This window comes from Panthera uncia (assembly GCF_023721935.1).
Source record: "Panthera uncia isolate 11264 chromosome B2 unlocalized genomic scaffold, Puncia_PCG_1.0 HiC_scaffold_24, whole genome shotgun sequence".
NCBI lineage: Eukaryota > Metazoa > Chordata > Mammalia > Carnivora > Felidae > Panthera > Panthera uncia.
Window position 1 is genome coordinate 87,350,804 of NW_026057580.1, and position 117,057 is coordinate 87,467,860.

At 37.8% G+C, this 117,057-nt stretch overlaps 1 protein-coding gene across 1 annotated transcript; it reads left to right on the plus strand.

Moving 5' to 3' along the window:
- Nucleotides 1-14,965: 14,965 nt before the first annotated feature.
- On the plus strand, nt 14,966-90,290 carry ENPP3 (ectonucleotide pyrophosphatase/phosphodiesterase 3). Its single transcript, XM_049654382.1, has 25 exons — nt 14,966-15,089; nt 18,647-18,722; nt 24,468-24,590; nt 26,343-26,468; nt 29,460-29,520; nt 31,004-31,101; nt 39,857-39,936; nt 42,919-43,038; nt 43,830-43,939; nt 45,399-45,464; nt 46,205-46,277; nt 54,209-54,317; nt 55,378-55,506; nt 56,248-56,279; nt 58,857-58,984; nt 64,211-64,277; nt 66,911-66,998; nt 68,547-68,725; nt 70,225-70,276; nt 71,619-71,773; nt 78,628-78,763; nt 81,282-81,359; nt 81,973-82,105; nt 83,701-83,857; nt 90,030-90,290. Exons 1-25 carry the CDS (start codon nt 15,012-15,014, stop codon nt 90,198-90,200), a joined length of 2,625 nt encoding a protein of 874 aa, XP_049510339.1. The 5' UTR covers nt 14,966-15,011; the 3' UTR covers nt 90,201-90,290.
- Nucleotides 90,291-117,057: the final 26,767 nt, after the last annotated feature.

Here is a 117,057-nt window from a genome sequence, read left to right on the forward strand (position 1 = left end):
GCTGACTTTCTGGAGCCTGGATTTGAGACCACACCTTTCTTGACGACAGGGACCTTATCTTCTCAAGTACGGTAACTTCAGTGCCTTGCACAGTGTGTGACACATAGCAGGCTTTCAAAAAAGGTTGAAAAAATAAATGAACGCATTATTACTGATTTTTAATTAGAATAATCAAATAATAATATCTACCATTTTTAGTTATAATCATATAAAATAATAAATGTTATTTATTACCTATTACTGAATACCTAGCCTCTTTGGTGAGGGTAGGGGTGGAGAAGGGTTGGCAAATAGGAAGGCTGATCTACTGGCATGGTCAAATCAGTGGCTAAGTGCACTGTGGAGTGTACCCCTCACTCACCACTTTATTTTTTCAAGCATCAGTTTGACATATTCCTGGAAGCCTGACCTCCTCAGTTAAGCTGATTTAGGGTCTCTTCTTTATCTTCATGTAACACCTTGGTGCATAAGTAGTGGAGTACTTCATTTATGAAATATTTGTTCACCCTTTGCTCAGAGCTAGACACAATGTTAGGTACTTAATGAACCATAATGCATTAATCAATTTTGTAAAATATCCAAGCTAGAAGAATGACAGACCAGAGTTATTTTTGTGTGCTAAACAGACTATCTTATTTTGGACTATCTTTGATCAGATGCACCTTTTCTTAAGTTTGTTTGGGGTGAGGAGGGGCAGAGACAAGGAGAAGGGGAGAGAGAGAGAATCCCAAGCAGGTTCCCGCTGTCAGCCTGTCAGCACAGCCAATGCAGGACTTGATGTCAAGAACCTTGAGATCGTGACCTGACCCGAAATCAAGAGTCGGACCCTTAACCGACTGAGCCACCCGGACGGCCCCAGATACACTTTTAAGATAGTTTTCAGTTACTGTCTAGCAGATTTCCAGGCTTTCACTCTGTTTCCAAATGAGTGTGTTAGCAAATGCTCGAAATCTCAATATTGGCCAGGGCTTGTATAGTTAAAAAGGAAGAATGGTCAAGAAAGAATTATATTTTTTTATAACCAAATACAAATTAATTTTTATAGCATGCTTGCTGATGTTCCATCCGTTGAATAAAAATTGACCATCTATTCCTATACCTTCATGTGTTTCCCCTGATATTAATTTCTTCATTTGATGTGTAATCTACAAACAATGAAATACATACATTTTGCATGTACAGATCCATGAATCTTGACAAATGTTTACACTGGTCCAACTGCCAATTCAGTGAAGAGATGGAGTATATTTATCACACCAGGAAGTTCCTGGTGTTCCTTTGCAGCCAAACCCCCAAACACTGTTTTAACTTATGTAACTATGAATTAATTTGCATGTTCTTGAAGTTTATATAACTGGAATCACACAGTATGTATTCTTTTGTGCCTAGCTTCTTTCACATAACTTTATATTTGGAGAACCATCCATGTATGTCAATCTGTAGTATACTACAGATTATTTATCAATTCACCTGTTAGGAGGCATTTAGATTATTCTCAGTTTTTGAATGATTTGAATAAAGTTGCTATAAACATTCTTGAACAAGTCTTCAACCAGACATATGTTATCTTTTCTCTTAGGTAAATGCCTAGGAACGCAATTTTGGGGTCATATGGGAAGTATATGTTTAATTTTATAATAAATTGCCAAACAGTTCCCTAAAATGGTTTTTACCATTTTTATATTCTAATACAACAAATGTGTGAGGGTTCCAACTGTTATGCCAGTATTATATTGTCTCAATTGCTGTAGCTTATTAGCAAGTCTCAAAATAGGGTAGCCTAAGTTCTCCAGTTTTATTATTTTTTTCAAGCTTATTTTGGTTATTCTAGGTCCTTTGCTCATTTCTTTTTTAATTTTTTTTTGTTGTTGAGAGAGAAAGGGGGGAAGAGAGAGAGGGGGGAGAGAGAGAGAGAGAGAGAGAGTATCTTAAGCAGGCTTCATGCTCAGCGAGGAGCCAGAGGAGGGCCTGGAACCCAGGATCCTTGGATCATGACCTGAACCTAAATCAAGAGTTGGATGCTCAATGGACTGAGCCACTCAGGAACCCCAAATATATTACTCGTTTCTCATTCTGAATTTAAAAAAAAATTTTTTTTTAATTTTAATTATTTATTTTTGAAAGAGAGAGAGTACATGCATGTGAGTGGGGGAAAGGCAGAGGGAGGGAGAGAGAAAATCTCAATGTAGGCTCCGCTCCCAGCACTCCCAAAGCGGGGCTCTATCTCCGGACCCTGGGATCATGGTCTGAACGGAAACCAAGAGTTGGTTGCTTTACCAACTGAGCCACTCAGGCGCCCCTATGTCTTTGCATTTCCATATAAATTTTAGAATCAGCTTCTCAATTTGACCAAAAAAAAAAAAAAACAACCTAGAATTTTTATTGGGATTAAATTGTATCTATAGAATAATTTGGGGATAATTGATACCTAAATAATATTGAGTCTTTTAGTCCACAAACACAGTGGATCTCTCCATTTATTTAAGTCTTTTACTTTTTCAGCAGTATTTAATGATACCAGTCCTCAGTGACAGAGTGGTTTTGTTAATTCTGTATGCCATAACCAAGAGTCAGTCCATTCAATTAAAATACTCCTCTAAATCCTTAGCTTGAAATTTCTATAAAATGGCATATAATTTCCTTAGCAGAAAATGTCAAATCACTAAACGCTCACTAGAAGGGGGGAAAAAAAAAGCATACAAGGAAAGGACTGGTTGGAGATATGCTTGAATGAGTAATGTATCAACTGTCTTAGTTTTCCTCAAAGATGACCAAGCCTTCAGCAGGAAGGAAATTACCTGGAGCAGGTCAAAGCAGACTGAGTGAAAGTGCAAATTAAAACTGCACCTAGGGAAATGTGCTAATGGTCAAACCAGTGCAACTAGATTGGTTCAAGGTGGAGGCTTGGTGCTGGGAACAGTCACTAAGTCAGGAAACAAATAAAGGCAGAAATGAAAATAGAGGTGACCAGCAAGACTGGAACAAACTGAGAACAGCCAGGACATCTCTGAAAAAAAGCTGGTACATTCAGATCATTGTTAGTGCTGGACTCAAGATAAACAGTTTGATCAGCCCGGAGGGTGAGGCCAGGGTAGACACCTTTCAGAATTGGAGGGCCCTGAAAGCCACAGTGTGGAGTCTGAGTCAGCAGCTGATGAGATGACTGCTTTGGGTTTATAAATTATAAGAAAGACACAAAAAATAATAAGAAGCATATGGTTTAGAGGAAATACTGGGCTAGATTTGAGGGTCTGGGGGTACACCTACCTCCCTAAGGAATGGAGATAGCAAATGTAATGGGGAGTCGGAAACCCTACATGTTGAGGGTAGAGATGAAGTCGTTTAGGACCTTGGGAGGAAGGAAGTAGAGAGGAGGAATACTCCATAAGTCTGTGAGCAACATAAAGGCATCGTCTGTATAGTCATGTTTTCTATTCCAAATTGTAGTATAATGTCATAAAATGAATGAATGAATAAATGATGAATGAAAGACTATTGATATTGTAAAGGAAGGTGTGGAGAGTAGGCTGGGTTCCAGGTTCCAATCAGATAAATTATCTCACGGAGTCATCAATGAAATGAAAATCCCATTAGCTTACCCATAAAAATCCCATTGGTGAGGAATCAGCATTTGGTGGTTTTTGAGGCGGGCAGCTTTGACCTACTTCTGGGGCATGAACCATTGCACATGGATGACAGGAGCAGGGTAGAGGATGCTAGACCAGGAATGCTGGAAGTCTGTTCTTTCTAGATTCTAGAGCGAGAAGTACAGTTAATTAACCTGAGAACAGTCTCCCCAATGCAAATATGGGGTTTTCACATGGAATGGAGATGACACGAAGACTGGAAGAGTCTGTTAAGCTCCCGTGTCAATCTTTCTGAGTGACCTGTGTCTACATATATAGTTGTAGTTACACACACACTCACTCACTCACTCAAGACAAATGGACTCTGGCATTAGATAGCCTAGGTTCATATCCTGACACATCCCACTTAACTAAACAAGTAGCAAACCCCTTCATTTCTTGAAGCTTCAATTTTACTATCTGAAAAACACCTAAGTCCTGTGGGTAAGAAAAGTGAATGTGTTCAAAGGATTCAGTCTAGCATCAGGCATACGGTAAGCTATCAAGCATCAATAGCTCTTGGGAATTTATGCGCTTTTTAGAACTCCTTCACTCCAAGATGGCTGGGACCATTAGCAGCGTTCAAGTTGTGTAGGAAAACTATAATATAAATTTAAAAGATGGGAGAGGTGCTTGGGTAACTCAGTCGGTTAAGTGTCCGGCTCTTGGTTTTCGATCGGGTCACGATCTCACAGTTTTGTGGGTTGGAGCCTGTATCTGGCTCTGCACTGTCAGTGCGGAATCCCTGCTAGGGATTCTCTGTCTCCCTCTCTCTGTGACCCTCCACCATTCATACTGTCTCTGTCTCTCTCAAAATGAATAAATAAACTTAAAAAAGAAAGGTGGGAGCAAATCCTTATCTCATGGATAAGACCTTTGGTGGAGACATTGAATCTTTGCTTAATGCATGGATAGTTAAAGAGGAAATTATCCTGTTGTTATAAGACTGGAAGGATATCACTGGAGAGCTGTTCTGGGAAATCTTATAAAGGAACATCATCTAACCATCTCAGTGTTGGTTTTTGTGATGTAATGCAGGAGTGGGGACAGAAGACATTGTGCAGTAATGAGGATTATATGATCCTCAATAGGAAAAGAATTTAACTTTGACCAAAAAGAGATCTGGCCTTTGCCCTTGAATTCTGAAGGATAATGTTTAAACCCTTTGAATGTCATGCCTGATAGAAATGTTTTGGTTTTCCTGGGGCCCTTGGGTTACCCCAAACAGTCTGACAGTGTGATTTGGAGTGAGGAAGGTTGGCTCATGAGGTCAACCTCTGGAGGCACTGGAGGTTGAGTTTGGCTACATGGGTGTCAGCCATACCTGCATGATGGATCCCCAATAATCTCTGGACACTGGGCTCAAGCAAACTTTACTGGTCAGTAATGTCTCATGTATGTTGTCATGTATTGATGCCAGGAAAGTAATGCTGTCCACAACTTCATGGGAGGAGAACAACTGGAACTTCCCTGAACCCTGTGTTATGTGCCTTTTTCCCTTGGCTGATCTCCATCGGTATCTTTTAGTTATAATAAACCATACCCATGGGTATAACATGAGTCTTTCCAGAAAATTATCAAACCTAAGTGTTGTCTTAGGGACTCCCAAACTTGGAATGGGTGTCAAAAGTGAGGATAATCTTGATGACTGCTCTTTTTAACTACGCACACCACAATTCCACTTCTCTTGGGAAGGAAAGAAGGGAGGAGAGAAGGGAGAAAGCCTGGGAGGGGAGGAAGGAAGAAGGGAAGGAGGGAGGAAGAGAAGAAGGGAGGAAGGGAAGAAAGAAAACGTCAACCACTATCTATCTGTATAGACATGTGTTCGCATGTATCAGGAGAAAGTATGGAAGTATTTTTGCCTCTGATGGGCAAAATAATTGCCCCCCAAGGATTTCCATGTCCCAATCCCCAGAGCCTGAAAAGATGTTAGATTTCATGGCACAGGGGAATTAAAGTTGCATATGGAATTAAGATTGCTAATCACCTGACCATAAACAAGGGGGATTACCCTGGATTATCTGAATAGATCCAATGTAATCAAAAGGATCCTTAAAAGTAGAAGAGGGAGTTGGAGAATCAGAAGATGTGACTAAGAAAGAATAGTCAAAGAGATGTGAGATTTCTGGCTTAGAATATGCAGAAAGGGAACCATTAGCCAAGGACTGTGAGTGGCTTCCAGAAGCTAGAAAAGTTAATGAACCCGATTCTTCCCTGAGAGCCTCCAGAAGGGAACCCAGCTCTGTTGATACTTTGGTTTTAGCCCAGTGAGACCTGTAACACACTTGTAACAAACAGAACTTTAAAATAAATTTGTGTTGTACTAAGCCACTAAGTTTGTGGCAATTTGCTACAGCAGCCACAGAAAACTAATCTAAATGGTAACTATCAATATTGGCTACCTAAAGAGATAGAAGAGATTGACTATTTATTTTAAAGTGATACTTAGAAAAATAGAGTAGAGACTTCTTTCCTAGAATGTAGTCTCTTCACTTTTGATGCTGAAGATTTCAACATGTATGTTCCCTAAAGAATTCAACCTTATTAGGTCCAAAACCTAACTTGTCATCTTTCTAGAACACTAGACATTTCTGCTAAGTGCATCCCTCTTCTACTAGTTTAGAGTTGGTCTCTAAGTTCAGAGGTGCTGCTGTCATATTTCTCAAACTCAACACATCCCTGTTTCCATTGGTTTCATTGACCTTGTCACCTCGCTCTAGGAATGCAACAGCCACACCTACCAGGTGTCTCTATTTTCATCTCTCCCCATTCCAGTCTACTCTATTCTCCAGATCCAGGTAAATATTCTGAAAGCACATCTTCCATCATGTAACTCTTTGACTTTAGATCCTTCTTTGGCTTTTCCTTTCCTACAGACTCACAGTTTAAATTTCTCCAATCCCAGTGACTTCTTTTTTCTTTCTTTTGAAAGAATGGATTTTTAACTCCAAATGTATCATTTTCTAAATCATACCACACAGATTTCACAGCCTAAAGGATTTTGATTTTTATCATTTATTTTTGCCATGTAAAAACGTCATTTTTCCTGGATCATTTTATTTGTATAGAGATGATTTGATTCAAACAGTACTTTGACTCATGCTAGTAGTGTTCATTGTGTTGTCCAGAATTAAAAACTTTAATTTTCTGGTTAAACACCATGAAATCAATTTATAATACTATTAATATAATTCTTAACTCCTTTTTGCTGTTATTATTTTTCAAAATACTATCTGTAAATATTTAAAAAAATGAAAAATTCTCCAAAGCTTATGTTAAAAAAATAAGTTTTCAACCAAACTCCTCCTCATCTTTAACTTCCCTTTCTCAGAAGTTAGTCACTTGCAATTCTTTTTCTAAATATCATGCTTCATTGCAACTATTTCTTGCTGTTTCGGTTTTAGATATTATATTTCAACTTGTTACCGTGAAAGACAAACATTTAGTGTTCTTGGACACGACTCACATTTCCTCCTTCTCCAACCTACTCATATATCAGAATTTGTTGTGTAGATAATTGCAGACCATTCATACTGTTCTGACTCTGTAGCTATTATTTACAACTTAGCAACACAGTGCATTGTGATTGCATTTTCCTTTTCTGTACAATTTTTTTGTTTTGTATTTGGAGTTAATAATTGTCTTGTGGGTTTTTTTGTTTTGTTTTGTTTGGTTTGGTTTGGTTTTCTTCTTTGCTTAGTTTTGGATGTGACTATTGCTAATTCATCCAGAAACCTCTGCCTGAGATGTAAATCTCCTCTCAGGAACTAGACACGTAAGGTATTTATAAACTTCATCTTCCTGTTAGGGGCATCCTCCTGGATCCTCTGCCTGTCTGGATTGGCTGTTGTCATACCTGCCACACGACTACTGTGTATGTGTGTGTGTTGGGGGAGGGGACAGATAGCATCCTGGTGATTCTCTTTCGCCTTCTCCTACATAACATCTTCCGTGTGCTCAGCTTCATGACTTCCTCTTCCTCAATATACTCCCTCGTTTGGAAGATGGAGGAGAGCAGATCCTCCGTTAGCTTCCTCAAAAAACTATTCCTTTTCCCCGAAACTTTTATTTTGAAAAATTTAAAACATGGAGAAAATTTGAAGAATTTTTCAATCAACACATATTTTAAACATTTTACCACATTTACTATTTATCTGTCTCTTCCTCTCTCTCACTTTTCTCTGCCCCTCTCCCTCTCCCCACCAATCTAATTATCTCTCTGTGAACTATTTGAGAATTATTTACAGACTCATAACTTCAACCTGAAATATTTCACCATGTGCCTTCTGAAAGTCATGCATGTAGGACCCAAATTTTCTAGCCACAATACACTCATCACACTCAGGAAATTATACATCAATATAATACTATTACCTGGAATGCATCCACACTCACATTTCCTCCATTATCTCCATACTGTCCTTCAATGATCTTTTTTTTTTTCCATTTTATTCTTCCAGGATCCAATCAGGGATCTCATCTTGCATTTAGTTGTTAGATTTCTGTAGCCTCCTTTCAAATTATAGTTCTGTAACCCCTCCCTGTCCCCACCTCATAAAATTGACATTTTTGAATATTCCAGGTAAATAGTTTTGCAGAATGTCCTTCAATTTGGTTTTGTCTCATTTCTCATGCCATGTTGGTCCTGTTATCTCCTTTAAAGTGTTTTCTACAAGGTTTAGCTCTTTGTCTGATGTAAGCTATAGAGAAAGCAAATACACACTTATCCATATGCATACACATATTCACAAATTCAAGTTTGTGCATAATTTCAAGTGGCTCACTGACCTTCCCTTGAAGCCTACACATGCAGGTGCACAAAACCTGGGCAAAGACTGTTCTCTAAACATAAATGGCATGGGTGATGGGACTTATGATCCTGCTACTCAGCAATAGTGCTTGAGTTACTTTTTAAGTCAGATAATGTTTATTAGAAATGTTACCTCTTAAGTTATGGCATTATTTGTTTCCCTAAAATTCATATGTTGAAGTCCTAGTACTGTAGAATAGGACTGTATTTGGAAACAGAGTCTTTAAAAAGGTAATTGAGTTAAAATGAGGTCAATAGGGTAGGCCCTAACCGATATGGCTAGTGTCCTTTGAAGGAGAGAAGATTGGGATGCAGACAGAGACAGCAGACAGGTGCATGCACAGAGAGCCAGCCATGCAAAGTCATAGAGAGAAGGTGGTCATCTGTAAGCCAAGGAGAAGGGCCTTAGGAGAAGCCAGCTGTACATCAACTTGATCTTGGACTTCCAGCTTCCAGACTTGTGAGAAAATAAATTTCTGTAGTTTAAGCCACCCAATCTGGGGTATTTTGTCATGGCAGTCCTAGCAAACTAATGTTGATACCTTTCTGAATTCTCTGAGAAAATTAAAAAAAAATTTTTAACATTTTTATTTATTTTTGAGAGACAGAGAGAGACAGAGTGTGAGTAAAGGAGGGTCAGAGAGAGAGAGGGAGACACAGAATCTGAAGCAGACTCCAGGCTCTGAGCTGTCAGCACAGAGTCCGACACGGGGCTAACACCCATGAACCGTGAGATCATGACCTGAGCTGAAGTCTGATGCTTAATCAACTGAGTCATGCAGGCACCCTGTCTCTGAGAAAATTTCAATTATTTCCTCCTCCATTCCCGTAGCACTTCATTAATGCAACTAAGATAGCACATATCACACTGTATTATGGTTAAAAATGTCTCTTCTGCCAGACAGAAGATCTATAGAGTAGATGCTAAACATTCTTGCATCACCTGGCATAAAATCTAGGGCTTGATGGTGCTCAGTTGTTATTTCTTACTCTGAATTAAATGAAAGCATCCAAAGGGCTTTTATTTCATGGGCAAGTCTTACGTCTGAAGTGATAGCTATTTCTGAAATGCTATAGATGTAGGAAAAGATGTGGATCACGTACAAAGTTATATCTAATAAAGTTATCATAATTTATTATAATTTGGTTTATTAGACATTTATGAGAGTGGGCTTAGACATCCCAGGTTGTTTCTGAAACCATTAATGATTTACTTAACAAGTGTCTATTGAATGTCTTCTAGGTGCTGGCCATTGTCACAGATAATGGACCAAATGGCAAGCCAAAACTGAACTTGTTCCTGCCTGCATGGAGCTGACATGCCAGAGAGATTCCAGAGTTTTGGGAAATAATTCAATTCCTTCCAAGCTTCAGAGAAGTAGAACAAACCCACAGCCTATACATTCATAGAACTTGGATAGCCTTGGAGAACTCAGGTAGTATGATAGCCCTCTAGTTTTAGGATGTCTTTCTGGAGATGTCTCTAGAACTTCAGTTACAAATGAGGTCCACTTGAGAACATTGAAAACACGAAGAGCCTACTAAAGCTTGGAAAATTTTTGGAAGTAAAATTATTTCTGAGTTTTGAAGTGAATAGGAAAGAGTCTTAGAATTCTGACATTACTGGGCCATATTTCTGCACTTGAGACAAAGTAAGAGAAATAGTGTTCCAGGACCTAGAGACGACCTTAGAAATGCTGATTATTCAGTAGAAAATAATTGCAATGCTTTAGGAGGCATCAGACCAGCTTCCTGACTTCTGAATCACAAGAGGTGGTAATTGGTGGTTCAAATGACAGGCTGATGCATGTTTCTCTGGGTAAGTACGTTAGTGGCTGGGTAAGTAAGTGGCAGTCTTTGAAACTTGGGAGAATTTAGGGGTAGATTAGGGATTAGCAATACTGTAAAGGTCCAGTTAGTAAATATTTTAAACATTGTGAGCCAAAAAGCAAAACTAAAGATATTATGTAGTTATGTATATAAAATCAGAGATGTGTGCATATTTATATACGAAGTTAAATAAATTTTTGCAATTTTTTATTGATAAAATTCAAAACACAATAATTATAGAGAAAATGTTTTATTTACCCGAGGTTCAAAATTACTGTTCCCTATCTCTAAGTTGATTATAAATGTTCAACTGTGTTTATTGGCAATGAGATTTTATGTGTTTTATGTTGGAAAATGTCATTTCACACACATAGTACTGCAAAATATTGATCTCAAGCTATGGGAATTGATTTTACTTTATTATAGTCATCGTTTGGATGTCTAGTAACCCAGACACTTTATTTATTTACTTATATTTCAGTTTTGAGAACTTGGGTCCTGAGGCCCACACTGAGCTTTTGACCTTCAGGTAAAATGTTGCCTTCCAGCCCTGGTTCAGCATTGCTAACACCAGTCCCACCTGGACTGCCAGTCCTGGAATTAGCTCCAATACGGGATCTTCACTGGCCAAAGACTAGCATCTGCCTTTCCTATACTAAGGAACTGCCTATCAGGGTAGCTTTTTGCTTGCTAGGCATGCTCGTCAACCTCTCTGTAGGTTTTTTTTGCCTTTTCCGTAAAAGAGGCCCTCCTTGAAGTTGGCCACCTGCCCCTCTGTTACTGTGTTATTTGAAGTCTTTCAACTTTGACGGACTCCTTCCTACTGCTGGGCCTGAGCCCAGTATCTGCCTCAACTTCACCACCTCCCTCAGTGTATCCAGTTTCTCTGGGCCTTCCCAGTCTGGCTCGTCCAACTACCACCAAAGCTCTAGTGCTGGAACCAGGAAGGACAGGTTTATGAGCCTTAAGGAAGTTGATGTTGGCATGCCCCCGGGGCTTTCCCAAGACAGCAGCATACTTGCTGTTTTTTTCTTTGATTTTAGAAAAGTTCTCAGTATTCTGTGGGCACAAGGACCTTGTAGAGTGTGAGAAATATTTATGATTGGTAGGAGATGTAATGATCGCTGCCTTTGAGAGCATAAGTGTTCTAGGCCATTAAGTATTACAGTCTGCACAGGGAAGCTTTCAGAGAACCCAGAAGGTGCAGATTGTTCTAGTTTTTACAGGGGTAAAGAATACAGTGGCTTACAAGGTTCAAGTAACTTAGAGAGTAATAGGATCAGATCCAGGTGACTGTACGGTGTATTCCAAAGTCTAAGTTGCATGGAAGGTGTGGATTTGTCCAGAGTCCAATGCTCAGGTGAACTGTTAGGAATAAGTGTTTCTTTTTAATGTTTATTTATTTTTGAGAGAGAGAGAGAGACAGAGACAGACCGTGAGTGGGGGTGGGGAGAGAGAGAGGGAGGCGCAGAGTCCGAAGCAGGCTCCAGGCTCTGAGCTATCAGCACAGAGCCTGACATGGGGCTCAAATTCATGAACACTGAGATGATGACCTGAGCCATAGTTGGATGCTTAACCAACTGAGCCACCCAGGTGCCCCTGTTGGGAATAAGTTTTAAGACTTGAGACACTCAAAAAAGGTTGGGGTTAGGGTTCATTTAGGGGAATTGCTAATAGCAGAAAATATGACTAGAGACTGGACAATCTAACGTCTCTACTACTCCTGCGTGTAAGTGTCTCAGGTAAATTCCCTGAGGTTTGCTCACCTCAGGATCTGAAGGACTAAGATATTTTTCCATTAATTTAGTAAATTTGAGATAATTTGAGATCACCTTAAAATGTAGAATTTGGTCTTAAGAGTCAACCAGTAAGTGAGACAGGCAAGACTTTATCAGAGGCTGCTTGACTTTCTTATCTGGTGTTTTTGTGTTCTCAGGGTTGAAAGAAGATAGAGGATGAGGGTAGAAGCAGAGAGGAAGGAAGTTTGGGCAGTGGGGAGAGGTAATGAATGTAGTAACAAAAATACAGAGCCAGAGTCGGTGGCATTCCGGTGAACAAAGGTGGTATAGAATCAAGTGACATCATGGAGGGTACCAGCAAGGAGCATTTGAGTGCAACTGGGGTATCAGTACCAGGTAAGCCTTCTGGAGTCAACGTATACAAATTATTATAGAAAATACCAAGACAAAGAGTTAGAAATCAAGAAGACAAAAACCAAGATAATAGATCCTGGAGGGCCAAATAAGGAAGGGAGTTTAAAATAAGGTAAAGTCTTAACAAGAAGGAAAAATGTGAGATGTTCAAAGGATGTATCAGTCAAGATTCTCCAGAGAAACAGAACAAGGTGGAGGTGGGGGGGGCAGGGGGAGAGGGAGAGGGAGAGGGAGATGGACAGAGAAAGACAGACAGACAGACACACACACACACACAGAGAGAGAGAGAGAGAGAGAGAGAGAGAGAAGAGAGAGAGAGAAAGGAATTGACTCACTTGATTGTGGGGGCTAGCAAGTCTGAAACTTACAAGGCAGGGCAGGCTGACAGGCTGGAAACTTGGGCTGATGGTGTAATCTTGATGCAAAATTTCTTGTTCTTTTAGTCTGAAACTGGATGGAAAGCCACCAACATTATTAAGGGTAATCTTCTTTCATTAAAAGACAAATGATTGTAGATATTACCACCTTTACAAAAAAAACCATCATGGCAATATCCTCTATTAGCTTTTGATTAAATAACTAGGTACCGTAGCTTAGCCAAACTGATGTGCAAAACTACCATCACAGAGAGGAAGGTAAAAGTAAGAGCACTGTTAATGAGAGTCAAGGCAGACTAGATAGATTGTCATAAGTGCAAATAGAAAAATTGAAGACTAGATAAAAGCCATAATTCCTAGGAATCTCCTAATTTTGATACAAATTGTGGTGTAGACTGGATTTTTCTTTCTTACAATCTGTTTGCTACAACAGCAATGATGACAACGGTACCCCCTGAAGCGGCAGTTTCCACACCAGGCAGAATCTGACTTCTGAGATAGCACTAACCAAGGTGATCTTGGGCAAGAAGTCAAGCTCTAGAGGTCCTCTAGTCTTATCTTAAACCTAAAGTTTAAGTAGAATCCGTAGGAAATATTTGCAAAAGAGAATTCAAAAGTGCATGTGCTGCTCAAAACAAAGTGTTTACACTGAACTTGGTTACATATAAAATGGCTTGGAGGGATGTTTTAGCCCCAAATCCAGAAGATTCTAATTCAGTTGAAGTGGACTGGGCTTCAGGATTTAAAAAATAAAAACGAAAATTAAAAAAAAACTTCTTGGGGTATTTCTAAGTCTATCTTGTGCAGAGAACCTTTTGCCAAAGGCATCCAAACGTGTTTTTGTTTACTTCTTTGCTGTCCATGTAAAGAAGGCTTTGGACTTTGATTTAGGTTTAGGTTATCTCTATGGCATCTTCTTCTAAAACTCATTTCTTCTGTGTCAGCAACTCATGCGGGTACTTCCAGTGATTAGGCATGAAGGTAAAGTTGGGGAGGGGGGTATCCTGAGCTGAGAAAGAACAGCACAAACCCTTAAAAGGAAACATGGCTCTTATTCTGCAGTTTTCCTTAAGGGCATGGGCTCCAATAGTAGAAAAAGGGATTTTGACATGACTTTCAGAAATAATATTCATATTTATAAGTCATTGTATATTGGGATAGATTCTTTTCCTATTTCTTTTCACTGCTTTTAAGATTGTAATAGTTTAGTGTTTTCCAAAGACTATACTGAGCCTACAGGATTTTTTTTAATAATCTTTACATTAGAAAAGAGTTCTAAAGCTTTATGTAACCAAGGAGGTTTTCATAGGACTAGTGTTCCAGGGAATCACATTTTGAGAATTACTGCCTTAGGGTCATTTAAGCTGGAAGAGCTTATGCCCACCATTTACCATAACTCTCTGGCTACATTGCTGTTAATTTATTTCTTTCATCATAAACCTGTACTCCCCTTCTCAGCATGAAGTGCATGTATGAGGATGCTCTTGTCTATGTAAAGAAGAAAAGAGCGAGTTTAATTGCTCAGTGAAAGTTAACTTGAATTTGGGGAGTAGAAGACTTGGGTTTCAGTTCTACTTCTGGAATCTAGTAAATATGTGACTTGGGACAAGTAAGTCACAGACCTGACTTTGACTTTTATTTGACTCAACTACAAAAGAGGAATAAAATGTTTATAAGGGATGTTGTTAAGTTTGATATGAGATAATACGTATGAAAACATTTCAAACTGTGAACCCTTTAAAACAAGAAGACATAATTCTTTTATAATTAAGTACTTTATATAAATTCAACAGAGTTATGGGATTCCTATATGGTTAAAGCACATTTTTAGTATGTTGACTTTCAACTGTGAAATGAAGTGTATTACAAATGTAGAAACTCCCTGGAATTTCTATAACAAAACCATTTGTTTTGGGTTATTTTTGAAGAAAACAAATGATCAAATTGTATTAAAATTTGATTATTATTATTGTTACATGTATTTTTATTAATATGTAGTATTTGTCTACAATGTCCTGGAAGAGGACTTTCATCTCATGACACTATTGTCATTACAGCCTTTTTCCTCCCTTTTGATTGTCCAATCATTAACGAGCTGTGACCTTCCAAAACATTGAAGTTACTCACAGCTGTGTAACTCATTCAGTTTCTCTTTGCTGGACTAGAAAAAGGAAGGAGTACTACTGTCTTCTAGTAAAACAGGTTTATACAGCTAATGGAGTCTACGCAGACTCTATCAATGGAAGAACCTGTCAAGAGGAGCACTGTTAGGACGTATAAGATAATTTGTATTGTAAGTACAGCTTTTAATTTTAGTCTTTGTAGCTTTGTGATAAATGTTAAGTGTATGACTCCCCATTTACATTGGTGTTGCTTTTTGAGTGTAAAGTTTTAAGTGATTGCATACACTTTGGCCCTTGTGACAGCTCCAATGCCACGTTAATATTTTGAATACCATTTTGCCTAAGAAATTTGAATAACAAGTTAATATCTGATCCATCCTAAAAAGTTGGCATCTTGTGGCAAAACACTTTGCAGCATTGATTTTAGCACGATTATAATCCCATCCCAAATCACCATTTTATTGCGTGAATATTTTTAAGACCACAGAGTAAAAAATCAAAGATCACTGTATATCATATTCTTTGTTGGACTGTTGCTTTTATCTAGTTTTCTTTACTCCTAAAGATGGCCTCTTTTACCTTTTTTCTCTTTGCTTTTTTTTTTTTTTTTTTATATGTTAAGATCTTCCCTGTTCTGAAAAATAAAGCTTTCCTTGATTTGATTACTCTCAAATGTTTGGGGAAGGGGAGCTCCATCCACTGCCCCGGTTTTCTCACCACTCACCCATTCATTCCCTGTTCCCTTGCTTGTTTTCACTCTCCTGAAGTCATCTTCTTGAAAGTCTTTCCTTCTCCTCTGTCCTCCTGCTGTGTCTCCATAACAACAATATGTGGATATTGTTTTGTTCTCATCTTGAATTATTCTCTCCCCATGCTTCCGTGATGGCATTAATATCCCCATTTTTATGACTTTTCTCTTTATCTGCATTCTTGGCTGACTTTCTTCTTTCTTGCACATAGCATTCCACCAAACCTTGTCTAAATATCTTTCCTTTAGGCAATCTCATCTTTTCATGGTTGTAAAAGTCATATTCTCAACCAAGAATTTCAAGTAGGCCGGTAGGTCTGACTTCTTGCTGAGTTTCTGGCACAAGACTTCAAATGCCTGCTTGCTGGCTCTCATCCAGTAACTCCAGCCAAAAACAGTTGCATAATTTCTCACACCTATCCTGCTGCATTTTTCTCCTAAGTTCCCTGCCTTAGGTAATGTCACCACCATTCTGTCACTCAAGCATTGTTTCTAGAAGTAAATGAAGAAATGTGTGTGAGCATTGAGCCCAGGAACTATAACAAAGTAAACTGTCAAGATACTCTATTTAGTCATTATCCTTCTGGGAACTTTAGAGTGCTCTTTTAACTCTTATGCCATTTATTAGATTTATTCCATCTATAAATTAAAGAAATTATAAACTCCTTGAAAGCAAAATTTTGTGCATCACTTATGTTCCTTCTTTCTATCCTTCCAGTGGTTTACTAGTATGTATAATAGAAGCTCAGTATTTTAATTTTTTTAACACTTATTAATTATTGAGAGAGAGAGACAGAGAGAGACAGAGCATGAGCAGGGGAGGGACAGAGAGAGAGGGAGACACAGAATCCGAAGCAGGATCCAGGCTTCGAGCTGTCAGCATAGAGCCTGACATGGGGCTCAACCTCACAAACCGCGAGATCATGACCTGACCCGAAGTCGGGCACTTAACTGACTGAGCCACCTAGGGGCCCCTAGAAGCTCAGTATTTTAAAATTGTAGTTTCAGAAATACCCTGTTTCCAAATTTTAACATAGGTTTCATTCAAGAAGCTTTAGATGTATCTACTGTGTTGCTGGCACTCTTTATACAGCTTTCTAAAGCCAAATGTTGGCTTCTTGGTGATTTTTGGAGTCCGAGTTCTTCCCTGTCCATTTTGTAGCTAGCATAAATAGTTTAAGATGCATATGCACCTAAATATCAAGAAGCTAACTCAGAATTACTCATTTAGGGGAAGTCATTATAGGAGATTAAAAATGAAGCTTCTTTGGGACACCTCAGTGGCTCAGTCGGTTGAGTGTCCCACTTCAGCTCAGGTCATGATCTCATGGTTTGTGAGTTGGAGCCCCACATCGGCTCACTGCTGTCAGCCTGTCAGATCCTCTGTCCCCCTCTCTCTGCCCCTTTAAACAAAATTTTTTAAAAATGAAGAAGCTTCTTCTCAGGGGATTTACAGAATAATGCGAGAGCAAGCCAAAAATACACAGAACAAGTAGAGTCGTCAAGAAACAGACACTAAGATTTAACAGGAGAAAGTTCTAGAGCATCCTAGGGACAGCTAGATGCTGTTTATTTTCCCATCAAGTTTGAATGGTAAAAGGACTAATGATAAGATGTAAACCAAAATATACCAATTTTTAAATCTATGATTTACATAGATTTTGTAAATCTATGAGGTTTACCATAGGGACTATGTCCCAGTGTTTCCCTGCTTTGTATTCCTAGTCCTGGTCATGAGTGGCTTTTTAGCATCATAATAAGGGACTCAGTGCTAGTGATGCTATTTAGTAACTATTTATGTTCACTTTTTCCCTCTCCATTCTTTCCACTGAATGCTGGAAGGTCACTGAAACCTGGGCGAAGTTTCAGACTTTATGTAAGAATTGTTTTCATAGGGGGTGCCTGGGTGGCTCAGTCCATAGAGCATGTGACTCTCGATCTCGGGGTTGTGAGTTTGAGCCCCACGTTGGGTATAGAGATTATTTAAAATAAAATATTAAAAAAAAAGAATTGTTTACATAGTATTTTCACATATTTTCCCAGTCCCTGAATCCACTGCTGTTGTAAAAATTAGATATGTTAATTTTCCAGATGATTTTCAGAGTGAAAACAAAATCAGTGGTTTACAGTATTATCGAAGCAAATTTTGTTATTGTGTTTTTTATGAAAGTGATTTTTTAAAAAGCTATAACAAAGGTTATTGGAGTTGTAAAATACATTCCTAAGTAATTCATGTGTTTGTTGTGTTCATATTCTATGGCAATATATGTTTTTCAAGCTCTGTCATCCAGCATGCTTATCATTGGACTTACTGGGTGGGGAAAAAGGTGAGTGGGAATAATTCTCTGCAATTATATCACAGTTTAATTCTAGTCATTGCATAAAGTCCACTACACTGAAGAGCCTTGTCAGCAGTAGTGATAATGAGTGACACACACAATCTTTGGTCACAGAGCTTCCACATCGTTGTCTGTGCTAGAGATCAAAGCGGATCATTTGCCAGTTAATTATTTGAATGCTGTATTTTCACACGTATTAACTATTCTCATCCCCTCCATAGGACAGAGCTGGGAGGGAAACCCCTGCTCCCTAGGAATGAGGTAGTTAACGATTTCACAACTCAGGAATGCTCTTAGATAAATCATCTCCAAACAGGTACCTAGTTAAGAATGAGAAGTGGGCAAAGGTAAATGGCCCTCGTAGTTTCATCCATGCTTTAACTCAATCTGGGGTTATGCTAACCAGGACTCATACATTGGAATTTAAAGATCTGTAGTAAATACTATTTTAAACTTGTGCCCAGAGCTTTCTTATTTTCAGGCCTTTAAAATTGTACGTTCCCCTGTCACTGTTGGATCTGGTGTTATGAATAACTAGCTTGCTGTGGGGCTTTAGATTCACTGATGGAGGGCGGGATCTTTGCACCTTTGTACATTTTTTAAAAATTGTAAAGGCCACTTTTCCTTATTTTAAATATAGGTTCTCCTTGCTTTGTTGGTGATTGTGTCACTTGGACTGGGCCTGGGGCTTGGACTCAGGCGACAAGAGGAGCAAGGTAACCCCTCAGTGTTTTCTCAACACATTTCCTGATTCCTCCTTTCTCCTCACCTTTACCATTGAAACTTGTCCCCTGTCTCGAGCCCCCTCTCTCTTGCGTAGAGCAGTCTCATCCAAGGTTTCTTCTTCTCCCACACCGCACTTATCGGGAGCCCACATCTGTGGTTAGCATTATCCAATGTCATTTCTGGACTTCACTCTTTTACCCTCACCCCTTACTCCTTTGAGAGTCATATCATTCCTGTATTTTCCCCTCATTTGTTCTCACCTTCATAGAGTATTTGATAACTGGATCAAAGACTCCTTCTGTCTCAACATCTACTCTAGTCATTCCTACCTGCTGATAAACTTGGCCTCAGAAGTCTTGGTTACTCCCTTCCCAGGACCTCCTGGGAGAAGGTATCACTTTCTTCTTGAAATCTCACTATTTCTTGGCTAGGCAATGACACATTCTTGAAATGTAGTGCAGACTAAAAGCTTCATGTTTCTTTATTTTTCCTCCTGAGAAGCAAAGAAAAAATTGGAGAAAGATGCTGCAACATATCAAAATACATCTTTTTTTGCAATATCTGGTCAATATGAACAATAAATAAATCATTTACAAGCATTGTCTAAGTTTTGTTATGTATTGTTTGGGTACTTTTATTAAGGGGAAGTAGGAGGTCGAACATGAGATCATTTGTTCTCCTTTTTAATTTGGCCGATTAACTTTTAGTTTGACTCCCTTGGGGAAGGTCTTTTTGCTTCTTCATTAGGGAGACTCTTGGTGAGACTGATAAACAATTTTTCAGTTATGTTTTCACTTAAAAATTAACAAACATTCAGTACTCCCAGGATACCATGGGAACACGGCAGAACTGAAAAGGTGGACCTTACCTGGAAAATTACTATCTTTTTTGAGTCACTTGGCTGTTGTGTTTCTGAATTATAGTACAGAGCTACAGGTTGTGTTTCTGAACTACAGAGCCCTAGGCCTAGATCTAACAAGTGTTTCTGGGCCACTTTAGTAGTATTATTCTGATGTAAGTGTGCACAGAAGTACATCACTTCTTGGTTCTCTTAAATTACGTAAATTAATTGCAAGAGGCACATACTAATCTCTGGTTATTTTGGCTGTTTCTCTCACCTCCTTATTTTATTGCACCTACTGGCTGGCTTCCCAGTGTCATTGTTCCTTATTCTTGTCCTTTTATCTCCGTCTGTCAACCCTCATGTGGCACCACCCCCTCCAGGACTTTGGTATTTAACTCCAGCCCCTCCTTTGCCAGCGCTCTTGAAATATTCACCTCCTCATTCTTTTACCACTGATTCCTAATCCCCAACCCTGGACCATTTTCACCATTCTCCATTCCAGTTAACCTGCTTTTCATAGGCAGTGTGAATTTTAAAAGTAGTTCTTCTAGTTTGAGTTTGTATGTATTCTTTTTTTTTTTTTAATTTTTTTTTTTAACATTTATTTATTTTTGAGACAGAGAGAGACATAACATGAACGGGGGAGGGGCAGAGAGAGAGGGAGACACAGAATCCGAAGCAGGCTCCAGGCTCTGAGCTGTCAGCCCAGAGCCCGACGCGGGGCTCGAACTCACAGACCGCCCAGGCGCCCCGAGTTTGTATGTATTCTTATAAATGTGTTCTTTTGGGGCGCCTAGGTGGCTCAGTCGGTTGAGCGTCCAACTTCAGCTCAGGTCACGATCTCGCGGTCTGTGAGTTCGAGCCCCGCGTCAGGCTCTGGGCTGATGGCTCGGAGCCTGGAGCCTGTTTCCAATTCTGTGTCTCCCTCTCTCTCTGCCCCTCCCCCGTTCATGCTCTGTCTCTCTGTCTCTCTCTCTCTCTCTGTCAAAAATAAATAAAACATTAAAAAATGTGTTCTTTTATGTACACATGCTTTTTACTTACTCTTCAATAATTGAACACTGACTGTATGCTAGGTACTATTCTAATTACTGGGAAACTTCAAAGAGTTTACATTCTAGCATGGAAGGGAGACAATAAAAAAATAAATAAGTCATATATATATATATATATATATATATATATATATGATAAAGTGCTAGGGAGTAAGTAAAGCTGAAAAGGGGATTATAAAATATTGAGTTGGGGTAGGATTGGGGGTGTATGTGAAATAACTTTTGTAAAGAGCTGAAGAAGTAAGGGAGAAACAGGGATATTTGTGGAGGGACACTCCAGGCGAGAGGAAAAAAAACAAGTGCAAAGGCTTAAGGCAGGAGCTTGCCTGGCAAGTTCATTTAACAAGTAACAAGATCAGTGAGTTCGAACTAAGAGGACAAGAAGGAGGTTGGTCATAAAATGAGATGGACCAAAGGACTGAAGAGAAGCCAAATCAGTGAGGCTGATAGATTGAATATGGCCACAGGCTTTTATTCTGAGAGTGCTGGGAAGTGATTGGAGCAGAGAAATGACATGCTGTGGTTTGCTTTCGGTACACTCATTCAGGCTACTGTGTTTGAATAAATGGCAGAGTGAAACGAGGAGACGTGGGGAACACCAACTGGGAAATTATTGCCATAATCCATACAAGTTTTATGTCTTGAACTACAGCAGTGATTGTAACTGGTGAGACATGTTTAGGTCCTGGATATCTTTGATGTGGTAGATAGATTTTATTGACAGAATGGATACGGAGAAAGAAGAATGACCTCAAGATTTTTGATAGGAACAGCTGGAAATACAGAAATTCCCTAACTGAGATGGGAAACACTGTAGAAGAAGCTGGTTTGGGGAGAATAATCGGGAGCTCGTTTTTGGACATGTTAAATTTGAAATATTTACTAGATGTCCAAGAGGAAAAACCACGAAGGCAGTTGGATATATGAGGCTGTCTTTTGAAGGGAAGTTCTAGATGGACATACAGTGAGGTGGTTATCAGCATCATATGTGGGACTTAAAGCAATGTGACTGGAACACACTAACCTTACAGAATTGGGAACATGCGGTGGGGGAAAAAACCCACAGATGAAGCCTAGGAAGAATTTGTCAGGAATGTGGGAGGAAAGCCAAGTGATTGTTGTTTCCTAGAAACCATGTGCAGAAAATGTTTCAAAGCAGGTGAGTGAATATAAAAATGTACAGGCCTTTTGTATAAATGGTATAACACTTTTTTGGTTACTTTTTCACTGAATGTTTCTTAAGATCGATCTACATTGTTATCATGCATCTATTCTTATGCATCTATCTACTTACTACTTAATACTCTTTAGCATGTATCTAATGTACTATTTAACCTATGCTCTCCCCCCAGTGCCCGACTGACGTTAGTTCCTTTACACCACATATATCCTGCATGTTCCCTTATGGACTTGTGTGAGATTGCTTCATCATCTACCAGGGATAGAATTCCTGGGTCTTAGTGATGAAATTTTGGGGTGATGGAGCGTTTGTGGGGTCTGGAGCTCATGGCCAAGAAAGAATTCTTGAAGATGTCTTTGGTGCAAAAAGGTGATTTTATTAAAGCATGGGGATAGGACCCATGGGCAGGAAGAACTTCACTGGGGTCCTGACCAGTAACTCATTACATACCCTCAGATTGGGAGAGGGTCAAGGATAGAGTAAGTCTCTAAGGAATTTTGGAAGCAGGGTTTCCAGGACCTTGAGGGGCTAGCTGTTACTAGGGAAATGCCATTTATTACCATTTTATAAAACCTCAGGCATGAGACCCTTTAGATGTATATCAGGGGGCCATAAGCTTGGAGTATGATTGCCAGCATATATCTTGGGGCAGTTGGGGTAAAGGAAGCAGACTTACGGGATCCTCAAAGTTGGGATAATGTTATGCCAAGATTCCTTTTTGCCCCTAGCAAAGCATTATCCAGCAGCTGAGCTCCTAGAGGGAGGTCACTCTGCCTGTCTCAAGGACTTGTCAACGGGCTGTAGGCAGTAAGGGAATTTAATTTTTCATTTGCTTTAGTTTCCCGTATTACCATGGCAAGCACTTAAACCCCTTTCCTTTGTTCTTGGGTAGCCAGGAGTGTCCGAGGAATATCACACATATTCCACCTGGGTGTGTGTATGTGTACCAACCTATATTTTGCCTTCAGCTTGCCCCAAGCTCCCTCATAATTAGGGTTTGTATTTTAACTCAGTTGAGTAGCCCCAGATTGCTTCCTAGAATGGCTGCTACAGCCTACTCTGTCTTTACCATGTATCCCCACCAACTCTTGGCATTCTCTGGCTCTCTCATTTTTGGCAGTGTAAAGTTAGGTATAGAGTGATATCTTTTATTTTAATTTTTGTTCCTCTGTCCTGCTGCTCTGATCTGTGTTGTTTGCTCTCTTAGTTTGCTCTCATATACCTATGGTTGTTATTTTGCTAGACTCTCCATTGTGTTGGATCTCATAGTTTTTGGATCTCTTTGTGTTACTTCCTCATTTTGCTAAAGAACATCTTTAGTAGTTTCCTAAAATAGGATGCATGTAAGATTTAACTTGAGTTCTTACCTATATAAAGATATCTTCATCACCCTAACTTAACACTTAATGGTTTGGCTAGATACTGAATTCTGAGATGAACATAATTTTCCTTTAAAAAAAATGAAGACATTGCTTTCCTATCTTCTAGGTTCCAGTATTGCTTTTAAGAAATTTGATACCATTCTGACTTGTGATCTTTTACAGATTGCTTATGATTTTTCTCCGTGAGCTTTCAAGATCACTTTATTCCTGTTGAGCTCTTGGTGTGAGTTTTGCCCTGCGAAATGTTGATGTAATAATTTAAGCTTTTCAGTTCTGGTGAATTTTATAATGTGAATTCTTTAATAATATCATCTCCACTTTCTTTGTTTTCACTTTTAGGTACCACATTCCTGTTTTAAGGTCAACTAAGTAATAGCCTTAATTACATCTGCAATGTCTCTTTGCTGTGTAAAACAGCATAGCATATTCAGTCTTGGGGATTAGGGGAACAAATCATGTTGGGAACCATGATTCTGCCTACCACAACCCCTCTACTGAATTTTTCATTACCGCTCTTATGTTTTTATTTCTCATGTTTTTATTCCCAGGATGTTATTTCTCTTTTTTAAATTATAGCTTTCTTTCTTATTTCATGGATACAATGTTGTCTCTTCACAGGATCTCACCATTAGCTGTGCGTGTGTATATTTGTGTTTAACTCTTCCATTCCTTGCATTGTTTCCTTTTCAATCAAGCTTTTCTTTTTCCTTTTCTTTCTTTCTCTCTCTCTTTCTTTCTTTCTTTCTTTCTTTCTTTCTTTCTCTTCTTATTTGTTTTGGTCTATGTTTTTATGTTGGATATTATCTTGCCATTCTCAAATGTCTGGTAACCATCTGTTCACGTTTGTGAATATGGCGTGTTCCTCTTTTCTCCTCGTAGCTATCCTCTGTGTCTGCCTCTGTGAGGAAAGCTACTTTTCCTAAATTTCTCCAGATTATGAGCCTTCAGTGTGAAGACAGAAGTGGGGTGGATAGTTGCTGCTCCAGCTCCAGACTTTCACCCAATTCCACTACATTTAGCCTCTGCCTGTGCCTCCTACCTTCACCTAATGGTGCCTGGTATTTCTGAGTCTGGGACCTCTCTGGAGTCCTACGGAAAAATCGCTTATTATTTATCACTTTGCACTGATGAATCATACAGCGCAATAACAAAATACCTGTTTGACCTACAGAGGTCAGAGGTCTGTACTAGGTACCTCTTCTGCGTGCTTCATCCAGCTCTGAGATACCGGATAACTCCTAAGCACTGGTTTTCTCATTTCCTCTACTCTGCAGGCAGCTGCAGGAAGAAATGCTTTGATTCTTCATTCAGAGGACTGGAGAGCTGCCGGTGTGATATGGAATGTAAACAGCGGGGTGACTGTTGCTGGGATTTTGAAGACACCTGTGTGAAATCAAGTATGGACTCTGAGGATAAGTTCATTGTAACATGTTGGTTGTGCTTTCACGAATGCACGTCCAGATGTGTGTTAGTTTTCTAGGGCTGCCATAACACAGAAACTGGGGAGGGGGAGACTTAACCCACAGAAATTCATTTTCTCACAGTCCCAGAGGCTAGAAAGCCAGGATATAGCTGTTTTGAAGGTTGGTTCTTTCTAAGGGCTATGAGGGAGAATCTGTTCCTTGCCCCTCTCCTAGCTGGTGGGTTGCTGGCAGTCACTGGCAGTTGTTGGTTTGTGGTAGCGTAACCCCAAACTCTGCCTCCGTCTTCACGGAGAGTTCTCTTGTGTCTTCGCAGTCTTCCCTGTGTTTGAGTTCATGTCCAACTTTCCCCGTTTTATAAAAATACCAGTCGCACTGGATAGGGCCCACACTAAGGACCTCATTTTAACTTGAGTGTCTACAGAGATCTTTTTCTAAGCAAGGTCACATTCATGACATTGGGGGCTAGGACTCCAACATTTTGTGGGGACATTATTTAACTCATAACAGCTTGTGTATGGGATCTATGATTACCATTCCCCCCTTTACAGTACTAAACATAGAGTCCACACTTGATCTGATTGAGGTTGAGGAGTACTAGTCTCTAGCAGACAAGATGCTGTGTATGTTGCATGGAGTACAGATGTCACAATGGAGTTTCACTATGACTCAAGTTAATCATCTTAGTTTCATTGGCAGTGGCTCTTAGATTTTAGGATGCATAAGATTCACTTGGAAAGCAGAATCATCTTGGTGATTCTGATGCCAGTGCTCCACAGAACGCAACTTGAAAAACACTATTCTCTGGGGAGAAGAGACCATTCACAATGTTTAATTTTTTAAGAAACCAGTGACGGCATGTGCATACAGGGGTGGCTAGTGATTCAAGGAGAGTAAGACTGGAATAACAGAACTCCTTACATTACGCTTTCTGAAAAGGATAAGAGGGAAGGGATAATGTACTGTAGATAAGATGTGTATTCCCTTTACTAAACCTTTCCCAGTATTTTCTAATAATAAGTGAAGGGCAATGAAGAACTTTGTGCACAATGGAAGCACACAGCAGTTACCTGTTCAATGCATTTGTCTCCGCACAGGGCTGATGTTGATTTTAGACACTGACTCCTAGCAGGTGGCACTAGGAAACAACGGCGGTGCAGTCTCTTGCTGTTTTTAGCCCAGATGTTTATTTACACTGATGTCATAACTGAGCACATAGCCTGGGAGAACAGCAAGGGCATGGCGGAGGCTCATCCACCAGTTCTGTCACCCTCAGCTGCGAGGTGCCCTGACCTCCCTACATCCTTACCCACCTGACCGTGTTCCTGCTACTTCTGTTGTCACTGCCTCTTCCTTGCTGCCTGTCCTTAGACAAAACTGCTCTCGGGTGGCAACAATCATTCAGGCATAACGGTTCATCGCTGTTGGGAACTCCTATTTCCCAATAGGGTGGGGTGGGTGGGGACAGAGCCAGTGTTCAGAGTTTCTCCAAACTCAGAGGTGTACCTGCTAGGTGGATCAGAGCTGCTGCTTGAAAGACTGCACCCGTGCCAAATGAAGAAAAGCGGTGGATAGCCCCTTGTTTGTCTTACATATTCTCATTTATTAGGGCGATAAGCCAAGACTTTGACTGCCCAGTAATACAGGGATAAACGCATGGAATTCATGTTTGATATTGGATACTTACAAGAAGTTAAATGCTGGCAACCGAACTGTGTGATTTTACAGCTCAAATATGGACATGCAATAGATTTCGTTGTGGGGAGACCAGACTAGATTCCAGCCTCTGCTCTTGTTCAGATGATTGTCTGCAGAGGAAAGACTGCTGTGCTGACTATAACAGTGTCTGTCAAGGTAAGCAGAGGAGATTGAACCATTTGCCTCCACGGGTTCAGTGACCCCAGAGCTGACTTGTCTAGGCTGCATAAACGAAAACGAGTCAGAGAATCTTGAGCTACTCCACGTAGAAGAAATGGCCAGTGTGTTTACCGTGGGAAGAAATGTGGCTTGTGTGCTGTAGAGAGAGGGAGCTCATAACATAGGGACTACAGAAAAGAAGAGAAAGGTGAAAGTTCTGTATTTTTTGGTAAGGCAAGGTTTCTCTAGTCCAATGACTATGATAGAAATACTTGTGGTTTGAGACACCAGATGGCAGATCCTAAAGTTAAAACATGAGGAAAGAGATTATCTGGCTTGTATATCAGTCTGTTAAACCAATGTTACTGTTGAAACAGCTGTGTCCTGACTGGTTAAATTACTGATTAAAGACCATGAGAGAGTTAATGTAGAGCCAAGATTAGGATACAGGTTCAACTCCTGATTCCAGCTCTAAGTGAGATACTGTAGATTTTTTTTTAATTACTAATCCCTCTGAACACCTAATGAAATTTATGAAAAGTGAGCATAAACACACAGCAACAAAATTGCTTCAAGCTATCAACCTTTTTTTCATAATGCCACACCCGATAAGAGGACTAGGAGGAAGATGTTATAGAAGAAACATTAACTGTAATCTCTTAGTAGAAAATAGGTTTTGCACTAATGGATGAATCAGTTTTTATTACAAAATGTAATTGAAAACCAACTAAAAAGAGCTATCAAAAAAAGAAAAATAAAAGCCTGAAATGGTAACTTCTTTTTCAAATAATTATTGCTTGACATTTAGTATTGTATCATTAAAAATTCTGCTACATTCACAAAGGCAAGCATAATTTCTTGCTTGCTTATTTCTATAAGTTCACTGACCACACTGCCTCTGACCTCTATATTTTCCCAGCTTTTACCCCAAATATATAACTTTTAACTTTTTATCTCAAGACTGGTCCTCAGGTCATATGGTAAAATTTCCTGCTGAATTCCTTGCACAATATTGTTCAAACTTAATAGATACAAAAATAATTGTTTAGCAGTGTAGAAGTTTACTACCACCACTAATTGGGCACTTTGATGGAGTTAATTTCATCATTTCAGCTTATTTTTCAAAATAAATGTAAATGTGTTCTTACTGTAAGGAGTCAACATTTTGTTTAAAGAGGTTACATGATTTTTGCCAAAATTAAATCTTTAAGCAGTAGCTTGAAGGCATTTGAATAATTTTGGAAGAAACCAGCCAGTTACTCTTACATTTTAAGTTTGGAATTTTAAAGATTTTATGATAAACTTCTAACACATGTGCAGAACAGAATAGTATGGTGATCTCCCCATATGTCTGGCACCTAGCCCCAGCAATGATCAACTAATGGCCAGTCTTGTCTCATCTTGACAAAGTATAATTTTCAAAAGATAAAAACACAACTCTCATATAAATGTAACGTGAACATGTCAAAGAGTAATTAGCTCATTCATGAGATAACCAACTGGAATGTTCAGTTGGCTTAAAGAGAATGAAAGAGACTAAGTATATATAGTATGGAAAGAATGTTAGAATGAGGTAAACAGTACTGTAACTTTTGGTGGGATAGAAATGATTTGCATTTCTACAGGAAAATTTCTTTGTTATCAGACAAGAATCAGTTATGTTGCTATCACTTTTCTACCAATTAACTGCTATTGTTACTGTGAAGTAAAATAAATGGTAAAGAATAAGCTAAATAAAGGTATACATTCCTAGGTAATTAGATAATCCATTTGATTAGATAACGTCCATTTTAGATAATTCCCAGAATGATATTAAAATGAAGTTTAGTGATCGGTCCTCCTTTTGCTTATCTTCAAGTTTTGGATTTTGTTTTTCTTAAAAAAAATGTAATTTTATCCACCCCAGCTTTTCTCCCTAAATTTTAGATTATTTCTAAGTAAATCCTAGAGTTAATATTCATCTGTAAATATTTTCAGGACATATCTAAAAAATGTAAGTATTTAACAAAATTATAATACCATTAATAGATCTAAAAATATCAATTGTTGTTTGTTGTCATCAAATATCCACTGTTCTGATTTTTCTGCTTGTTTCATAACATTTTTTAAAAAGATTGTCTGAAGTAGGATCCAAATAGATTCCATACATTACAAGTGGCTGATGTATTTCAAGTCCTTTAAAAGTAGGTTCTCTTTCTTTTTTTCCCCTTGCAATTTACGTGTTGGAGTAAAAGGGCCATTTGTTCTACAGTTTTCCAGTCTGAGCTTTGTAGACTGCATCCCCTGTAACTTAAGCAGTTTGTCATCTCATTTCCTGAAAATTGGTAGTTGCAATCAGAATCAGACGACTGTTCAGATTCAGGTGCTATTTATTTATTTTTTTATTTTGCAAGTATACTCCGTAGACGGTGGTATTACTTCCATCAAGAGGCACATCTTGACTGCTTGTCACCTTTTCTGGGATGTTAGCCATTGATGATCTTGCGTATATCCATCAAGGGGTGCAAGTGATGACATTTATGCACTATCATTTCTACTTCATTAATCAGCTGGAATGTTCTATAAACAGAAACATTTATGAAGTCAAATTTTTTTAGTTAAGATCTTTGTTCAGGTTTTCCCAGTTGATATCAATTATTCTCATTGGCTGCTTCTGCCCACCCCCCACCCCCCACCATGATTTCTTTCCTCCTTTCTTTAGATGGTATATCTGTATTTGTTAAACTCATTTTTTCTAATTGTCCCTTTCCAGTTAAATGAATCTCCTTTGTTTTTCTTGGTAAAGATGAGCTTCTTGATATTCGATCTGTGCAAATATCTGGACGCACTGACCTTTTCACCATGTGGAATAACACTTAACATGTTCTGGTGGAATTAAATCATTGGAATAACATGGACTAAGTAGTTTGGAAAGATCAAGGTCATTGAACATTTGTTCTTTTTTTTATGGTGTAGTTGTCTAAAGATTTTGATCTTACATTTTTTTAGGAGAAACCCCATGGGTGAAAGAAGAGTGTGGCACAGCCCAGCCGTCTCAGTGTCCAGAAGGGTGAGAATAAGGGCAGTTTTTATTCTCCTTTAACAGATGGCACATGGAATGTAGTTGAGACACAGGGTGGAATTTCCTCCACTATATTTATATTTCAAAACAATAAAGTTAAGAAACGATGAGGATTCTTCTGACTTCAAACTCAGAGTTTTGTCTACAAAGCATTTTTAAATTAATTTTTTTATATTCATGTCTTACAACAATGACTTAAAAAGATTTGCTGAACTATTACATACTGACATTCCCAAGGTCCTATGATCAGGACTGGAATTTAGATCTGAATTACTCCAGCCAGAACTCTTCTCTATTCACATCCCGGTACCTCGAATTTATGCTTACTGAGGGAAGGGGAAGAAGTTTGCCCATGGAAGGCCTCACAAGGAAACGTAGATCTTGAAGGATGAGGAGGACTCGTTATGTGTACCTGCGTGATGAACATGTGAGGTAGAACCCCTCGTTGACCCCTCCTATGCATCTCCTCCACACATTTGGGGTGGCTGCTACTGGACTTTTCCCAATCCTGGAAACATGCCCACAGCATGTCCCAGTCAGGATGGATTTCTTCTCCAGTGGCCCCTTATGCCCGTCCCCTACTTCATTCTGGCCCAAGCAGTGGGAGGAAGATGATGAGGTAGAAGAAAAAAGGAGTACCTGGCTATAGGAAGAGTTAGTGCAGTCATTTTTAGATAGCATTATTTTATATAAAAAAAAATGTGTGTGGATCATGTCTGTTTTTGTACCATGCCACTTTGGTTTACCCCAGTCCTCAGGTCCAGTTGCCCAGTTCAGCAGCATCCAGGAGGAAGAGCCAAGAATTTAGAATAAAAAGGATACTTGAGTTTGACTCCTGGTCTTGCCCCTGAGACTCTGCACTAGTCACTTCTCTGAACTTCATCTATAAAATTATAGTAGAGGGGCGCCTGAGTGACTCAGTCAGTTAAGCGTCCAACTTTGGCTCAGGTCATGATCTCACAGTTTGTGGGTTTGAGCCCTGCATCAGGCTGTATGTTGACAGCTCAGAGCCTGGAGCCTGCTTGGGATTCTCTGTCTCCCTCCCTCACTCGCGTTCCGTCTCTGTCTCTGCCTCTGTCTCTCTCTCTGTCTCTCTCTGTCTCTTTCAAAAAATAAACATTAAAAAATTTAAAGTTGTAGTAGTAGTAATAATAATAATAACAATAATAATGCCAAGTTCAGGAGATTTCATGTGAGAATTAAGTCAGCATCATCATCAGTGCGGATCCTGCTTAGGATTTTCTCTCTCTCCCTCTCTTTCCGTCCCTCCCCCACTCATGCTCTCTCTCTTTCTCAAAATAAATAACATCAAAAAATAAATCTTTAAAAAGGGAAATAAAAAAACACGGTAATTGTCTTAATGTGCTTTCTAAGGATTTTCTAATTTAGAGAATTGTAAGTAGTACAGACGTCTTTGTTTTTGTTTTTTTTTACAATAAAAACATGTACTAATTCTGTTTTCCACTTTCAGATTTGAATTGCCGCCAGTTATTTTGTTTTCCATGGATGGATTTCGAGCTGAATATTTGCAGACCTGGGATACTCTCCTACCTAATATTCATAAACTGAGTAAGTCCTCCACAACCACAGGCACACAAACGATGAGGACACCTAGTTAGCCATCCTGTAGATGTGCACCTTTCTTCCTGACCTTCCATATTAGTAGTTTGTCTTCTCCCAGGACCTCTGGAGATCCTGAGGACTTCACCACTCAGGATACCTAGTTTCATACTTTTGGCTCCTCCTCTTTTTTGACGCATGCTCATCTTTTTGTTTGTTTCTTGTGATTCGTTTTGTATTTGAATATAACTTCATCCTATGGAAATCTGTTCACATATAATGTCTCAAAAGCGGTATTTGTCAGACTTGGGTTCTGGGTCTTAGCAACAAGCATATGACCAGCAAGGACATGATCCTGAAAGAGTCTGAATGGCAGAGCAGAGTCAGCACATCATACGCTCCAAAAGGCAAAACGTCTAGTATCTCTCTCTGGTTCTGGAATGAAACTGCCTGGAACCTGGCTTCACCACTTATTAGCTGTGAGACCTTGGGCAAACTTATCTCACCTATTGGCGCTCTTTCTCTCCAGCTGTAAAATGGTCACTTCCTACCTGATGCAAATACTGTGAGAATGTATATGTGGTACACACTGAATGGTTTTAAGCTGTGATTGTAATTATTGTTTCTGTTATCATCTTTATCAGGATGTGACGCTTCTTTCTAGGACACTTGGCCTTCATACAATTTTATAAAGTTATTAATAAGGAGAAATTAAGTACCTATGGATACAGAGCCAAGAAGTGTATCAGAGCATGGTTGGAACCAGAGGGTTGGTTCCAGAGTCTGTATTCTTCACTGCCTGACAATTCCTTTCTTTCTTCCCCCTTCTACTAGGCCTTCCTTTGCCTCTAAGGTTCTCAAAGTTTATCACAATTTTACTGGAAGCCTGTTTTTATTTTTCTCCAAATTATTAAAAAAGAGCTGTTTGAGCCTGAGTAAGTCAATTACCTCATCTGGGTCTTCGTTTCTTCATTTGTAAAATGAGAGGATTAACTTTATGGAATTCCACTGTTAATTCCAGCTCTAAAATTCCATGACTCTAGAGAGACGAACTGCTTCCCCCTACAACACAAGATACTTTGTCTCTTCAGCATTTTTCTTATTCCCTGAGGCAGAACTGCAGCCAAGACATTGAGAGTTTGGGGCTCTGACCAAATTAGCTTCAAATTCAGGATTTGTCATTTAACTGCTGAGTTACTTTGGCCTGGAAAGTTGATTAACACTTCCCAGTTTGTATTTCCTCATCTGAATTTTCTTTGACAATCGGGATATCCAATTCTGTATCCAAAAGGGAATTTAGCTAGCCAGGCTGAACCGAACCCCTTCTGAAGGGGAATTATTTGATTTGTTCATCCCACTCAGGGTTGGAAATGACACCAATGAAACATTGGGCCATTGAGAATGTTCCCTTTTTAAAGCTTAATATGTATTTTTTAAGTCATGCAGACAACATTTGATTCTTTAATGTGTAGACATCACTAACTAGGTCTACCAAGGCAAATGGGCTGTTAGTTTCCAGGAGGCCTGATTAAGAATAGATGTGAATGAGACTTAGGATTAGGACTTCCTGGGAAAAGTAGGCTTGTGGTGAGGTGTGTGACAACAGACATCACTTTAAGGAAGTCTAGAACCCCATCTCCGGTATCCCAAGAAGCTGCCTGAGTTGGGTGACAGCGGTCTGGGAAGCTGAACATGAACTAATACCACAGCACAGTGAGTCATATTGGTGACTTACAAGGACTCAGACTCAACTCTAGTGAGAGGACAAGGTCATTATCTTGTCTTAGTGTGGGTGGGGACAGGAAAAAAAGGGTCAGGCCCAAGAACAGCAGACTGTCAGGTGAGATGGAAGTAATTCGACTTGCACCACAAGTCAGGCTTCCTGGAAAGTTAGGTAGGAAATTGGGGATAGATTAAGACTAGTAGTAACAGGTGTATCTGGCAGGCAACATTTGTAGATTTTTGAAGATCAGAGTTAGTTAGCAAAGTTTACTTTCACAAACAACAGAATTCTTAACTTCTCCACAGCAGATGCCGTTTACTGTCTGCTGCCTCTTCCTCCTCCCCCTCTTCCTCTTTCTTTCTTCTTTTTAATTTTATTGTGGTAAAAATACTTAGGAGATATAACCACTTAACAGACTTTTAAGTGTATAATGAAATATCGTTATCTATAGGCCCAATGTTGTATAGCAGATCTCTAGAATTTATTCATCTTGCGTAAATGAAATTTTATACCCATTGATTAGCAACTCTCCATTTTTTTTCCTCCCCACAGACCCTAGAAATCACCATTCTATTCTTTGTTTTAAGACCTTGACTCTTTTAGATCTCATATAAGTGGAATTATTTGTATTTGTCTTTCTGTAACAGGCTTATTTCATTTAATGTCCTCAAGATTCATTTATATGGTTTCATTTTTTTAAGGCCAAATCAAGTTCCATTGCATATATACACCACTTAAAAATCCATTTATCTATTGATGGAAATTTAGGTTTTTTCCTAAAAAACCTAACCATCTTGGTTATTGTGAATAGTATTGCATTGAACATGGGGGTGTTAATATCTCCTCAAGAACTTGATCTCAATTATTTTGGATAAATATCCAGAAGTAGGATTGCTGGATCATATGATAGTTGTATAACTTTTTTATTCTCACTGTCAGTGCACAAGGGTTGCACTTTCTCCACACCCTCACTAACACATGTCTTTTGTGTTTCTGATAATAGCCATCCTAACAGGTGTGCAGTGATATCTCACTGTGGTTTTGACTTGCATTTTCCTGATGTTTAATGACATTGATCATCTTGTATGTATTGGTCATTTGTAGGTCTTCTTCAGAGAAGTATCTATTCAAATCCTTAGCCTATTTTTTAATTGGGTTATTAGGGTTTTTTTCTATTGAATTGTAAGAATTTATTATCTATTTTAGAAGTCAACTCCTTACCACATATATGGTTTGTAAGTATTTTCTTCCATTCCATATGTTGTTTCTGTTGATGGTTTCCTTTGCTATGCAGAAGCTTGTTAGTTTGATGCAGTCCCATTAGTTTATTTTTGCTTTAGTTGCTTGTGTTTTTGGTGTCATATTCATGAGATCATTACTAAAACCAATATCACAAATCTTTCCTCCTCTTTTCTTGTAAGATTCTTGAGTCTTTAGTTCATTTTGAGTTAGATATTGTTTATGGTATATGAAAGGGTCCTTGCCTAGTTCCTAATTTTACTGGAAAAGCTCTCAGTTTTTCATTGTTGAGTATAATCTTAGTTGTGGGCTTTCCATACATGACCTTTACCATGTTGAGGTAATTTCCCTCCATTTCTAGTATGTTGAGAGTCTTTATCATGAAAGAGTATTGAACTTTATCAGATGCCTTTTCTGCATCTATTTAGATGATCATGTGATTTTTATCCTGTATTTTATTAATGTGGTATATCACATTAATTGATTTTCATATGTTGAGCCATCTTTTATCCCAGGGATAAATCCCACTTGGTCATGGTGTGTGATTCCTTTAATGTACTGTTGAATCCAGTTTCCTGTTATTTTGTTGAAGATTTTTTCATCTATGTTCATCAGGGATGAACATTGTCCTGTAGTTTCCTTTTCTTGTGGTGTCTTTGTCTGGTTTTGGTATCAGGGTAAATGCTGTCTTCATAAAATGAGTTTGGGACAGTTTTCTTCTCTTCAGTTTTTTGGAAGAGTTTAAGAATGATCGCCATTGATTCTTCTTGGTTTCATATGAATGTTTATTTTTGAGAAAGACAGAGACAGAGACAGAGCATGTGAGGGGGAGAGGCAGAGAGAGAGGGAGACAGGATCCAAAGTGGGCTCTATGCTGATAGCAGAGAGCCTGATGAAGGACTCCAACTCACGAACCATGAGATCATGACCTGAGCTGAAATTGGACCCTTAACTGACAGCTACCTAGGAGCCCCGTGCATTAATTTGTCTTTAAATACTTGAGAGAATTCATCAGTAGAGACTTCTAATCCTAGACTTTTCTCTGGAGAAGGTGTAGTCTAGCTAAACGTTTGTTAATTTTATCTTTTCAAAAAACCAACTTTAATTTTCTTGACTTTTACAAGTATTTTTCTTACAACTATTTCTCTTTGTTTCCTTTATGTCTGCTATAATCTTTATTGTTTCCTTCCTTCAGCTAACTTTGGATGTAGTTTGTTCCTTTTCTTCTTTGAGTTGTAAAGTAAGGTTGTTTATGTAAAATTTCTTTTTTAATGTAGCTGTTTGTTGCTATACACTTCCATCCTCGTACTGTTTTTGCTGTATCTGTCAGCTGTTTCACCTACTACGCATTTAGTTTTGTGCTCTTTCTTAAAGTTTATAGTTTCTTTTTTTTTTAATTGTTTTAATGTTTATTTATTTTTGAGAGGGACAGAGACAGAATGAGAGTGGGTTAGGGGCGGAGAGAGAGGGAGACATAGAATCCAAAGCAGGCTCCAGGCTCTGAGCTGTCAGCACCAGAGCCCAAAGCGGGGCTGGAACTCACTGAGCTGTGAGATCATGACCTGAGCCGAAGTCGGACACTCAACCGACTGAGCCACCCAGATGCCCCAAGTTTATAGTTTGTAAGGATATGTGTTTATTCTATTTATGTTTCCAGATTTTTGGGGAGTTGGTACTTCCTTTTTGAAAAAGTTCTTTAAAGAGTAAAATGCACAAATGATAACTTTTAAAAATGATATTAAAATGTATATAGTAGAATAACAACCAACTAACAAACAAAAAAAACTCTTTCCAGATTTTTCTAGCTTTATCTCTGCAGAAGCATCTACTCTTGTTGGCTTCTTGTGTATCCTTCCTTCTTTTATGATTTAGATTATTAAGTTCTAGAAGAAACAATTATAGAATTTTTTGCTTTCTGTGAGCTATTCTACAACAGCTCTTGTTCAAAGGCAGGTGATCCAAAATTGTAGCATGAGTCATGGATAGTCTGCAGGTGTGTCCTATTTGGGACATCCCAACTAATGTCATGTTTTTACATTACTGGTAGCTTAGTTTGTATTTTATTTTATACTCCATGACTTTAGGCATTTAAGAATTTGATTACATCACCCATGTTTGAAGGAAATAAAAATAAAAACTGACTTTAATATTTCTGTTTATTGTATGCTTCCCCCCCCACTTAAATTCTTTTTTTTTTTATTTTTAAAAAAAATTTTTTTTTCAACGTTTTTTATTTATTTTTGGGACAGAGAGAGACAGAGCATGAACAAGGGAGGGGCAGAGAGAGAGGGAGACACAGAATCGGAAACAGGCTCCAGGCTCCGAGCCATCAGCCCAGAGCCTGACGCGGGGCTCGAACTCACGGACCGCGAGATCGTGACCTGGCTGAAGTCGGACGCTTAACCGACTGCGCCACCCAGGCACCCCTCTTTTAATTATATAAGAGAATTGGATCTCATTTTATTTTCTTATTGTATGACTTCTTAAAAATAATAAATGTTGTCTTTCTCTGGTTAAGTATGAGACTTATGGTAGTATTGACTGAAAAAAAAAGGTTATTTTAATCTTTAATTATACTTAGAAATCAAATCCTAGGGCAGGCCTCAAACTTAGGTACATCAGAACCACTTTGGGTGGCTTGCCACAAATGTTGATTTTTTTTCCAGATCTCTTTTCTTCATCTTCTACTTACCCCTCCATTCCTACTAGAGTCCTATTTAGTAAACTTGATATGGAGCCTAAGAAGGTTCTGAAGGAGATAATCCCTAGGTCATATTGGAAACACTGCATATTGGACCAACTCCAAGCCTATTTGAGAAAACTTTCATTGTTTCCAACTATAAACTTTGTAACTTTCTGGACAACAATCATTTTTGCTTTTTGTTTTAACCTAAATAAAATCAATAATGGTGAAGCTTTCTTTTAGAATTTGAGTTGACAGTATTTTGAAATGGAAAATTTCTTATCCTTCACCGTTGGAGAGGAAATAGCAATGCTGGAGTGGTTCTGACCTTGAGTGGTGTTATTGCACAGATCGAAAACAGCAGAACATTTGAAAGCAAAGTTGATGCCGCACTTTGTGGAAAACAGATCACAGGAAACTTCACTGATCAAATGGAAACTGTACTGAAAATAATAAGTAGTAAAGTTATTTACTACTTATTTTATAAATGTTACTACGTGACATAGGCTTATGCTCGTATATAGGGCAAATTCCTTTTCAGTTACCTAGATAGTTGTGTTGACTTTTGTTATATTGGATGCTGTCACATAAGAACTATTAGCTGGGATGAAAATGTTATATAGAAATTCTCATCATAATGACCTGAGTCAGAAAGAGAGGAGCAACACAAACATACAAAGCTGGTGGCAGTGTGTAATTTGGGGTATGCTTAGCTGAATGATCCCCAAGATGTGGCTCATGGACAAAATGTGGCCCACTCTATTTTTGTGTGGCCTAGTAAATGCTAAGAATTGTTTTACATTCTTAACTGGTTGAGAAATAAAGAAGAGAATATTTAGTGATATGTACAAATTTCGTGGAATTCAAATTTCAATGTCCACAAATAAAGATTTATTGGAGGACAGCCATGCTTATTTGTTGGTGTAGCATCTATGGATGCTTTTGGCCTCAATAGCTGAATTCAGCTGCTATAACAAGGAACATATGGACTTACAAAGCCTAACATTTATGATCTGGCCTTTATAGAGAAATGTTGTAGAGTCTTTCACTTCTCTATTAAAAACTGACATTCCTTAGAATGTAGGAATTGTAGGCATCAGAATTTCAACCTTTTTGAAATCAAGGAATCGATCCCATTTACAGTTGCACAAAAAACCATAAAATACCTAGGAATAAATTTAACCAAGGAGGTGAAAAATCTATACACTGAAAACTGTAGAAAGCTTATGAAAGAAATTGAAGAAGACACAAAAAAATGGAAAAAATTCCATACTCCTGGATAGGAAGAACAAATATTGTTAAAATATCGATACTACCCAAAGCAATCTACATATTCAATGCAATCCCTATCAAAGTAACAACAGCATTCTTCACAGAGCTAGAACAAATAATCCTAAAATTTGTATGGAACCTGAAAAGACCCTGAATAGCCAAAGCAATCTTGAAAAAGAAAACCAAAGCAGGAGGCATCACAATCCCAGACTTCAAGCTATACTACAAAGCTGTAATCATCAAGACAGTATGGTACTGGCACAAGAGCAGACACTCAGATCAATGGAACAGAATACAGAACCCAGAAATGGACCCACAAATATATGGCCAACTATTCTTTGACAAAGCAGGAAAGAATATCCAATGGAATAAAGACAGTCTCTTCAGGAAGTGGTGCTGGGAAAACTGGACAGCAACATGCAGAAGAATGAACCTGGACCACTTTCTTACACCATACACAAAAATAAACTCAAAACAGATGAAAGACCTAAATGTATGACCGGGAGCCGTCATACATTCTCCTTAAGGAGAAAGCAGGCAAAAACCTCTTTGATCTTGGCCTCAGCAACTTCTTACTCAACATGTCTCTGGAGGCAAGGGAAACAAAAGCAAAAATGAACTACTGGGACCTCATCAAGATAAAAAGCTTCTGCGCAGGGAAGGAAACAATCAGCAAAACTAAAAGGCAACCAACAGAATGGGAGAAGATATTTGCAAATGACATATCAGATAAAGGGTTAGTATCCAAAATCTATAAAGAACTTATCAAACACCCAAAAAACACCCCCCAAAAAACAATCCAGTGAAGAAATGGGCAAAAAAACATGAATAGACACTTCTCCAAAGAAGACATCCAGATGGCCAACTGACACATGAAAAAATGCCCCACATCACTCATCATCAAGGAAATACAAATCAAAGTACAATGAGATACCACCTTACACCTGTCAGAATGGCTAACATTAACAACTCAGGCAACAACGGATGTTGGCAAGGATGCGGAGAAAGAGGATCTCTTTTGTGTTGTTGGTGGGAATGCAAGCTGGTGCAAGCCACTCTGGAAAACAGTATGGAGGTTCCTCAAGCAACTAAAAATAGAACTACCCTACGACCCAGCAATTGCACTATTAGGCATTTATCCAAGTGATACAGGTGTGCTGTTTCGAAGGGACACATGCACCCCCATGTTTATAGCAGCACTGTCAACAATAGCCAAAGTATGGAAAGAGACCAAATGTCCATCGATGGATGAATGGATAAAGAAGATGTGGTATACACACACACACACACACACACACACACACACACACACACACAATGGAATATTACTCAGCAATCAAAAAGAATGAAATCTTGCCATTTGCAATTACATGGATGGAACTGGAGGGTATTATGCTAAGTGAAATTAGTCAGTCAGAGAAAGACAAAAATCATATGACTTCACTCATATGAAGACTTTAAGAGACAAAACAGATGAACATAAGGGAAGGGAAACAAAAATAATATAAAACCAGGGAGGGGGACAAAACATAAGAGACTCATAAATATGGAGAACAAACTGAGGGTTGCTGGAGGGGTTGTGGGAGGGGAGACGGGCTAAATGGGTAAGGGGCACTAAGGAATCTACTCCTGAAATCATTGTTGCACTATATGCTAACTAATTTGGATGTAAATTTTTAAAAATAAAAAATTAAATAAAAAAAAAGAATTTCAACCTCTTTCCATCTTCAATCCACTCTTTAGTTAGCTTTTTATTTCTCTGTAAAAACTTTATGTTTAGATTTTTACTTAAAAAAAACTTACCAGGAAAAAACAACTTCTTAATTTCTCACTATGTTTTGTTGCAGAAACATGTGGAATTCATTCAAAATACATGAGAGCTGTCTATCCAACCAAAACCTTCCCAAATCATTACACTATTGTCACGGTAAGTGTTTGGCCCAGTGACAAGACTGACAGGCCATAGACAGGCAACTGACCACGACAGACACGCTTACACAGGAAGTGGCTGAGTCCCATGTCACACACACATTTCAGAAGCACATGTGGCTTCATTCAGGCTAGGAGGTAGCATCTCATTGTGAGGCCATCCAGTGCTCTGAGATGTTACGTATGAATGAATGTCCCAGCAATAGGCTAATTCACCTGTGTGACAGGCCAGGATAGCTTCTTGGTTGTGAGAAATACCATTCTCCTCTGATCTTTGGATTTGCCTCCACTTTTCTGAGTCTGCTGGGAATTGTAGGTTATGTGTGAAGACAGCCACTCTGAAGTAGGAAATGTCTTTTTTCCCTAATCTTTTCATTGTATTTAATTTGACAAAGACTTCTGTTTGATAAATAAATGCATGCTGGCTATATGTCTTTAGATAAAGCAAATAAACCAAGTGAATTCTCCTTAATGTGTAATAAGACATAAGTGAAATCAAAATGAACTCAAAGGCAAATTAAATTTTTTAACATTTATAGATTTACAACACATCTTAAGGAGTCCTCTACCTCAGACTTTATTACCAAAGGATATTATGTCTTTACCACTTTGCATTTACTCTTTTATTACTATAGGACAGTAACTATAATTTATTTAAATTTTAACTCTTAAGTTGCAATGTCTAATGTATGTAGTGTATATATATATTATGTGTGTAATATAATATATATAATTTATATATAAATATAAATAAATATATAATTTATATATAAATATAAATAAATATATAATTTATATATATATATATATATATATATATATATATATATTTTTGCAGATTTTACCTAAATATTTGAGTTGCCCAGCTCACATATTCCCAGTTGAGGTCTAAAAGGTGACACTCTGCCTTTCTTGTTTTAACTCTCATGTAGCAAACAAACGTTTTCACGGTGTACTGACTATATGTGTGTTAGATAAGCTTCACTCAGGCATGAGTTATAGTGAACCAACAATATCTATTAAATGATAATTTTTAAACAGAAATAGACAAAAACAAGATTATGTATTGATCAGCAGATAAAAGTGTTGTGACTAGAGGCTTGCACTTTATTTTCCCTAGGAGCAATGGTTCAGTATTCACTCATTCAGTGTTTGTAGCAACTTTATAGAACATAATTACCACAGATAACAAGAATTGACTACTAATCATTAGGGAAATGCAAATAAAACCACAATAAGGTATCACCTTACACCTATAAGGATGGATAGTATGAAAAAGACAACAAATAACAAGTATGGGCAAGGATGTGGAGAAAAAGGAACCTTCACGCACTGTTGGCGGGAATGTGGATTAGAACCTTCACGCACTGTTGGCAGGGATGTGAATTGGTACAACCACTGTGGAAAGTAATGTGGAGGTTCCTCAAACAATTAAAAATAAAATTCTATAAGATACAGTAATTCCACTATTGGGTATTTACCCAAAGAAAATGAAAAGACATATAAAAACGAGCATTATTTGCAATAGCCAAGATACAGAAGCAACCTAAGTGTCCATTGATAGATGAATGTATAAAGAAGATGAGTTATATATGGCATATTATCATCTGTAAAAATGAATGATATCTTGCAATGTGACAACATGGAGGGACCTAGAGGGCATTATGCTAAGTGAAATAAGTCAGACGGAGAAAGATAAATGCCCTATGATTTCACTTATATGTGGAATCCGAAAGCCAAAACAAATGAACAAACAAGCACAAAACAAAATAACAGAAACAAATCATAAGTACAGAGAACAAACTGGTAGTTGCCAGAGGGTAGGGAGTTGGGGAGAATCCGCAAAATATATGAAAGGTATTAAGAGGTATAAACTTCCAGTTATAAAATAAATAAGTCCCAGGGATGAAGAGTACAGCATAAGGAATATAGTCAATAATTACGTCATAATGTTGTAAGGTGACAGATGGTAACTACACTTACCATGGTGAGCATAGTGTAATGTGTAGAAGTGTCAAATCACTGTGTTGTACACCTGGAACTGCTGAAACACTGTATGTCAACTATCCTTCAATAAAAAAAGAATTGACTATATGTGTGCATATATACATAAATATACACACATTATATGTAACACATATGTATGTATATATAAATAAGGTGTTATACGTAAGTGCTATTAATTTACTGTGTATGTGTATATGTATCCATATAGTGATGTTCTGAAATAAGGACCCTAAAATCTATCTAGAAATAGTTACAAATGCATGGGATATCATAGGCATTCAATAAAATGTGTGGAATAATTGAATAAATATGTGTTATTGGATTGAAAAAAATGATTGGATTGATGGATAAGTGGAAGGGAAGATGGAGAGAAATTTGGCAGGCTCCCTTCTAAAGTGCTGGTAACACACTTTAACCCCTTTAGCCAAGATATTTGATACTTAAAAGCTTCTAAGTAGTGCATTTCTTGCTATTATTGCCAGTATAACCAGTGGCTGATCATTATTATCATATAAGAAACTTTAATTAACAGTTATTAATCACGTAAGAGTTATATTAATGTCATTGGCACAAGCCATCTGCCTAATATCATTCATTTACTGCTCTAGACCATGGTGGAACCATGCCTATACTTACATCTATACCTACACTTACACCTACCTATACCTATACCTATCTACATACATATCTGTACCTATATCTACACTTACACCTACCTATACCTATACCTACCTACATACATACCTGTACCTATATCTGCACTTATACATACCAATACCTACACTTGCACCTATGCCTGCATATATACATATACATGTATATATATTTGGTATTTAGGTTCAGACCCAGGGGTTTTGTATCGAAAAGTATATGATGTCTTTCTAAGATATGAGTTATAGATCCTATGATATTTTAATTTAAAAGTGATTGATTGATATATTATTTTAAATCTTTTTTGAAATTATCATTTTAGGGATTATATCCAGAATCCCATGGCATCATTGATAATAATATGTATGATGTAAACCTCAACAAGAATTTTTCACTTTCATCAAAGGAGAAAAACAATCCAGCTTGGTGGCAAGGGCAACCAGTATGTAGCATCTACATGTGGCATCAAAATAATCTCCATTTTTCAGTGTGATAGTGGATCACTTTCCTTTCTGCACTTTTACATTATCTTTCTAATTTCTAAGTGCGGGGTGTAATGGGAAGGTGTTTCACCATTTATAATTTTAATTTAAATCATGTAAATATTCATGATTGTTCACTTAACTTGCCTTCTGTTGAAACTTGGATGTAGTATTCTATTTTTTTTTTTTTAATTTTTTTTTTTAACGTTTATTTATTTTTGAGACAGAGAAAGACAGAGCATGAACGGGGGAGGGTCAGAGAGAGGGAGACACAGAATCTGAAACAGGCTCCAGGCTCTGAGCTGTCAGCACAGAACCCGATGCGGGGCTCGAACTCCCGGACCGCGAGATCATGACCTGAGCCGGACCGCGAGATCATGACCTGAGCCGAAGTCGGCCGCTTACCGACTGAGCCACCCAGGCGCCCCATACTTGGATGTAGTATTCTAAACATAACAATCTAGAGGTTTCTCAGAAGGGTTTTCTGTTAATTTCCTCCCCTCCCCCTTTCTGTTTTATACTTCTTTAAAAGCAAAAGAGGAGCTATACAGTTTTACCAATTTGAAAAAGAGTGATCTTTCTTACTACCTTACTATGTTCTTGACTTTTGGGGTGGATCCCTACGTAATTAAATTTTGTGAATGTTAATTAATATTGTTTAGTTGCTAAAAAATGGCACCATTTCTACAAGTTCTACCCAAACAGATTATTCTTTTGACTTCCACTTACCTTAGGTTTTCTCTTCTTATAGATCTGGCTGACAGCAACGTATCAAGGTTTAAAAGCTGGTAGCTTCTTTTGGCCTGGATCAGACGTCGCTATCAATGGCTCCTTTCCTTCTATATATATGAGTTATAACAGGTAATCGTTAAGATATGATTGCTCCTAGGCAGGTATGATTACTAACCTTGGTAGTAATTCTATTTTTCCAGTTGTTTGGGTCAAAAATCTTTTTTTTTAATTTTTTTTTATTATTATTTTTGAGCGAGAGAGAGAGACAGAGAGCAAGCAGGGAAGGGGCAGAGAGAGAGAGCGAGACACAGAATCTGAAGCAGGCTCCAGGCTCTGAGCATTCAGAACAGAGCCTGACGGGGGGCTTAAACTCACAGACCGTGAGATCATGACCTGAGCGGTAGTCAGCGGCCCAACCAACTGAGACACCCGGGCGCCCCTGGATCGAAAATCTTGAAGTTATCATTGATTCCTCTCTCTTACATCCCTCACCTGGTCTGTCAGTAAATGCTTGTGACTCTAATTCAAAATATATGCCATCTATGAACTTTTGTTATTTCCAGCATTACTGCTGTGGTTGGAGCAACCATCATCTTTTGCCTGTATTATTTTGCCTATATTATTGCACTTTCCCCATCTCCCTGCTTCTATTCTTGTCTCCTACCATCTATTCTGTATCTACCAACCAGAATGTTAACTTTGAAAAACAAGTCCAATTACGACGTTCTTTTGCACTAAAAACTTTAATGGATCCCTGTTTCACTCACAGTAAAAGCCTTCAGGGTCCTATTGGTATGACCCCAACCACCCCACTGTGTCTCAGACCTTGTCTCCCATTATTCCACCTGGTGCTGACCTCCTGGGTAGGCCTTAACACGCCAGAATTGTCTGCTTAGGGCCTTTGTGTGGGCTGTTCCCTCTGCCTGAGATAACTCACTCCATGTATCTGCATAGCCTGCTCCGTCACCCTCTTCAGGCTGTTGCTCGAAAATTACTTTCTCAATATTGTCTTAGCCTGATTAAACTAAGATTTCAAATTCCAAACCATCCCCCACCCTGAATTCTCACCTTACTGTACTCTGGTGTTTCTTTTATCCCTAGCATTTGTCACCTTGAGACACACAATAGAATTTATTTATGTATCAGATCTATTGTTTATGGTTTGTCTTCACTAGAATGTCATCTCTAGGAAGGAAAGCATCTTTGGTTTTCCCACTGATAAATATTGTTTAAAATGAACAAATAGGTGCCCAATATACACAAATGTATAAATAAATGAAATAAAAATAAACCGAATGGATAGTAATTAATGGTGTTTATTTCAGTTGGGGGAAAGTCGGAAGATGGAAGGATGAGAAAGAAAGAAAACAATATATATTTAATTTACACTGAGACAAACGTATCTCTATATAAGTATTGAAAACAGGAATCCCATTGAGTAATACTGAATCCCCTTCAGTATTCTGATCGTATATGTACACAAAATGGACATCTGAAAATATTAACTGTCTTTCTGAGTAGGAATATAGTGGAGTTATTTTTTTTATTTGAGTAGTTTTTGAAAATTATTTTTTTCTCTCCTTTTCAGAAGTATCCCATATGAAGAGAGGATCTTTACATTGTTGAAATGGCTGGACCTGCCCAAAGCTGAAAGGTATTACTTAGAATCAGAGAAGGGCTGGCACACTGGGATATCTGCGAGTATAAAATGCAATTATTTCTTTACTTTAAATGACCCCTTCTGAAAGAAACTTGGCATTTTCTTTTTTAAGAAATTTTCAAGAATTATTCCTGAGAGCAGTTGAGTTGAGTTTTTGCTCTTGAGAATGTGACTGGCACTATGGGGCAATAGAGATAGAGCCAGTACCAGGAGTAGAGGCAAGTAACACAGAACCTGATGTAGACTGGAGGCAGAGTGGCGAAAGGGTCTGAAACTTCATTATGAGGATTGATTCATGGAGCTAGAGGTGCCAGAGCAAGGCCCTGTCAACAGTCCTGAGTCAGAGCATCCTGAAAGAGAGCAACATGTCAACAGCGCCTCAGAAACCAGCCATCTAAAGAAAGAATTCAAATGGCAGAACAAAGAGCGGGTGGAAAGTCAGAGACTGGGAACTATAGAAGGCTGAGGCACACCAAGAGAGGTCTTGGCAGAAAGAATAAGGGAGATTTTCATAAGTGAGTCAGACCAACGCTCATGCCCAGGAAGGTCTTACTTCCTGTTACGAGTACCTCCCCTCTGGGCCAAGTGGAACGACTGGGCCTGGATGAAGACAAGGAGGCCAGAGAAAAGGAAGGAAACTGCCACCGAGTTCTAAACCTATGCACTTGCCAAATCCAACCCGTAGGTTTATTCCAAGTTGATAATGTCTTTCTCTGCTTCAATTTTACCCCTAGACCTGCTTTTTATACCATCTATGTGGAAGAGCCTGATTCTGCAGGACATAAAAATGGGCCAGTCAGTGCCGGAGTAAGTTGGTTTTATTGAACAAATATAAAATCATCTAGCCCTAACCCACAAAGTAAAATATTCTTTAATTCTCACTGAATACAAATGTATCTGATATGAACATGAAGACATTAAAATAGCGAACAGTCTAAAAGTATCTCTACCTTATTAAAAATTTTAAAAATTACCAAAAAAATTAAAAGTCTAAAAGATATACCTGGTTTATGACTACATCTTGATTCATTTGATAAACATTCATTGAAAACTTAGATGTAGCACTGTTATTTCATACAGTGGAACCATCAAGGCTAGATACTGCATGCCAATTCAACATGTTAATGTAGCTCATTCCAAATTAAGTCACTTGCAAGTCTGTTGTGAACTATCCAGCTGTCTATTCACACACTATGTTCCATTCATAAGATCCTTATAATTGGACTTTATATGCTGGTGCCCCCAGCAGAGTCCTTCCTCTCCTGGGCCTCCATTATAATTGAAGTAGACTTTTAAATATTAGTTTTGCCGTTATCTAAACCATTATGTTACATTTTTACTACAGAAATAAAGACCTTAAATATTACTTAAAAAAAAAAAAGTCATCTCCTTTATTGCTGTTATTATTGTTACACTGAAGCCTGTATTGTCCTGGGCATAATAATGTAAAGCTATGAAGACCTCCATGAGTATGGAGGCATTTTCCTGCTTCATGGAAACTTATTTAACAGTTATCCTCCATTGGAAAACAAAGCATATTTCTTCTGGTACCCTGACTTTGTGGTTTATCAGAAATGCCCTTCTTTTTTCCCATTAAACCAAAATTATTCCTGATACAAGGCCTTGCTCAAGTCCTACCATTTTTTTTTTAACGTTTATTTATTTTTGAGACAGAGAGAGACAGAGCATGAATGGGGGAGGGGCAGAGAGAGAGGGAGACACAGAATCGGAAGCAGGCTCCAGGCTCTGAGCCATCAGCCCAGAGCCCGACGTGGGGCTCGAACTCACGGACCGTGAGATCGTGACCTGAGCTGAAGTCGGACGCTTAACCGACAGAGCCACCCAGGCGCCCCATCAAGTCCTACCATTTTTAACCCATTAGTCCTCCATATTCCAACACCACTTCGGTGATATCCCAGAATTTAACATTTAATCAGGCTATTTTAAGGGTGAGTGGCATAGTAACTATCTGAAGTACATTCACCACTTCTTTTCTGTTTTAATTCTTATCCACACTTGATATGGTTAATTGTTTTGAGAGGGGACACTATAATCTGTATTTGTCTGACCCATACAGCTGAGTTAATATTAGGCACCATATCTTTTTTTCTAGTCAATGCTCTAGTTTAGCTCCCAAATAAATTTTAAGTGTAATGTTGAAAAGTGCCACAAAGGAAAAGATCAAGGTGCCCTGAGGGGTGATTGAGGAGGTCCTAATTAGTCTGAGGAGAAGCAGGGACTGTGACTGGTTAGAAAGTTCTCTGAATAAGAAAAAGGAAAAAAGTTCACAAACAGCCTGGTTGAGGGTGGAGGTGAGCATGGTAGAGGAATGCACAGAATGAACAAAGGGACAGACAGGCAAAGGGACAAATAGACATGGTGATAATGGTAAGAATGGTAATGGCAGTTAACTCTTCTTGTGTGCTCCTCTTTGCCAAGTATTGTTTGGAACGCTATGAGGATTATCTCCCTCCCATGTCTGGAGCATTGTGACCCAGGGGCAATGGCTAGAAAGAAGCCTAGAGAAGGAGGCAGGCACCAAATCATGCAGATCCTTGTTGGCCATGTAATGTGCAAGGGAAGCACTGAGGCATTTTAATCAAGAAAGCAACATGACCAGATCGGGTTGTATCTAAAGATCAGTTTTACTATGCAAGAGGAATTGGTTAGAGGGAACAGAGGAAGGTGGGGAGAGATGGGTTAGCTTTGCAACATTCCTGAAAAGAGATAATTGCACCTTGAACTAGGGTAGTGGCAACCATCATGGGAGGAAGGAGTTGCATTTGAGATTCATTTGGGAGATAGACCTGGCACGGCTTGGTAGGATTCGGGTGGTGGAGTGGAGAATCAAGGACAGTTGTCAGATTGCTATCATTAGCTGGCAGGTGTTTCCATTTACATCAATGAGGCGACTGAAGGGGGTCAATTTTGAAGGAGAAGATCTTGTCGTGGTTAAGGGGCTTGTGGTGTCCAAATGAAGATGCCCAGAAGGCAATTGAATATGGATTGGAACCTCCAAGGGGATGAAATCAGGCAGTTTGGCAGCATGTAGATGGTGCATGGAAGTGAAGATGTCCTAAGGAGAGAGTGAAAAGTGAAAATAGAAGGATTAAGACCATGCCTCATTTAAAACTTTAGAAGAGGCAAAATGGATGGAGAACCTGGAAAGCTTTATGGCTTTATTGCTGTTATAATTGTTAGTCATATACTTTAGTTTGGAGTGAATGTGACATAATTTGAAAGCAAAAGGCTACTTTAGTTTGTTTGTTCACTCACTCTTTTTCAAGCTTATTAACTTCTACATTTTCAAGTCATCGATACTCTCTTGCTCTTGCTCCGCTATCCTTTTAAGGTCTACTTTTAATAGTTTCTGGTGGGCGTGATGTTGTGCTGGGCATTCTTAGGGGTTGAAGAAAATGAAGCCATTACCCAGTAACTATGTTGAAAGGACAAATAAGTAATGACTTAATGTATAGCAAGGTTTTATTTTAAGAAACCTTTAAAATTTTGGTAGCTGAAACAGTGTTTAGGGGTGCCTAGCTCAGTCGGTTGAGAATCTGACTCTTGACTTCAGCTCAGGTCATGATCTCATGGTCATGAGGTCAGGCTTTGTGTTGGGATCTGTGCTGGCTGTGGAGCCTGGTTAAGATTCTCTCTATCCCTCGCCCTCCACCCCTCCCCAACTTGCATGCTAGCATTCCTGTGCACGTGCGCTTTCTCTCTCAAAAAATGAATTAAAGTGGGGCGCCTGGGTGGCGCAGTCGGTTAAGCGTCCGACTTCAGCCAGGTCACGATCTCGCGGTCCGTGAGTTCGAGCCCCGCGTCAGGCTCTGGGCTGATGGCTCGGAGCCTGGAGCCTGTTTCCGATTCTGTGTCTCCCTCTCTCTCTGCCCCTCCCCCGTTCATGCTCTGTCTCTCTCTGTCCCAAAAATAAATTAAAAAACGTTGAAAAAAAAATTAAAAAAAAATGAATTAAAGCAACAAGTGTTTATTTTTTTCTCACACCTACATTTTTTTAAAAATTTAGGGGCGCCTGAGTGGCTCAGTCCGTTAAGCCTCTGACTTTGGCTCAGGTCATGATCTCACAGTTTGTGAGTTGGAGCCTCACGTGGGGCTCTGTGCTGACAGCAAGGAGCCTGGAGCCAACTTCCAGTTCTGTGTCTCTCCCTCTCTCTGCCCCTCCCCTGCTCACACTCTGTCTCTGTCTGTCTGTGTCTCTGTCTGTCTCTGTTTCTGTCTCTGTCTCTCTTTCTCAAAAATAAACAAATATTAAAAAAAAAATTAAAAATGCAAATCCAAGTTGGTTAGCATACAGTGTAGTCTTGGTTTCAGGAGTAGAACACAGTGATTCATCAGTTAGATGCAACACCCAGTGCTCATCCCAACAAGTGCCCTCCTTAATGCCCATCACCCACTTAGCCCATCCCCTCACCCAACACCCCTCCAGCAATCCTCAGTTTGTTCTCTGTATTTAATAGTTTCTTATGGTTTGCCTCCCTCTCGGTTTTTATGTTACTTTTCCTTCCCTTCCCCTATGTTCATTTGTTGTGTTTCTTAAATTCTACATGAGTGAAATCATATGATATTTGTCTTTCTCTGAGTGGCTTATTTTGCTTAGCATAATACACTCTAGTTCTATCCATGTTGTTGCAAATGGCAAGATTTCATTCTTTTTGATTGCCGAGTAGTATTCCATCGTGTATACGTACCACATCTTCTTTACCCATTTGTTAGTCAGTAGACATTTGGGCTCTTTCCATAACTTGACTATTGTTGATAATGCTGCTGTAAACATTGGGGTGCATGTGCCCCTTCAAATCAGCATTTTTGTACCTTTTGAATAAATACCTAGTAGTGCAATTGCTGGGTTATAGGGTAGCTCTATTTTTAATTTTTTGAGGAACCTCCAGACTGTTCCCCAGAGTGGCTGCACCAGTTTGCATTCCCACCAACAATGCAAAAGTGTTCCCCTTTCTCTGCATCCTTGCCAACATCTGTTGTTTCCTGAGTTAAAAACAACAGTGTTAAAATGGGAAGAGTATTGTGGCCTGGTATAGCTGGAGAAGGCTTTATGAATTAGGGATGTAGAAGGTGGTAGAGAGATTTAAAGTCTTGTGAAACCAGGAACTTCTTTTTTTTAAATGTTTATTTATTTTTGAGAGAGAGAGAGAGAGAGAGACAGAGTGTGAGCAGGGGAGGGGCAGAGAGAGAGGGAGACACAGAATCCGAAGCAGGATCCAGACTCTGAGCTGTCAGCACAGAGCCTGACGTGGGGCTCGAACTCACTAACTGACCTGAGCTCAAGATCTTGACCTGAGCCAAAGTTGAACGCTTAACCAACTGAGGCACCCCAGAAACTTCTTGATACCAAATTTGTTTCAATGATTCTCTAGTATTGAAGTTGAATTAGGCACAGAATGTCCTGATGGGTCTTGAATAACCTTAAGTAATGTTCTAATACTTTAACAAGTTTCACCTGTTAACTCATGATTGAAAAACAAGTTATTACATGTTAGATGGAAACAAAAGTTAGGAAGAAAAATTCAATTTGGAAAGAAAATTGAAATTAAGAACAGATCGACTTAATTCTTGATAATGCTCATGTACATGGTAGAATGATTCTACAGCACTGAGGACCTCCACTTTTGAGAAAGTGTCATAGACTCTGGGTCTAAAGTTCTCTCTTGTCTAGTAAAAGAGCAGGATGCAGGATTGAAAGCAAGAGATGGCTAGTGTTCGGGAAAAGACAAGAGCCCAGAATAAGGGTCCTTGCCCTGTATTTATTCAGATCATAAGGGTTACAAAAGTGATGGATGTGTACAAAGAGACAAAGAAACTGGTAACATTAACTTGAGGACGTGAGGGAAAAGGGGATTTTTGAAGATATACAGTGTTTGGGGGTTTGGGTCAATATAAAACAAAATCTGGGTGCTGGGCAGCCGGGAGTAAGGTTGGTTACAGGGGACATGAGGCAGCACCTTTGTTTATCTTTGCCAGCCTAGGGGATGAGACAGATAGGGGAAATAACCTCAGGGTTAATAAGGCATCTTTTCTTTTGTTAACCATCTCCGCTCTGGGCTGCCATGCCTGCAGCACAGGGGTCCAAAGTCCAGTTCGCCAATTTACCTAACCTGGCCGTATCCTCCTGTGAAAGCAGCTTTTCTGCATAGTACTTCGAGCCTGAATATCTAATCTTGTTTATTTCACACACCTATGTATTGGGCACCTTTGTGCCATTTCTATTTCAGGCCTTTGCCTCTCCTTTTCTATTTTGGGGGCTCTGCACCCCCTCTCTACTTTGGGGTGCCTTTGCACCCCCCTTTTCTTGGGGTGCCAATCTGGTTTACCCAAACTCGGGTGTGAGCATTTCATGACTTTGTATTTCTTTATGCCTTGTCAACCCATTGGTGTAAACCCCGGGGATTCCTAAGCTTATCCCCCACAAGAAAGCATGTGGAGGTAGAATACACAGGAAGGATGTTGTACCTATTGAAAAGCCCACTATGTTAATGCTGCATAGAGCTTCCTACTAGCAGGATCCTCTGCAGTCTTGAATTTCATTTTACAAAAGGGATGTTTGGATCCAAAAAGCAACTGTTTATTGAGGGTCTTAACATTGAACTCATTTTATCAGGATTGATTTTACTGTTTCCACAATATCCACTGTGAAAGTGAAGGATCATGATTCCATGTGAAACAAGCAAGGTTTTCTACCCAGACTTGGTTTACCCCAAAGCTGCAGACATTTCTATTCCTATTTATTATCTTACCACCCCCCAAAATGCTCACTTGTGGTCTGTCACAGGGATTTCTCTTCTTTCCTTTGTCTGGGCTAGAGTAAGGGGCTGGCATCTAGTCATTTTACATTCAGCAATATGTGCCATCTGTGGAGTGGATACTGTGTGAAAAACCCTATGCTTGGAAAGCGTGTGGTGAGTTAGGTTGCCCGGTTCCTTCCCTGCAGGAGCTCACACTCTTCTTGGGAGGCAGACATACGCACAGATGATTTCAAATCTGTGGAGAGTCCAATGGTAACAGATGCCAGGGTGCTGGGAGAGGACAGAGAAGGGGCTATTACTGCAGTTGGGAGGAGTGAGTAGGGTGACTGTGAAAAGGGACATAATTATGCCATGACAATGGGCGGGAACCATAACTTAAGCTCGTAAACCAGAGTGCATGGTCACCGTAAGAATGAGAGTCAGGAAAGTTATCTCCGAGTTGATGGATTTTAGCAGTAGATAGAGCTGGTTTGAAGTCAATTCTGTTCTATCCCTTGTTAACTGTAGGACCATAAACATGTTATTTAAAATTTTTAAGCCTCAAGTTTCTTGGTATTTCCAACTGGAAATTCCAGATGGTGGAAGTAGCACCAACCATGCATGTTTGCCATGACAATTTCATGAGATAATGTACTAAAGCTCTTAACAATAATTAGCTTGTAAAATTCCTTCTCAAAAAATAAAAAAAGCGATAATTTTTATAATAGTACTATAAGAGATTACACATTTTCCCCCAATCCATTTGCTATTACAGTTTCCTCTTCACTGAAACAAATAATGAACAGTTAGTCAATTAAAAGTTATTCATTTAAGGGACACCTGGGTGGCTCAGTCAGTTAAGCATCTGACTCTTGATCTCGGTTCAGGTCATGATCTCACAGTTTGTGGGATTGAGCCCCATATCAGGCTCCCTGCTTGGGATTCTTTCTCTCCCCCTCTCTCTGCCCCTTCCCTGCTCATTCTCTCTCCCTCTCTCTCTCAAACTAAATAAACTTAAAAAAAAGTTACACACTTAAAATAGTTTAATGTACTATGCTGATAAGGTGTAGAAAATTTTAAAACACAAAAGAATATAACCAATAAAATAAAAATGAACTCCAATTCACTATACAGAGACAACCATTGTTAATATTCCCTTGATATATTTCTTTTTTGTTTTCTGTGCATGTGTGTTTACTAAGGAGTGCTAAATATATTTAAACATGAAAGGATTATGAAATATCTGTGGGTACATACAGTTTAGTTTTAATATTTTATGTTTAGCATTGTATTTATGAGCAGTTCCCCATGCCATGGTTTTTTAAAATACATTTTGAAATGTTTGTAAGCATGTGTGGCATATTTATTTTTATATTGAAATTGAAATTTATTGAAATTTTATATTTTAAATTGAAATTAGAAATGAATGAATGAATGAATAATAAATAAATAAATAAATAAATAAAGTAATGAATAGTCCTAGGTATAAATAGCCATTTGTACTATAAGTGTTTATGAGGACAAATTTCCAGAAATAGAATTGTTAGGTTATAGGGTAGGTCCTTTTTTTAACGCTCTGGTTAGGCATTGTCACATAATCCCTCAGCACCCAAATAACCATGTGGACTTCTATAGAAGTGTCTATGGACTCCCCTCTCCAGCATTGGGTATTATGATGAAAGCCTTTGCAGCTGAATATTTGTTGAGGCAGAACATTTTTCTCAGATACTAATTGGACAGTAGTCTATATTCCTTTGTGGAAAACATGGTTTACTTTTTTTTATTTGCTTATAGAAATTCAGGGAATTGGTATTTGGTAAATGTGGTAGCACAGTGCTGGGCTCTGATGTCCTATTTCAAAATCCAGAAATTTCAGAGAAGGAAATGTGTTCAGTTTTTACTCACTCCCTTGGATAATGATTTCATCAATTAAATTTTAATTTATGAAGACAGTCTTAACTCCATTTTTTTCCCCCTTAGGTAATTCAAGCCTTACAGTTGGTAGATAAGACTTTTGGAATGTTGATGGAAGGCCTAAAACAGCGGAACTTAGACAATTGTGTCAATATAATCCTTTTGGCCGACCATGGTACGCTTTTTTTTTTAAATTATATTTTATCATTGATGATATCTTCTCACTTCAAGGAGCATGCAAAAAGGATAGTGATATTTTAAAGTCTATACTTCTAGACCTAAAGGTTCTCGAACAAGCAAAGAATACGTTTTGTGGTAGGCTGTGATGAATAGAATACTAAAACTAAAATTTCTACTTTAATTATTTTAACATTCATTATGAAAATCCATCCTTATACTTACTTTTTTGTGAAAATGGAGGTCATAGTACTTAACAGAGATATGGTTGGGTTGTTAGTCAACCAAATATTTTTTGAGTGCCTACTCAATGTCAAGTACTTTCCTAGATATGGTGTGTTTGGAGGTATGTAAAGCAGAAATAGGCCTTTTCTAGATGGGGTGACACTTTCTACATTAGTCAAGCTAAGCTCCAAAGGCTTTGAAGGAACCAGTCAAGGAAGAGAGGAGGAAAAGGACCATGTCTACAGAACTCTAGTTTTTATTTTAGGACATCAAGATAATGAGAAACAGAGTAATTTATTTAAAAATTTCTGAAATGTTTTCTTAACACATTGACCTATTGTTTTAAAATTAAAGGGAACCATTTTAATGTGCATTTTGATAAAAGATACTATAAAACATGAAATAAATTTATAAATAAATATGAAAATAAAAATTTAAGGGCAGTCTGAAGAATCTACAAATAGAAGAAGTTTTAACTACCAAATCTTTTTTTTAAGCACATGCTACTTATATAAAGTTAAATAATACACCTAAGATCTAACGAGCTTTCTACAGAGGATTTTCTTCTTTGAAATTAATTGATTTATGTAGAACAAATGATCTGTTTATAATTCTTGTTTATTCTTCTCTGATCAATGCGACCCTTCTCCTCCACTGCCAGGATTTTTTAGATCTGCCATTTAGAGTGAAATAATAGGTTAAATTAATATAGATTCTCAGTGAAACTTAGTTTGAGATGTGCCACATAAAATATCTCTGATTTGACATCATGAAAGACAACTAATTGTTACCATCTATATGCATTCAGTGGATTTTTTTTTTTTTTAATTCAGGAATGGATAAGACTTACTGTGACAAGATGGAATATATGACTAATTATTTTCATCGAATAAACTTCTACATGTATGAAGGGCCTGCCCCTCGTATCAGGGCTCGTAATATACCTCAGGACTTTTACACTTGTAAGTACGAAGACACCCATGTGAAAAAAGGGGTAAAATTGAAAGTGTGTAACCATAACTTCCTGATTCTGAGGATACAGGAATTGCCAGGCCCCCTCTTCTGTCTTCTTGGGAAGACCACACAGAAGCAAATAAGAAATCCCCATCCTTGTTTAAATATCATCAGCCTATAAAGTCTATGGTAATATCAAATATCGTTAGGTAAAAGTATACTCTACTTAACTATATTAATATGAATAAAATATTAATTAATACAATCAAACATTACTATTAATAAAATATTGATATTTCCATGTAATTATTAGGTTATAATTAAAACATCAATTAAACATTAATATTACAAAAATATTAATATATTCTACTTAATCGTTAGGTTAAAATATATTCTACTTATACGTTAAATTCTAAAATAATTCTTTGCTGAAAATAATTTCCTATTTAGGGACACCTGGGTGGCTCTGTCTGTTATGTGTCTGACTCTTGATCTTGGCTCAGGTCATGATCTCAGTTTGTGAGATGGAGCCTGGAGCTTGGGATTTTTCTCTCTCCTCTCTCTGCCCCTCCCTGGCTCATGCTCCCTTTCTCTCTCTCTCTCTCTCTCTCAAAAAAAAAATCAACAAATTTTAAAAGAATTTCTTATTAATTTTACCAGGTCATAGTCATTAATAAATGTATGTGTGAAATTCATCTGATATGTTCACATTTGTAATGTGGTTTATTTATTTTTTTCTTTTGAAACAGTTAATTCTGAAGAAATTGTTAGGAACCTCAGTGTAAGTATACAGTGTCCTAATACGTATATCTAAGTTAATATAATGTCCTTAAAATCTGGATTTGAGGAAATTTATGTTCCATATTTCTGAGTCCAATCCACTTGAAATTTATTTCTTAAACCCTCCGTTAATAGTATTTTACCTGCAGATCAGCTGCTTTTGTCTTAGGTGTTTTCATTTACAGTCGCTACCACTAGAGATTAGTTTGTGACAACAGTGGCCCTGACTCCTGGCTTTTACTGAGTGTGTTGCTGTCCCATTCAAAAGGGCCATGCCAGTCACATGTGTTGTGTGACTTAACATAAGAAAATAGTGAATCATGAACTCTTACACATCTTTTCATAGAGGTCAGAAAAATCATCTCTTTACCCTCTAATTCCAACTTCTTTTGACTGGTTCCCACATTCCAGGTTGTGAGTAAACTTAGTGGGGCAAATTCGAGATACAGATCTTAAAGCAAACTGGACTTTTCAAAGTAGAATTCCCTACTCCTAGAGAGACCTGAAATGTTCTTGCATGTAGTTTTAATACTTCTGTATTCAAGGTATACTCACAAGCATATTATCTATTATATGGAATTCATGAGTTTATCATTGCTTGGGGTGGAACTATGTTTATTTAAGTATATAGGTCGTGTGCAATTATAGAAGAAAACTATTAGGATGAACTGGGAATGATTGAAGGTAAGAAAACACCGCATGAAGAATGTTACTGTCACCTAGGACCCACTGAAAGTCTGATGCAGAAATGACCATTAGAGCAGCAATTCTTTAGAGTGTTAATCACTTCTTTTTTCTCTTATACTTTGATATTTTGGTCTTGAGTAAACATGGTGGACAATGTCTCCCTCTGCTGGCGAAGGGCATACAGGCAGTGTGTTCATGCTGATTGGATGGGTACTTCAGAATTTTCAACAGATGGACTCTCTAAAACCACATATTGTTGTCCTTTTCCCCATCACCTCACGAGCCATAAAGCAGAAGCCCTGTTTCTGAGGAAGGGAAAATCTCTAATAATCCTGTAGTGGAGGAGGATTGGATACCACGGGCTTTGGAAACCATTAATGGTATCGCAAATAAAGACTGGGCCTAGAGCTATAGAACCCCGAAGAAATGGACCATCATTTCCTGAATAGTCCATTATTCCCAGGAAATTTTCCATGTGGGGGTACAGTATTCCCAGTAGGCCTGTTTTGAGCTTATATTGGACAAACGTAATCAAACATGAACGGATGACTCTTTAAGTTCAACAGCATTCTGGTTGCATGACAGACAATGGCATCCTTGTTCTTAGATAAAATGAGCACAGTCTTCCCAACTCTAAGGTCTTCATCCTAAATTCTCAAATGCAAAGTATAACCCCGTCCTGCTTCGGAAATTGGCAGTGTGCCTCCACTTTCCTCTGGATTTACTCTGGCTACACACCAGCTAGGAAAGTGTGACTTGTCAGATGATCTGTGGTCCTCAAGGGCACATTCTAGTTCTTTGTATGTTTGAAGAAGCTTCATAACCAACTGCTGCCATCATGTACTTGCCTGGATGTTACAAAAATATTGACTTCAACAGGAAGTAATGATAAATTAGAAAGAAAAAGAAGCCCGGTAAAGATACCAAAATAAGCAAAGAAAAACTGGCCGAAATATCTGTGCAATAAATAATTTCTCTTCCCCTTTTCATTCTGTTACTCTCCTTGCTCTATTGTTTTGTTTTTTTTTTTCAATTTCATAGTATCTTTCTTCTTACATAAATTGAGCCCAAAACAGCAGTGACACAGACTTAAAATATTTGTGTGATTATCAAGGCTTAAAATAAATAAAATGAGAAAGTAGAAAAAAATTATTTTCCCATATGCGTACCTGTATTTTTTTCCTCTTGTTTCTCAAAAAAAGTTCACGAGGGAGAAAAAATTCCTTTGTAGTTCTGTTTCTCATTTCCTCACTTCTTTTTTTAGATGACTGAGTTGCATCTTTACACAGTTTTGAAATATGCCATCTAGTTACAGCAGTAATTATGAAAGACACAAAATTTCACTCCAGTTTGTGAGAAATCCATGAATCGTTCACAAATAAGGAGCCTGTACTAGGTTTTGACTTGACTTGAGAATTAAGCAAATGTAGGTTATTTCAAGGGTAAATTGAATCAACTGTAAAAGGATTTTGGTGCAATTAAACTGGTTTTTTAAAATTTTTACTGATATCTACTAATGTGTTATATAATATGCATACATAATTTAAATTCAAAAATTGTAATTGCCACTTGAAATCTAGACATATCTATTGTCTGTCAAAAAAGGAGGGGAGGGTTATGGTGGCTAAAGATATAAAAACTTAGAACATCAGACACCAAATCATAATTTAAATCACATTTTAATTGCAATTTAAGTATTGTTGCAACAATAAAAGCAACCTAATTGGGGAATTTGGCCACACTGAGAATAGGGTTAATAGCCTTATTTTATTAGCCATGCTTAAATCTTCTTACTTTTTAAAGAGCGCTTAATTGTCTTAGCAAATGAAATTGTTAAATTAGCCTGCATATTTTATAACTTACACAAACAAATAATCTACCTATTATTTAGTGCCGAAAACCTGATCAGCATTTCAAACCCTATTTGACTCCTGATTTGCCAAAACGACTACACTTTGCTAAAAATGTCAGAATTGACAAAGTTCATCTTTTGGTGGACCGACAGTGGCTGGCTGTGAGGTTTGTGCATCTATTTACTTGTTTCATAATACTTTTAACCACCATCTTTCATTATAAATTGCCTTAATTTTACTGGTCTATTATGATCATGCAACTTTTCCTGAGCATTGGTATTTCCTTGACTTTTTTCAATATGTATTTTTTTAAGTTTATTTCTCTTGAGAGAGAGAGTGAGCGTTCGGTGCACTTGAGCAGGGGAGGGGCAGAGAGAAAGGGAGAGAGAGAATCCCAAGCAGGCTCCACACTGCCAGCGCAGAGCTCAACCTGGGGCTTGCTTGATCTCACGAACAGCGAGACCATGCCCTCAGCTGAAATCAAGACTCAGACGCTCAACCAACTGAGCCATCCAGGTGCCTCAATCCTTGACTTTCTATATGCTACCTAGCATTTGTGCATTTGAAATATCAGGGGCCAATCTTAGCATCATAATCCTCACAATATAGATGCACAGAAGGGAGAGGGTTAGCACTGTTGATTGGCCGTTCCAGAAACCACAAGTACCAGCACATTCTTAACCCCCAGTTAGATCTTTTTTCAGGTAGTTGACAGGATGTAAAGATGACATCAGTTGTCTTCCAGGTTGGCAGTAGGTAATTGATTAGATAGGTCATCGAAATCTTTGTCATCTTTGTGGTTTTTAGGAAAGAGCACATTTGTGGCTAAGCTAACCAATTAGGTGAACATTTTTTTTTTCTAGTTCTAATTCATGTTGATTGTTGAGCATCTGCAAGTTACAATTGCATTTAGGGAAGATAAAAACCATTCTGGATCGCTTCATCCCAAGATAACCAATGAATTCGTTGGTTTCACAAAATTTTATTGATGCTTGTTATTGTGTATGCCAGGCTTTGTTCCAGGCATTTGGGATACAGACAGGATTCCTGCCTTCCTTGTCAAATGAAGAAGACTGATAATAAGCCAGAAAACCAAAAAATATACACTTTCTGATAGTTTAGCTAATATTTCCTTTTTTTTCTTTTTTGTATTTTATTCCAGTGTTTTGTTTTGGTTTTTTTTTTTTCCCTGTGCATAAGTGGTTTTAAATGGAATCAGGATCACATTGTTTTCTGGCCTTATTTGCATGCTACGTCATGTCGGGGGATACAGAGGACAATGGGATTACAGATACTGGAAGATATATTTAATAAAGAGGAGACAAAAAAGATGAGGGAGTTGGGAGAGCCTGTTCTGTGAGGTAACCAGGAAACCCAAGCAATATACCGCTAGGCCAGAGAGTGTGCATGTTCACACCTGGCCACTAGATGGCACTGGCCTCTCTTCTTGGGATAAGAAGTTTCATAACCCTTTGTGAAGGTCCTTGGCTATATGCTGTGTGGCTCAACATAGCATTCTCCAGGAGATTTTAAAAGACTAAGCTTTACTTATATTCAGTATATCGGGTTTTAAATAATGTATGCGGGTAATATGTAAGCAAATATAGTCCCAAATGTGGGTATATTCTCCAAATACTTACTGTTGAGAGTATGAGATCAAAGAAGTTAGGAGGCCACTGGTACAAAACAAGAAAGTGCCCATCCATCCTATAACATGCCCTGTGGGTTATAGAAGGAGAGTCCAGCTGCCAGGGTACCTCTGGGTATCACATAACACCCAGTCTCAAATTATGAGCTTTTTATACTTAATAGCTAGCAGTGAGATGTAAAAAGAGCAGCAGGCTGAGTTCCAGACCCGCCTCCACGCCTAGCTTGGGGGAAATGTAAACAAATGAATGTCTTGGGGCTTCATTTTCATCATCTGTAACACACGATTAGCCTGGTTTTATTATTCTCTTGATGTTAAAGGAAACCGACTTACCTCAAAAGAAATGTTGATTATAGCCCTAACCAGAGCAACCAAGTTCTCATCTGGTTAAGTCACTCTACCTCCAATTCGTAACACATGAGCGTCAGGCTACCTAGTTTCTATGGCAAAGTATGTTGTCTTTAGTTATAGTGTCAAATGTTTGATAACTAGATTGTATTCCCTTCCCAGAGTTATAGCAAACTTTGTCATTTAGTACAACCTATCATCATCATCATCACTATCCTCATTTTGCCTAAAACGTGTTGGATTTCACTAATTTGGGGAAACCCAATTATTTGAAACTACAGCTGAAGTATTGCCCCCTTAGAGAACATGAATAATAGCTTTTTATTTTATGATCGGAAAGTGACAAATACTTTCCAGGCACGTTTCTACGAAATGGGGATAGACCCAGTCCTCACCCTAAGGATCTTTGCCCAGGCAGGGAGGAAGACAACAATTATAATCAGGTATAATAATGGCCACACTAGGATCACCACAAATGTGCTCTTTCCTAAACAATAAGAGTGATTACACAGACTAGATGTGGATGTCACAGAACATCCAGAGGATGCTTCCTGGTAGGTGTGATTCCTGCTCTGGGCTTTGAAAATTAAGGATGAGATCGGCTAAATGCCGTCACATACAACAGGTCTGCCCCAGGCCGTTGGGCAGTCTGTGCGTTGTGCAGAGGCACTCAGCCAAGAACATGAGAGGCAGTGGAAAAGTAACCCTTGCTCAGCTCACTGAGCCCTGATGGGGGGCCTGTCTGCAGGAGGCCATGGACCACTTTTCTTTTGCTGGAAGGCATCCATATTCTTGCCAAGCCTTGAGTACTGCCAGCCTGTGTCTTCTCAGGGGTGCTTCTTTCTCTAAATATTCTGCCCAGAGCAATGGGGCACCTTTTTAAAGCCAGCAGCTGCTCTGGGGGCAAGGGAGGGTCTGCAGGCAGACAGGCTAGATGCCCTCGATTGCACTGGTTCTGTGTTGCCAGAGCACCAGGTAAATGAAGCCACTCTCCGCCTGACAGACCTTACCTGTCATGACTGAAAAGTGTGACTTTGCCTGGGAAGAAAATAGACCATTGGTAGATACAAGGTGGCTGCAGGTGAATATATGGTTGTGTGGATTTGCATTTCTGAGAGCTACAGTGTTCAATGTGATTAGGTGTGTGTGCATGTGTGTGTGTGTGTGTGTTTTATGTGGGAAGATTCTGAAGTTCAGAGTCAGGATAACCAATTAGGAACTTCGTGCAGGTCAGAAGTAATAAGGGTCTAGCTTAGAATGGTGGCAGAGTAGGAAAGCAAGGGAAGATGTGAAAGGACTACACAGGCAGATAGTTGGCAACTGCCTGGAGGGGCGGGGGGCGGTCAGGAAAGAAGTCTTACTCGTCTCCCATCTGTGTCATTACCCGACTGTGGCAGAGACACTGGCCTTGATTTTGACTTTATGAATTAGACATGGAGAAGATAAAAGAGAGTTTGTTCCAGAACATTTCATATGGTACTTGGAAGTTGAACTAAATCATGACAGATAAAATCAACTCATCTTTTCCAAATGCCAGCTTCCATTTTTCCATATGGATTTCCAGAGCCAAATTAATGGCTGGAGAGCATAAACATGAGCAGTTAGAAGAGCAAATTTGTAACATTTTCACTTGAGAAGAGAAAATAGAGCTTTTTCAAACACTAATTTTTATCTTTTACTTCTGAATAAAGCTTTGCAATATTGACTAAAGTTTTCTGATTGAGTTGGGTTAGGAGTTGAAAATATTATAAAAAGAGATATTTCTGAAAATAGAGAGATATAGAACAGACCAAATTTCAGAGAATTTTACCAATGACTTGGTTCTAAAGACCTTTTTGTTCTTTCATTAATGAATACTCTAGCCTCCCACACAGAATTTAAAACTGAATTATCCCCAAATGGTTACGGTAATCTTTTTTTAATGTTTATTTATTTATTTTTGAGACAGAGAGAGAGAGAGTGCACAATCAGGGGAGGGGAAGAGAGAGAGGGAGACACAGAATCCGAAGCAGGTTCTGACAGCTCAGAGCCTAACATGGGGCTTGAACCCACGAATGGGCAGATCATGACCTGAGCCGAAGTTGGACACCCAGCTGACTGAGCCACCCAGGCACCCCTAGTTCCAGTAATCTTGAAGGAAGCAAATATGTATGCAAGAAGGATAAAAATATTTTTAAGACAACTCTTACCTTAAGCCCCACATTTTATTGGAATTAACTAAGGTAATGAGCTGGCATCTTAGGGTAATTGAATTTAAACACCTTATAAATAGGACTCCCTTTCTTTCCCCATCCAGCTAGTAAGTAAGTACTTAGCCTCTCCTTTCTTCCCTCTATTGGGTAGTGTTGAGTGTAGCTGAGTGTAGCCTGCTCAGTGTGATGATTTATTTTTTATTTTGTGATTTGTTTTTAATTAAGCTGAGACTCAGTTATGAATGTTTTAGAAGCTGATCTTTTAGGACACTAAATTAAAGTCCTGCCTACAACATAAAAACAAAAACATTGTGTGTGTGTGTTTTCCCTGAGGAGTGGGAGGTAGGGGGTGGGAAAGCAAATGAGACAAATCTCTTAGGGAATAAGAGTCTCTTTTTCCATTAGAGACCTAATTTGAACCAGTATGGCATTGTTGTTTTTTTTAAAAAAAATCTAGGTTTATTTATTGCCAGTTTGGACTGCTAAAATTGCTCAATTCAAATACTAAAATAGGAGAAGGTGGGTAAAAGGCAAATTAAATTTGAAAAGTCATTCAAGTAACAGAACACAACAGCCTATAGAAGAAAAGCCCAAAAGTTAGAAATAAATTCTAAATTTACAAGAATATACTAGCTTCTTCTTACCGAGTGTTATAATGAACTTTCCTTCAGTATTCTTTATACTTTTACATTATTTCCCTACCTATCTCTACTGTAGAATAGGAATCAATATTTTTCCCAGTTTCAAAGACATATTTCTAAAGCACTGAAATGCTTAAAGTAGTATATTAATTAAACTATTCTTAACCACACAGACATTAATGTGTAAAGATACAGATAAGCTTGAAGACAATTTTTTACATTTTTAAATTAATAAATAGATTTTTATTGACATATAGCTGACATGAAGTTATATTCATTTTTTTTTTAACCTATGCTTTGTTATTATCTTGTCAGTGTCTAAGAGTCAAAGGCTTTTGAATTCTACTTCTGGTTCTGGAATTCTCCTTCCTGCTACCATTCTGCTACCATTCTGTTTGTTCCTCTGTGGTTATGAACTTGAGCATGAAAATATATTTATGCTGTTGTTGACAGAAAATTTACCTATATAAAAGCATAAGCTGCATAAAAATCCATTAAAGGTCAGTTTACAATAAGGTCTCATATTAATGTATTAATTGCAATGTAATATCATTTCTTTAAAGGAGTAAAGCATATTCATCCTGTGGAGGAGGCAACCACGGTTATAACAATGAGTTTAAGAGCATGGAGGTAACTTACTGCTTTATTTTATTTTTTTTAACAAATATTTATTGAGCACCTACTTTGTCACAGGCAGTCTTTAGGGCCCTTGAATACACCTGTGAACAACACAGATAAGGATCCCTGCCCTCATGAAGCTTTCATTCTAACAGAGGGATATAGACAATTGGCATAATAAGGAAATATATTATTTGGTATGTTAGGGGATAAATGCCATGGGAAATAAAGGTGACACAGAGTAGGTGGAAATTGGGCATGTCCCAGGGTACCATGGGGGCAGTATGCAACTTTACATAAGGTGGAGAGGGTAAGATTCATTGAGATGACATTTGAACAGAGACTAGAAGAAGGTGAAAGAATCAGCCTTTCAAATGTTCAGGGGATAGGTGTACCCAACAGAGGAAACAGCCAAGTACAAAGGCCCAAAGGTAGGATTGTGCCTGACGCGTTGGGGGCAGGAGAGCCTTCATCGGCTATTGGAAGGATGTAAGACTGCGTGGCTGATTGGAGAAGAAGGAGTGAAGTTTCAGTTGGGCATGTTAAGTTGAAAATATTTATCAGACATGTAAGTAGAGATGCTTTATAGGCACCTAAAGGGAATCTACCCAGAAGTAAACAAAAAATTGAGTTTTAGGTATATCAATTATTTAAAAGATACGCAGCTAGACAAGATCCTTAGAAAGTGAGTACAGGTAGAGAGGAAGACCAAGTCCTGAGCTCTAAGCACTTCTACTTGAAGAGGTTGAAAGACACCTAGAAGTATAGCCAGTGAGCAAAGAAGAAAACCTGGAGTGGAGTATGTCCTGGAAGCCCAGGGAAGAGACTATTTGGAAGAGTCCATGAGAGAAGTGTAGCTGATATGCCCACATAGGTAAACTTCATGATTTTCTGCAACCTCATTATCTTTTTAAAAAATTTATTTCTTTAAATTCAAGTTAGCTAACACACAGTGGAATCTTGGCTTCAGGAGTAGAACCCAGCGATCCATCTCTTACATACAACAGCCAGTGCTCATCCTAGCAAGTGCCTCCTTAATACCCATCACCCATTTAGCCCATCCCTCTACCCACCTCTCCTCCAGCAACCCTCGGTTTGTTCTCTGTATTTAATAGTCTCTTATGTTTGCCCCTCTCTCTGTTTTTATCTTATGTTTTCCTTCTCTTCCCCTATGTTCATCTTAGTATGCTTCTTAAATTCAGGTGAGTGAAATCATGTTATTTGTCTTTGTCTGACTGACTTATTTCGCTTAGCATAATTTCCTCTAGTTCCATCCACACTGTTGCAAATGGCAAGATTTCATTCTTTTTCATCACCAAGGAGTCTTATTCCACATCTTCTTTATCCATTTGTCAGTCAGTGGACATTTGGACTCTTTCCATACTTTGGCTATCGTTGATAGTGCTGCTATAAACATTGCGTGTGCCCCTTCAAATCGGCATTTTTGTATCCTTTGGATAAACACCTACTAGTACAATTGCTGGGTTGTAGGGTAGCTCTATTTTTGATTTTTTGAGGAACCCCAATACTGTTCTTCAGCGTGACTGCACCAGCTTGCATTCCCATTAGCGGTGCAAAAGTGTTCCCCTTTCTCCACATCTTCGCCAACATCTGTTATTTCCTGAATTGTTAATTTTAGCCATTCTAACAGGCAACCTCATTGTCTTTCCTATTTCCTGTGTGTGTGTGTGTGTGTGTGTGTGTGTGTGTTATTCCTGTGTGTGTGTGTGTGTGTGTGTGTGAATAACACACACACACACACACACACACACACATTCCTTCTCAAATAAAGAAAATGTGTTGGGCCCATTATGAATATACTGCCTTTTAACATTGCTGTGATGCATTATATCCCCTTGTAAACATTTGAAAAGTCTCTAGAGACAGAGTGCCTTTCTATCAAATAGAGTACTATTTGATAATTAAGTTAATTGCTAGAAAGAAAACCTATGTCTCCATTTATTTGCTGACTATCTTGGAAAAAAAGGATATATATGTTTTATATAGTCCTATTACCAAAAAATAATTATGTTTGACACTTTTCTTCTAGTTATTTGCAATCTCAAAGAATTAGATTGTTATGAATAACATAATTAACTTAACATTAATTATTTAAATATAAATAAAAAGTATTTAGAATTCTTCATCCGAAAGGTAAAGGGGAGATATATTTGAGAAATCAGTGGGTTAGTCTAAGCTGTGAAAAAACTTTAATGTTTAGAAACGTCAGCATGTTTTGGTCATGTATTAACATATTTGAACAATGATATGAAAAGACAACCAAAAGAATTCCTGATGTTATATTATGAATTTGTAATTTATACTGTCCAGATATTGTAGAATTGTGCTGACATTGATTGTCCATTGTTGCTTGTTTTCTCCTCGTCTGTTGACACGCAAGGTGCTGTGGAATCAGGTACATTTAGAAAAAAATAAATACAATATGCATTATATTTGATTGGGATTTGTGGAATCCCAGTCACGGGTGGAGGTAACATACAAGTCATTTTCAAATCTGAAAAGAAATCCTTATAATAGCAGGAGACACAGCTAGGAGAGCTGTGACAGAAGACAATTGTGTCTCTTCCACCATTTGTTTTTGAGTTTAGATGGCATCTAGTAACAGTAGGACTGTCATCACCTAGGCTATCTTTTTGGCACATGGACCCAGTTTTAAAGAGAAGACTGAAATTGAACCATTCGAAAATATCGAAGTCTATAACCTAATATGTGGTGAGTATATCTATATAAATTTAACATCAAAATGTGGATGTAGTTTTAAAAATACATATTTTGAAATTGGCAATAAATTGAATCCCAGAGGGGGCTGCTCTGCACTAAGAAGACAGAAAGTAGAAAAGATAAGAATGAATCACCATTCTGAATTATTCAGCCATAGTAGTTTATGAAATTATTGTTTCTGATTGCTGGTAATGACAAAGATTAGATCTCAGGAGATGAGCCTTTCTATCAGTTAGTTACTACTTGAAAACTTAATAAAACTTAGGTGAGTAAGATCACATTTCCAACTTTTCAGAGTAGGAAAAGAACCCCTAAAACACAAGTATTTTCTTGTAATTACAGAGAAAAAGCTTCTGGCATAAAAGGATGATAGAAATCCTATTTGTATAGCTGCTTATTATTATACTCAGTGTTTAAAAAAAAACCTTAAATAATTAGAGTTTTAGGGGATTTCCCCTGTCTTTATGCCTACATGCTTACTTCAAACCATTGTATTAACAAATCGTTTAGGCAAGGTAATGGGTAAGTTGCAATTTCACCTTGAGCTTTAGAATTCTGACATAAATATCCTCACCATTGTCACTCTTAATCTTGCCAAAGGCGTGTGGTGATTGAATATGACTTAGAAACCAAAGAGTATCCATTTGAAAATACTGTGTTGTAGCCTTAACAACTTTGATTCTTGGTTCCCCAGCTGGATGTGTGGTCAGAGATGCTGGCCCTTTGTGGGGAAGCTTAGAAGGAACCAGATAGGATTTAAGTTCTGGAAGAGATCTATTAGGCGGTATTCAGCAGGAGCCACTTAAAAGGCTATGTCCATAAAATATTTGTATATTGTATTGTTATAGAACAAAATAGAAAAAGTTATCTAAATATTAAGCAAAATCTATGAGTTTAACTTTTTAAAGGTATCTGTCCTTAGAGAAGTTTCATATAACTAAGTAAATATACTACCAATAAGATTGTAAATTATTTAACTTCTTCAAAATTGTTTTTTGATAAAACTATAGCTTCTTATGCTAGAAAGACTATGATATGCTTAAAGAACAAAGTGATCCTTTAAGCAATAATACTTTTCTGTAGAGGAGCAGACACAGTTCCTGAAAATTCCTATAGCTCTTACAGCAACGGTCCCCATTCTCTAGAAAGAGGAGGTGGTGAAACCATGGGGCAAGAGTCAGTAAACCCAATGGCACACGCAGTCCAAGACTGTTTTACGGCAGAATTTATTTATTTATCTATTTATTAATTAATTAATTATTTATTTTTTGGGAGAGCACAAGCTGGGAAGGGGCAGACAGAGGGGGACAGAGGATCTGAAGCGGGCTGTCAGCCTGACAGCACAGAGCCCGATGTGGGGCTCGAACTCACGAATCACGAGATCATGACCTGAGCCGAAGTCAGATGCTCAATCGACTGAGCCACCCAGGTGCCCCTTACTGTGGAATTTATTAATGGAAATTTTGTTTTCCTCCATCTCCTAGACAGATATTGTTGCCTTTTAACTTAAAACTACTTTGAACTTATTTTTAAAAACAGACCTTCTACACATTCAACCAGCACCAAATAATGGCACCCATGGTAGTTTAAACCATCTTCTGAAGGTCCCTTTTTATGAGCCATCCCATGCAGAGGAAGTGTCGAAGTTTTCTGTTTGTGGCTTTACTGTCCCACTGCCCACAGATACTCTCCATTGTTCATGCCCTGTGCTACAAAGCGTAAGTAATAACTTCATATATTCATAAGAATATAAAGGGGCAAACTAATTTCCATAACCAGGGTTATCGTCAGGGTAGCTGACAACCAGGTTTGTGTTCTAGTTAGGATCTTTACTAAGTAAATGTATGTGGTTTCTCTGAACCTTGTCTGGGGATGAGAGATGCATTGTCAATTAAGTACGTGACTATGCTTTGTAAATTGGAAAGCACTATTTGGAAATTATTAATTCCCTTGTGAGCTAAGTGTCCTTAACCATTCAAAATGGTAGAATCTTGGAGCTCTTTTTTATTTCCTTGGTAAACCATCCCTCTTACAGCTACAAGACCTCTTACAGGTCTTTTTAGTGCATCAGGCACTTGGCTGAGTTCAGGAGCTTGACTTCAGATCCCAGGAGACCATCAGTAAGGTGAGATTCCAGTGCTAGGAACCCCCACCCCCACCCCCAAAAGGCAAGGAGTCAGAACAGGAGCTCAAAATGCAAGTTCTCCTTGTGAGAACTAGAGCACATGGATGGGCCTTGGGGTTTCAGAATGGAATCAGAGCCCAGTTATCAGGAATCCATCAAGTTAAAACCAATGTCAACGTGCATTTGACGCCAAGTTCAAAATGTGGTTGTAGAGTTCAATAAGCACGGGCTGCCTCCGCCAAGAATTATTCCTTATAACCAGGAGTCAGCAAAGACTTGACCTTCTATAATCCTCCAAATACCATTACACCACACAGATCAAAAAGTATATAGATAGATGCCAACCAAAAGAGGCTTTAAAGGGTAAAAGTCCAGTCAAGCTTCCCAATAGAAATCAAATCCACAGTCAAGATCAAAGTATGGATGCGGGTTTCTTACCTACAGACAACTTTGATGGAAGTGCCATTCAAAATAATGGTAATAATAATAAACATCACAATGTGGGTGTTTTAGTCTACATTTTAGGAACAAAGAAGGGTCAGAGAAGTCAGGTGAATTGTCCCAGGTCAAGGATGTTTGGTCTACCTCCGGACTGCCAGCTTCCAAATTATTCTCTGTGAAGAATGCCCTTTGCTATTCAGAGTGTGGTCACAGGATTCAACATCTGCCTCACTTGCAAGCTGCTCAGAGATCTAGAATCTCAGGCCCCACTGAGCTCAGGTTTACTAATCAGAATCTGCATTTTAACAAGACCCTCAAGTGAGTTGTACTCCTATTAAAGCCCTAGAAGCCCAGGGATGTTGTTATTTCAGTTTAGCCGTTGATTCTAGCTGTGGTCAAAATGCTTTGCCCCAACATCAATTGCGTCTTTGCAAACTCCCACACAAAGTCTTTTAAGGAGTAATAGTATCTCTGTATTTCTGAGTAAGTGGCAGAATTGGAATTTAAACTCAAGTTAGTCTGGCTTCTTTGTTGAGTAGTAAAATATTCATGTGATTACTGCAATCCTGATCAGGAAATAATCCTGATCACCTTTTACAACATGTGTTATCACTTTGACTTACTTTCTCCCTTCCCCACATTGTTTTACAGAATGCTGCTTTAGAACATGTGAATCTAATGCTAAATCTCTCCCAAAATGAAAGTAAGTCAGTAGAAAACATGTCAAGTCTTTGATGTTTAGGCCCAACAAAACACAATATTGCCTTTTTGGGGGTTCTTTAAAATAAACTCACAGAGGCTTGTGAACATAAAGATTGTATTGCCAACATATAGGAGGGGGAAAAAAACAGAACTAGATCTGGTAAGATCAGTTGCAAGCCTGGGTAGTTATAGTGGTTCCAGGAACACAACAAATTCCTTGAAATTGTTGTACCTTCTCTACGGTCCCCTGTTCCCTTTCTTAGATGTGAACAGGGTTCACTGCCTGGGTTGGACTCCTACCTCTACTGCTTCTTGGCTGTGTAACCTGAGCCAAATCACTTAACGTCTCTGTGCCTCTGTCTACTCATCTATAATAATGGTACCCACCTCATGTGGTTGTAAAGACTGAAGGAATTAATCCATGGAAAGAATTTAGAACAGTGCCTGGCCTGTAGCGACATTATTATTATCCGTTATCTTTAAAGTATTCTTGTGTTAAACTCATTGGGCTTGTTTCATCATTTATAAAATGGGGATACCGTCTTTATAGAGTTTTTATGAAGATTAAATGAGTTAATCTATGTGCGCACTTAAAATAGTGCCTGACGCACAGTAAAAGTTCAGTCAATGTCTTGGTTGGTTGAAAATCTTTTTATAATCTATTGAGTGTTATTCCATGGCATGAATACCTTGCAGGTTTTTAAAGTATCAATAATTGATGGAGTTTTAGAATATACTAACAGGCAAATAAAAATAAATACATTAGGACATACTTTTCTTTATAAAATTGCAACATTGTTCCTATGATAATTATTAATGTAGGTCATCTTTGTTACAAAGTATGTCCTTTTGATTTTGAGGTTTTCCCTCTTCAAATATGCCCTATGAGCTGTTAGCTGCTTGGCTAAATAACTTATCTAAGCCCTAGTTTTGTAATATATAGAGTGGAATAATAACACTTCAGAGTTGTAAGAATTAAGAGGTTAAGTATGTAAAATATTTATGAGAGTAACTGGCATATAATAAACCACCAGAGAATGATGGTTTTTTAAAAGTTTTTATTTATTTATTTTGAGACAGAGTGAGAGAGAGCAAGTTGGGGAGGGGCAGAGAGAGAGGGAGAGAGTGAGAATCCCCACCAGGCTCTGTGCTGTCAGCATAGAGCGCCCATGCAGGGCTCGAACCCACATGAAGGGAGATCATGAACGGAGATCATGAATGGAGCTGAAACCAAGAGTCAGACACTTAACCAACTAAGCCACCCAGGCACCCTGAGAATGATAGCGTTACACATAGAAGCATTTGCTAATTTTACAACCATTTTTATGTTATTGTCATTTTAGTAACAGCCACAGAGAAACTAAATGTGCCATTTGGGAGGCCCAGGGTCATGCAGAAGAACAAGGAGCACTGTCTTCTCTATCACAGGGAATATGTCAGTGGATTTGGAAAAGCTATCAGGATGCCCATGTGGAGCTCATATACAGTACTCAAGCCAGTAAGTTTCTCTGTCCATTGATCCCCAAAGACTGGGGGAAAAAAACATTTGTAGCTCTCTAATATTCTAAGAATTGAATTTTGATTTTCAGTAGAGATCCCAAAGTGAGTTTGTCTTGTAAGACAATAGCCCAGATATTGTTTAAAGGTATTTATAGGTGCTGTATGGGTGCAAAAGAGGAACACACTGAGTTTTGCCTGGAGAAATTAGAAGGTGCTTACAGGCCAATTGGTAAGGCAGGTAGGAAAGATTTCAAAAAGAAGCAACAGGAAGTACAGAGACACACCGTTTATTTTGTATATCCTACGTACACAGTGGGTGCACCTGGAAGGTGATGGTAACTAGATTATAAAGGGCTTTATATTTATTTGATTATTTAACAAATACCTTACTATCTGCTGTGTATATTATGGCAGGCACAAGGAACACAATGTGAGTAAAAAGTAATCCTTCCCTGAAGGATGCAGTATTCTAATAAGTCAGGCTGGACTTACATGTATAGATGTCCCTTGTCATAGAGCTCTCCAGACTGAAGTTGAGAATCCAGCTGTTTATATTCTCTTCCTTTTTCACTGTCTGGAAAACACCTTTTGGGTAAGTGACCCTGGGACATGTGGCTAGCAAAATAAAGAAAATGTCAGATCTCTAACTCACACCATATACAAAATTAAATTGCTGGTAGATTTATAGACTTAAACGTGAACAGCAAATCTGTTTTCCTTTGCGTATATCCTTATGACCTTGGGATAGAAAAGGATTTCTTAGGATCCAAGAATAAAAAAAAAATTATTAATTTGACCATATTAACATTAATGTGTGACAAAAAGACAAAGTTATGGATGAGACAATATATTTGCATTGCATATAACAAACAAGAGATGGGTAGTATCCAGAATGGCAATTAGGATCTAGAATAGCTAATAAATTTCTTCCAATAAACAAGAGAACAAGAGAATGATAAACTTCTTAGTTAATAAATGGACAAAGACTATGAGCCATGCAATTGAACTTCATTAGCAATCAGGGAAATGTAAATGAAAGCAAAAATCAGTCTGCCAAAAACCAGTCAAAACCCCCTTCAGGGCATGGATGGTCCTGTTTAACGTATCCGCACAATAGAGCTGCCCTGTCAATACTTCCTGAATGACTGTGTTGGCCAGATTAATCCCAACCATTATTTTTAAAGGCTTTAGGACAATGCAGTACTTTCAACCAGCAGGGTAAATAAATAATCAGGAAGCTGTTTTGTAAAGAAAATCTTGATATCTTAGATCCAAAGATTCTGATGACAAACGTCAACCTATACTGTTCTTCCTAAGGGTACAGATATTCCACCCCTTTTAATGGCAAGGAAGTGATTGGTTTATTTACTTATCTTCTGTTCCAATTTAAGATTTCTGGAGAAAAATAAGCATATTTTCCCACTATTAATTGAAGCTTTGTGTGTTCTGAACACCAGCTCTGCTGCTGACAATGGTTTAATTGTGGTCAGTGGTAGGAGAGCCCTGATATTTCCCAATGTGGGCAAATATTTTACCAACAGTTACCTGAGTTCATGTGTATGGTTAATGGCAACATCACTTTCCTAATACACAACATGGTGTTTGTGATTTTCTTCAACATACTGTGGAACAACAATATGAAGTTGTTTATTCCTTGAAATAATTTCTATTTGTTTTTGTTTTTGAGAAGGGCAGTATATTTAAGGCCAGTCTTATTATTCAGTTCTCTATTTTGAAAAGTCTAGGTTATCAGGGACTCTGTGGAGTTAAGGGGAATGTTGATGTTTTTAATACTTTCCCCTGCTGTCTTGCATTCCTGAATTTATATGAGCTTTAGCGGAAATCAGAGGCAGAGAGATTTTAAGTGGGCTCAGACCAGGCGTTTAGTACAATTCTTTTTTGTTATTGTTTTAAAACTGGCTTCATTGTTACCAAAAGTTCCTGCCCTTTCACTGATCCCACAGACCTACTTGTATATTTCTCCCTCCATGTGACAGGATGGAATTCTAGCAATTTTCTGCTTTCTAATTCAGAAATTACTCTGTTAGTATGTTGTGGTTCAAGAAAATTACATACAAGGATGTTTTGAGATTCACATAAAAATGTTGTAAATCAGCCCTGTGTTTGAAAAAAAAAAAATCAGACTTTAAATAAGCACTTTTTGGAGCATGGGCCCAATTGGCTTGTGCCTTTAAGTTTTATGGAGCTTTTGTTTTTCTGTGGTTTTGGTGGGTTTTCTAATTTTTGTTGTTGTTATTATCTCAGAAGAGTTCTGGAGAAGTAGCTGTGATTTGAAATCATGGTCCTAACAACAACTGCTTCAAAACCATTAGAGTTGATTAGACTGTATATGCATTTTGCTTCTGGGCCTGCTCAGTAGGGCCAGATGAATGGCTTTTTCTGTTGCTAGGTGAAAAATTGAAATTAAGAGCAAGAACTATGATTATGTTTTAGAATGTATGCCTTATAAATTTAAAATAAATCAAAGAACTTTTTCAGAGAAGAAAATCTAGCACACTTGCAAAGCACTTCTCTCTCTCTTGATCTATATTCGTACATACCTCGCTTATCACTGGATTTTGGCGGGGGGTGGGGTGGGGGGAGGGAGAGGTGGACTGGGAGGAGGGGCTCAATCTCACTACCGTGAGATCATGACCTGAGCCAAAATCAAGAGTCGGACACTCAACCGACTAAGCCACCCAGACATTCCTTCGCTGGATTTTTAAATAGCCTTGTTTTGTTTCCAAAGTTTCCTAGCGCTAATATTATAAATTATGACTTAATCGTGTTTTGTGACTCTTTAAAAAACTAGGAACATTATTATGTATTGCAAACATTTTTTTAACTATAAGAAATATTTTTCCCTATAGAAAAAACCCACATGCCCAGAAGAATAATTTAAAAAGTATACAGTTAGTATTCTTACCATAAGTTCAGATGGTAACAATCCAATCTTCAAATAAATAACTAGCTTTTATGATCAGCCTACAGGTAAAGAGAGTCTGTAGCTTCAATAAAAATACTTTTATCTCCTATTCAAGTTTTATTTTAACCCCATGCCAGACTAGAAATGAAAGTATCTTGCTTTCCTGTCTGTGCTCATCACCTACTTCTCTTGAAGAATTTTGAGAGCTAGGGAGTTCAGATTTTATCTGAGTGTCTGAGTTCTATTTATTCTTTTCCTGACTTTTATCCCCTGGCTTAAAAAACTCTAAGGAACTCTGAAAAGCTAGCAGGGCTGAACCTGTTTCTGTGTGTGGAGGTGGGGGGTTGGGGGTACGATGGTTCACTGTATCTTCTCTCAGGAACCCAGGACTCAGAAATGACGTGACCACACCTCCCCTCTATCCTTTTAAAGGGCTGCCTAATGCATAACCTCATGTTCACACAGGAGGCCACATCCTGTCTTTCCTAGTCTTGATGCACTTATATTTGGGGTTCAAGTTTGGTATGTAAGAAACAGGATTTTCGGTAAGCAAAAAAAGTGTAACTTTTTTTTAGTACTTTCTGACTAAACCCATTTTGATCCATGTGCCCCAAAGTCTATGCTACTTAGAGAAAATAGTAAATATTTTTGCCCGTTATTTGAGTACAACTTCTACAGCTGCAGTCTCATTAAAAATTACAGTACACTTCCCTCCTTAACATTTTTATTATTTTAACTGTTGAATGCAGGCATTTCACCTTGTTTACATTACGGAAAATGTGACCGTGGCTACATTCATGTATTGCACACTTCAAGTAAAGCTTACAAAGCATGTGAAGATTTAGAGGAAAGCGATAGGGATGTGTGGTAGGAACCATCAACTCACAATATTCTAGTTGTCTACGCAGCTGACAGTCGATATTGTTGGTTCTCCCATTTTGCAACATCTTCACGTGCCCCTTTATGTCAAGTGGAGAAACCCGGTCATTGAGAACTATTTGCTAGGGTGTGTTTTTGAAAGAATATAAACAGATGTTTTTAGCTTTCCAGTGTCTGCACCAGGAGAGTGAAATAAATGGTGAGAGCTAATCCATTGCCTCTAACACAAAAATCTTCATGTTTCTTGGTTTACTTTTTGGTTTGGTAGATTATATCACTCAGGAGCTTCCTGAGAAAGGAAGACGGAAAGGTACATTTTTGTGACTTTGTGCATCTTTTTTTTTTTTTAACGTTTATTCTTGAGACAGAGAGAGACAGAGCATGAACAGGGGAGGGGCAGAGAGAGAGGGAGACACAGAATCTGAAACAGGCTTCAGGCTCTGAGCTGTCAGCACAGAGCCTGACGCGGGGCTCGAACTCATGGACCATGAGATCATGACCTGAGCCGAAGTCGGACGCTTAACTGACCAAGCCACCCAGGTGCCCCAACGACTTTGTGCATCTTAACAAATTCTTATTCTATCTACACACTTACTTGATGGGTTACGTTTAGATTTTAGAGGTGATTTTTCTTCAAATTAATAAGACTTCCTGGACTGATTCTCTAATGTTTTTATATGTTCTCTAATTTTTTTCCCATCTTTTGTTAAATTCTACTTTTTGAGAGATATTTGCAACTTTATCTTATAACTCTTATTGAATATTTTGTTTCTGCTGTCATAACTTTTTATATCCAAGAGCTCTTTCTGCCTTTTTTTTTTTTTTTTTTTTTAGCATTTATTTATTTTGAGAGACAGAGACAAAGCATGACTCAGGGAGGGGCAGAGAGAAGGAGACACAGACTCTGAAGCAGGCTCCAGGCTCTGAACTGTCAGCACAGAGCCAGACGTGGGGCTGGAGCTCACAGACTGCAAGATCATGACCTGAGCTGAAGTCAGATGCTTAACCAACTGAGCCACCCAGGCGCCCCTCTTTCTGCTTTTCTATTGTGTGCTCTTCTTTCTGTATGGATGCCATACATACTCTCATCTCTCTAAGGAGTGAGTTTTCTTCTCTCTCCGCATTGTCTCTTTTTTGTCTTGGTTCCTCCCCCACCCCGACAAAATGCCTGATGATCCTTGGCTGTAATTTTATATGTTAAGGGAGAGGAACTAAGCTATGTGGCTGGGGCTTGCAAGATGATAGACTTCGCTATAGGTTGATCAGGGTGAGAACCAGCCATTTTGTTGGGGATTCCCAATGGTAAGCATCCAGGTTTCCTTTCAGGCTGGCTTTTGTTTCCCTGAAAAGGGACACTTTTAATCTGATCCAGCATATATAATTGGTAGCCTTCATGGTAGCAATGAGACTGACAGGAGTCTTATCATTCAGTATATAGATTTTTATTTAATCCCATTACTTTCAATATGGTGCACCTGCTCTCTGGGCAGGTGTCCTTTAGTCTGGACATCCCTCTTGTTCAACCTCTCTAGTGAGTAGATGTTTTATCTAGCCTCTTTTACAGACTTTCAACCTATACTCTTCTTTCTGGCCCTATGTACATTACCTGTCTTTAGGAAACTCCCAAGTTCTACCCTTGGGGTTTGGCAGTAGGAATCAGCTTCTTTGTGCTTTCCCCAATCACAGGCTTTTGGTTGTCAGTGTTTACTGCTCTGTCAAGTCATGTTACAATAGTAAACAAATAGGATTTCCAGCTTCTGAAAATTTCTTATCCATTATGTGTCTTCATCATTAATGTTCTTTTCAAGGGATTTCAGAAGGGAACAGAGATAAATGTGTTCAATCAAGTTGACAAGTCTATTCAATTTCTGTATAAGTGTTTTACAACCGAAGTGTTGTAGTATGTTAGGGGGTACATTCTCTGGGTGACTTTCCCCAGACTTCCCTCATCTTTATCTCCTACCTATTCTATGTCTATCCAATGTCTATTCTCCTACCTATTCTTCATCGTACTCTCTTGCCTATGAATGTAGTGCACAGTGTTTTTTGCCTTTTTCTTTGTGAATTGAGCTTATGCATATTATTTTTCTCCCACTTTATTGAGATATAATTGACACATAACATTGTATAAGTTTGAAGTATACAACATGATTCGTATATTGTAAAATGATTACCACATACATTTTAGACATCATAGCTTATTTTTGCTTTTAGTGCATGCAGTGAATAAAGGATATCTTAAATTAATCTAACCATTTTTTATAAATTATTTTAAAAATTTTGTTAAGAAATATACACATTGTGGGCATATGAATCAAAATCTGAAAAAAAAATGAATAACAAAATGTTTACTCACTCATGGTTACAACCTAATTGAAATATGATGATGATTTAATACTGTATTACCTTAAGTACTTGGGTTAGGCAGCATATTTATAGGATGCTTGCTAGTGGATAAATTATTGTATTAGTCTTTAAATAGAGTTACAAGGAAAATTATAAAAAACTTGTTCCTATATTTCATGATAAATTAAACATGGCTACAATTTTTTTTAAATCCTCAAATAAGTAAGATCAGACAACCATAGCTTCTTTGAATTAATCTCAGGTTGCCCAGTTGAAGAATAACAACATCCTTAGTTCATATGTGTATTTTTAAAATAAATTGTTTGTTATTTATTTTCAAAATTTACTTGCAGGTACAATATATTTCACCACCTAAAAGTTAGATCCTAAAAAGAATTTTGGTTTTTAGCAGTAGCTCCCATTATTCCTTTTTTTACTCCCAGTTCAGGATTTTATTCTGTAAATGTTCCTTTCCAAGATGTATTTGATTTGCCCTCGCAGTGTCCCTAACCAGAAGGGAACCACAGAAGAAAACATTGCTGAAGACATCCATTTCCATTGCTTGCGTAGACCTGATTCACTAAGAAAATAGGAAAAGGTTAAATGAAAAACATTCTAGGGAAGTTACAAACCATATAAGGTGATGGGTTAGCCACAACTGTGGGTGTAACTTTTTTTTTTCTTTTTCTCTCTTTCAACAGGGAGACACATCGCCTCTTCCTCCCACTGTCCCAGACTGTCTGCGGGCTGATGTTAGGGTTGCTCCTTCTGAAAGCCAAAACTGTTCCTTTTATTTAGCAGACGAGAATATCACCCACGGCTTCCTCTATCCTCCTGGTTAGTATAACTCTTTTTTAGGGCAACAACTTAGAAAGCCCTCATCAGCTGGATGTGGGCATGTGCCTTAAACATATGCTCCCCACCTAAACTACCTGCTTGGGCTAAACTAGCTGCCCAGAGGCTTCCAGTGGTTGTGGGCTGACCTGATACAGTGTAACAGCTATAATAAAGACTAATAAATTTTGCAGTGGGAACCACACATCGGCTCTAATCTGGCCCAGATGTTCAGAGAGTTCGTCAGGTTTAAATTTAATTTTAAAACGGAAGATTCTTTGGAGATGGATGCAAAGCGTCTAAAAAAATATTTTTTCTGGCTGCCACCCCAGCTAAGGCCTGCACCGAGAGTGCAGCTGTGCCCGTGGCAAGAAATCAGGCTGGAATTCTGGCCTGTCACACATGGGGCAAGCTCATGTCCGACAATTTCACACCATGGATTAAATAGCTGAATGAACTTTACGTTTTTCGTTTGTTTGTTTGTTTTAGAAAACGTCTCTTCTCTTGGGAACATACAAAAGCCAGTGTCATTTTCCCTTTTTTTCTTTTTAAATGTTTATTTTTTATTTCTGAGAGAGAGAAAGAGAGAGCACAAGTGGGGGAGGGGCGGGGGGGTTGTAGAACAGAGCATCCCAAGAGGGCTCCACGCCCATAGCAGAGAGCCCGACGCGGCCGAACTCATGAACTGTGAGATCATGACCAGAGTTGAAGTCAGATGCTCAACTGACTGAGCCACCCAGGTGCCCCACCCATGTCATTTTTCTAAACTCAAATCTTTTCCCTATTCAGCAGGAAATGTCATATTTGTTAACTCACTCATGAGATTTTCGACAATTTCAACTTCTGGGAATGGGTTTGCTTCTGCTGTTTGGCTTCATTTTCCTGGAAGCCATGACCTATGAGGTCAGTTTAGAGATTTATAATTTAGGGATTCTTACAGTAAGGAAAGAAAGGCTTAATGAAACCAAGTAGCATGTCAGTTTAAATTCCTAACGCTGAATTAGGACAAATAAGCTGATATATCTTATTAAAATATCTTCAGACAAAGCTCCCAAACTTACACAAACCATAGGATAAACCTTACACAGTTGCAACATTTTATTAATAAAATTTTAAAATTGGCATATAATATTGTATCTGTTGAGCCATAAGGCATTTGTTGATATATAAATGTTTGCCTTGACAAAGAGATGAAATTAATAAGTAAACAACTTGTCTCAAAAAATATTAAGGATGAATGAAACTCTGCTAACTCTCCACTACTCTGTTTGTTAAAAAGTCTGTTGTAAGTTAATTTTATTTTTCTCTGAAAAGGAGGTAATGCTATATTGATGGCTATCCCAACTTTCAGAGCTTAGTTTAAAAAGTAGAAAAGGCTTCTAGGGGTTCTGAGGACTGTGAATAACACGTGAAATTTTAAAGAAAAAACCCAACAACTTGTTTTTCCTTGCCTTTTGGTGCCCCCTCATTAGCCTTTCATTTAAATATTAGTTAACACACCCAAATGTATGTTTAAACACAAAGAGCATTATAATTATAATAAACATTTACAGGCTTGCAGCTTTTTTAATCCTCAGTATATTTATATGACATAGATGCCATGAGACAAATGAAATGCAGAGGGACATAGCATTTTGCTCTAGTGGTTCAGCTGGTAGGTGATGGAGCTGGGGTTCCAACCGAGGTAGTCTTGGTTCTAGAACATGCTATGCCCAGCACTCACTGTGCTAGACAGCACATCCATGAGTCCTCAGAACCAATCCTCTGTGGTGTCATTAGCAGTCTTCATTGTGTTAAAACTAGCTCTCTGAAGAAAATATGACTTTAGAATGGTTACTTATAATAGCATTATTATTTTGTGCACATTCAATAACTATGCATTCACATTGGTATAGTGTTTGTTTTCTAGGGCTGTTGTAACAGATTACCACAAACCCACTAGCTTAAAACAATAGAAACTTATCTCTCACAGATCTAGACACCAGAAATCTAAATCAAGGTGTTGGCAGGGCCAGGCCTTCTCTGAAGGAGAGAATCTAGGGGAGAATCCTTTTTTTTACCTCTTCCTGCTTCTGGGGGCTCCGGGCATCATTTGATACATGGCTCATCATTCCTAATCTTTGCCTCCATCTTCCCAGTGCCTTCTCACCTGACTCTCTCTTGTTCTCAACACACTCTCTTTTTATAAAAAACACCAGCCCTCTCTAAGTCCAGGATAATCTCATCTTGAGACCCATAACTCAGTTCTATCTGTGAAGACCCAATTTTCCTGTATATCACATTCACAGGTACAGCGGGGTTAGAACTTGGACATATCTTTTTGAGGGTCACCGTTCAACCTACAGGCATCAAATGCGTAAAACTGCTGGCATTGTTGATAATGTCTGCTGGAGAGTACTTAGTATCCCTATGTTTTGACTGCTAATGAATTTTCACTAGTATGTAATTGTATTTTGCTTAGTATGGAGTATGATATATTTTCTCTTCTAGTTTGATTTAATCAAATTCATTTGTTTTGCAGCAAACAATAGAACGTCTGATAGTCAATATGATGCTTTAATCACAAGTAACTTGGTCCCTATGTATAAAGCATTTAAAAGTAAGTATACATTTCGATTATTAATTTAAGTGCCTAAGTGACTTTGTGAACTTACAAACTAAACACATCCTTTTGGCAATTTCTCCATGATATTGGGTCATTATGTTCTACTGCTTTAAATTTAGGAATAGGAAGGACCTCTGGCATATTTTTTTTTACTTCAACTCTGGGTGCCTTGTGACCAGAGCTTCAATAATTTATTTTTAATCCTAATTTAGCTGTAAATGGCTGTTCACAAAACAAAATTTTACTGACACTTACCGTAAGTAAATGTTAGGTGGTTTGTCCCTAGAATCATAATCAATACAGCAGTCTGTAGGTTCTGACCATTATTTAGTATCACTGTCCCTAAAGCAACTCAGCACTAGGGAGGAACTTGGAAACAAATTTTACTGTAATTTCACAACGGCAACTACATCGGCAACAAGAAATATCATCAATGTGGCTCTTTATTTAATTGTGTTGTATGGACTGTTTTGCAGAATTACCTAATCACCATGGACAATTACCGAAGCAGTCTCTGATGCTATTTAAATGTACCTGTCTGTAATAGAAAATATTTCTATATGCAATAACGGTTGATATTTTTAACATCTTATTCTATTATTTTTAGAAATGTGGGATTACTTCCACAGTGTTCTTCTTGTAAAACACGCCATGGAAAGAAATGGAGTAAATGTGGTTAGTGGGCCAGTATTTGATTATAATTATGATGGTCATTTTGATGCTCCAAATGAAATTACAGAGTAAGTAATTTGAAAACAAATGGACTTTTTGATTTAGCAGTGGGATATCATGAGGGGAAACCTCAGTACTCTAAATAAAAGCTTAGTATTTGAAATATTACACAATATATTTATATAGAGATGTTATCATTTACTATTTTCAACCATCTAAATATATAGCAAAACTTTTATATGGCAAACATTTAAACTAATGGGCAAGGAAGAGTTCAGCAAAATTTTTATTTGGAAAACTTCTAAACAAATGGGCACAGGGAAAATGTGATTTTGTAAAAGTTAAAGAGATAAGGAAGACTCACTGTATATCAGTAAACATAGAAGCATTCCAGCAAAAAATAAATAAATAAATAAAATGTCAAGTAGTGACGATTCACAATGTTGTCCAATAGTGAGTGATCCATAAAATACCTTCCAGGAGAGGGTATAGGCTTCCCCTAGAAAAGCAGTCCTAGTAATCTGTACATTTTTGTACCAAACCTGGTCATAATACGTTGCTAAGAACTACCTTTGAGTGCAGCATACAGGCATACAGAGTTTTAGAAGTTTTATCTTTATTATCAAAATGTATGAAAGGCAAACTAAATCATTGTGCTGTCTAAGCCTACGTTGTGTAACACAACAATTTCTACCTATACCTTCTGATTAACTTTTTTGGTGACTCAGTGTGTGGCCTTTGTCTATTTTCATTTGCCTTGTTCTTATTTTAGTGTTTATTAATCCTATATTTCACCAATTAATAATTCTAACAAACACTTTGATAGCACTTTACTATATGCCAAGTATTTTTCTGTACACATATACTTCGTTTAGTCCATAAAACATTCTTAGGTTAGATTCTTTTAGCCCCCATTTAGAGAGGAGGAAACTGAGACACAGAGAGGTTGAGTATCTTGTCTATGTTACACAGCTGCTAAGTGGCAAAGCCAGATACAAACCCAGAAGTCTAGCTCTGGTTCATGTAAAAATCCTAAAATCCCAGTAATATCGCTCCTTGTAGCAGCTCATATTTTTTTTTACCAGGCTCATAATAATAGCTTTCCTTTATCGTGCTCTTAATTTTTTTAAAAAATACTTTCATGTTCATTATCTAAAAGACTGTCATCTGTTGTATGGATTTATTTCCATATCCGCACTGTGAAGTAGGTAGCATAGGATCACCTCCATGTTAAAGTTGAGGAAACTTACTAAATCATAGAAAGTTAGAAGATCAGCACCCGCCCAAATATCTAGTGGAAATGCACGGCTAGGGTTGGAATTGGGGCTTCTTTGTCCCAGTCCCTGCTCCCCTGGAAAATGTCTCTGTGAAGTATAAAGTCAACAAAGCTGGGAAACACAGGAGGCAAAATGTCATGGTCTGCTTTTCTTTGGATTCTAATATTCTTCATTTATGCTAAAATGACCAAGTTTGGACTTCTATAAATTTCTGTTCTGGCTCATGGAAGTCTAAAAATATGTGATAAGATTTTGTACTTCCTATTCACGTACTTTTTTCTTGGACTATATTTTTACCTTGGCATTTAAAATATTTATATAATGACATTTATAAATTTTAGAAGCAAAAGTATAACAACATCCAATCTTTTCCATTGTGTTTTTAGATATATAAAGAACACTAGTGTTCCCATCCCAACTCATTACTTTGTGGTGCTGAGCAGTTGCAAAAATAAGAGCCACACCCCCAACGCCTGTCCTGGGTGGTTGGATGTCCTGCCCTTTATTATCCCTCACCGACCTACCAACGTGGAGAGCTGCCCTGTGAGTATGCTCCTGGAGAGTCCTCAGGACCTGAGAAAATGATTAGTCAGATCTCCTCCAGGCTTTTATAAAAGTGGCTTTGGCTACAACATGGGCAGGGTTGTACTAAAAATTACCACATTTTTAAACTTTTCCTTAGACTATTGATCTTTATGTAATAGATATCAATTTAAATATGGATGTGCCTACATGAACATGTTTTTAGATATGTGTATCTTATGTATTTTATTCATACACATTTTATTCACACTCACTCAGAAGGGAAGGGTTGGTACCTTATTAACATTTTGATTCTTAATATAGAAATTTAAGGTGCTGTGCCAAAGTTGGCACTAAATTAATGTTTCCTGAAGGAATACGTAAAAAAAACTCCATCAACTTGAAACGTGAGGACTGAAATTAATTACATATACATGCACACAATGAGTTAAAGTAACTCTTTTTTAAACATCATGTGTTAGTCTACTTCAGCATCTTAATGGATCAAGGAAAATTGTATGTAACTAGTTACTTAAATTTGCCTGAATTTTTTTAGAAAAAAGTATGTATTCTTGTAATTCGGTTTCACTAGTCATTCAACAAATATATTTTCACAGTGTACAGCACTGTGAAAGAAACTTTTTAGAATGCACCAAGGAGAAATACATAGTCTCTGCCCTCACGGAGTACATCTATAACTTTGATATGTAAATGAGACATAAAAATGAAATATAAATAAGGATAAATTAAATATGGACATGTAGATGGGTCAGTTGATAATATAAAAATTATTTTAAAAATATAAAAGTAAGAGATGTCACAAAGTTGTTATTAATTGCTAAATACTGTTATAAGGATTTAGTGTTTCAAATTTGAAACACATTTGGCAGGAATAATCAATAAAGGAAGGTTATGTAAAATGAGAAGGGAGTAGGGCTGGGCCCTGAGAATGGGCAGAATTTGTACAAATTGAGAGGATTAAGAAGAACTTTCAGTGGAGAAAAGATTTGGTAGTGGGTTGGATGCAAGAGCCAAAGAAAAAAGGAGACTGGAAGATGAATCAGAGATTTTAAATGTAGGTAATTAGAAAAAAAAAAAAAACATAGAGGGAAGTTAGGAATGAGAACTATTTTGGCAGGTAGATAAGATAGTTAAGTTTAGGCATGTCCGTTGTAGAAATAGGCGTTCACATGGAAAATCCCATAGGCTAGTAGAGACTGGAAAAAGCGTAGGTTCTAGGCCAGACTGGGATTCATCTTTATTCTTTTAGATGTTCAACACATAACTGCCTTCATCATACTATGTATTGTGGGAGATACACAGATGAAATAGACATGAATTCTATCAAAAGTGCTCATAGGCTAGCCCATAGATACCTAGTAAAATAGAAGAAAGAAGAGAAAAGTGGCACAAAGGACAGATAAAATTGTTATAGGACTTCAAAGGAGAAATATTTCCTGGTAGGGAAGGCGACATTCTAACTGCGTCTTGAAGATAGGATGTGAACTTGAATGTTTGAATGGTTTTTCAATGACTAGAGATGGAGGGCATAGGTTAGAGGCTAAACAGTGGGTCTCTCATAGTCCTAGAGTGGGGAAAGTTTTCCAAAAACAGGGAAGCCATCATTCTTCACTTACTCTTCCAGTGGCAGACAGTGGTGACTAATACAGTATGGTGCTGGCTACCACTGAATCAGAATTAAATAGTTCTTTACAACGGGTTCTAGGTAGAAGAAACTATTGGATATCCCTGATCTAGGTCCTTATTACCTTTTATCAGGACTTTTGAAAATGAATCTTAAGTAGCTTCATTGTCTCTTGTCCTCCTCCCCTTCACCTCTGTAGTATACCAGTTTACCTTAAACCTTAGGTTTTCATTATGACATACTTTTTCATCCCAAAACTTTATCTACCCAGAATAAAAAATGAAAACAAGCAAACAAAAAACTCCTAGCCTGCACTTAAGACTCTTCACAATTTATCTTCAGTTAGACCTGCAAACCCAAGTTGTGGGCTAACTGAAGTCCTTGAAACTACTTGACATATCTTGGGTTTCCCTACCTTGACGCCACTGCTCCTACTTTTCTCTCCTATAATGCCCTTGTTTTCCATCTGCTAAAAATTCTACCTACACTTCAAGGTAAAGAACAAATGCTATAAAGCCTCTCACATCCCAAGTAAAGATGATCTCGGAATTAATAGGGTGTCATCTCCATGGAATAAGACATCAACCCTAATGAATTGAACATTATCTAAGATTTTAAGGAATTTGAAGTATACTAATAAGGGTATGGCATTTATAAAGGTAATTATGAGACATAATATGACGAGTGTAAAGCAAATTTAAACCAAGCTATGAGAGAGATTGTGAACAAGATGTGGCTGTCAGACATGAGGGAGGTGAGAGGCAGGATGGAAAGGGTCAAATGTAACTGAAAACTTAGGCATAACTGACTAGGACATATATAAGACAATCAGTTGTTTTGGGAAGGATGAATTCGCTCTTTTTAGTCTTCAGATTGAGAGGCTAGTTGATTATCTAGGAGGATACAGGAGAAGCAGCATAGGATAGATCTTAAATGCACGGATTTGGGAGTTGGACATCTTGTGTTCAGTTATTGATATGGCTTCTTTGGGTAAATAATTGAATGTTCATCTCCTCAACTGTATAAAAAATCACCTTCCCTAATAAAATTGCTGTGAGCATTAGACAAGTTTTAAAGAAATCACATCTTATGTTGGAGCTATAGTCAACATAAAGTGAAATTGCATACAAGCAAAATCCTCTACATATCAAATCACCCAATAAGTACCAGTACATATACAAACTATATCCTAATATGGCTAAATCAACCAATATTTCCACTAGCATTAGAAAAGGTACGAGTGCTTTAAGCCCCCAATGAAATTGTTGTCTTTCTTTCAGGGGTATGTTGTAAGGAAACTGCACTTTTAAATAATCACTCCACCACTGGAAGAGGTTTGAGGCAACTAACACCATTTGTAGAAACGATAGATTCATGATTCCACCCCACACTTGGTCTAGGGAATTAGATCCATGTTGCCTCATTTATTTTCTTCCTTCTCTTGTCCTTTCCATATTTTCTGCCTTTTTTTCCCCCTTTTTATTTTTTTTCCCTCAGCTTTGTATTGTTAAATCCCTGTCAGTTAAAAGAGAATGTTGTCATGAGTCCAAGTGACTGTCATTATTGTAGCTTGCTCAGCAGATATCGGAAAATGCAGGCATGGAACTTGGAAGAGAAACCAGAACTGTAGAAATAGATCTGATATTAAATCATGGGAGTGAAGTAAAGTTGCCAAAGGAAAGAAAGTGGAAAGAAGAGATCCAAAGTTCAAACTGAGGGAAATGTCTATCTGCTAGGATGGAAATCACTGGAATCAGTTGAAGAGATAGAGGGTGTTCACTGAACAAGTCATCAGTTAGAGCTATGCAAGAAAAAAGGAAATTTTAGAAGCCTGTAGTGATCAACTAAGTGAAAGTTCGAAAAACAAAAACCCACTCAACTGGGTTATCCTTGCCAAAGCAATTTCATTAGTGTGGTAGCAGCAATAACCAAACTGTATGTGGTTAAGGGGAGAAGATAAAGAAGTAGGGTAGAAAAATACTGAAACTGATATTGCCTGAAAAACCCAACAAAGGACATTGTATTTTAGGGGTATATAAGACTTCTGTTTATGTAACAATTTGAACACATACACAGTTGACTCTTGAACAATATGGAGGGGTTAAGGGTGCCAACCGCCACACAGTTGAAAATCCACATATAACTTTTAACTCCCAAATCTAGCTACTAATAGCCTACTATTAGCTGGAAGCCTTACAATAGCATTAGTAGCCCATTTAACACATATTTTATTACATGTATTGTATACTGTATTCTTACAATAAAGTAAGCTAGGGAAAAGAAAAGGTTATTAAGAAAAGCACAAGGAAGAGAAAATACAATGACAGTTCTGTATTATATTTATTGAAACAAATCTGCATATATGTGGATCCCCACAGTTCAAGCCGATGTTGTTCAAGGGTCAGTTGTTTTTAAATATAGCTCATAATCACTCTATGTTTGCAAGGCTGCTCTTCTGTTGGATGCATTAGTACAGTAAGAGTTGTCTATTGCTGGCTTCTGTTCAGATTACTTGGTGCAGGTGAACTACCTGGTATTAAAGAACTTGAGTATTACCCCTGACTAGATAGAGTTAGGTGGCCTGCTTTAGGTTTATTTCATTGCAGTTTTAAAAGAGGGTAGACCTAGTCAGGTGTCGAGTGAACGTTTAGTTGGATGGGTACCAAATAAGCCATGAGGGAGCAGAGTAATATAAATCAAGTGGGAGAAAACTTTGTGAAAAAAGTGATAAAAAATAGTGAATGCTGCTGAAATGGGAAATAAGGGCAGAAAAAAAAAAGAATCAATTAGATTCTCGTTGGAAATAGGCTCAAATTAGTACACTGCGTATTTACTTAAAAAATTAATGCACATCGTGAATCTCACAGAGAAATGCTTTAGTGGTTAGAAACAAGAAGTAGTTTCCTCTTACACTTCCTCTGGCTCAAATAATAGCTGCCTATGTTAAGCTTGCGTATTTAAAAAAACAAGTAAACCAGGGGCACCTGGGTGGCTCAGTCAGTTAAGCATCCCACTCTTGGTTTGGGCTCAGGTCATGATTTCATGGTTTCGTGAGTTCGAGCCCCATGTCGGCTCTGCATTAACAGTGCAGAGCCTGTTTGGGATATTCTCTCTCTCTCTCTCTCTCTCTCTCTCCTTCTCTCTCTCTCTCTCTCTCTCCCCCTCTCTCTGCCTCTCCCTCATTCGCGCTGTCTCTCTCTCAAAAAAATGAATAAACAAAAAAATTAAAAAAAAAAAAACTACTATGCTGAAGTCAAATGAGAGTTATTAAAACACATTCATCTAAACAAACCTTTAAATTTTCTTACTTTTAAAAAAATCTAAATGGAAATTAGCAGGACCATATGAATATCAGAAAATTAATATATAAAAAATAAGAAATTTTATAGAAATCCATAGCTCTAAAGGATCGAACTAATTTTTATATAGTAAAAAACCCATTAAAAGTCAGATGGCCAAGAAATATGTGAAAAGATACTCAACTCTGATGATACTCAGGGTAATAAAATCAAACAGATAAAACACTGTTTCACACTGTGGTTTGGCAAGGATGTGGGGAAGTGGGTATTCTCTTCCACTATCAATGCAAGTGTAAATTGGTATAAATAACCTGAGGAATGTGAGGTTTAATATCTGGGAAAATTAAGTTGCGTGTACACTATGATCCAGCAATTCCATTTATGTATCCTAGAAACTCATATTCTTGGATACGGGAGGCATGTGCCAAGTTATTCATTACAGTATTATTTACAATGCCAAAAATACTATCAATATGGCAATAAAAAGAAAATAAACTATGCTACCACAAACCACAGCTAAAAACAACTGATTTAACTGGCTCTGGATATATCTCTATGGATAGATTGCACACATAATTCTTTTTTTAAATTTTTTTAATGTTCATTTATTTTGAGAGAGAGAGAGAGACAGAGCATGAGTAGGGGAGGGGCAAAGAGAGAGGGAGACAGAGGATCTGAAGCAGGCTCCAAGCTCTGAGTTGTTAGCATAGAGCCCAACATGGGGCTCAAACCCATGAAATGTGAGATCATGACCTAAGCTGAAGTCAGAGGCTCAACTGACTGAGACACCCAGGCGCCCCTGCACATGTAATACTGATTGAGAAAGTAATTATAGAATACCACTTATAATACCGCTTATATAAATTGGAACACTCATAACTCATGCTATATATTGTAGATTGATGTGCTGTAAAAATTTTAAAACATGGACTCGTGCTAATTATTAGTTCTGAGTAGAAGGACATTGGGGATTTAACTTCATCTGTACTATCTTATTTCTTTTATATCTGAAGTAAATACTAAAGTAGCTAAGCTTTATGACTTTGTGGTGGTCTGTATTTGTTATAACGTACTTTTTGTACTTCTGTTTTCCTTTTATTTTAGTAAACAACAAAATTTAGCTGTATCAAGTTAAGATTTAAGGCAATAAAAAACACAGGGAAAAGGAAAACCTCTAAATAATAGAAGATCCCTCTGTTAATGAAAAATAATGCCCTATGAAAAACAGGCTTTTGTTTCGCTTTTACAGGAAGATAAACCAGAAGCTGTTTGGATTGAAGAGAGATGGAAAGCCCACATTGCCCGGGTCCGCGATGTGGAACTTCTTACTGGGCTGGACTTTTACCAGGAAAAAGTACAGCCTGTCTCTGAAATTTTGCAACTTAAGACATATTTACCCACATTTGAAACCGTTATTTAACTTAATATATAAATGAATTGGGGCAGAATGTAAATGATTTTTCTGTTAAATAATCACAAAATAAAGTGTTCTATTTTTCCTTAACCCTTCTAAAAAGCCATGTCACAGAATTTTCATTATTCCCTTCTCTTTTTCATCTCTACAAGTGTGTGTTATTTTAAAGTTCCTCTTTTTTTTTGCACAGAGATTGTGCTGTGGTATACCTACCATATTATATTTATTATCTTATTTATAATCTTTGGCCATATTTTCTGCCCAGCATTATCTAAAGAGAAAGGAGACCAGGCTAAGTGTCACTTTGGTGAAGGTTATACAAGAAATGTTGCATTTGACAATTAGACAATATTTATTAAAAGAAGCACATTACCTCATTCAGTAATTTCACTTGTAAAACCTGCCAACAGGGGTGCCTGGGTGGCTCAGCTTGGTTAAGGGTTCAACTTCGGTTCAGGTCATGATTTCACGGTTCCTGAGTTCGAGCCCCACATTGGCTCTGTGCTGACAGCTCAGAGCCTGGAGCCTGCTTCAGATTCTGTGTCTCCCTCTCTCTCTCCCCCTCCTCCATTCGCTCTCTCTCTCTCTCTCTCTCTCAAATAAATAAACATTAAAAAAAATTTTAATAAAAAAAACCCCATGCCAGTATATGTTTTACTGTAGGAAAGACTAGGAAACAACCTAAAAGACTGGTTGAACAAATTCTGGAATTTGTTTATACAAACAATATGAGTGCAATGCTATTCCAATACTATGAAGAAAGAAGTAGATCTATATATTGAATGTATGTCTATTGTTAAATAAAGAACAAGGTAGAATAGCATTCTATCATTTTTTAGGGGTCAGCAAACTTTTTCTTTAAAGGGCCAGATAATAAAAATTTTTAGGCCATATAGTCTCTTTTGCAACTACTCAACTCTGCCATTACATCAAGGAAGTAGTCATAGATAATATTTTTAAAAAGGGGGAGAGTTGTTGTGTTCCAAGAAAACTTTATTTACAAAAAACAGACAAACAACCAAACAAAAACAAAAACAAAAGACACCATGGAGGGCTAGATTTGGCTTCAAGAAAACTTTATTTGCAAAAAAAACAAAAAACAAAAAACAAAAAACAAAAAAAAACAAAAGCCAGAACAAAATAAAACAAAACAAAAAAACCCAAACCCTTGGATGGGCTATACTCTGTCAACCCCTGATTTGCATAATAAAGCTGGGGTGGGGAGAGGTAGGAATTAATAGTAAAGAGAAATAAGGAAATAAAATTTTTATTTTGTGACCTTCGGGATTATCTAAAATTTAAAAAAATCACTTTGTATATGTTTATCTTTAATTTTTCAAAATATAGTTATTAATCAAAGAGATCCCATACTTATTTGAAGAGCAATGCCATTAGTCAGATTTTTGGATTACTAGACTAGCAATGTTCCAGATTATTTTCTGATATAAAGACCAGTTCATTCAGGGGACAAAGGCTTTGCTAGTGATGAAAAATCCTGTGACATGAGCTTCAAAAAAATAAATAAACTATTTCTATTAGGAGGTCAATTGAAGTATGATCATTAACTACAACTAATTGAAATGATAGTTTAAATGCCATTGGATTTTTTAAACATATTTTCTCCACTTGTAGGATTTAGTTTAAAAAATTGTGCAGTGAAAAATGTAAGGCACAAACTGAAAACTATTCCCAGCTACATGGCAAAAATTAATATAGTCAGAATTCCTCCAATTCATGTCCTCTGCCCACCACAGTGTGGAAATTAGATAAGATCACCTGAATTTAGGGGTGCTTGGGTGGTTCAGTTTGGTTAAGGGTCCAACTTCGGCTCAAGTCAGGATCTCAAAGTTCATGGGTTTGAGCCCTGCATGGGGCTTGCTGCTGTCAGCTCAGAGCCCACTTCCGATCCCTCTGTTCCCCCCTCTCTCTTTGTCCCTTCCCCACTTGTGCTTTCTCTCTCAAAAATAAATAAGGCTGGGGCACCTGGGTGGCTCAGTTGGTTAAGCGTCCAACTTTGGCTCAGGTCACGATCTCACAGTTTTTGAGTTCAAGCCCAGCATCGCACTCCGTGCTGACAGCTCAGAGCTTGACAAGTGCTTTGGATTCTGTGTATCCCTCTCTCTCTGCTCCTCTCCCACTTGCACTCTGTCTCTCAAGAATAAATAAACATTTAAAAAATAAATAAATAAGGTTATACTTTTCTATAACCTTCATCCAACTTTACCAATTGTTAATATTCTCATGATATAATTTATATACATCTTTATTTTTTTCCCTGAACTTTCTGAGAGTACATGGTAGTCATCACACCCATTTATGCCCAAAACTTCAATGTGTATTTCCTAGGATCAAGGACATTAACTCATACAACCGCAGTGGGAGGTTTAATGTTGGTACAATACTGTTATTTAATTTATAGGCCTAATTCAAATTTTCTCATATTTTCAGTAATGTCCTTTATAATATTTTCTTTTCTGGGATCCAGAAGGGAATCACTCATTGCATCAAGTTTTCTTTCCACTTTGTTCTCTTATAATGTACAACTGTTCCTCAGCCTTTACCAAATAATGTTGACATTTTTGATGAGTCCAGATCGTTTATTTTGTAGACTGTTCCTCAAACTGGGTTTTCTGGCATTTCCTCATAATTGGATCCATGTTTTGCATTTTTATAAGAACAATACTACATCAGTGATAGTGTGTTCTCAGCACTTCATATAAGGAAGCACAAAATGTTCAATTGTGCCATTATTACTGATGCCAAATTTGATCAGTTGGTGAAGTCCGTATTTACCTGGCTTCCTTTCTGTAAAGGTAGTATTTCCCCCTTCATAACTTATAAGATATTTTGGGGGTATACCTGAGACCCTATAAACTTCCTGTTTTTCATTAAATCATCCACTGTCTTTAGTATCCATTAATAATTCTTCCCTGATTAAATTTTTACTATGATAGTTAGCAAAAGGGTGATTTTTTTTTTCAACGTTTTTTATTTATTTTTGGGACAGAGAGAGACAGAGCATGAACGGGGGAGGGGCAGAGAGAGAGAGGGAGACACAGAATCGGAAACAGGCTCCAGGCTCCGAGCCATCAGCCCAGAGCCCGACGCGGGGCTCGAACTCACGGACCGCGAGATCGTGACCTGGCTGAAGTCGGACGCTTAACCGACTGCGCCACCCAGGCGCCCCAAAAGGGTGATTTTTTAAAATTCCATTAGTCCTTCTACATTTATTAGCATTCCACTGTAAGGAAAAGTTTTCCTTTCTTATGTGTTCATTTGTTTATGATTTATATAGACTCACGGATTCTTTTTATCCTAATGAAATAAAATACACTATTATTATTTGTTCTGGTACTCAAATCGCTCCAGATTTGGCCTGTGGGAGCTCCTTTAAGTGGACTCTGTGTCCTTTGACATATCCTTATCATTTTTAGAGCACCTCCTTACTTTGTGGTATAAAAAATGTTTAGGTTCATCTTATACTTTCCCTATATTAACTCTGGAATCAGCTCTTTCTCCAAGGAGCCCTGGTTCTATTTAGTGGGCACTGGTGCCCTCATTACTTCTGGAGTATCATTGAACCTGTTCCACTTGAGTCAACGAAAGTACAATTGATGTCTACATCTTTTTGTCTAGGATCTTTTTATTTGTATCTCTACTCGTATTTATAACTATGTGTACAAAAAACCATGAGTCCATTGTCTGGATATACTCATTTATTTATTCATTCACCTACTGAAAAACATCTTGGTTGCTTCTAAGTTTTGGCAATCATGAATAAAGGTACTATAAATGTTCATGTATAGGTTTTTGTATGGGCATGAGTTTTCAGTTCCTTTGGGTAAATACCAAGGAGAAAAATTGTTGGAGCATATGGTAAGGGTGTATTTTGTTTTGTGCAAAATTGCCAAGTTGTCTTTCAAAACAGCTCTACCATTTTGCATTCCCACCAAAAATAAATCAAAGTTCCTTTTGCTTCGCATCCTTGCTAGCATTTGGTGTTGTCAGTGTTCTGGATTTGGGCCATTCCAATTGGTGTGTAGTTATATCTCATTTTATATATATATATATATATATATATATATATACACACACACACACACACACACACAGACACTGTATTGTATATATGTATATATATATGTATATATGCATATACATTGTGTATATATATATGTGTGCATAAGTATATCTATATATCTATATCTATATCTATATCTATATCTATATCTATATCTATATCTATATTAGAGAAAGCACATGTGTGTGCCAGTGGCGGAGTGCAGAGGGAGAGAGGGAGAAGGAGAGAGAGAATACTAAGCAAGCTCCACACCCAGCTTGGAGCCTGACAGGAAGCTCCATCTCACGATTGTGAGAGATCATGACCTGAGTCAAAATCAAGAGTCAGATGCTTAACCAACTAAGCCACCCAGGCACCTCTCATTATTGTCTTAATTTGCATTTTTCTGATGATATATGATATGGAGAAGCTTCATATGTTTATTTGTTATGTTCTTTGGTTTCGTGTCTGTTAAGGTCTACAGCCCATTTTTTAATCAGATTGTTTTCTTATTGTTGTTTTAAGAGTTCTTTGTATACTTTGAATAACAGTCCTTTATCAAGTGTATATTTTGCAAATATTTTCTCCTAGTCTGTGGCTTGTTTCTAATACTGTCTTTTTGCAGAGAAAAAGTTCTTAATTTTAATGAAATCCAGCTTATTATTTCTTCTATGGATTATGCATTTGGTGTTATATCTAAAAAGTCATCACCAAATTTAAGAACATCTAGATTTTCTCTTAAGTTATCTTCTAAGAGTTTTATAGTTTTGCATTTTACATATATATCCATTTTGAGTTACTTTTTTTAAGGGTGTAAGATCTGTGTCTAGATTCATTTTTCTGCATGTGGATTTTCTCCACTTGCTTCAGGACTGTTTATTGAAAAGACTATCTTTGCTCCATTGTATTGCCTTTGCTCCTTTGTCAAAGATCACTTGACTATATTTATTTGGGTCTATTTCTGTGCTCTCTATTTTATTCCATTGATCTTTTTGTCTGTTTTTTCACCAATACTACTCTCTTGATTAGTCTAGCTTCATAGTAAGTCTTGAAGTCAAGTAGCATCAGTCCTCCAACTCTGTTCTTCTCTTTCAATATCATGATAGCTATTCTGGGCCTTTTACCTCTTTATAAACTTGGAACCAGTTTGTTGATACCCATAAAATAATTTACTGGAATGTGGATTGAAATTGCATTGAATCTATAGATCAAGTAAAGAACTAACATCCTGACAATAGTGAATCCTCCTATCCATGAACATGGGATATATCTCCATTTATTTAGTTATTTGTTTTGTTTACCACTTTTATAGTTTTCTTCATTTAGATCTTATACATATTTTGTTAGATTTATACCTAAGTATGTCATTTGGGGAGCTGCTAATATAAATGGTATTGTGTTTTTAATTTCAAATTTCACTTGTTCATTGCAAGCATAAAGCAAAATGATTGACTTTTATAAATTTTTCTTGTATCTTAAAACTTGACTAAAGTCACTTATTAGTTCCAAGAGTTTTTGTTGTTTTTATTGTTGATTTTTTTGGATGTTCTACATAGACAATCATATCATCTGAGAAACAAGACAGTTTTATTTCTTCCTTCCCAATCTGTATACCTTTTGTATCTTTTTCCTGTCTAATTACATCAGCTAGAACCTCCAGCATGATGTTGAAAAGGAGAGGTAAGAGGGAACATCCTTGCCTTGTGCTTGACCTTAGTGGGAAAGTTTTGAGTCTCTTATCATTATGTATGATGTTAGTGGTAGTTTTTTGGTAGGTATTCTTTATCAAGTTTAGGAAGTTCTCTATTCCTAGTTTACTGAGACTTATTTATCATGAATTGGTCCTGGATTTTGTTAAATGTTCTTGTCTATTCTATTCTAGTCTTTTTTCTATTTATATCTATCTATTGATAAGACTATTAACATTTCCTTTTTTAGCCTTTTGGTGTGATGGATTACATTAATTGCTTTTCAAATGTTTAACTAGCCTTGCATACCTAGATAAATCCCACTTGGTCATGTAGTACAATTATTTTCATACATTATTGAATTCAATTTGCTAATATTTTGTTGAGGATTTTTGAATTTATGTCCATGTGAGATATTGGTCTTTAGCTTTCTTTTCTTATAATGTCTTTCTCTGGTTTTGGTATTAAGGTGATGTTAACCTCATGAAATGAGTTAGGAAGTATGCCATCCACTCCTATCTTCTGAAAAAGATTGTAGAGAATTGGTATAATTTCTTCTTTAAGTAGAATTTACCAGTGAACTCTCTAGGCCTGGTTTTTTTATGTTTTAGAAGTTCATTAATGATTGAGTCAATTTTTAAAAAGATATAGGTCTATTCAAATAATCTATTCCTTCTTGTGATAGATTATGTCTTTCAAAGACTTGGTCTGTTTCATCGAGGTTATCAAACCTGTGGGCTACCGTAGTTTATTAAGTCAATCTTCTATGTAAGAGCAGTTAGATTTTCCAATATTTTATAGTTACAAATATATACCAGTGTATAACCGTATGCATATGCAGTTTTGTTGGAAGAATATCTCTTGTGAATATTCCTAGAAGTGGGCAAACATATATATAGTAGCTTTATTTTCTAAAACTATAAGTACTATATTGATACAACTTTAATTTCTAAATTGGTGTATTTAAAATCTGAATTTAATGAAATAAAGTTCTCCCCCACCAAAAATGGAAATAATTTATGCTTTCTGAATCATAAAAGTAACACATACTCACTGTAACACTACACAAACTATATATATATATATATATATATATATATATATGTTGTTATTTTATAGATAGATAAATAGATAGATAGATAGATAGATAGATAGATGTAGCTATTTTTTACTTTTGGACAAGAGAACTATGTCATCTCAGGTGATGTGATTATCTTTTCTTTTATTCTGCTAACATAGGAATATGTGATCAACTAAATTTTGACAAGTGCTTTTTATATAAATTATAATTTAATACAATAGAATTACTTGCCTTTAAATAGAAGAACCACATAGCACTACTATTTTAAGTTATATGTATTTTGGTAGACAGGCATATAAAAGGAAGATTTTATGAGTTCCAATATTACTGAATCAAGGATTATAGTTAATTTTGTTTGTAGAAAGAGAACTTTCTAATCCAACTGAGGTCACCTAAGGTCTTGGGAGTAGACTTGGAAAGAAGGAAAATTCTAAATGTTGACTTATTTTCCAGATTTAGTTAAAATTCTGGAAGTTTATTTTCTCAGTGCATTTGCTTCTTTTTCCTTCTCTTTCTACTTTTTTTCTTTTTTTAACCTTTCAGAGTTTTTAGTGCCATAGTTGGAATTAAGAGAATTCAGGGTCCATTCTTCTAGAAATTCTGAGAAATAAATGAGTTTTCTGGACAAATAGAAGTGGAAGAGTGGGATGAATGGAAGAAAGGGGTATACCTTTTGATGTGCCAAAGATTCATCTTTAGCCACTAATTTAGCTGGAGTTTAGTATAAGAGTGCCCATCAGTGTTTGATCATTTTCAAATAAGTAAATGGAACTTCTAGGAGTCTGTTTTTATGCTTATAGATTGGGCTGATCTTGTTGGTATAAATCCCATCTGGTTTGGCACTTGAGTTCATTTCCAAATTACATTTGGAAATCCTTTGAAAATCCTCTTGCCCTGGGGACATCTCTTTCCTTCCTCCACCTCCATCCCCACCCCTGCATCACCACTATCCCACCACCACTACTTGTCATCTGTTTACTTTGGGAGGGCTGGGCATGGGAATGGAAACAGAACATAAACTGAAACAGTTTTTGAAAACACAAACAAGGCTGTTGGGAGAAACAACTTCCTTTTTACACAGCACCCTTGGCAGACCACAATCACTCCCTCAATCAGTGGACTCACGCTTGAACAAACTTCCAGACAGGAACAAACCTCAGTCTTCCAGTGACAGAGAATTCATGCAGTTTTGACTCCCAAATCCACAGTATCGAGATGGTTGATTGATGACTAGTAAAGCAGGATTGGCACTTAGAACTATACTATTTCCATTCTCCTATGATACTATGTTTGTTAATGTGTAAGTTAAAGACTCATAGGTCTAGAAGAAATCTGGAGAGGCCATCTAGTCTCTCTCTTAAGGCTAATCAATTAAGGAATAATGTTCTATATCTCTAAGAGATGAACAAAGATCTAAAAATGTTCTCCTATTTCTTGAAATTAAGAAATTTGCTTAATGATTACAACAGTATCTTGTCTATTTAATGTGATACTTATGAGATTTGTTTATGATAGTCTCCTAAGGAATATAGAAAGCACTCATTTTGAGCTAACCAGGCAATTGCTACTGCTTCACTTGGGTTTAGGCACAATCTTAGTGACTCAGATTTGTGGATTGTGTCAAGTTGATCTTTGTCCTGTGATTTGTAGGTTTGACTCCTATATTTCCTGCCAGGACGAGTTAGTCACATTAATAGCATCCTCCATCATGGTTTGTGGTTGCCCTGATCTTTAAATTTGGCCTGCCTCTATTACAATCCTTATGCATTAGTTAGGTCCAAGAATATTTTATAAGTTATGGCCACATAAGCAATTTAAGGGTGCGGGGGGAGGGGGGAAAAGGAATCATGGCATGGTTAATCCTGTTACTCTGGGATATTGGAAAGAAAGAAAGAAAAAAAAAAAAAAAACGGAAATGGATTGACCACAGTGGCTCAGATCAACTGGCCTTGGCAGTAGTTTCATGAGTTTCTTCCAGATTTGTGTGGATCTCATCTCAGAAAATAAGCTTATTCTGCAGAGATTTCACCAAGTATCACTTCAGATTCCAACTTTGGCCTCTTAAAGCATTTAAGCAATTTTTTTAAATGAAAATAAGAAATTTAGAATCAAATCTTGGTAATAATCTTAATTAATCCAATAATCTTTTTAAAAATTATTTTGATACTAAATACCTTCTTCTCTTGCTCTCCCTTTGAATCTGGAACCAACCTACCTTTTCCTAGCCATTCAGCAACATATCTGGCCTATTCAAGATCTTCTTATTAAATCTATTTATTCAACCAATGTTTATTGAGTTCCTATATCCCAGGCACTGTTCCAGGAGCTTAGGCTAATCAATGAACAAACTTGACAAAGATCCCTGCCCTTGAGAAGCTTATATTCTAGCAAGGCAGACAAGCAATAAATAATAAATACAACAGATAAGAAAATTAAATTATATGTGTAAGAAAGTGATAGGTGCTATCGAAAGAGAAAGAAAGAAAGAAGTGGTAGAAAGCATCAGGAAAATGGGTTGTGAGGGCAGTTTGCTGAACATATAAAACAGAGTGGTCAGGGTAGCCTTCCTTGAGAAGGCGAGATATGAGCAGACTAGAAGATGAGGTATTAACCAGGCAGATTCATGGGGGAAGCTATAAAGGCACATGACAGGTATGTTCAGGGAGCTGTAGAAAGCCAGAATGGCTGTTAGAAAAAATTTCTTGTCTTCTCAGACTTATAACCATTTCCTGGGATCCACCTTACAAAATAGATAAGGGAGATTATTTTCAAAGTTGCAACCAACTCAGGAAAGTGATCGTTTTTTTTTTTTTTTTTTTTTCCTTTTTGTTGTGTTTAATAGGTACTCTGAGTCACCCTGTTCCAGACTAAAATCTCCTTGTGGGCAAAGACAATAATGAATAGGGTATATCAAGTTCTAGTTTGCAATAACAAGTCTGTTAGCAATAACCTCAAGTATTATAACTCTGCATTTTATGCTCTATTCATGTTATAGTATCAAAAAAATCCGTACGAAACTACAAATATGCTAAACATTGACAATTTCCTATGGTTTAACCGATACCATGTTTTGGTGACATTGAAATAAAATGAAGCATTTTGATTTTCAGAGATGTACTTTGACATTGCCATATTTTGACAGTCTTTTGTCATGGAGTTATCATTGTTTGCTTTATGAAACTTTTCAATTCATAAAATGCACCACACACTTTCACATATCTCCTCATTTAATTCCACAATCTTTTGACACAGTTATTATTGTTCCCATTTCACATATAACAAACCTGATAAGAATGGAGTTTGAATTATTTACTCAAGACCTCAAAGTTCCTGGAACGTTAAGCCAGGATTGGTCTCCAGGTTTTTTAACTCCAAGTTCAGTGCTCATTCCATTTTACCATAATTACAGTCTATTACTATCAATCAATGATAATATTGAAGGATACAAGAATCTCAAACGTCAGGTCTTGCCTTCAAGGAGCTAACAATTCAAGCAAGGCAGTGTTTTCTAAGATGATATCTTTGGAATCCTGATCTTCAGGTATAATGTCTCATTGTGTGTGTTAACTTGGATGGATATATTCTGGATGTTTCTGAGAAAATGTTTTTGGATAAAATTTGAATTACATAGGTGGACTTTGAGAAAAGTGCACTGCCCTCCATAATGTGGGTGGCCTCATCCAATTATCTGAAAGTTTGACTTCAAACAAGAGGGGATTCTCCAGACCATCTTCAGACTTCATCTGCAGCATTATCTCTTTGGAGTTGAACTGCAAATTGGCTCCTCCCCAGGTTTCCAGCATTCTGGAGCACCCTGTAGATTTTGAATTCTCTGGCCTCCATAACTGTGTAAGTCGGTTTATTATTAAAATAAATCTTATTATTTATATAGATGTATGTGTATGTGTGTGTGTGTGTGTGTGTGTGTGTGTGCATATCTAATTAGTTCTGTTTCTCTAGAGAAACCTAACAAACCTGGAATGCTCAATTACCCAGTAGTCTATATGTTTGGGAAGCATTAAACACTATTGTGTCCTTCAGAAGTATATACAGTGCACATTCATATATCAAAGGCTCCAAGGACTTTTTTCAGTTAAAAAAGAAAAACAAAAGCTTTGTAACTAAAAACAAAAGGCACCAGTAAGCTGTGCATATAGTGCTAGTGTTCTGAGGAATATACTTGTAAATATGGAGCAGTGGAGACAATTTGTAAGCCTAGTACTACATGGAAGGGCCTGCCAAGTGCTTTAGGGAAAGCACAGGGAACCGAAGTACAGCACAATGGTTAAAAGGTGGGGCTCTTGTATCATACTGCATGAACTCTGTGTGGATAGTTCAGTGCCTGTTGTAAAGATTAAGTGAGTTAACACAGGACACATGCTCTGAAAAGTGAAAATTGCTGTTATTATAATCTACTTGCCCTGAGAATTAACCTTGGGATTATAGATTCCAATGTGGAAGAATTTAGTCTTAAAAGTTGGATTGCAGGAAAATAATGCATTTTTTTGGAAAATATAAAACAATGTACAAATTTTAAAATATGACCCTTTGAACCACTATAGATGGTACTATTACTAGACACATTATTGATTCAATGACATTGCTGGATAGAGTCTTAGCGATAAGCTGGCTGATGGATCTTTGTTTCCTCCATAACTTCAGAACTTCTGCTGATACCATTACTCTTGAAAGTAATTTTAGTGCATATATTCATTACATCATAATTATTTATTTATATGCTTGTGAGCACTTTGTGAGTAGAAATCTTATCTCATTCATCTTTGTCCCAGCAACCACCAGGGTGTCTGATCGGGAAGCAGTTCAGAAAATATAAGTAAACCTATCTGCGCCCATTTAAACTTGCATTAGAAAAGTGCTAAGAACTTCAGCTATACTAAACTATGCTCAGAGAGACTTTACTCGTGACGATGCAATAACATGATTTGTCCTGACATATATTGAAATCTAAGTGAGAATAAACTCTGCTCAATTTTAATCTTTTTTCTTTTCTTTAGCTTCCCAGGTACACTGTAGAGTGCCCGTAACTTATAACACACATACACAGCAGACTAAAAGAATCTCTCATCCTAGAGTGTCTGAATACGACCCAAAACAATTGTTTACATTATAAGGCCACAATAGGCTTTAAACAGGACTAGACTTGGGTTCAAGTCTTCTGTGCTTACAGGTAAATTCCCCTCTGCCTTGCCATGGAAATGCCCTATTGGTCTCCAGCGTTGAAATCTACCAGTCTGAACTCAAGGTCCATCTATTTGGCTAAGGCACCTCAGCATCATCTTTTCTATCCAGCTGGCCTCGAAATCCAATCCTATCTCCGAATGTGGGATTTCTTCTCACACAAGCTGGCTCCAAACCAGGATCCATGCCACAGGGAAACAGTAACTTTGGAAAATGAGCTTCAGGGGCCTCATCTGCCCCATGCCTCCATGACCGTGCCCCGTCTCCCTGCGTTGGTTCCAGGCAGCTTGCTCCCAAAGTCCACAATGCAGGGCCACCTCCCCTGTATCCTCATAAGTTATTTCCTCACAAACCTACCACATTTGGTCTGCAGCCCAGGGATGTAAAAACTGACAGGGACAACTAATTGCTGCCATTTTCTTTTTTCTCCTTCTTTCCACAGTCCAACGAGGCCAAAAAGGAGCAGCCTCTTCTCCTTCTGGATCTGCTGCACTGAAAGCTCTGTGTTTTGGCAGTCAAGTCCGTTTCTGAATATTTTGAAGAGGAGACCAAGGAATTCACATAATCATTTCCCCAAATAATAATCTGTGGTGAAAGGTTAATGTCTCTGGGCAAAGTCCTAGTTTTGACTATCAGACCACCAGTGTTTTTTATTTGATATTTGCTAAAGAATGAAAAACATATTAATTTTCCCTACTTCACCCTTATCCACCTTTGGGCAAGTCAGGATGAATAACTGTGCTCAAAATAGGCACAAGAGAAAAATTACAATAATGCTTTTCAAAGATAATTTTTTTTTTGAGAACTGAAGATGCTTCTTGTTTATGAGTTATACTGAGGGGATAACGTTGCTCTTCAGGACACAGAAGATAATTGGAAATGAGACATAACATTTTAATATTATTTCTTCAGTGCACTGTACCTTTGTAGGAAGACTCTAAAATCCTTTCTCATCTTTTTAAAAAGTATTTTTGAAATAATATAGACTCACAGGAAGTTGAAAAAACAGTACAGAGTCCAGTATACCCTCCTCCCAGCCTCCCCCGGTGGTAACATCTTACGTGCCTACAGTGAAATATCAAAACTGGGAAATGCCATTGTATGATACTGTTAACTAGACTATTGGCCTTATTCAGACCTCACCACTCTTTACATGTTTTACACAATATTATTTATTTCTATTTACACAATCTCATTTTCTACACAATCCTGAGGTTAGAGATGCAGCAAGTGAGGGTCAGAAAATTTAGAGTACTGTTCCTATCCCAGTGTGATGCCCGCCCCCCCCCTCTGAAAAGTATGTCCTGACATGTTTTCCTTTGTAGTTTTAACTATTCCCACCAGAGATTTGCTAAATTCATCCTAAATATGTGTGCCTTATTTTGAGTTGTATGTATCCCTAAGAGATTAACTCACTCAATTCTTTATTATTATTTTATTATTATTATTAAAGATATCTAGAGATGATAGTTGCCTGAGAGTTCTGGGTAAAACTTGGAGGATAGATGCTGATAATGAGAAAGGATCCACAAAAGGAGAGCTTGGGGCAACCCAGGGCAAATAAATCCTCCTTCACGCTTGCTGCCGGAAAGCCGTATTCCGTATTCATCAGGTACGTCTGGGACGACCATGGAATGTAGCCACTTTAGACAAGCGGGTGACTTTGGTTTTGGGGAGCAATACCAAATGAAGAAGTGCAATATTAAAATATAAAGTGGCAATTATCTTTATTTCAAAATAAGAATGACCTGGATAACACACAAACATAAATTTTGAAACCTCAAAACAGCAAAGAAGAGAATGGAAGAGTTAGACTCTCTTACGTTTCAAGAGGCAATTAGGGAAAAACAGCACAGCACTCCATTAGGCTGGAAACCAGTTGTCTGGAGGTTTTAGCGGTGCCAATGAGTAGAAAAAGTTTCCATATAATTTCAATAACCAAGTAGACTCAGAGTGACTCAAGACATGTCTGGAGTTCAGACTTATTTGATGGAAACTTTGTAGGCTGGGTTTTCCTTTTTTCCCACTCCGACTTTACAAGCCAGAGCCTACATACTTGGAAACAGTAACTAGGCAATTACTAACTGGTTGCTGAGTGATGGCGTCAATAGTTGGAAAAACGCTTGAATGTGGCTTCGTGACAGCTATCAAGGTAAGATTTCTTATTCTTATGTTATAGATAACTTTATATACCAACAAGACCCATGACTATTGAAGCAAAGTAAAAGTTTGCTTGGTATTTCCAATTAAAACTCATCTTGATCAGTCAAGTGTGTTATATAAAAGTATAGAGAAAAAATTTTTTTAAGTTTTCTTAAAAACTGCTTGCACTGGGTGGGGAGGGGGACATGTGGGTGGCTCAGTTGGCCCAGGTCATGATCCTGTGCTTCATGGGTTCGAGCCCATGCCAGGCTCTGTGCTGACAGGCTAGGAGCCTAGAGCCTGCGTCGGATTCTGTGTCTCCCTTTTTCTCTGCCCTTCCCCCACTCTGTCAGTCTGTTTCCCAAAATAAACATTTGAAAAAAAATTATTGAAAAACTACTTGTACTGGGAGGTTCCATGTGTCCTCAGAAGCTACTGCTCTGTGCTTTCTGAGAGGGCATATAGATGGCTCCCACATACAGGGGACTTCAAGTCAAAGAGTCCTTGTCATTTTCCTGTTGTATATTTATCTATACGTGTATAAATACATGTATATTTATCTATACATATACAGATATATGACAATATTGCATATTTGTCTATCTGGCGAAAATAATACTCTCTTAGCTGCAGAATTTCACTCCCACCACCAACACATACACCTGCTTTGGTGGGTGAATACTTTGATAAACTGCTTGAGATGAAGCATGAAACACCCACGGGCCAGACTTAACTAACACTAAATATCAACTGATCTGGTTTCTTCACTGTGGTGGTGATGATGGCTGTCTGTGGACGGCATTGCCGGTCACCTGCCTGGGTTTCTTTTTGATAACTGAGGAACTCAAGTCAAAGCCTGGATCTGAATGTAAAGATAATAGAAAGATTTTGTTTGCTTGCTTGTTTGTTTGTTGATGAGAGACAGGAATGTGGGGACAAACAGTGAAGATCAACTTTCATTAAGTTTTTCTGGGTGATATGTGATGTAATTTCTTTTCCTCACTTCCCCCGAGAAAGCATCAGTAAAATTGGCTAATACTTACGAATGCATTGTAGTGTTGGATTTATTTGGGAGATGTGGCAAAAAGCTGAGTTTGGCTTCAGAGTCGGCACAGGAGGGGAATGGGAGCACATCTGGTTCCTCAAACCTCCAGGCAGTGATCTCCATGGAAAATGCTGTTATGATTATCATGTTATCTGCCATTAATACTTTCCTCCAAATTTAGCATGTTGAAGCCAAAGAGGGTGACTACTTTTTTAGGCAAGAAAAATTTCCTTTCATTTATAATTTATGTTACTAACAAAAATTTGAACACATGAAACTCTTTTTTTTAAATGTTTTAAACGTTTACTTATTTTTGAAAGAGAGAGTGGGGGAGGGAGGGACAGAGAGAGAGGGAGACACAGAATTTTAAGTAGGCTACAAGTCTGATCTGTCAGCACAGAGCCCAACACAGAGCTCGAATTCACGAACCGTGAGATCATGACCTGAGCCAAAGTCGGACGCTTAAGCAACTGAGCTACCCAGGTACCCCTAAACACATGAAATCCTTAATGGGGAAATAGGGCCCATTGTGCAAATGGGTAGTTTGGACTATGCAATTAACAGGGGAATTTCAGCTTTAAAAAGAGATGAATAAATAAACACTTGCGCTGAATTTAAAATATTATCTTAAAAACTAAACATCACCTATGAATCTTGTTACAAAGCTGTACATGCTTTCTGTAAACAGAGAAGTCAGATAGGAAAAAGAAATAACACCCAAAATATGACCAAGCAGAGCAAATCACTGCTAATATCTGGATGCATATCCTTCTTTTTTTTTTTTTTTTTTTTTAATTTTTTTTTTCAACGTTTTTTTATATTTATTTTTGGGACAGAGAGAGACAGAGCATGAACGGGGGAGGGGCAGAGAGAGAGGGAGACACAGAATCCGAAACAGGCTCCAGGCTCCGAGCAATCAGCCCAGAGCCCGACGCGGGGCTCGAACTCACGGACCGCGAGATCGTGACCTGGCTGAAGTCGGGCGCTTAACCGACTGCGCCACCCAGGCGCCCCTGGATGCATATCCTTCTAAGTGCTGCTTGTATAAGGTCATATTCTGGGTATTGGTTATTCTGTCTCCTACATATAATAGTACTGTGCTAAATGCTCTACACAAAGTATTTTACTAAACCTCTTTTTCTACCAAAAGATAAATGCTATCTCATTTGTGTGGATATATATGACTGTCTAAAGAAGTAGAAATTAACTGCTTTGAGAGTTCTACAAGGGCACTCTTTTTATTATTTATGGCTTTGGTGCCTTGAAAAGGTAAGATCCATTGTTGCTTTGGTCCAGACACTGGCCTAAATTGAAAAAGTCCACAAGGAGATTTCAGGAATATAAAGAAATCCAGACCAAAACCAAACTATCTAATCTACAGAAGAAAGAATTCAGGAATATCCAATGTACAGAGTTCTCTTTTTGTTGATTGAAATTTAATAGGAAGTGCCCTCATAGTCAGCTTATTTTCAAATATAGAAGTGGTAGGATTGCCAAGATAGAGCTGAGTTGTCCAAAATAAAATATTCAAGGTTGTTGTGTTCGAACAGAAACCTGATTTTGGTCATGTATTCGCCAAAACAATTAGCATTACCATGATCAATACAATTATTGATTGTAGTTATGGTTACAAACACGAGTGTAGAAGTCGACATGATGAAGTGAAAATACCTTATGCTACAAAAAGTGTATAACACTTTCCAGATTTACCAAGCTATGAATTATTTTATCATGTTTAATTTTTTTAACAGACACACTGTATATTTGGGAAATGTGAAGACTTTTTTCCAAATGAAATTGTTTAAGACAAAATCTATGAAATATGAGTCACCTGCCAGACTTCCAAGAAACCAATACTCCTGAGTTTCCTTAACACATGGTGATTCACTCTTCCAGGATGTTCTAGAAGGTGGGTGGCAAAGGAGAAATTAAGGGCAAACATAAAAATTAAATGCTAGAATGTATCTTATTTTACACATGGTATTTCTCGCCTGAATGCATATTCCTGGTATTTTAACCCATTTTGGGGAACAACTTGATATTTTGGTTTTTCATTTCTACTTTATTATCTATGGTAATTCATTAAATTAAAATTGGAGCTATTAGAAACCATTGGGACCACTGGAGGGCTGAGTAATGAATTTTTTCATGTGTCTGGATGTTCATCTTAAGAAGCTATATTTACAAATACTTAACCTTACTTGAAGGATCACGTTATAAAATGTATCACAGCCTTTCCTGCCCCTTTAAACAGGCCATTCTGAACATAACCAACTATTATCCTACAGGCTCTGTTTATTATACAGCAGTACACTCTGCTTTTTGGTCAGCCGTGTGTGTGTGTGCGCGTGTGTGTGCGCGCGCGTGTGTGTGTATGCGTGCGCGTGCACTTGCTTTTCACTGTGTTCTCCTCTGCATCCCATGCCCACCATATTCCGCCCCTTGCTTTCAGATGACTGTTTATCATTTCTTTCTCTGCAGTTAGGTGGCTGCTTAGACCGGCCTTGTCTTCCACTTTTCTCATTTGCATAGTGGAGATTACATTATGGGCTGAATTGTGTTCTCCCCCAAATTTATGTGTTGAAGTTCTAACCCCAATACTTTAGAATGTAATTCTACTTGGAAGTAGAGTCTTTGAAAGTATAATCAAGTTAATATGAGGTCATTAGGGTAAGCCTTAATCCTATATGAGGAGGGTCCTTATAAGAAGAGAAAATTTGAACACAGACACTTACAGAGGGAAGATGATGTGAAGACACAGGGAGGAGATGGCCATTTATAAGTCCAGGAGTAAGTCAGAAACAGATCCCTCCCTCACAGCCTTCAGAAGTAGCCAACCCAGCCAAACTCCTTATTGAGGATTTCTAATTTTCAAAACTATGAGAAAATAAATTTCTGTTGATTAAGCCACCCAGTCTGTGGTACTTTGTTATGGCAGTCCCAGCAAACTAACATAGATTGATTTGAAAATCATGTAACCAAATTAATGAATACCATGAAAACTAACTATAAATAGGCTTTGAAATAGTCCAGGAATATATCTTCTAGGAGTAGCTTTTACGAGCTACATAACATGAATATTGGCTGCTCAAATCCTCGTCATTTTATATTGACTTCTTAGATGTTAGTATTCATTCATCCAATTATCTATGCAGTTGATGAATATGGGTTGGACTGTATTAAACCTTGTGAATATAGTTCCAGACATCATGCCAGACATGGCACAGAGAGGTGTTGGTACAGCCCTCAAGAACTTACAGTCTCAGAGGGGGAGACAGTTGTGTAAAAAACTCATTACAGTAAGTACAACAGGTACATATGATGTTGGTGAGGTTCAAAGGAAGAAGTGATTTATTTTACCTGGAATCTCTATATAGAGATTCTTGAGCACTCAGAAGGGAAAAGAGGGCAATACACTTGGAACATCCTATGGACTGAACTGTGTGTGCCTCAAACTCAGATATTGTAACCCTCACCCCCAGTGTGATGGTATTTGGACATGGGATCTTTGGGAGATCTTTAGATTTAGATGAGGTCATGAAGGTAAGGCCTTTATGATGGGATTGGTGTCTTTATAAAAAGAGATACCAGAGAGCTTGCTCACTCTGTCTCTCCCTACTATGTGAGAATTCAGTGAGAAGGCAACCATGGAAAAGCCAGATTCCTTATCAGAAGTTGACGATGCTAACACCTTGGCTTTGGACTTCTAGCCTCCAGAACTGTAAGAATATAAATGCCTATTGTTTAAACCACCATATTGTGCTATAGCAGCCCAAACTGACAAAGATAGGCTGAAAGCATAAAGTGTAAGCAAGGACTCAGAAGGAACTCATGGGCTTAAATATTCAATCATTTGTTCATTCATTCATTACTTCACCTGTTCATTTGTTCTATAAATACTTATTGGATACCACCTATGTGTTAGGAACTGTATTAAGCCTGAGGAGTACAGTGGTGAACAAGTTAAGTCTTTGATCTCATAGGATTTATGTTCTGATGAAAAGATACATAATAAACTGATGAGCAAATAAGCAAAATTCTGTCAGATTATGAAAGTGTTATCAAGAAAAGAAACAAGAATGAGACGAAGAGTAACCAGGAACTACTATAGATAGTATGCCCAAAGAAGGTTTCTCTGAAGAAGTAACAGTTCACTAAGTTTGGAGAAATGAGAATCAGTCAGCCATATAAAGATCTGAGGGTCAGTGATCCGGGTAGGTGGGTCTGCAAGTTCTAAGACAGAAAACAGCTCCAGGCATTCCAGGACTAAGGCTAGTGTGGTGGGAACACAGTGAATGAGGGGATAGATATGTGAGGAAAATTGGAGAGGTATACAGTGGCCAGGTCATGGAAGGTTTTGTGTCCCAGGTGAAGATTTGTCCAAAGACAGTCTTGTGGGCAACGGGGAAATTGGATGATATGAAGCTGGAAACACCATGGTAAAATTTTTTGCTCCCTTTGGTGGCAATATTAAAGGTGTGTTTGTAGGGCTGCCAGATAAATTATAGGTTCCCATCAATATTTGAGGTATATTTCCACTAAAATAATATTGTTTTCCTGAAATTCAAATTTAACTGACAATTCGGTATTTTTATTTCCTAAATTTGGCAACCGTAGTTGGAAAGCACAAGAGCAAAGTGACTCTTGTGATTGCTCAAAGAGAGATGACAAAGACCTCAAAAAGTTAAAAAAAAAAAAACGCAGGGGGTGGGAGGACTGAATAGAGGAGAAGGCAGGTGGACCTGAGTGGATGTGGTAGTTAATGACTCTGTGGGATACAGAAAGCCAAGGTCTGAGTGAAAAGGAGGGAGGAGTATAGACTGACTTCAAATTTTCTGACTTGGGTGGATGACATTAGAAATATAAGACAAAGAGAAAATTGTGGGGAAGGAATGGGTTAAGTTTTAGAAGTGCTGAATTTAAAGTGCCAGTGGCCCATTCGGGTGGAAATAAACAGGAGATAATTGGATATACAGAGCACAAAGTGAGGAAGATTCTGGTCAGAGAATTCTGGGCTCCTGATTGGTGAGTCATCAGCATGCTGTGGTCAGTTATGTCTACGAAAATGATCACCCAGGAAGTACTCATTAGAGCGAGAAGGGTTAAGACAAACCCTGTGATAATTTTGATATTTAAAAGACAAGAGATGGGAAGAGGAGCAAAAAGGGAGAGAAGCAACAGAATGTGGTGACACCAACAAAAAGGAAAGATTAGAAAAGAAAGTAGTAACGTTCCCATTTCAGGCGGTAAGAAGGATCTGCTAACCAGAAAACATCCTTGCTAAGTAACACTGTGTTGGATAAAATATGGCAACCATACTTCAAATGTGTAGCTGAATTTGCAAAAAGTAAGAGATATCCCCAGGGCCCATACACAAAGGAATAACTTCACCCCCAGGCGGTGAGCAGCCTCTGGGGAATGTCCCAATATTGGGGCTGAGAGCTCAGTTTCCATGAAGGAGCAGGAGATGGGATCTTGTAATTAAAAAAAAAAAAATTAGAAATAACCTACATATTCATAAAGAGGTAACAGAATAAACAAATGGTAACATGTACTTACAGAAGCCCACTACTAAAATGCAGTTACAATTAACTGACGACATGTATTGTTGCAGATAAGTTTCAAAAGCAATATTGGAGGAATGAAGAGTTTCAGAATGATACTTCAGTGTACCATTTAAAGGAAATTTTAAGAGTACGAAAGATTAGTGTTAACTAATACATATATAAATAATAAAAGATGTAACCCCATATGATAAGTCATGTTGGTGGTTACCTTCGGTGAGGAAGAGAAAGAAAAGAGGTCAAGGAGAGGCATATGGGAGCTCCTATGGTATTTATAATGTTGTATTCCTTTAATAAAAGGAAAAATTAGGTAAAATGTTAAAATGTTAAGACTTGTCAAACCTAGGTGATTAGTATGGTCCTTGGGGTATGCTTGAAATAATATAATGTTTAATGACTAAAAGAAGAATTTGAGATCATATCTGTAAGCTACTGAAACCAGAGAGATTTCAGGATTGCAGAATGTAGGTGCGTGCATGTATGCGTTTGTGTGTGTGTGTTTATGTTGAAAGACACTGAGGATGTTTTTATAAGTTTCGTAGAAGGTTCCAGGGAAGTTTCATGCATATGAGTAAACATATGAATAAATGAATTAAAGATGGGCCTTAACTTTCTCTGTCAACTGCAGAGAGAAAAGAAGCCAGAGGGCTTGGGGTGTGAAATTTAAGAATCAATTCTGTGGTCACCTCACACCTGTCAACACAACAAGCAACAAGTGCTGGTGAGGATGTGAGGAAAAAGGAACCCTTTTGCACTGTTGGTGGGAATGCAAACTGGTGCAGCCACTGTGGAAGACAGATTGGAGGTTCCTCAAAACTTAAACATGGAACCACCCTATGATCCACCAATCGCACTACTGGGTATTTACCAAAAATATATAAAGACATTAATTCAAAAGGATACATGCATCCCAATGTTTTAGTGCATTTACAATAGCCAAACTATAGAAGTAGCCCAAATGTCCATTGTCCATTGATAGGTGAACGGATAAAGAAGGTGTGTGTGTGTGTGTGTGTGTGTGTGTGTGTGTGTGCGTGTGTAATGGGATATTATTCAGCCATAAAGAAGAATGAAATCTTGCCATTTGCAACAATGTACGCTAAGCAAAATAAGTCAATCAGAGAAAGACAAATACCATATGATCTCACTCATCTGTGGAATTTAAGAAACAAAGCAAACAAACAAAGAGGAAAAATGAAAGCGACAAACCAAGATAGAAACTCTTAACTATAGAGAGCAAACTGATGGTTACCAGAGGAAAAGGTGGGTGAGGGCATGGGTGAAATGGGTGATGGGGCTTAAAGAGTACACTTACCATAATTTTTACCATAATGAAAAAAAAAAAAAAACAAACCCACAATCAGTTCTGTGGGATATGCAAGAGAAAGCTGACCAAAAGTGAGCAAATACATACATATTATATATATATACATCAATGCATGCATGCATACATAAAATGAATAGGTGATCTTGAGTTCTGGGAGATGAATTCATCAGATGGTTGAATTCAATATGCATGAAATAGCATATGTATGAATCTAGATATTTATTTGTCTATCTAATTACCTATGTCTGTTAATATATCAGCATATTTCAGTACATTTTTGCTTCATTTCATGCCTGTTGTAAGGTTTTGGTATCTAGATATTTATTTGTCTATCTAATTACCTATGTCTGTTAATATATCAGCATACTTCAGTACATTTTTGCTTCATTTCATGCCTGTTGTAAGGTTTTGGAGGCCAGGAGATATGATGGAGTAGGGAAGTCATTGGAAGACATCTTCATGTCCTGCCTCTGTTACCACAAATCACTTAGCCTTTCTAAGCTTCAGCACTTTCCCAAATAGTTGTTTGGGGGGATTCAAAAAGATGAAATATGTCATAGGCCTCAGGGAAATTATGGTCTTAGGTAGTCCAATTATGATTTATTAAAGAAGAAAATGGAACCTTCCCTGGAAAAGAAAAAAATTAAATTAATAAATGACCGTTGAAACCAGGGCTGAATCAGGTACAGAGAACATGTTACACTCTAAAACCATTTTAGTTATTTTAGGCATTATGTGGCTTTTTGTGTCCAAATTTCCATTTTCATTGTTTTTACTTTTCCAATAACAGTTAAATGGTGCTTTCTGCTTGACTGGAAAATTGAATATTTGCTACCCTATATATGTGGGAGCAGTTGCGGATGCCTCGGTCTGATTGAAGATGCTCCCTGATGGGCATCATTTCTGTGTGGTTAGACACACACACTACAAATTCTACTCCTGAAACCAATATTAAACTATATTTTAACTAACTAGAACTTAAACAGAAGCTTGAAACATTTAGTAAATTAATTAATTAAAAGCAAAATAACTAAATAAATAGACAATTCTGCATCTCTGAAGCATCAGTTTTGACCACCTGCTGCAGACAGGCCTCTACACCAAATGTTGGCTCTTGCTCTGTTTTCTGAACAACACGGCACCCTGTGGCAATGCCTTCTCAGAAGGTCCCGGAGGACTCTTCATTGTTCTGGGATGTTCTGGGATGATAGTGGAACTCTGCTGCTGTCTCATTTTACAAGTTTGGGATGGGGGCCACAGAATGACAATCGTTTACATTCTCTTAGTGAAGGGTGAGAGCCCCCACGGAGAGGCCTCCTGGCAAAACAGAAATGTGACTCTTCTTCCCTCTTCTGGCATCATTTAGGGGCTTGCTGGTTTGCTATGCTAAGGACTTTGGGGAACTTCCAAACATTGTTAGTGAAATTGTCGGATACCATGTTTCTGGAGGACAGTGTCTCGGAACTGTGTCCTAACACAGTTAGGACCTAACAACTGCGGTGGTTTCAGCTTGGGCAGTTTATTGTCAGATAATTGGCAAGTGCTCAAAAAATGTGTGAGCGATGTTGTGTTGTTGCTTAAAGTAAGGGTGATAAGTAAGGAGCTACCTAAATGTTGAACTGATTAGTAAATGATGGTGGGCTCATATATAGTGATCTATCCAGCAACACAATAAGAAAAAAAGCAAATTACTAAACCATGTGTAGGATTTGATCCCCTTTTTTTTAAAGAAGTAATTTATGTTCATACTTAAATAGAAAAAGTTTGGAAGAATCTGCACAAAGGTATTCATGGTAATTATCTCTGCATAGTGGTATTTTGGGTGGTTTTAATTTACCTATTTTTTGTTTATATTTTCTAAATTTTCATCAATGATTGTGAACAGAATGCCTAAGAATGAAAAAGGAGAAAAAATATTTCAAAGAGGCATTTCATCAGTTTGGCTAGTTTTTGTCATCAAGTTACTTGGAAAAATCTTTTCTATGAGTTCCAAGAGGGCTCTCAGCTGGGGAGGGGTAGGGGGCAGCTTCCCACCACCCTAGAAGGTTCTGTGGCTGAGCCTAAGAAGTAAACTGACAGAGGTAGGTTAACAGGGGAAAAGCAAACAAATTTTATTTAATGTTTTTATTGTGTACATGTGAGTCTTCAAAAGGAAAATGGTGACCAGAAGAAGCCATTAGGCCCCAAAGTCTACATATCTTTTAAAATAATGAATGACAGGGGCAATTTTTATTATTTAAAAAAATATATAATAATTAATGATAAATTTTGGAGATGTGATAAGACAAAAGGGTTTGGGCTCAAGACAGTTAATTGTGTGTTAATTGTGGCAGTTAATTTAGTTTGCTTGTATACTCATTTCTGGTCATAAGAATGTTCTCTTCCTGGTGCAGGGATGGCATATTTCTCATGGCATATTTTATGACATGTTTTTACATACAAAGCGGGGCGGGGTGGGGGGGGGAAGCTTCCTGCATCTGCTCTTTCTCAAGGGCCTTCAACTTAAAATAATCAATATGCCAAAGCAACATATCTTGGGTTGGCTTCTTCTGAACCCTTCAGGGCTGTGGCTGGTCTTAGACATGTTATGTTTTTCTTCTGATTCTACTGGTGAGGGCCACATGCCTGTGGGGAAAGTGAAGGCTGATGGCATAAACTTGAGTGCTGAGAAGTCATACAATGAATGTTGACTTCTTCCCACCTCTTCCCCTTCCTCCCTACATAATTCCCAACAGGAAAGAGAATCTTTATTGCACAGGGTCAAAAGTACTTTACTATCTGAGGTCTCAGGAGGGAAAAAGGAGAAAACAGTCCTTATCTTGACCTAGTAATCAATGGTGAGCTCTCTCAACCACAATGGCTCCCTTTTGCTAAGCTAATTATCTTGGTTGAAAGATTATCTTTGGGCTACTCCCAACAGACATGTCTCAGTGATGAAGAGAAGAGTTTGCAGCTTTTGGCCAACAACTCCTAGGGACACTGCCAACAGTTCTGCTCAGGCTGTTTTCAGGCTTTTCTGGCAGATTTCCAAACCCCACAAATCTTGAAAAGTTAAAATAAAAAAGAACAATAAAGAATTAGAGTCTCTCCTCTGTGCTTACATGGCCAGCCTTGACCTCTTCTTCCAGGCTGAGGCTGTGGCCACGGCTGTGGCTGAACCAGCCAAAATAACTGATCTCACACCCAATGTTCACTGTTGTTTTTGCCAGGGACATCTTTTTGGTTCTAGTGGCCAGAGATTCTATATCCCACCAACTTGTTTTCTACCTGGGATTTTTCTTTTCATTAGAATGCTTCAGATTAAATTTAGGCATTTATAGACCCATCCTACGTGGAAGGAACTTGGCTGAGAAAAGCATTTCAGTGCAGCAGTGAAGAACCAGGGCTCCGAGCCCGCATCCCTACCTACCCTACCAGCCAATTGTTTAAGCAAATTTTTAAGCTTCAGTCTCTGCCTTTGTAAAATGGGAATAAAAATGGTACCCACTTCAAGACGTTACTGTGAAAATTAAATTCAGTTGTGTTCTTTGTCAACCTAAAATTGCCAGAAGGCAATAATTAACTTGGGATTAATTATCCCATTAATTAATAATCCCAAACATTCACTTGGGATCAAAGAATCACAATTCAGGGTAAAAGTGTCCCATATTGGGCAGCAAAGTCAGGGTAGTTTTTAAAGACAAAAAGGGAATACTTGTATACATTGTTTACAAGGAATTTGGATTGGTGCTGGTGACAGAAAACTAAACTTGGTTATACATAATTGGTTGCTACGGCTGTCACTAAGCAGAAATCCATTACTGTAGCAAGTTGCATGTTCAGAGCAGAGTTCCAACCAGAATATTTGCCATTTGGCTCAGTTCAAAAGTTCAGGGTTCCCACTGGAGAAGACATGCATGAGGCCCAGTTTCTAAATGGTCTCCTGACTCCATTTTAACATCCATTAACATAAGTGACTCTCTTTTATTTCACCTCTCATAACTGCACTGCTTGGCATATAATAAGTATTTTAAAAAAGTTAACCCGGGGCGCCTGGGTGGCTCAGTCGGTTAAGTGGCCGACTTCGGCTCAGGTCATGATCTCGCCGTCTGAGAGTTCGAGCCCCGTGTCAGGCTCTGTGTTGACAGCTCAGAGCCTGGAGCCTGTTTCAGATTCTGTGTCTCCCTCTCTCTGACCCTCCCCCGTTCATGCTCTGTCTCTCTCTGTCTCAAAAATAAATAAATGTTAAAAAAAAAATTTTTTTTTAATAAAATTAAATTAAAAAAAATAAAAAAGTTAACCTGAGCTCAGAACAGTTCAGGGGAGCTAAGGATTGACCTGATCTGAGAGGCAGTGGAAAGACATACTGGACGGAGTTTATAACGAGAATCCGCCATGTTGGGGAGGTGACCCTCACCCACGCGGAGTCATCTAGGCTGCTATTTCTTTCTGCTCCTAAACCCCAAAACATAGTATTTAAAAGAGCACTACCATTTTATGAAGGTGATGTTTTGGATGTCTGTTTTCCTGAATAGTTCTTAAATTTATGCTTATAGATGTATGCCCATTAACCATAGTACATCTGCGGTGCAGAAATCTCCTGGGAACATTTACCAGAGAAAAAGAATGCTTCTTCTTATGCTGTCTGTCCATTTCCTTGTTAAGGGCACACAGGAAAGCTCAGAATATTTAGGTTATTTGAGAATAGTAGGAAAAAGTGAACTATTAGATACTAAAAATAAAGAAAAGCCATTAATCTACTTGAACTGATCCCTGCA

What these genes read in the sequence shown, in the direction of transcription:
- ENPP3 (XM_049654382.1), top strand. Translation starts at nt 15,012, where the DNA reads ATGGAGTCTACGCAGACTCTATCAATGGAAGAACCTGTCAAGAGGAGC. An exon ending in ACCTAATATTCATAAACTGA is followed by an intron (nt 31,102 to 39,856) that starts GTAAGTCCTCCA and finishes GTTTTGTTGCAG; the next exon opens with AAACATGTGGAATTCATTCA. An exon ending in AAATCTCTCCCAAAATGAAA is followed by an intron (nt 70,277 to 71,618) that starts GTAAGTCAGTAG and finishes TTGTCATTTTAG; the next exon opens with TAACAGCCACAGAGAAACTA.